The 113,362-nt window shown below is 40.5% G+C and overlaps 1 protein-coding gene and 1 long non-coding RNA gene across 4 annotated transcripts; both read left to right on the top strand.

Annotated features, from left to right (window-relative positions):
- The first annotated feature begins 14,764 nt into the window (after positions 1-14,764).
- Positions 14,765-22,238, top strand: LOC129478314 (uncharacterized). Its single transcript, XR_008656392.2, has 3 exons — positions 14,765-14,874; positions 20,375-20,707; positions 21,511-22,238. It is a non-coding gene; the product is annotated as an uncharacterized lncRNA (long non-coding RNA).
- A 2,154-nt stretch (positions 22,239-24,392) lies between these two features.
- TDRD7 (tudor domain containing 7) lies at positions 24,393-111,621 on the top strand. 3 transcript variants are annotated; one of them, XM_055271744.2, is made up of 17 exons: positions 24,393-24,568; positions 42,170-42,382; positions 44,642-44,783; positions 45,729-45,942; positions 52,968-53,041; positions 55,388-55,605; positions 74,140-74,726; positions 78,845-79,031; positions 84,565-84,676; positions 86,296-86,498; positions 87,818-87,952; positions 89,698-89,784; positions 92,754-92,888; positions 96,192-96,302; positions 98,213-98,715; positions 102,581-102,741; positions 111,159-111,621. In XM_055271744.2, the coding sequence occupies exons 2-17, from the start codon at positions 42,176-42,178 to the stop codon at positions 111,377-111,379; spliced, it is 3,297 nt and encodes a 1,098-aa protein (XP_055127719.1). In that variant the 5' UTR covers positions 24,393-24,568; positions 42,170-42,175; the 3' UTR covers positions 111,380-111,621. The 3 variants fall into 3 exon arrangements, with proteins under 3 accessions (XP_055127719.1, XP_055127720.1, XP_055127722.1); XM_055271745.2 differs by lacking the exon at positions 89,698-89,784 and having other exon boundaries at positions 24,418-24,568; XM_055271747.2 differs by lacking the exons at positions 24,393-24,568; positions 42,170-42,382 and adding an exon at positions 43,937-44,156.
- The last annotated feature ends 1,741 nt before the right edge of the window (positions 111,622-113,362 follow it).

The following is a 113,362-nucleotide window of genomic DNA, read 5'->3' as shown; positions in this document are numbered from 1 at the left end:
TCCGTGCCCCTTCTCCCATTCCTTGCCCTAAGTATTGCCTCCATCTGGTTGTTCGTCTGTATCCTTTATTAATAAATAAGTAAATGTAAGTAAAGTGTTTCCCTGAGTTCTGTGAGCTGCTCTAGCAAATTAATAAAACCCAAGGAGGAAATTATGGGAACCCTGATTTAGAGCCAGTTTCTCAAGAATACTCACTTACCGGCATCTAAAGTTTCTCAAGTACTACTCACTATTGGCATCTAAAAGTGGAGGGCAGTCTTGTGGGACTGGGCCCTCAGCCTGTCTCCAGGTAGACGATATCAGAATGGAATTGAATTAGAGGACCCCTAATGCCCACTGCAGAATTGCTTGGTGTGTGGGGAGATGACCTTCACACATCCGGTATCAAACATATTGTATTGAGTGGTGTGTGAGTAGAGGGAAAAGCCACTTTTTCCCTATATCTTACATATTGAATGTCTTTTCATTTTATTTCCTTGCCTAATTGCCCAGGCTAAAACCTCTAGTACAATGTTGAATAAAAGTGTCAAGAGCTGACATCCTTGTCTTGTTCCTGTTCATACAAGGAAAGCATCTGTTCTTTCACCATTCAGCATCATGTTAGCTGTGGATTTCTTCTGGTGTTCTTTACTATGCCAAGGAAATTCCCTTCTGTTTTTAATTTGTTGAGTTTTTATTATGAAGTGATATTGGATATTGTCAATTGCCTTTCCTGCATCAATTGTGATACTTTTTTAAATGTGATTTTTAGGCCAGGTGTAGTGGCTCATGCCTGTAATCCCAGCACTCTGAGAGGCCAAGGCAGGTGGATCACCTGAGGTCAGGAGTTCAAGACAGTCTGGCCAACGTGGTGAAACCCCGTCTCTACTAAAAATATAAAAATTAGCCAGGCATGGTGGTGTGTGCCTATAATCCCAGCCACTCAGGAGGCTGAGGCAGGAGAATTGCTTGAATCCAGGAGGCAGAGGTTGCAGTGAGCAGAGATAGCACCACTGCACTCCAGCCTGGGCGACAGAGCAAGACTCCATCTCAAAAAAAAAAAAAAAGTGATGTTTGTTTCTAATCCTGTTGATATGGTGTATTACATTCACTGTTACTGTTCAAAGTCACCAACAAATCATGGGCAGAACCAGCTTGAGATCCAGAGTGTCAACCTAAAATAATTTAAAAGGTTACGATCTGATTTAAAGAGAGTCTATTCAAGCACACAGTGTGAAGGTGGCCATCTGGGGAGCAGAGCTACAATGAAGAATGGTGATCAGTGTTTCAGTGTGTGGGGAAAAATGAGGACCATTTATACAGGCAAAACAGAGGTGCTGAATAGAACTACAGCACTGTCCATACAAAGGCTGACATACAGATATACTGACTACACTCTAAGAGAGTTGTTTAACACTCTATTGTAAAAAAGCAACAGTCCCAAGGGTCTCTGTCTGCACCTCTTTTAGTCTAGGTTTGAAAGAAGAGTAGAGAGTCTGGTTAATGTATAACATCTCAATGCAAAGGTCAGAAAGTAAAGGTCATGCACCAAAGAAGAAAAACAGTCATATTATGTGAGTCAGCTTCTAGGACTTTTCCCTTTGGCATAATAAATTTGGAAGATCCTGAAACTTAATTTTCTTTTTATAAGAGGCTCCTAGAAACTGGACTAAGACTTCAAGTTCATCCTCTTAAACTGTACACTATTGCTGCCAAGGTGCCAAGGCCCAACAGGGCCAAGACAAATGTCTGGGTCTAAATTGAGCTTTACAAGAGACCCCCTCTTGGCACCCTGGAGAATGCTGGCTCTTGCTCCAGTGAGAAACTTCTTTTTTAGGTAAGGAAAGGAAGCCCCTGGCACTAGGTTTAGAAGGCCTTCCTCCAGTCTGCAGACCCCCTCCACCAAGGGCTCTACAGTCAGGGAAGTTCTGCAGAACACACCAGAAAATCGCACCAAGTATCAGGAAGATCTCAACTTGGATGAGAACAGACAATCGGTATGTGTGAATACCAAGATGCCAGATGTTGGAATTATCTGACAGTGGTTTGAACTAGCCATAATAATAATGTTTTAATAAGCAATTATAAACACACTTGAAACAAATGAAAAATTAGAAAATCATAACACAAAAAAATAGAAGAAAGAAATCCAAGTGGAAGCTTTAACTGAAAAATATAATAAACAAAATTTAAAAATTCAATGGGTAGGCTCAACAGGTTTCAAAAGTGAAGAGAAAGAATCTATGAATGAAAAGAACAATAGAAATGACCAGTCTAAACAACAGGGAAGGGAATGAACAGAGTCAGAGAAGCAGAGGGGAAGCACTCGGGGTGAGTGCAGGGCAGTGCCTGTTTACCACCCTGATTGGAAGCATTTCAGTATTTTAGTTGGTATGGCTGTATCCCTGCATGCCTGTGGATCATCAGTTTGGAGGCATAAAACCCCAAAAGGACAGGGTTCTGGGAGCTTCCAGATAGCTGGCCACATGGAGATTCCTGGAGGGAGGCATGCCCAGAAAGGTCATGGAAGCTCCGTGCCCCTTCTTCCATTCCCTGCCCTATGTATTGCCTCCATCTGTCTGTTTATCTGCATCCTTTATTAATAAACAAGTAGGTCGGGTGCAGTGGCTCACATCTGTAATCTCAGCACTTTGGGAGGCTGAGGTGGGCGGATCACAAGGTCAAGAAATCGAGACCATCCTGGCCAACATGGTGAAACCCCTTCTCTACTAAAAATGCAAAAATTACCTGGGCACGGTGGCACGCACCTGTAGTCCCAGATACTCAGGAGGCTGAGGCAGGAGAATCACTTGAACCCGGGAGGCAGAGGTTGCACTGAGCTGAGAGCGCCACTGCACTCCAGCCTGGCGACAGAGACTCCATCTCCATAAGTAAATAAACAACTTAATGTAAGTAAAGTGTTTCCCTGAGTTCTGTGAGCTGCTCTAGCACATCAATCAAGCCCAGGAAGGAAGTTACAGGAACCCTGATTTACAGCCAGTTTCTAAAGAATGTATTAACAGGTGACAGCCTACTACTTGCTATGGGCATCTAAAGTGGAAGGCAGTCTTGTGGGACTGGGCACTCAGCCTTTCTCCAGGTAGATAGTATCAGAATGGAATTGAATTAGAGGATGCCTAATTCACTGCCTAATACACTGCAGAATTGCTTTATGTGTGGGGAAATGACCTTCACACATCCGGTATCAGACGTATTGTATTGAGTGGTGTGTGAGTAGAGGGAAAAGCCACTTTTTCTCTATATCTTACATATTGGATGCCTTTCATTTTATTTTCTTGCCTAATTGCTGGGCCCTCCCATGCCTCCCACTCACTGCCCCCCTAATGCCTCACCTTCAACTCTCCCCACAGGAAAAGTTCACAGTCCGTCCCCCCCCACCTTGCCCCATGAAATAACCACAGTACAAGACTGGACAGAGGATAAAGCCATCCAGGGGGCTGTAAGCTCTAAGGACTCGGGCCAGCTTGCCCTTAGGACAAGTCAGTAACAACACAACTGAGTGTGTAAACAGGGGACCCCCAAGACCTTGGACCTCAGGAACACAGGATCCCAGACTTCATCTTGGCCAGTATGGGAATGTGGGGTCTGTTGTTGACAAGGAATAAGTACCCTTATCCTGGCAAACCAGAGCTCATCTGTGGTTCATCAGGCTCCAGCCAGGAAGGGATGGCCAGGATGTGCTTGACAGAGAGGCTGGGAGTCTTCTAGGGAATTTCCGCCTTGAAAGGAATTATACCAGGAATTGCAGGGATGCTGGAAATCCTAGATCATAGGTAGTAGCAATGTTTATGCAATGAGACCCAGCTGCAGCCTTAAAAATTGCATTGCAAAATCTTTCCCCATGGATAAGAAACCAGCAAGAAAAGAAGTGCTGAGGTCACAGACAGAATCCCAGGAGGAGTCAAATCTAAGGTCAAGGGTCACTCATGGATCCCCCGGAAGTGAACTGAAGACACAATGTCCAGCCTGCCCTGACTCCATTTGCAAATAATCTTTCTTTGGCCTTGTCCTTTCCACATTACACATTTGGATCTTTTTACACTCCCCCCACCCCAACACATACACACATACACACTTAGTATTGATGCAATTCCAGCGTTTGAACAAGAAAACTACAAGTCCCTTATAGCTGATCAAAGGAAACCTCAGTAAGCAAATCAGAACATGTTCCCTCTTCCTCCAAAGCAGTAGAAAGGTAGCCACTGTCTTGGGTCAGGAAATGGTCTCTGGAAGCGTTATTTTTAAAGACACCCAGATTCCCAAGAGTGCTGCTATGCCGTGTGAAAGCCGCTTCAGCTGCTAACCCAGAAGTTCTGAGGGGCTGTCCCTGCTTCTTACCCAAGTTGACGATACAGAAATGAACATGGGCCCTAAGGAAGTCCTACTTTTCTCCCATCTCCCTTCTCCTGCAGTCAACACACAGGCACCCCTGCAAGATGCCTCATCTCTAGGAGGGATATGAGAGCCTGTATCTCCAATTAACACAGGAAGTGAAAGAACAAAACCACAGCTCCTAGGCTGTAACAGAAACAGGATTTTAACATAGTATTCATCTCTATTTTATCCATTTTTATAGTAAATAAATTTTGCCCCTCTTCAAAGCGGCCGGGGTTGGGGGAGAGCTCTCAGGGAGAGGGGACAGGAGTGTCTCATGTTCTCCTGGGCTTCAAGGGATCCCAGAAAAAGACTCACCTTGCTGGTCCTTCTCATCTTGGCTGGAGGCACTGGCCCAGGGCCCCCGGGGGCTCCAGCTGTGCCCTGCTGCATATGTAGGGGTCACAGTTGAGTGTGCCTCGTGTCTGTCCTGCAGCTGGTACAGGGCTCTGCTTTGGGGGCCTGGTGGCTGGATGGGAGGGCAGGATGACCTGGAGGGGACTACCCCAGGGTCTGAGACTACCCTGCCACCCGCTCTTACTCTGTGCTCCAGGAACTGTGCTGAGTGCTTGGTGTCCCGGTCACGTGAGTAATCATTTAGCATCAGCCCATTTCACAGAAGAGGAAAGCAAGTCCCTGAGAGGCAAGGTGACCTGCCCCAGTCACAGGGCTGTTCAGTGATGGAGCTGGGAGCCCAGTGCCAGCTGTCTGACACTCTGAACCCACATTTAGCCCAAAGCTGCACTGAGCCCTGGGACAGTCCGCCCAGTACACCAGGTCACTCACAGTCACCTTAGCTTGACTGTGGCCTTTTCTCCTTGGAATTAAGGCCGTTGCTGGCTGACTCAGGTGGTGGTTCTGACTGGCAGGACTGCTTATAGCTACAGAACAGGGTGGCAGGCCTGAGACTACCTGGAGCCACACCTCAGCTCTCCCTCCCAGTGCCTGCCCAGCACCTGCAGTCTGGATGGCCCAGCTGTCACCACATACTAGGGGATGACTCTGACCAGGAGCCACAGCTTCAGGCTTCCTGCCGCTGGCCGCCAGAGAGAGTCCACCCCTGCCCTCACCCAAGTCCTTCCCCAGCCTGATCTCTCATCCTCACTGAGCTGCTCCATGGTCTGGAACCAGGTTCCAAAGTCCTCAGGTGGAAATTATCTGCAGCCACCTGAGGCAGCTGCAGCTCGCTAATTACTGTGCATTCCTGGTGCCAGAGGGAAGAACAGCAGGGTGACAGGGCCTGGTGGGGAGTGCTGGAGGAGCCCTGGTGGGGGTGTGGAGTGGGGCCAAGGGCCAGTCTCTAGGTCTTTGCTTTCAAGAGGCTCCCACCTCCCCTCCAATCTCATCCAGTCCCTACCTGTTCTCAGAGTTGGGTTCAAACAGTCCCTCCTCCGGGAAGTTGTCCTTGATTCCAGCGCCTACCCCCACCCTCCAGTGGGATGGTTCCTCCTCTGCTCTGCATCAAGCCCTCCCAATGAGTTTAAGATGCAGGGGATGGGTTCAGGGAGTGTCTGGCAGGCGGGGAGTCTCCGACTTCCACGCCCCCAACCTCCCGCAGTGAATGCCACAGCTGCTTACCTAACTCCTTTCCTGGAAGTTGATCAGATTTGCCTGGAAGGCAGACAGCCAAAGCCCATCAAAAAGGTCTCTGGCCCCGACCACCTCCCGACCACATTCCTCTCACGTTGCAGTACCAACAGGGTCCACCAGGGAGCAGGGCGTGCACACAAAATGGGACTTGGACCTGGGTCAGACTAGGCTCCAGAGGAGGCGGTCACAGCAGCGGAGGCTCAGGGACCTTAGAGCCCAGCCCTCTCTGATGACAGACAGGGAAACCGAGGCCTCGAGCTGGAAAGGATTGTTCACCTACTCCCGTGCTCCCTAACGTCACTCTCCTGCCACCATGGACAGCGCCCGAGGGAGCGTCTGACTCCAGCGCAGCTACAATCTCCTGCAGCTGGGCAGCAAGGCAGCTGGGCCGCTTCACTACGCGGGGAACAGGGTCTGGCGGCTCCGTGGAGCCCCCAGACCTCAGCCCTCTCATGGGAATCCTAAGATGTATGAGATCCAGGGTTCTGCCAGCCCCTCCCCAGCCACAGACTCCCATATGCCCCCAACTGTTCTGGGGAAAGAGGAGCCTGTCCTTCTAGACCTGAAGTCCACTGACATTTTTGGTTGATCCTGAGGTCCATCATCCCTGTCAGAATATGGCAGGATGCATGTGTATCTAGAAGAGGCCAGGAGGACATCACAGTGCCAACATACTGTGGACGCAGCCTGCTTATGATGTCTAGTGCACCCATGACTCCCCAGCCAGAATTCAGACAATCCCTAGGGAGTGCCTTCTGCAGGCAGAAAAGTGCCTGCACACAGTAGGTGCTCAATGTATACTTGTGGAAAGAATGAACCACAACCAGAATTTTCCCAGATATCTGAGTTAGCGTAGGGCCCCTCCACCAGCCCCCAGGGATCCCTGTGCTGGGTACCCCAAGCACAGGGATCAGCCATGTGGAAATTCAAACCCTCTTCACAAGTGGGAAAACAGGTTTGCTTTCCATATGCTTTCCCAAACATAGGAAGGCCACGAGTGAGGCAGAGAGCTACTTCATGTTCAAAAAATAAGTAACAGCCACAGTACATCTGGCAGCCATTTCCACAGAGCCAAGCACCAGGTCAGTACCTGCCATGGCTCACCCCATTTAGTCCCTGCAAGAACCCTGTGAGATTCATCCTCTTACCACCTTTCTTCTCAGAGGAGCAAATTGAGGCTCAGAGAGGTGCAGCAAAATTCCTGAGACACACAGCTAGCTGGTGGCAGAGTCCCCACTGTGCTGTGGAAGGGACAGGCTCCCACCTATTGAATACCCAGTCCAGGAACTGTGGGGTAGAGATGAAGACCCAGTGGTTACACAGGAAGGTGGTGCTGTAAGGTATGTGTCTGCCCTGGAAGCCTGGTCCAGGGATGCCATCATATGCTCCTGAGTGCCCACCTGGAGGGGTCCAGATTGTGCAGATCTCGCCCAGGTGCAGGGTTAACTCATCTTCATACTGATGGGACAAGGAAGGACACAGAGTCAGAGGCAGCACCAAAACCACCAAGAGAATCGTGGGCTAGAGCTCAGACCAGGAAGCCCCAACTCCTTGGGGACTTGTGTGTGAAGAGGGATGTGAGTGCCCACAGCAAGACAGGTTAGCATTCCCCTATTAAGAGCTTGTATGAAGAGCATCACTCTATTGAGTCCTAAAAAACATCCCCATTGTTGAGATGAGAAAACACATGCTTAGGGATGTCAAATGGCTGCTCAAGGTCACGCAGGGCAGAACTAAGAACTGCCCAAAGCTAGGGCTGCATCACCTTCCCCCTAAGCTACCTGAAGCTTAGTCTGCTTCTGGCATGGAGGGAGAGGATCTGGGGGAACCTCATTCCCCACCCCACTGCCCCCACCAAGTTGAGAGACCAGTTTACAGTGTGGATCCACTGCTATGGTGTGCATGTTTGTCTTCTCTAAAACTCATGTTGAAGTGTAGTTGCCATTGTGACCATATTGGGTGATGGGACCTTTAAGAGGTGTTTAGGTCATGAGAGCCCTGCCATCATGGGTAGATTAATGTCAGTATCGTGGAGGTGGGTCTGCCCCCTCTTGCTGTCTCTCACCCTCTCTTTGCCCTTCTGCCATGTGATGCCTTCCGCCATGGGATGATGCAGCAAGAAGGCCCTCACCAGATGCTAGCATCTTGACTATGGACTTCCCAGCCTCCAGAACTGTGAGAAATAAATTTCTGTACATTATAAATTACCCAGTCTATGGTGTTTTGTTGCAGCAGCACAAAATGGACTACAACACCCACCCTAGGAGAATCCTTTAGACTTCAAAGCAAGGCACTTAATTTTCTTTCTTTTACAATAAAGGCAGTTTTGAGAACCTGAGCTATGAGGATTTCAGATCCAGCAAAGGGGCAAATGTCTGGAGGTTCCAGGGTGCGAGACGGGCTGTCACAGCAACAAGAACATGAGCAGACAACTGGGGGAAGAGAAAATCCAAATGTCTGGCAAACAACTGACAGGTGGCTCAAGCCTATAAGTGGGAAATTAAAAAGCAAAGGAAGCATACGGTGGCATTTGCCACATGGACACCAGATTATCAGGAATGTAAACGAATGACATCCCCCATTGTCAGGCTGGATGAAGGGAAGCAGCCACCATTAGAGACTGCCGTGGCAACGCAACTGCCACAGCCTCTTTGGAAAGTAATTTGGCTGAAGCGATTAAGATTTTTCATACGCATATCCTTCCACCAAGCAATCCTATGCCTGGAGTCTGTTTTCTGTAGGGAATAAGTATGTGGTATGAGCCAAATTATGTTTCCCAAAATTCATATGTTGAAGTGCTAACCCCCAGGACCTCATAATGTGACTGTATTTGGAGACATAGTCTTTAAAGAGGTCATTAAGGTTGAGTTCATTGAGGTGGACTCTAATCCAGTCTGACTGATGTCCTCATAAGAAGAGGAGATTAGGGCACAAAGAGGCACAGAGTAGGGAGGTGGAGGTTGCAGTGAGCTGACACCAAGCCACTGCACTCCAACCTGGGCAACAGAACAAGACTCTGTCTCAAGAAAAAAAAAAAAAAAAAACAACAGCAACAACAACAAAAATGAGGCACAGAGTAAAGAAAATATCAACACAGAGATAAAAGGCGGCCATCTGCAAGACACAGAGAGAGGCCTCAGAAGAAACCGCCCCAGCCCACACCTTGGTCTCAGAATTCCAGCCCCAGAATTGTAAGAAAACCAATTCTGTTGTTTAAGCCACACAATCTGGGTACTGTTATGGCAGCCCTAGCAAACCACTGCTCTCTAATAGGACACATATAAGGTGTTCCCTGCAGCCCTGCTGAAATGGAAGCAGAATGGAATCACATCCAGGTCCACCAGCACTGGAAGGCAGAATTGCTGTGGCAAAAAAAAAAAAAAAAAGCCTTCCTTATGGAATATTGTGAAGACAGGTGAGGCCAAGGCTCTGGGCCTAGTGGGCTAAGATGATGCGTTCTGGGATGTGACAAGCTGCAGAGACACATAAAAAAGAGCTGAACCAAACCTCCCCTCCATTTTTGTGTATAAACCACCCTATTAAGCCTGATGATTTCCAAGGCTTGGAGCAGGTCTGGAAGGACAGAGGAGCTGATTCTTACATGAGATATCTGGGACAGGTGGTTAAAAAAACAAAAACAGTAGCAACATGCAAAAATGCTCATGGCCTAGTGTGATGTGAAAACAATGAAAAAGTCTTTTCTCTGATATTCCTACAAGTATGTGAAGTGTCTTTCCACCTTACCAATTTGCAGGTGGAGGAGGAGTGGGAGCCCAGATTTCTGGGGGGTAGAACTGTGGGCCACTCTAGTGGGAAGGCCCTGCTAGAGAGACCCCAGGAGTCCTTGTATACAAAACTGGGCTCCGGACCCGGGCAGTTCATCTCATGGTACTGGCAGTGGAGACACCGCCCACCACCACCACCACCACCACCCATGCCCGCTCTCACCCCAGACCTGTGCTGGTCATTACTGGTGGAATGGTGCACCTACCCCTTGTCTAGGAAGATGGAGGAGTTGAACCCATCAACCAGCTCCTCACTGATCTTCCACATGGAGCTCTGCACAAATGATGCTCAGCAGCCAGATCATCAGACATCAGGGCCCTGCCTGGCCATCACTGCAGCAGGAAACTCACATTAGAAATTCTGCTCCCCAGATAAGGCACAGGTGGGCAACTGCATAGAGGAAATGAGTTGAAGTCTCACGAGAGAAGGATAACATCTGGGGAAATGTCCTTCATCCAGCACTCACCTTCCCATCTTGCCAGGCCCACCGGGGTTCCAACACCCAACAACCTGCTCCAGCCCAGGAAGGGCCCAATGCTCATCCCTCGCCTTCCCTCCACTGCCTCCCTCCACACACACGGTGATGGGGAGGGGTGTGGGGCTGCCCAGGTGGGATCACAGTTGTGGCCTGGCCTGGATGGGCCTGGCCTGGACTTCTCTGTGTTACCTTTGGGTACTTCCTGCCAAATGGCCAGAGGTGCCAGAAGGGAGTGCTGAACCAGAAAGCCTGCAGCAATGGAAAAGGCTCTCGTGCCGGGCTTTCCTGGGGTCAGAGCCTCAGAAAGTTGGGATACAGCAGGAGAATATCTTATTCTCTTTAGTGGCTCCCATCGAGTAGCTGGACAGGGGCTCTCTCTAGAATGTGAGTGCTGGTTATCAAAGTCCTAAGTTCTATTGGGACCTATCACCAAGGAAGTTAGGTCACTTCTCCAGGGTTCCATTACCTCGGCCCCTTCCTTCAAAGACCTCCCTCCTCAAAGGTCTCTCTGAGCCATTGATTGCTCACCCTCTTCCTCTATGTCATCTCCTTAACTGTTCACAATTTTGCCAACATCGCCCCTCTGGGAAAATCCAAATGCAGCAAGCGCCCCAGGTTTGAGGAGATACAGCTGGGTTCCAACCCTTCTTTTTCTTACCAGTTCTGTGCCCTGGAAAACTCACTGTACCTCTCAGAGCCTCTCCAGTCTCCCAACCTGCACAATGCAAATCATCCCAGCATCTGCTTCCCAGAGACATCATCAGGCATACATGAGATAATTCTCGTAACACTCATAGGTTGGTGTCACAAGTAACAACTGCGCAAACTCAAGAGAAGGAAGAATTATAAGGATGGATGGGATGCAGTACAGATTTAAACTGAAGACATGCCCGGGTTCCACCAGTGTAATATTGGAAAAGTTACTTCCACTCTGGGCCTCATTTCTCATTCTGCGCCATGAGAGGGCTAACATAAAATGAAACTCATATATGGTCATCCTGTGGCATAAAGCCTTCCAATGGTTTCCTGTTATATTTAGAATCAGACCCAGGTGTCTCATCCCAGCCTATGTGGTAGGCTGCATGCAGGCACAGCAGCTTGCAGTGAACCTCACTGCTGGGATTCATGCCCTTGTGTAACCATAAAGCGGTTAGTGACTTCCCTTCTGACTAAGAGAATATAGCAAAGTGACAGGCTGTCTCTCCTGTCCAAGTCAGTTAGGGCTGCTATAAGAAAGTGCCACAGACAGGGTGGCTCACCAATAACAGAAATGTATTTCCAGCAGTTCTGGAGGCTGGAAGTCTGAAATCGGGGTATCAGCATGGTCCAGTTTTGCTGAGGTCCCTCTTCAGGGTTGCAGACTGCCAGCTTCTTGTTGTGTCCTCAGATGGTTGAAAAAGGGTGACGGAGCTCCCTGGGTTCCCTTTGAAAAGGGCACTAATCCCATTCTGAGGGCTCCACCCTTATGACCTAATTATCTCACGAAGGCCCCACCTCCTAATATTATCACACTGGGAATTTGGCTAACAACACATGACTTTTGGGGGACATAAACATTCAATCCATTGCAACTTCCAATATTTAGTTACAAAAAAAGCGCCAATTCCCTTGTACTTGCTGTCTCCTGTGTTTCTCCCTCCCTTTCCTCGTCCTTCTCTGTCCCTCCTCCTCTCGCTGCCTCTGTCACAGTCCTCTAACTGAGGAAGCCAGCTTTCATGTCAGGAGCTACCGGACATAGAGGTTCACATGGCAAAGAACTGGGGAATATCCAGGCCAACAGACAGAAAGGAACTCAGGCTTAGTCCAAACTGGTTCTGCCAATACCCACATGAGTGAGCTTGGGGGCAGCTCCTCCCACAGCCCAGCCTCAGTTGAGACCACGGTCCCAGCTTCATGAGAGACCTTCAGGCAGAGGCACCCAGGTAAGCCATGCCCAGGTTCCTGATCACAGATTGTGAGATATTAAATATTTGTACTTTCACATTGCTAATGTTGTGAGAAGAATGGGTAACTCACCTAGTCTACCAGGCCCCAGGATCTGGCCCTGCCATCATTCCCTTCCTCTCCCATCCTCTCCTCCAGGGCTTCCCCAAGCCATACTGGCTCTTTCTTTCTCTTCTTTCTGCTTTTTTTTTTTTTTTTTTTTTTTGAGATAGAGTCTCACTCTGTTGCCCAGGCTGGAGTGCAGTGGCACAATCTCAGCTCACTGCAACCTCTGCCTCCCAAGTTTAAGCAATTCTCCTTCCTCAGCCTCCCAAGTAGCTGGGATTACAGGCATACACTACCACGTCTGGCTAATTTTTGTACTTTTAGTAGAGACGGGGTTTCACCTTGTTGGCCAGGCTGGCCTCAAACTCCTGAACTCAGGTGATCTACCTGCCTCGGCCTCCCTAAGTGCTGGGATTACAGGCATAAGCCACCACACCCAGCCTACACACTGGCTCTTTCTAACCTCCTCTGCCAAACCCACCTCTGTTTGGGAGTCTCTGCTTCAGTGGTGCCTTCTCCTTGACACATTGTTCCCAAATGTGGGCAGGGCTGGCTCCCTCTGGTCCTTCTGCTCACAGTATAAATGTAAGGCCCCTCTGAGCCCCACCCAATGACTTCCCAGCTCCACCTCTCAGCACCCTACTTCAATTTCTCTACAGCACTTGCTCTTTTCTTTCACATGCCTTTGTCCATCTCCCCCTCCAGACTGTGAGCTCCTGGAGAGCAGGGACCACTCGGCTGATCTCAGCACAGCATGCTGGGCCCACTGGGGCACCTGTACAGGGTGAGTGCTCAGGCACAGTTGCTGAATGACTAAATGGGAGGATCGCAGACTTTCCACCTCCCCACCTTCTGACTAGCTAAGACTGTGGAGATGATTAATACAAATAAAAGGTGTGAGTCAGGCCTGAGGAAGGAGGACGGCAGGCGTGACCTCTGCGTGACTCTTCCCTGGCCCCAGTTGCTGGTAAGGCACGGTGGGCACCGCGGACACAGGAGGCTGACCGCCTCCTGGTGGCCAGCCGTAGCACTGCAACCCCAGGCCGGAGCGCCTCGACTTAAGTCACGTACTCGGGCCGGGTGACCTCAAGGCAGTGGTCTTTTGGGGGTCTCCAGGGGGCAAAGGAGCAGGTCCGCAGGCTCCAAAGGGCAGTGTGAGGAACCTCCGAAGCCTCCCTTGTCCCCTTTTTGCCTCCACTTCCTTTGGCGTCAGGCATCCTTATCTCGGCCAGGGCAATGCTTCCCCCTACTTCCAAATGCAGACTCAGGATCCAACAAGGACCAGCCTCGTTCCTGGACCACAGACACGGTGTCCGGTGCTCTGGCACCCTCTGCCCTATGGCAAGCCCTCATCACCCAAGCCCCAAACCTATCTCTTCTCTGAAGGATGTCCAGGGAGTGGAGAGCATTTTCCCAGGGTCTCAGAGCACAGTGGGCATTGATGGATAAGCCATATCAACAGACACTTTCTGGGTATGTGGAACCCTTGGGGTCACTCACCCAAGCACCCCAATTCATACAGGAGGAAACGGAGGCTTTCTCTCCCATAGTCTCTGTCTGCACTAGCCAGGAGGGCTCATCCTACTTCCAGGTGCCCAGACCAGTGGCCTGAGGACCCCGGCCCTGGCCTCTCAAGGCTGTGCTGGGGCCCTTAGGGAGCCCTATGTCTGCCCTGCTCATGCCCTGGGTTCCTGGGCATGTTGTCGATGCCACTGACCCATAACAGAGCTGCCTCCAACCTCTTTCTTCTTTCCCTCTGGGAGGAGGCTGAGCACTGGCCTAGGAAGCTGGAGCCCTCCCTTACCGTCTAGACTCTGTGCATCTTCTGTGGTCTAAGCCAGGCCCTGTCTCTTTCTGGAATTAGGTTTCCCAAATGCACAATGAGGGGGTGGGTGTGAAACTGCCTCAGTGTGCTCAGTGAGGATGCAGTGTCAAGTTCCATCAACAGAGGATGGAGTGTCAGGGTGGGGTGGCTCAGGTGCATATGGTGAAGAAGCCTCCCTAACTCGGGCAGATGCCGAGGGACACCACATATAACAGCCAGGCCTAGTGCCTATGGCCAGGCATGCTCAAGGGGCCCTGTGTCTGGATCAAGAAGAGAACCATTGAGCTTTCCATCCTCAATGCGGTCTCATGGTCCAATGTGGCTGCTGGAGCTCCAGCACTGACTGGCCACTATGTTTGCATTTCAGAGAGCAGGCAAGGCAGGGCAAAGGGGGCCCTCCTGGCTGGGTCACTTCCATCTGGGCAGTCTCCCCAGAGTCCCACACCACACTGTGGTCACATCTAATTGGCTGGAACTTAGGTCACTCTTAGCTGCAAGAGAGGTTGGGAACTTTAGTCTTTTAGTTGGTGAATTGCTGTCCTGAATAAAACTGAGCATCTGTACATAAGAATAAGAGGAGAATGAAAACCATGGAAACTACCAGTGCTCTCTCTCTACAGTTAATGCCAAGATAGAGAGGAAGGGATGGGGTTGTTTTCAGATGAATTGGGCATTTGTTTACCTATCACAGCCTCTCTTTTCTCACTGTTTATTCATTCACAGAGAGAGAAAAGCTTGGTTCCAAACCAGGATATATGAATGGGACCCCTGCTTTCAACGCCCTAGCAGAATGACTGGAACCACTGTGTTGGCTTTCACCTGTTTGTACCTTGTAAGTAACTCTGAGAACATCCTTTCCTATTTCATAAATGGGGCACGGAGGGGCTGAGAGCTGTGAAGCTTTTAAGGCAAGCAGCATGTCCCTAAAAAGCTTGGTCAAAATTGAATGTCTGTAAATTTTAAAAGTACAATGCATTCACCCCAAGGGCACTTTGACCCTCATAATAAATATTACCAGTAAAATGAATCCACCCAAAATAAAACTTAGTCCATTCAGGCTGCTATAACAAAATACCATAAACTGGATGACATATCAATAACTGAAATTTATTCCTCACAGTTCTGGAAGCTGGGATGCCCTAGCTCAAAGTCCCAGTAGATTTGGTATCTGGTGAGGGCCAACTCCCTGGTTCACAGACAGCTGGCTTCTCGCTGTCTCCTCAGATGGCAGAAGGCAGAGAGGGAGCTCTCTGTGACTTGTTTTGTAAGGGCACTGATGCCATTCATGAGGGCTCTACCCTTACAACCTTATCAACTCCCAAAGTCAAACCTCCAAATACCATCATACTGGGGGACAGGTTTCAAAACAGGAATTTGAGGGGACACAAACATTCAGTCTATAGCAAAAACTGATAATGCTTAAAACTGCACTTGGTAAAATTTATCATTGGCTGAAAATTGATGGAAGAAAAGTATATTTAATATTTTGATATGCATAATTTGACCAAGGAAAATTGACTTAGTAGGAATAATAATCCCTAAAGAAAGCTTACAATAGCAGAATCTACAGTCAGTAAATTATGATGTGGATCCCCAAAATATCAAGTCATTTACATAAAAAATTGATCTTGATAAAAATAATTTCCAGCCAGGCCTGGTGGCTCACATCTATAATCCTAACACTTTAGGAGGCTGAGGTGGGAGGATTGCTTGAGGTCAGGGGTTTGAGACCAGCCTAAGCAACATAATAAGACCTTGTCTCTACAAAAAAAATAAACATTCTGTCCACTGCAGCATCCTAAATTTATAACAGTCTAGTTTGAATTAATACCAACTTAACTTCAATAGCACACAAAAATTCTGCTCCTATACAGTTCATCCCCTCCTACCTTTATGTTGCTGTTATCACAATTTATATCTTTTTTTCCCTTGGGACAGAGTCTTGCCTGTTCACCCATGCTGGAGTGCAGTGGTGTGATCATAGCTCACTGCACTCTCAAACTCCTGGGCTCAAGCAATCCTCCCACCTCAGCCTCCTGAGTAGCTGGGACTACGGGTATGTGTCACTATGCCTGGCTATTTTTTTTAATTAATTAATTTTTTTTTTAGATATGGGGTCTCTCTACATTGCACAGGCTGATCTTGAATTCTTGGCTTCAAGTGGTTGCCCAACCTTGGCCTCCCAAAGTGCTGGGATTACAGGCATGAGCCACTGTGCCTGGCCATAAATTACACGTATGCCCATTAAAAGATTTATAATTACTTTTCATGTATTTGTCTTTTGAACTGCATAGGAAATTGTTACAAACCAAAAATGCAACAATACTGCTTTTATATTAATCTACGCAGTAATCTTTACTAGAGATCTTTATTTCTTCATATGGCTTCAATTTGTTGTCCAGTGTCCTCTCATTTCAGCCCCCAAGGACTCCCATTAGCATTTCTTGTGAGAGCAGGTCTACTGGCAGTGAATGTTCTCAGATTTTATCTGTGAATGTCTTAATTTATCCTTCATTTTTGAAAGATAGTTTTGCCAGAGACAGAATTCTTCCTTGAGTTTTTTCTTTCAGCACTTTTTCATTCCACTGGCTGCTGGTCTCCATGGTTTCTGATGAGAAAGCAGCTCTTAGTCTTATTGAGGAGTCCTTGTGTGTGATTAATCATTTCTCTTTTTCTGTTTTCAAGATTCTTTCTTTGTCTCTGACTTTTGACACTTTGATTATAATATGTCCTGGGGTGAAGCTCTTTGAGTTTATCCTAGGAGTTTGTTGAGTTTATCCTTGGAGGTTTGTTGAGTTTCTTGGATCTGTAGATTCATTTCTTTCATCAAATTTGGGACATTTTCCAGTCATTATTTCTTCAAATGTTCTTTCTTTCCCCACTCGCTCTACTCTTTCTGAAACTCTCATATTGTAAACTTGATTCACTTGATGGTGTCCTACAGGGCCCTTAGCCTCTGTTCACTTTTACTTATTCTTTTGTCTTTCTGCTCCCCAGACTGGATAATTTCAATTGCCCTGTCTTCAAGCTCATAGACACTTTTTTCCACTTGCTCAAATCTGCTGTTGAATGCCTCTAGTTAATTTTTCATTTCAGTTATTATAGTTTTCACCTCCAGAATTTGTTTGGTTCTTTTTTATTTCTATTTATTAATTGATATTCTTTCTTTGTTCATATATAATTCTACTGATTCCTTTTAGTTCTTGGTTTATGGTTTTCTTTATCTCATTAAACATATTTAAGGCAGTTGACTTAATGCCATTGACTAATAATTCCAATGTCTGGTCTTTCTTAGAAAAGATTTCTGTAAACCTCTTTTTTCTGTGAATGGACCATGTTTTCCTCTTTCTTTGTATGTTTTGTAATTGTTTGTTGAGAGCTAGAGATTTTAAATACCATGTTGCACTAACTGGATATCTAATTCTTCAATAACTCAGAGATTTCTTATACTTTATGAGGACTCGGTCATCTATTTATGACTTTTTAAAACTATTTTTGCAAGATATATATTGTTGTGTGTGGTCACTGAAGTTTCTGTTCCATCACTTCTGTAATCAACCAGTGACCTGACAGAGATTTCCTTAAATGTCTGGTTCGCAAAAGACGTGGGGGTGGGAGCACAAGTATTGTCTCTTTAAATCCCCAGGAAGCTACTTCAGCTCATGGAGGTTGAAACAATGGCTGTCAGCCTCTGTGCTGGCCCCTGAACAATCAAAAGCAGAAATCAGCACTCAGAACACAAAACCTAATATTTGAAGGACAAAGTCCTTATTGCTTACCCTAGCTCTAGTAAGTCACACCAGGAATGTGGGCCGCCACTCCTAAGGATGCACACACACACACACACACACACACACAGCTTTGTAAATAAAGCTCGCATAATTACAGTGATATTTACAAGTAAGCTTATAGTTCAACCTGTAGTGTACAAAGGAAGGAAAATACCACGTTAGTGCTGACACACCATATCACTCTCAGATTAAGAACCACATTGTTAGAGGAAATCTCCTGCACTGTCTTACTCTAGCTGGCAGCTTGCTAGCTCTCCTTAGCCAACTGCTAGCCCCCAGGTGCTATACTTTTCTAATTATAAATATAAAACATCCTGTTTTAAGGAAGCTGCTGCTGAGAGTGAGGAGTCCAGTTTTAAATGAAAAAGACTGTGTGAGGCAATGAGGGAGAATTGGGAGGAAGATGAAGAAGACTATCTCTTGTACTTATGGTAGGGGAAATACAATTTGGGGCTAAGTAAACTCCAGAAAGACCCCCAAAAAGAATGATTCTAACTTCCTCAACTGGTGTGAGCACTAGGGCAAGTTAGGTAATTTTATCTAGTAAAGATAAATTTGTGTATCCCTATGTCTACTGGTGTAAACAAGAATATCCTGCTCAGCTTCTCTCTGGGTGGAGGTGGCTGTTGGGGGATTTCAAGTAGCAGTATTATCTGACCTGGCACCCCTGTTTTATGACAAATATTTTGTCATCCCTTCATTTACTTTCCTAAAGTGAAATTCACAGATAAAAATAGCATTGGAAAATTCACTGTATAGTAAAACTGTGGGGAAAATTATTTGTGTTTATATATAAGGCAGAGGTCTGTCATCTACATAGATGACTGGCATGACATCCATATGTTGGTTGAGACAAGGGAAACTTCTCTGATATGGGGGAAGTACCACAAGCATCCCAACCCCACCCACTCAATGCCAGGAGGTGCACCTGATCTTTTTGACAACCAAAAATAACCTCGTAAAAATACAAAACAAAGTGCCCCAGGCTTGGGGGCAGGGGGTCTTGGATTGGGGCAGAGCTCACTGTCTCAAGAGTGGTTGAGTATCTATGGAGAGTGGCTATTTCCCATAGATAACCACTGACGGATAGAAATTGACCAAACAGCCCCAAGAGAAGCCTCTTTCACTACTTTCTGTGTTCACTTTGCCACATAAGGGAATCCGAGGCTAGAACCAGGGCCAAAGGGCTCTGGAGTTCTATGCAACCTCCCAATTTAACAAAAGGTCAAGTCCTAAATGACTTATCCCAGGGCAAGCAACTAAGAGGTAGTGATTCTTCCTGTATAGTACACTTCTAATCAGAGCGTACACTTCTAATCAGAGCCCACACTTCTCAAATACTGTCTGCTTCTTTGATTTCAGTGTCAGCTCACCTATACTGAGCACCTCCTCTGCACCCATGTAGTTTCTTCTCACTGCCTCCCCACTTCCTCACCACTAGCAGCTATTGCAGTATAATTCTTGTGCCATCTGGTTTATTGACTATTACAGATTCAGTCATATTGTGGTTGATTGCCTTGCTTAAAATATTAGTTACCTCACCTCCATGCCCCACCCCATAGCGGGGGCCCTAAGCCGGCTAACTCTTAACAATATCCACATCCTTGGAATCATTCTTATTTTGGGGTCCTAAGACTGAGCTATATGAATGACCTACAACTCAGGAGAGGGCAAAGGTGACCTCTTAGACAGCCAAGACCCTCCTCTGTTGGTTCTATGACCTTTCTCTACACAATATCCCTTTAAGCTTTCATTATCCCGTTTTCCAGTGTGCTGTGGCTGTGTGGCCTCTAAAGCTTTAGTGATCAGTCCCTTCTGGGGATTAGGCCCTTTCAGCTGACTCACCTTGGAGGGCTTTGTGGGCAGATTAGGGGGTTTTGCTTGATCAGCACATCCTTAGCTTTACCAGGGCCTGGATTTTAGCAGGGCTCCGGCAATCTCTGCCTTTTGTTTTTTGTTTTGTTTTGTCTTTTCTCCTTACTCAGTTGAAACAAATGCAGTTGCCTAGAAATTCCTCTGCATCTGTTCATGAGGCAATTAAAGCTGATGGGAGAGGCAATGTTTATGATGTTAATGATTAACCAAAAGTAGATCTGTCCAAAGATTCCTTTTGTCGTGGATCTATTTTTCCTGACCTTATGTAAGCAAAAAGTACTCATGTGGCTGGGTTCCATCTGTATACATAATTTCAAACATGCTGTAGTTTAGCTTCAAATAGGGGTATTGTTAGAATTATTTGCAATCCAATAACTCAGCAACGAAAGATGAGTAAAATGTAAACTCTTCAAGTTGTTCACAAGGGAGATGAGATATAAAATCACTTGTTATGGTCTCTCTGCTATAAATATATTTAAGGAACAAAGCATTCTAGAAGCTCAGCTAACGGAGCAATGATTGTCAGGTGGGGGATTCGAGGAAGGCTTCCTGAGACAGGAACTACCCCAGACATTGAATAATGTTATTACCAAGTCCCTGCTGTTCATTTGATGGGTCATAAACTGATAGAAATGAGTTTTGTTTCTGGTTTTTGCTTTCTTTTAGGAGTCAATATAGAGAAGAAGGGAAGTGAGATGACAGCACCTAGAGGTCTACCAAGTTGTCACTCTAAATTTTGCAAGTGACAAAGCTGCCTATGGTGGCTGTGAAGTCTGACAGGCTCTTAGAGAAAGGATGAGGAATGTATTGTTCTTGGGCTGTATTGCAAAAACCAAAAGAACTATCAGGCAAGAAAAAAAAATGAACTACAGACATGTTCCTGGACCATGCTTGCTGTCTCACCCTCATTCTAAATGGTGCTTGCTGATGAGAGATGAAAAAGAGAAAGGACAGAGATTTGACCCAACCAATAGTATTGGTCCTGCCTGCTTTGTACAGGTATTTTGATGTTTGCAACCAATGTCACTCTCTCCGAACATACAGGCTCCTCAGGTGTGGACAAAATGCTTGAAGGGCTTTGGATGGAGGTTTCACACTGGAAATATGTCCATCTTTCTCTGCCAAGGATAAGCTGCCAACAAAGCTGTCTTCCTTCCCCATACTTGGGTCTTGATTTGCACTCCCTTCCCACGATAACCTCTCTCTTGTCTCTGGACAGGCACAATGATCTGCCAGGCTTCTGCTTAGTGGCCAGCTTTTAGTAATTTCCCCCCACATTAAGCAGAGTACCAAGGACCTCTCTACAGCCCTTGAGGATGAGAAATTATGCCTGCCTCTCTTAAGAGAGGATCTAGATGCTCCTGGCCACTGCCCCTGTTGTCCAAAGATATGCTTGGGCTTTTGCAGAGGAAGAATGCCTTCCACCTGAGTCCTGTTCATTTCAAAAACTCTGCTATTTGGCCCCAGGATATATGCTTTCCTCTAAGGAAATTTTTAGCGTGGGTTCACAGTGGAGCTTTAAGGACTCTAAATCCTCTCTGAAATCATACATCAAAATTTGCTTTCATCTATTCTGACTTCCCCACAAAAGGGTAAGAACCATTGTGCCTACAGAGTAACCAGTCTGTGCCATCTCTGATATCTCTTAATTCTCCTGAAATCCAATTATATCCAGGGTATGGGGGTGAATTCTTGAACTCCCTGGGTCTTGGACCACTTCACAAAGACAAAAAAAAAAAAAACAAAAATAAAAACGAAAACAAAACAAAACACAACATTCTAATCTGCCCTTGCTCTGTCAGATACCCAGGCACTTCTGAAAACCTCCTGATGGCTTGGACAAAAATCTACCTGCAGAACAGACACTTTACCCAAGAACACATATGAAGTGCCAATAAACACATGAGGAGATGCTCAACATCATTAGTCCTGGGGAAATGCAAATTGAAACCTCGGTGTGCTATCCCTATACATCCACTGGAATGGCTAAAATTAGAAAGACAGGCAATATCAAGTATTGGAGAAGATTTAGAGCAACTGGAAGTCTTATACATTACCAAGGAGAGAGTAAAAGTGGGAGTACAAAATGGCGCAGCCACATTAGAAAACAGTTTGACAGTTTCTTAAAACATTAAGCATACACCTATCCCACAACCAGATGTTCTATACTTAAGTCTTTATGCCAAAAAACCACATCACAACACAAAGACCTGCATGTGGTTGTTATTACAGCTTTATTTATAACAGCCCAAACTGGAAACAACACAAATATGCATGAAATGTGAATGAATAAACAAATTGTGATAGAGCCATGCAATGGCTTACTATTCAGCACTAAAAAGGAACCAACTACCACTGTGTGCAACTACATGGATGACTTTCAAAACCATCATGCTAAGTGATGAAGCCAGACACAAAAGATGACATCCTGCATGATTCCATTTATATGATATGCTAGAAAAGGCAAACCTATGATGACCAAAAATCAGATCAGTAGCTGTAGGGGGAGAGAATTAACTGTAAAGGGGCACAGGAGAAGTTTTGGAATTATGAACTAATCCCATATGTTGATTGTGGTGGTAGGTACACAATTAAAGACATTGGTCAAAACTCATCAAACTGTACATTTAAATATGTATTATATGTCAACTATCAAAAAAGCTGGTTTTAAAAAAACTAGCTGCAGAGCTTCATTTTTCTTTACATATAGGGCAGTCTAAACATGGAACATCTTTGCAAGGATAAAGGATCTCAAACTTGGGTTCAACTCACATTATTTTATGATTTATTCTACATATTAGACTCTGAAATTTTTTTTTTATTTCCTGCTACTACTAGCACTCTTTCCTTTAGGTTGCAACATGAATTTTGTAGGGACACAAACATTCAGACCATAGCAAAGTCTATTAAAACTCCACTGCAATGTCTGGAGTAGACTAGAGGGGAGAGAACAGAAAGATATCTGAAATAGACTGAAATAGAGCAGAGGAGATGCAGAGAAATTCCAGAGACAGACATTTAGGCAAACTTAGTCAGGAACCAGATCTGGGATACGAAAGAGAACAGTGTTCAAAGAAAAGCCCTGTTCAAAAACTCTGAACAATTTCCTACTGCCTTTGGGGAAACATCCAAGTGTCTGAGTGCTGGATATCAGGTTTTCCAGATTTACTTCCAATTTATCTTTGTATTGCCTACTGCATCTTTTCACTGAATCAAAAGCTCTGTAAGCACAGGCTTATCCATGAAAATTTGTTATTTAACAAATATATATATATATCCATATATATTAGTTGATTGTCCATTCACCTTCTGACGGATGTTTGTATTCTTTCCATTTGGGGCTACAGCCAACACAACTGCCGCGAGCATTCTTGTACAGGTTTTTGTGTGGACATATGCTTTCATTTCTCCTGGGTAAATACCCGGGAGCAGAACTGCTGGGTTACGTGGTAGGTTTGGTACATCCCTACAATACCACTCAGCAATAGAAAGACATGAACTATTGAACATGTAACAACATGGATGAACATAATTTGCTAAATAAAAGAAGCCAGGCAGCCCCCTAAAGGGATAGCACATACGAGTCCATATATAAAAGTTTTACATATAACTCTAGAAAAAGCAAACTAATCTATAGCAACAAAGCAGGTGAGCAGTTGAGGGGGCAAGGGACAGGGAGGGACAAGATATAAGAATGACAAAGGGTCACAGTAAAACTTTTTTGGGTGATGGATATGTTCATGATTTTGATTGCAGTGATGGTCTCACAGGGATATATATATATCAAAATTTATCAAACTGTACATTTTAAACCTTCAGTTTATTGTATGTCTTATACATGGCAGTCAAGCTGTAATAAAATACAGGTTGAATAAGCAGCAGGTTCTCAGTAAATGCATATCCAATGGTGCAGAGAAGTGTTCAATGTTGGCTGAAGGAATGCAAAGCAGGTGCCCAATAAGTGTTGGTGGAATTAATGTGCAGAAGAAATAAGTATTCACTTATTAGGTGTTCAATAACTTTAGAATGAATGAATAAATTTGACAGATATTTCTTGCTGATCGTGTGCTAGGCACTATCCTAGCCTCTGGGAATAGGTTAAGGAACCAAACAAAAATCCTTGTGCTCACAGAGCTTTAATTTTAGAAGGATAGCAGACAATAAAAGCATAAGTAAAATACACATAGTGTGCTAGATAGGTGCTAAGGAGAAATAAGGCTGAGAATGGGGATAGGGAAAGTCAAGGAAGGAGGTTGACATGTTAGAGACTGTGTCCACCGTCATTGAAAGGGAAATGCTTGAGAAAGGCCTGAAGGATATGGGCGGACAGAGTGTGTGTCTAGGGCAATAAAAAGTAACTGCTCCAGATATTGAAGAAAATAATGTGCAGGAGTTGAACTGTTTGGAAGGAGGGTGAGCTCCATAGAAGGAGCCGCCCTCGCCCCCTGCTGGGTCCCGGCTTGCTCGGCCCGCGCGTAGCTGCGTTGTCCACCAGGAGGCGCTCCCGCACCCGCCCCGCAGGCGTCTTCCGCCGCCGGCCGGTGCGTGGGCACGCGCAGAAACCGCTAGGTGGCGTCGGTTTCCCTTCCCACGCGCGGACGCCGGCGTGGGCCGGCCGGAGCGCCCGCGCGTGCGCAGAGCCGAGGCCAGGCTGCCCTCTAAGCGGGGCGGGGCGGGGCGAAGCGGGGCGGGGCCGAGCAGGGCGGGGCGGGTGTTTGAGGTGATTCCCAAGCTGCGGGGCGGCTCCGGCGGTGCGGGGAAACCGAAAGTGGGCGGCGGCCGCGGCGGGGCCCCTGGCGGAGACGGCGGAGAGAGCTGGGCCCAGAGGCGCGGGGACGGGCCGTGGGCCTCCGGAACGAGGTGAGCGCAGGTCCTGCGGGCTCCGGGCGCGACAGGTGCCGGGCGACGTCAGACGAGATTTCGGGCGTGCGCGGCGCACCTGGGTCACCGGTGGGACCGCGGCCGGGGCCGGGGGCTCCAACAGGCTCGGGGCGTTTTCCCTGCAGCCACAGGGTATTACCCCCGCCCCGACGCCTGGGAACCGGGCTGGGCGCCGGGGGAGTTGGAGTTCCAGAGCATTGTGTTTTAAATCTCTGAAGGGACCCTGCTCTGGGCCGGGCCGGGCGTTCACGCGGGAGTAGGACGGAGCCTCCTGCCGCCTCGGAAGCTCTTCGCCGTGGGGGAAATGCAGCAGCGGCGTATGGACGCGGGCGGGAGATGCGGACCAGGAAGTGGTTCCCGCTACCGGCGCGACAGGCCGCAGCCGCCGCCCCCAGCGAGGGATGTCCGCGCTCCCCTATTTGAACCCGAGTAGTTTACACCACAAACTTCTCTTGAAGGTCTCTATAATCTGGAGACGAGCCCCAGGCAGGCCGCTTAAATAATGCAGGACACACATCCCCGTTTCTCTCAAACCAGGAGCACCCAGTGGGTACAGAGCACCCAGCTGGGAGGGAAACATGGATCCCTGAGTAAGTTGTCTCTCAACTTTCAGTAGCATCCCCTCAGCAGGGTGAGACTCTCAGCCTCAGCTTGCTAGGAGGGAGCTTGGAGCCAGCACATCTTTCTGCTCCCATTCACTTGAGAGGCATAATATATTTCCATTAATAGCTAAAGGTACCATTCTCAAATAATTTCTAAGAGCAGGGAAGGGAAACAACACAAGTCCTGGCCCAGAAGAATTCTGATAACCGCCCAACCAAACCAAACCAAAAAACCACAGATCTAGTTCATTAACCCACCTACCAACACCTCTCTGCTGTCCAATCGTGCCGGTGAAAAAAATGCAGAGAAATGTTCTCTCTAGAGAGATATGCAACAGCTTAGTGGCAGAAGTTAAACTTGGACCCAAATACCTGTGTGGTCCTCGGCTGCCTTGATGTGTATGAATGTGTTGCATACTGCAAATAATGTGAACTTTGCAGACCTGGATTGAAATCTGGGCTTCTCATTTTACAAATTGTGTGATCTTGAACAAATTACATGCTTTCTCTGAGCCTGGTTTTCTGTGTGTCAAATAGATGTACTTGGCTCACTTTGCAAGGCTTTTCCAAGATAACCACTGTATATCCTTTGCCTCGTAATAATTGTCAAGCAGTATTCACTCTCTTCCTCCCAACAAACTATCCATGTTTTACATAGTTGGATTTTAGTTTTTTGAGGGCAGGGACAGAAAGATCTTTATGTTTACTGTATAATACAAATGGGCACATGGTGGATATTTTTGCATTTCCACTCAGCTGACATTCATTGAGCATCAGTTATGTGCAAAGTACTGTTCTGGGTATAGGGGATTGCCCCTGGGGCCAGCTGGATTAGAACTCACATCTCCTGTGCCCCAATCCAGGGCCCTTTGGTGGCACACAGCCTCCCTCTTTGGTAGTTACACGGTGAGACTGTGAGGCAGCAGTTGGCAGTGCCTTCAGATTTCAGTCTCTGTAGATTGAAAATGAAATGTAATCCCCTGCTAATGCCCTTTTAAGTGTACAGGTTGAACATGGCTGAATGAACTATTGTATTTTGCATCAAGAGATTTTAAACTCCTTGAAGAACCCCTCTTTTAAGTTCTCTGTGCAATATAATCTAGTTGGATACTTAATGTGAATATAAAGAAAAAATGCTTTATAATCCAACTCCGAGTGCCTAATTTGTGTTTTTCAAGTGCTGTTTTCAAGAATTGAGATTTGACATGAGTGCTTTGCATTTAGACACTTTCACAGAAGTTCCTTGGTGAAATTTTATATTTATGAGAACTGTTGTTTCTTTGTGCCAAACCTGCTTTTTCCTTCCTCCACTACCACCTCTGTACTTTTGAAAGCTCCATTCTTGTCATTATTTCCCTGTAAGCCAAATATGTTTACAGTTTTGTCTTTCAAACTAAAAGTAATTAATTTTGCAATTTTTAGTTGAAGACATGTATATATGCCAATCAGAACTTGATCAGTGCAAGCTACCCAGTGTGACTTCAAAGTAAGCTTGACATTTTAGCCTGTGCAGCTTTGTCATGAGTAAGCAAACTCGCTTTTCATTAGATATTTGGACCTTATTTCAGCCTTCAGTTAATCCAAGGAAAGTTGAGAATCATGGCTGTTGCCCACCTTTCTTATCTTCCTTGTTAAAAAAAGAGACCTGAAGTGACTTGTCACAGGTAATCAGTAGTGGAATTAGGATTAAGACACAAACTCCTTACTAAGCCACTTTATTATCTCAGGGTTTTTTCATCTAGTATGTAGACTTATGGAAATCCCTTACTTACATACATTCATAGTATGCAGTTAAAATGCACGAATAATTTGGAACTTGAAATCACAAGAATAAAAAAGATAACTCCCTGAAAAAAAACTCTTAAGGAAGTATACCATCACCTGAGGGCATTAATCCACCTGAGGGCATTAATCATCTTTTTCCTTTAAAAACCGGTTGGTGAAGGAGTAATTGAGGTGGTAACAGACTATGATTAGAAAGAAAAGAGCATTTAAAAGTGTTGTAAGATGAGAAATCATTTATTGGGTAAAGATCTTAGGAAAAAATCTTCCCTCTGAGGCTGAGTTTATTGATTTGTAAGATAAGGAGCTTGGGTTAGCCTAGACGATGCCTAAAATGTTTCAGCACAGACATTATGGGACTTTAAGGTCCCGCTGTTGCTAAAATAGTGTCTTCAAGGAGAAGGGCAGCTAGTTATTAGAAGTATATACCCTAAAGAGATATCCAGATACTTCAAAATTGAACATCTAACTAAAAGAAGCTAAGAGAGATTACTTGGTGTTTTCAGTTTACCCTAATACTTCTGATTTGTTTTAAGATTTAGTGCCACTCGACAACTTAAATTGATGACATGAAAAATGTAGTAAGGAAGATGAGCCAAATAATACAGTTGGAAATAGTTGAGCAAGAAGAAACTTAGAAAAGAGAAAGCGTAGGATGGAAGTCAGACTAGCTCAGCTAAAGGCCTTTGACACCAGTAGCCAGAGGAAGCAGACAATATGCAAATGACTGAGCCAGGGAAGATCAATCAATGGTAGAAGGTGTTTATCTGGGATACACCAAAACCAGGTTCTTCAGAATAGGACTTCCTTGGGCCGTTTTCAGGTATAGTAAAGAGAAAAGGCTATGAATTTACAAAATGCAGTTTTGAAGTAGAGTGAGAATTATTTTAGGCCACTTAAATTATTTAAATTTTGTTTCCCTAAAGATTGTCATCACTTTCCCCAACTCCCCACTCCACTTCATGTGCATTATTAGCGTCTTGGATACTTAAGATTAATTGGGTATAAGCGAAGAAAAAAAAGGAAAGCACGAAAGCATAAAAAAGATAGTCCCAGCTACTCAGGAGGCTGAGGCAGGAGAATCACTTGAACCCGGGAGGCGGAGGTTGCAGTGAGCCGAGATTGCGCCACTGCACTCCAGCCTGGTGGCAGAGCGAGACTCCGTCTCAAAAAAAAAAAAAAAAAAAAAAAAAATCTGTCTAAAAAAAAAAAGATGTCAAGTGCAACAGTTAGCAATTCTTCTGGATTTGGGTGCCATACTCTTAATCAGAATGTGACAGCTCCCTGTTTCATGCCACTTAAGGGCTAGTCATTAAACATGCCCCAAGGTTGCTGTCAGTGTTTCCTGAGTCAAAATTTACTCTTCAGAAGCCATCTCCATACATTAGGAGCAACTGTCTGAAAGGAAGTCCTAGTTTGGAAACCAGAAACTGGGTTCTTATGATTCTGGCCATAAAAATATCTGAGAGCTGGAATAATTCCCTTGGGCCTCAGTTTCCTGGTTTTAAACTGAAGAGTTTGGAGGAGATAGTCATAAGGTGCCCACTAGCATTCCATGCTTCCCCCAGTTCCCCATTCAGAGCTGGGCCCACTGTCGCATGCTGCTTTCCTAACCAGGCAGGGTCCAGGGACATGGTGGTGGCAGGGAATCTGCTCCTAGACCCTTACCAAAGCAGTATGTGACTTTTTCCCTACAAGTTAGGTAAGAAATCTTGGAGATCCCCTGGCATTCTTACCAAGTCTGCCAGTTTGTAAGTGTGTTAATGAGGCAAGTAAGAAAATCCAGGCAAATGCTGATATTTCAAATTTAATGCTGTACAAAACATTTCTTCAATATACCAATGCTTGTGTCATTGCACTCTTAGCCATTGAATGCATATATTTACAGATTGTTTCCCATTCATACCATGCTTCTAGGAAAATCTTTTTATTTAGTAACTACTGACTGGCAAGTATTGTGCTAAGCACATATAACTCTACTTTTGATGCTTTTATTCAGAGAGGCCGGGAGGAGAAAAACAGTGAGAGAAGGGAAGTAAAGATCAAGTGCAATCTGTCATGGCCAGTTTCTCCCTGACTGAGGTCTTTGCTAGCTGACTTTGGCCAGTTTTTGAAATCAAAAGTGCTATAATTTAATAATTCCCCAGACCCACTTTTATTTCACTCTGCTGCTTAGGAGTCTTGTTCAGCTCAAGTAGCCCCCATGTTGACTAGGGACGCTGTTGGGAATTTTAACCTGAGATGCTGTGGTCTGAAGCAGAAGATGGACAACTTCATTTCCCCCAACATAGTCTAACTTGTGGTCACCTGGGCTTGCATAACATTCTCAGATTCACAAAATAAAAATAACGTGAATTCTACAAAACTTACTTATCACAGTACTTTTAGAGAATAGAAATGAGGGGGGAAGAGCAAGGGAGCTGAAAGATCAAAATGGCAACTTTAAAAATTTGAGGAGCCACTTTAGAAAAACTTCCAAACTTAATTTGTTCTGGCCTAAAAGTTTGTCTTTGGGACACTAATAGCTGAAATTCCCATGATATACTTTCTTTTATGCTTCTAATGGATTATGTCTAAGATATTAAACTTTATTTTTATAGTTAGAACAAAGTATTCTTATATACCTTGAGAGTGTAATTGCCATCTTCCGAAAGTTTCAAAAAAAAGTCATCATGAGCCAAGTAACAAAACTCAGGATTTATGAAGTGATATAGATTAGAAAATAATGATGATTTTTTTAAAGCTTACATTTTTTTCGTTCACTGCCTGAAGTGGTGTTGCTAATGTGGGAATTGAAATCAGACTGGCAAGTCGTGCATTTGAATACAATCACATTTAGCCTTCCAGGTTTTACTACATTTAACTGCTTCTCACCAGCTTTGAGACCCACAGTCTTATACTCCAAGGGATTCCCCTTCCCTTCAAAAAGTTGTTTGCAAATAGAGAGTTATAGTCTTCCATGAAAGATAGCCTACTTTAAAAAGGCAGGCAGGGGGAGGGAACTTAATTTACAGATTGCAACCATGTGGTCAAGCGTTGATTCTCAGTCTCCTCAAGTATGAGGCTATTTTTTGTAGCTTTAGAAAAATTTCGTGAAACCTCATACACGAGTAGTTGTACTTGCAGTATCCATTGGTCAATTAAATATATAACTGCCAAAAGCTGTTGTGAATTTAATATCAGTTTGTGTTTATGGATCCCAATAATATCTGCACACTCTGAAAAACAGGACTATAAGTTCATGTGAGACATTTACTAATATTCAAGCCGTGCTTGCTGCTCGTCAGGATGTGTGGGCTCCTTGCAATCATGCTGCGGCCCTGACAGGGCCTAATCTGGCTCAGAGTGGACAGGCTCAGAAATAATCTACTTGATGATTCTCAACCACAGTTTGGTGTTGCGATTGGCCATCTCATTCAGTTTATAAGAATTGTTAACATTTGCAGATAATTTTTTAGTAACTTAAATTGGATTCAGAGTTATGCCTTTAATAGCTCACCTATGTTATGCTGCATTTTAGTGAGTAGGAGAGAAAAGGAGTGGTAGGTGGTTGGAGAATTTCTCATTCATTCAGCAAATACATATTGAGCTCTTGCGGGCTAGGCACTAGGGATTCAGCAGTGAACGAAACAGACGCAAATCCTTGTTTTCATGGAGCTTGCATTCAAGTTGGAGAGAAAGACAAAAACATTAAATGAAGAAGAATATTGGATGGTGATAAGTGCTAAGGAGAAAATCAGGGAAGCTGGCATCTCAGTTTTGATTTTGAATAGGGTGGCCAGAGAAGGCCTTACTGTGGAGGTGACAGTTGAGCAAATACTTTAGCTGAAGGAGGTAAGGCTGTGAGCCACATATGCCCCTGGAGTCAATATGTCCCAGGTAGAGGGAATGGCAAGTGCAAAAGCCCTGTTGTGAGGCCATCTCAGGCATGTTCAAGGAAAAGCATGGAGCCCAGGATGGGTGAGTGAAAATAAAGAAAAGAGAGAACTTAGGGCAAAGAAGTGGGGGTTGCAGATTATGTAGGGCCCTTTTTGGCTCTGTAAGGACTTGGCTTTTTGTCTGAGTTAACACAGGAAGCATTAGAGGGTTTTGAGTGACATGATATAATAGTATATATTATATGAAAAGATCACTCAGGCTGATATGTGGAGAACAGATTCTAGGAGGTGAAGCGGAAGCAGAGAGACCAGCTAAGAACCCAGCTGCTCTGCTCCAGGAAAGAGATGTTGCTGGCATGGACTAGGACAACTGCCATGGAGGTGGTGAAGAGTGAAGGAATTGTAGACATCCGCCTTCCATCTTTATGTATCACATTGCTTGGGGGAGGATTGAGAGCTAATACTGACCTCGCTCATCTTACAGATAAAGAGAATGAGGTCCAGGAGAAGGGGCTTATCCCAGGAAAATGAGTGAGCAGTGGCATTAAACTTGGGGAACACAAGTAAAAGGAGGCTCAGGCACAATCTTCTGCAATCCCCTGCCCTTCCCCCAAAACCAAATCAAAATATATCAACAGCCAGGTGTTAGCAACTTTACTATTGAAATATTTTAAAGTAGATTTTAACTGTGATAATATGTGCATTAAAAAGGGGGTGAAATGCTGGGCGTGGTGGCTCATACCTGTAATCCCAGCACTTTGGGAGGCCAAGGCGGGCAGATCGTGAGGTCAGGAGTTCAAGACCAGCCTGGCCAACATGGTGAAACCCCGTCCCTACTAAAAATACAAAAAGTAGCCAGGCATGGTGATGGGGGCCTGGAATCCCAGCTGTTCAAGAGGCTGAGGCAGGAGAATTGCTTCAACGCAGGAGGCAGAGGTTGCAGTGAGCAGAGATCACGCCACTGCCCTCCAGCCTGGGTGACAGAGCAAGACTCTATCTGGGGGAAAAATAAAGGGGGAGTGAAAGTAGGAAGTATGTGTGTGGCATAAGCTTTTCTCAGGTCAGATTGAGAAATATAACTTAGAAAAAACAGTCTGACAATGCCAAGAAATCAAGGTGAGTAAATGTGAGGTTGGATAGGGTGGGAAAAGTGAAAAATAAGGATGAGCACATCTGTGCCATGCAGATTCACACTGGTATTTTATTTAATTTTCTTCTGAGAGTCTCGGGGGAAAGGATAGAACAATCAGGATGGAGGTCACGAGACATCTGCTGTATAAAGGAGAAGACACATTTAAAGAGGGTGGGACTAGAAAAGCAAGCATTAGGCAAAGCTTCACACCTCACTCTACTCTGTGGCTGTTAAACAGATCATGGGTGGGGACGAGAGGAAGACTCTACCCGAATGCCGCTCCTTAAAAACAATAAACTGTGAAGTGCCCTTTTTGGGAGATCCGTGCTTGCAGCTGTTTCAGAGCAGAAATAAGGAAGATAGAGGGGACATTTCAGGGGCAGTGGTCTAAAATGGTTCTCCCGAGGGTGGAAGGAGGGGAAGGCTTTCGCAGAGGGCAACCTGTTGAACAAGCCACTGATTAGACTCTAAGACAGGGCTGGACCTGTCCTTTCAAACCTGCATCACAGTGTTCTGTTAGGTTTTAGTAACAGGACACCCATTAGTGAAATGCATTTATCAGACATTTTTTCCCCATAAATTTATGGTTGCTGTCCACTCCTAATGTAGCTGAGAAAAGTAGACCACAGAGGGGAGGTGGCAGTGGAGTAGATGCTCTTTCCAAAATGAAGGGAAGGAGAATACCATGGAAACTCTATTCTTAAGGCGAAGGGTAAGGCCTTCTTACTGAAACTGTGGTAGGGGAATATAAAGTGGTCTGGCCAGGGAGGAGTCAGATACATTGAACAGTCTAATTTGAATCATTTACACTGGTCACACCCAGATGGATATTTTCCCTGGATGTGTGCTAACCACCTGACATTATATCTATATGTAATGTGTATGTAACTGATAGTCAAGGCCCACTTAGGCATACGGATATACAAAGATGCAAAGCCCAGTTTCACTCAGAAGAGCTCTAGATGAACTGATGGGAGGGATTGGGTTTTGAAGGGAAGAAGAGCACATAGATGGGGAAGGTAGAGATCAGAAATGGCTAGTCAGGGTGGATTGGCACTGAGGAGTAAGCAAGTGATGCTTTAGTATGTCCTCTTGCAAATTAAAACTTGGCCAGTCTCCACTGTGGTTTTTACTACTTGTGGGAATAACTGTGTAGTAGTTCAGTGATCTTTGACTCATGAGTCATGAACCATTGTTAAAGTATTTTCTGTGTCATCAGTTTACTATTCAGGAGCCAAAATTCATACTTCAGCATTGACATTCTGGCAACCGTGAAGTATAGGTCCCAAAGCTGTCCTCTTTCCTGCTCCCTGGCACTCATTCAGAGTGTGGACTTCAGAGGTAGCAGAGGTGCGCAGACTCTGCAGTTGTTTTCTGTCTCTGCCATGAATTTCTATTTAGTTTTAGAGTATCTCCAGCTGTTCCATTGTCTTGGCATCCACACCATCCCTGTGACTAAGTGGAGTCAGCTGTGGATTTCACACCACTGTTTTTTTCTTTTTTACTCTGCTTACTCTTTCTTTCCTGTCTTGTCTCCTGTTCTTATTTCTTCAGGATTTGTTGGGTGTTTTCCCAGTACCAGTCAGTAGACAGGGTGATATATAATGGGAAAAATGTGGCCTCTGGCATCAAACAGACCTGGACTGAAATCCTAGCTTATCTACATCCTGCGATATCTTAAGTATTTAACTTATCTGAACCTTGGTTTTCATATCTATAAGTTGAGGATAATAGCCTCCCAGAATTATTATAGATATTAGATTTTTAGAAAAGCCATTTCTCAGAATTTACATAAGAGAAATAAAAACATATGCCTACCTAAATACTTGTACATGAATGATCAAGGCAACCTTATTTATAATATCTCAAAATTGGATGCAACCCAAATGTGTATCAACATTTGAATGGATAAACAAATTGTAGTATATCCATACAGTGGAATACTACTCATCAATAAAAAGGAATGAACTGAGTTAAATGCAGTAACATAGATGGAACACAAAGCACTAGGAAAAAATAATCCATAGTGACAGAAAGCAGATTGGTAGTTGCCAGGAGCTAGGGCAGTGTGTGTATGAACCAGAGAGGGCTGACCACAGAGAAGCATAGCTTAAAGGAACTTTTTTTATTTGGGGGGTGTGGGGGAGGGTGTGGTGGTTAAAAATATGCTTTACATGCAGTAAAAATCCCTCTTTATAGCCAATCACCTCCCCTTACCCCCAGCCTTTGGCAACCACTGATCTAATTTCTGTGCCTGTCGTTTTGCCTTTTCCAGAATGCTCACATAAATAGAATCATGTAGTATGTAGCCTTTTGTGTCCAGCTTTTTCCTTCAGCATAATATAAGAGTCAGGCATGTTTTATGTATCAACAGATTGTTCCTTTCTATTACTGAATAGTATTCCACTGTATGGCTCTACTAGATTGGTTTATCTACTTACCTTTTGATAGACATTTTGATTGTTTCCAGTTTGGGGGGCAATTATAAATAATGCTGTTATATACATGCACACGTTTCTGTGTGGACATGAATGTCATCATTTCTCTTGGGCAATAACGTAGGAAAGGATTGCTGGGTTATATAAGTGTATGCTTTACTTTGTAAGAAATTGTCAAACTGGCTGGGGCAGTGGCTCACGTCTGTAATCCCAGCATTTTGGAAGGCCAAGGTGGGTGGATCACCTGAGGTCAGGAGTTCAAGGCCAGCCTGACCAATATGGTGAAACCCCCGTCTCTACTAAAAAAATTAGCTGGGCGTGGTGGCGTGCACCTGTAGTCCCAGCAACTCGGGAGGCTGAGACAGGAGAATTGCTTGAACCTGGGTGGCAGAGGTTGCAGTGAGCCGAGATCGGGCCACTGCACTCCAGCCTGAGCCACAGAGCTGGACTCTGTCTCAAAAAAAAAAAAAAAAAAAAAGAAAAGAAAAGAAATTGTCAAACTATTTTTCCAGGTACTGTTTTGCATGCCCACCAGAAATGTATGAGAGTTCTAAATGCTCTGCATTCTCATCAACACTTCATATTGTCAGTTTTTTAAAAAAGCAAGCTGCTCTAATGGATGTGTAGTGATACTTCATTGTGAATTTAATTTGCATTTCCCTAATGACTAATGCTGATGAGCATCTTTTCATGTGTTTTTTTGCTATCTTCATTTTTACTTTAGTGACGTATGTGTTCAGGTGTTTTGCACATTTTAAATTGGGATCGTTGTTTTATTATTGAGTTTTGAGTATTGTTTATATATGACTACCAACTTTACCACGTGTGTTATGAAAATATCTTCTCACAATCTGTGGCTTTTCATTTTTTAACAGCTTTTGGAAGAGCAGACATTTTAAATTTTGATGAGATCCAATTTGTCAATTTCTTCTTTTTTTCTTTTTGAGACAGGTTCTCACTCTCACCATCACAGCTCACTGCAGCCTCTCAGGTAGCTGGGACTACAGGCACGTGCAACTATGCCCAGCTTTTGCCCAGCTTTTGTGTGTGTGTGTGTGTGTGTGTGTGTGTGTGTGTAGACGGAGTCTCACTATGTTGCCCAGGCTGGTCTCGAACTCCTGAGCTCAGGTGACCCATCTGCCTTGGTCTCCCAAAGTGCTGAAATTACAGACGTGAGCCACCGTGCCCAGCCAATTTTTTCTTCTATGGTTCTAAAAAGTCTTTGCCTAACCCAAGGCCACAAAGATTTACTCCTGTGTATTTTTTAGAAGTTTTACAGTATTAGCCTTTTCATTTAGGACCTAAATTATTTATTTTGAGTTAATTTCTTGTATATAGCATGAAGTTCATTATTTGCATATGAATGACCAGTTTTACTATCACTGTTCGTTGAACTTTCCTCATTGAATTTCCTTAACATCTTTGTTGAAAATCAGTTTACTAGGCCAGAGGTGGCTCACACCTGGAATCCCAGCACTTTGGGAGGCTGAGGTGGGTGGATCACTTGAGGTCAGGAGTTTGAGACCAGCCTAGCCAACATGGCAAAACCCTGTCTCTACTAAAAGTACAAAAAAATTAGCCAGGCATGGTGGCACATGCCTGTAATCCCAGCCACTCGGGAGGCTGAGGCACAAGAATCACTTGAACCCAGGAGGCAGAGGTTACAGTGAGCCAAGATTGTGCCACTGCACTCCAGCCTGGGCAACAGAGCAAGACCCTGTTAAAAAAAAATCAGTTTACCATATATGGGTTTATTTCTGGATTACATATTCTGTTCCATTGATCTATATGATTGTTCTTTTGATAATATTACACTATTTTGACTAATATAGCTTTGTAATAAATCTTGAAATCAGCCTTATTGCACTGGCTAGGACCTCCACTGTGATAATGAATGGGAGTGCTGAGCATGGGCATTCTTGCCTTGTTCCCAGTCTTAGGGAGACAGCACTCACTCTTTAGCTGTGAGTAATGATGTTAACCATGGGTTTTTTCACAGATGGTCTTTATCAGGTTAAGGACTTCTCATTTTATTCTAATATTCTGAGAGTTTTTATCATAAATAGATTTTTTATTTTGTGAGCTTTTTTTCACCTATTGATATGATTGTGTGGTTTAATTTCCTTTAATCTGTTGATGTAGTAAGTTATATTGATTGACTTAATGAATATTGAACCATACTTGTATTCCTGGAATAAACTTTAACTGGTTATTATGTCTTATCTTTTTCACTAATTGTTGGATTTTATTTGCTAATGTTTTGTTAAGAATTTTTGCATTTATGTTCATGAGGGATATGGTCTGTACTTTTCATGTAGCGTCTTTGTATAGTTTTTGTATCAGCATAATGCTTGCCTCATAAAATGAGTGAAGAAATGTTCTCTTCCCTCTGTTTTCTGGAAGAGTCTGTAAGAGTAGTATTGATTCTTCTATAAATGTTTGGTAGAATTTGCCAGTAAAGCAATCTGGGCTTCATGTTTTCTTTGTGTGAAGATTTTTAACTGTAAATTCAAATTCCCTAATAGCTATAGGGATATTTGAGGGTTATTTATTTCTTCTTGAATAAGCTTTGACATTTGTGTCTTTCAATAAATGTATCTATTTCATCTAAGCTACAAACTTATTGGCATAACTGTTTTATCATGTTCTCTTTTTAATGTCTGTAGGATCTGTATTGATGGCCCCTCTTTCAATCACATTATGGTAATTTGTGCCTTCTTTTTTTTTCTGTCTTTCTAGGAGTTTATCAATTTTATTGATGGTTTGAAAGAACTAGTTTTAGTTTCATGATTCTTTTCTCTCCTGTTTTTAAACTTCATTATTGATATGTTTCATCATTTCAGAATTGATTTCTGCTCTCACCTTTATTTCCTTTCTTCTGCTTTTGATATAAATTTCTCTCTTGTTCTCAAAGTAGGAGAATAGATGATTGATTTGCCACTTTTCTTCTAACAGAAACATATAATGCTATAAATTTTCCTCATACTTTTACTGCATCCAGCAAAATTTTACATTTGTATCTTCATTTATTTAAAAATATTTTTTCTAATTCTGGGGGTAGTCTTTGTCTTTGACCCTTGGTTATTTAGAAGTATCTTGTTAAATTTGCATGGAGATTGTCTACATATCTTTCTGTTAGTGATACCTAATTTAATTTTGTTCTGTCCACAGAATATACTTTTTATAATATGAGTTATTTTAAGTTATTTGAATATTGTTTTAAGTCCAAGAATATATTTTATTTTGGTGAACATCTCATGTGCTCTTGAAAATAATGTATATTCTGCTGTCTCTGGAGTGGAGTGTTCTGTCAATATCATTAGGTCACTTTGGTTGATAGTGTTTAGCTCTTTTATATTCTTTTTTTTTTTTTTTTTTCCAGATAGAGTCACTCTGTTGTTTAGACTAGAGTTCAGTGGCATGATTTTGGCTCACTGCAACCTCCACCACCTGGGTTCAAGCAATTCTCCTGCCTCAGCCTCCTGAGTAGCTGGGATTACAGGCATGAATCACCACATCCGACTGAGTTTTTGTATTTTTTAATAGAGGGAGGGTTTCACCACGTTGGCCAGACTGATCTCGAACTCTCGACCTCAGGTGATCTGCCCACCTCGGCCTCCCAAAGTGCTGGGATTACAGGTGTGAGCCACCACACCTGGCCAGCTCTTTTATATTCTTACTGATTTTTTTTTTTTGGTCTACTGTTTCTATCTATTGACAAGAAAGGAGTTTTGAAATGTCCAATGATAATTGTGAAATTGTGAATAAGTTTTTTCAGCTGTCAGATTTTGTGTGTTTGGAAGCTCTGATGTTTGGTGCACCTATGCTTAGGATTGTTTTATCTTTCTGATGAATTAGCTCCTTAATCATTATGTAATGTCTCTCTTTATCTCCGATAAGATTCCTTGTTCTGATATTTATATAGTCATAGTGTTTGCATGGTACATCTTTTTTCTTTTTACTTTTAACCCATGCATTCATATTTAAAGTGGGTTTCTTGAAGGTAGTATATAAGTAAGTCTTGCTTTTTTATCCACTCTGCCAACCCCTAATGTTTTATAGGGCTATTTCAGTTACTTACAGTTAATGTAATTATTGATATGATTGGCTTTAAATCTACCATTTTGCTGGATGTTTTCTATTTTCTCTGCTCTTTTTTTTCTCCTGTTTCCTGTCTAATTTTTGTTTAACTTCTGCTTGCTTAGGTATTGTCTTATTACATTTTATCTTTACTACTGGCATATTATTATACCTTTTTAAAAAATTTTAGTGGTTGCCATATGGTTTACAATATCCCTCTTTATCTTAGTCAGCTTTCAAATGACACTATACCGCCTCATGTATAGTGTAAGAACCTTCCATTGGTTCTATTCTTCATACTATTTTTGTACATTTTACTTTTACATATATTATGTACCCCACATGAGGGAATTTTTTTAGATGATGGGAATGTCTGTATCTTGATTGTGGTATGATTACATAGGTGTGTATATTTTTTAAAACTCAAGAAATGCTACATATAAAATGAGTTAATTTTATTTTAGGTAAACTATCCCTAAAGGAAGATTTTGGTATTTAGTCTTGTGCCAATAACAATGTTTTGGTCAACAATGGACTGCATAATCATTTGTCCTGTAAGATTATAATACTGTATTTTTCTATACCTTATCTATGCTCAGATATGTTTAGACATACAGTACTTACCATTGTGTTAAAATTGCCTACAGTATTCAGTATAGTAGCATGCTGTACAGGTGTGTAGCCTGGGAGCAATAGGTTATACCATATAGCCTAGGTGTGTACTAGACTATACCATCTAGGTTTGCAAGTCCACTCAATAAATGTTTGCACAATAACTAAATTGCCTAACAACGCATTTCTCAGAATGTATCCCCATTGTTAAGTGACACATGACTATACACACAAACACATACACACACACACACATCTGTGAAAAGAATAAGAATATAGACCTAGTATATGGCTTTTGTAGGTTATAGTATTAATTAAATGCTGTTGGTCCTGGTGATAATAATTTGAAAAGAGTTAATGTTTAGTAATGGAAGGTACATAGTGCATACAGTCGTACATTGCCTAACGACAGGGATATGTTCTGAGAAATGCACTGTTAGGCAATTTCATTGCTGTGCAAACATTATAGAGTGGACTCACAAACCTAGACAGTAGAACCTCCCACACAACTGAGCTATGTGGTATAGCCTGTTGCTCCCAAGCTTCAACCCTGTGCAGCATGTTACTGTACTGAATGCTATAGGCAACCATTAACACAATGGTAAGTATTTGTGTATCTAAACATAGAAAAGATACAGTAAAAATATGGTATATAAAACAAAAAATGGCATACCTATATAGGTCACTTGCCATGAATGGAGCTGGCAGGACTGGAAGTTGCTCTGGATGAGTCAGTGAGTGAATGGTGAATGAATGTGAAGGCCTAGGACATTACTGTACACTACTGTAGACTTATAAACACTGTACACTTAGGCGACACTAAATTTATTAAAAGTTTTCATTTCTTTTACTTTTTATTTATTTTTATTTTTTTGACGCAAGTCTCATTCTGTCACCCAGGCTGGAGTGCATAATGTGATCTTGGCTCATTGCAGCCTTGACCTCCTGGGCTCAATGATCCTCCCACAACAGCCTCCTGAGTAGCTGGGACTATAGACATATGCTGCCACGTCCAGCTAATTTTTCTATTTTTTTGTAGAGACGGGGTTTCACCATGTTGCCCAGGCTGGTCTCGAACTCCTGGGCTCAAGTGATTCTGCCCACCTTGGCCTCCCAAAGCGTTAGGACTGCAGGTGTGAGCCACTGCATCTGGCCTCTTTTACTTTTTAAACTTTTTAAATTAAAAACTGAGACAAAAACATACACATTAGCCTCAGCCTGTACAAGGCCAGGATTATCAAGATATTACTAGACTAGAGGAATTTTTCAGCTCCATTATAATTTTATAGAACGTGTTTTATATATGCAGTCCATTGTTGACTAAAATACTGTTAAGTGGCACATGACGATGTAGATTTTTGTTTGCTATTTAAACCTTGCTGTAACTTCAGTATTATGTTTATAATGAATAGCAAGACAAACAGGCTGATATTTTGTTTTCTTTTTAAGATGAATGAATGATGGAATTGATAGAATTGTATATCATTCTTCTTTTGTGTTTTCTAAGCCAGAGAAAGAAAATGGCTATTTGTCTAGAATTCTCTGCTGTCCAGTATGGTAGCCAGTGGCCACATTTAATTTAAGGTAAAATTTTAGTTCCTTAGTCATCCTGGCCATATTTTAAGTGCTCAGAGCCATATGCGGACATTGTGGACACTGCAATAATATGAAACATCACAGAAAGTTCTATTGAACATCACTGCTGAAGGAAAAGTAACAAATTGCCCATGGTTTGCCTTCCTCTTTCCTTTAATAAAAGGACAAGCCGTTTTTTCCAGGCTACTTATTCTCTGAATGTATCTTCTAGTATGTATCTATACATTCTCTGAATGTATCCCCTGAATTTGTCTTTTTTTTTTCTCTGCAAAACTACAGCTAGATGTAATCATTAGTCCAAAGGAAATGATTCTTTTCTCCTTTTATTCATATGGCATTATGGCTCTGCTTCTTTTTCTTCCATCTCTCTGGTCCCTTTTTCTTAGCCTTTTATAGATTCGTCTTCCTCTATCCATTTCTTGAATGATAGCCTTCTGCAGAGGTCCATCTGTAACCTTGTTTTTTACTCCCTGGATGTCAAATACCCCATATAAGTCAAAGACCAACAAATCTATGACCAGCTTAGACTTATAATCTAATTTCCTAGTGAATATATCTACATGGCTCTTCTATAGGCATTCCAACTTCTCCGTGTCCAAAATGAATCGGCCTCTTCCTCTCTTGCAAACCTGCCTTTATCCCACCTCAGTGTGGGTCATTACTCTCTACCTTACTTCTAAGCTAGAAACATTGGAGCCTGCCTCTTCATCCAAACCAATTAACCAATTTCTGCTGATTCCACCTCCTAATTACCTCTCAAACTGATTCTTTTGTTTATTCCTAAGGCCCTGTATTGTGGTCCTCCACATTTCCAAGTATTCTGACAACTTGTTAATCTTTCTCCTTCCCATTTATCTTCTCCACTGCTGAATAGTGATCTTTCTAATATACAGAGCTGATCATTTTGTTCCCCTATGTAAAATATCCCTAAGGCCCCACGTTACTTTTGGCAAAAATGCAAACATGAGCATAATATAGTAGTCTCAGGGTCTGCCCCTCCCTGGCCCTCTCAGCCCTCAGCTTGGAGTCTTTGTTCAGTCACCAGCCACCTAACTGTCTGGAATTTTTGGAACACACCATGTGCTTCTCTCTCACCTCTGTGCACTTGCACATCCTGTTCCCTTCCTTGGGCTGATACCACTCCCAGCCCCACAGCCCACCCTCTTCCTCCTTGTTGAGTGATTCCATCTTGCTCTTCGGGACTCCATTCAGGCTTCCTCGCCTGAATCTGGGAACATTCCCTGATATCTTCCCTCTTGAGGCTGGTGTTGTGCCTTCTGACTTTCCCCTGCATTCTTACAGTATTTGTGCTTTTCTCTACCATGGCAGTTGTTTCCCCATATTTGCACAGAAAGTATGCAGTAATAATTTATAAAGTAACAAGTTGCAGCTCTGAAAATCTATTTGAATTCACAGACTAATGAGCCATATTATAGTAACCTTCTACTGTGTTCTTATAGGCAAAGATGCTGGAAGGAGATCTGGTTTCAAAGATGCTGCGAGCTGTTCTGCAGTCTCATAAGAATGGAATAGCATTACACCGGCTCCAAGGAGAGTACAGATCCTTGACTGGAGACTGGATCCCCTTCAAACAGCTAGGTTTCCCTACACTAGAAGCCTATCTGAGAAGCATGCCAGCAGTGGTCAGGATAGAGACCAGTAGATCTGGAGAGGTAAGAAGGTAATTGTGCATGTCAGAAGAATCAAACCAATTCATAATTGCCTGTCTGGCACTTCCAATCTCCTACCTGTGATAGAAGTCTAAGTGAAAGTACTAGCTTAGTTGTTTGGGATTGATAGTGACAGAGAAAACAGCATTTAAAGCACGGCCTACATTCTTATGTCTTTTTCTTATTCCTCAAATTCTTTTCATTGTAAAAATAAGACTTTAACCACACAAAATTAAAAATATTTACCCAGTGTCAACATCTAAACAAAATAGTTATACTAGAGGCCTTCAGTGCATAAATATCACGCCTGCCCATTACAAACCTGTTACAAATGTTTTTGCCAAAGTCACTAATGACCTCGTGATCACCAAATCTAATAGACAGTTTTAAATTCTCATCAAGTCGATTCCTGCTGTTTGGACCTAGTCAGTCCGGAGCTGATCCTTCATCACTTTTCATAACTACCGGGGCCTCCTTGCTGTTCTCTCTTCTCTTCTGTTCTTTTCCTCTCCTTCACACCAATATGATCATATCATTATACCGTTTTAAATCCTTCTGCCTCTCTGGAAGAAAACAGTTTATAGATAGTATGGGCCGTTTAGTAGTAGCCGGTTGATCTGTCATTGCTCTGCCACTGCGACCTAGCAGCTTCACTTCTTGGTACCTACCCACTGTACAGCATAATAAATGTGGACAGACCACCACCCAAAAGAGGAACAAAAACACCCACACCCCCTCATACACTATAGTTTCCTGGGTATATTTCTACATGTGTAAATACATAGATCAGGTCTGGAGTGTTTCTCACCAAAACCTGACATAATGGTTTTTCTGTATGGGTGGATGAGGAGGCAGTGATGGAGGAGGACAAGGGAACCAGGAGCAGGAAAGTAGTCAAAGGGGAAGTTCACCTTATAGTTAATAATTTTCCTAAGGAGAAGATACAAATTAATTAAATATTATCTGAATAATAAAATATGCTTGGGCATCCCTGATTGTTCCAGACAGACTTAAGCACTCCTTTCTGTCTACTTGCACCTTGTAATACATCCGTTATCACACTTGACACAATGTTTTCTGTTTAATTTCTTGCTTCTCTCTTTTTCCTACATAAGTTTCTTAAGGATGAAGGGCTTAATAAATCTGTGTTGAATGCATGAATGAATGAATAGCTGAATGAATTAATAAATTAATGCTTTATAGAGTTACTATACTGTAATTTGCTCAACTCTTTGTTCCCCTGTTTTGGACATTTTAAATGTTTCCAGGTTTTGACTATTAAAATACCCCCATTGCATATACTTGGGTAGGTAACATTTGTTTTTTTGAATTATATTCTTGTAATATAGTCTCAGAAATAGAAATACTGGGCCAAAGAGTAGGAACATATTTTAGCTTGTGATATAAAGCTTCATTGTTTTCCTGTTTTTGATTTCAAATTAGAGTCAAAGACTTGAAAACTACACAGGTCTGTAGAGATCATCTTGTCCCAGTAGTCTCTATCTTCAAATCTTTTTTTCAATGTCATATCATACCAGTTTTTTCTTTAAAGATACAGAGCTGAGCTGCAGTGTTTTGAGAGATGTGGAAGCTCTGGAGACCCTGCTTGCCCTGCCTTGCTCTCATGCCCCTGCCAGTGGCAGCCCCTTGAGGCCTCTCCATGGAACTCTATGGCTCCCATGAACACAGTTTGAAAACACCAGCTCTAAACCACCCCTGTTTCACAGCTAAGAATACTTGGATTTGCCCAGAGTCACCCAGCAGATCCACCACAGAGGCAAGAGAAGGATTTAGTAGTCTTGTATTCAACATAGTAGTTATGAGTGCATACTTTGGACTCAGAGAGCCTCGCCATGTGACTTGGAAGGTTGCTTAACTTTCCCGAGCCTCTGCATTCCCATGTGTAAAGTGAATGAAATGTACCTCACAGATTATATGATATTATATATCAGATCATAGGTTGGTTTTTGTTCATTTGGTAATCTCATAGTATCTAGTACACTGTAGATGCTTAATACCTATTTAAAAATTAATGGAATTTTCAGTTTGGGAAAGATAATTCAGTGTACTAGACTATGCTCGATTCCTCTTGCAGAAAATATAATTTTATTCTAGCATTATCAAGGAGCGAGACACATGAATATTTGCATACCACTTGACTTGGGATATGTAGGCTCACTAAGATCCACTTTTAAGAACTGGCCCCTAGGCAACATGGAATCTGAGAAATGTTTCTCTTCTCACCCTGCCTCTAATGAATAGATTACCTGCTATGCCATGGCCTGCACAGAAACTGCAAGAATTGCTCAGCTTGTGGCTCGTCAAAGGAGTTCTAAAAGGAAAACTGGGCGTCAAGTTAATTGTCAGATGAGAGTGAAGAAAACCATGCCATTTTTTCTAGAAGGTAGGAGCTTTTTACATGCTAAAATTTTTAGGGCTGTCTACGAATACATTGTCATAGGGAATTATGGAAATATTGTTTGTATTATGATAAATACTTGTATCTGTTAACATACATATGTCAGGGGAAAAATCCTGAAGCTAGCATTTCCATTTGAAATTCTTAAGTGAACATGATGAGCATGACTTACTAACTGAAGTAATTACACAGTGGGAAATAACTCAGAACAGATTTTAATTGAGCTTGTTATGGTAATGTGTAATTTTATTTTTTTTAAGCTCATTTCAGGGAATGTCTTGTCCAGAATGTTGGATGCACCAAGAACCTATGATTTTATGTCTTATTTGACAAATTATATCTTCTGGTAGAAAACCTCTAGTTTCAGAAGTATATGAATTATGTAGTACAGAAAAATGTTACAGACAACTCAGCCTTTGTTTCCCGAACACTTAAGGAGCTTACAATCAGTTCTAAAACTACATTCCCATGAAGTGGTTCAATGATAATACAAAGCAGTGGATGACTAAATGCCACAGTGAGCATTTAGGACAAGGGAGCAATCATTTTGAATGAAAATGGCAAAGGGGAGACTTGAGCCCAGACTGCAAACAATGGGTAGAATTTGGATTTATGGGGAAGAGATAGGAGGACCAAGATATAGTTGAGTGTGCTGTATTTGCAAGAACATGAGGTGGCTGCCACTGAAGTGTTCAGTTGGTGAGAAGCAGGAGTTACTGGTCAGTCTGATGGATGAAGAACCTTATCTGCCAAATACTCACCATTGTATTCTTTTCCTATTCACCAGCCCTCCGGTGGCAACCTCCTCGTGTTCTTACAAACTGTTCTGAGAGTAGACATCCACAGAAAACATCTGGTCAGAGGAGTGTCATAATGAAAGTGGGGTTTGGGGATGCTAATTGATTTCTTTATGTATGCCTAACTTCACAGGAAAACCAAAAGCAACCCTCAGACAACCAGGATTTGCTTCAAATTTTTCTGTTGGCAAAAAACCTAATCCAACACCGTTAAGAGACAAAGGAAACTCTGCTGGAGTTAAGCCTGATGCTGAAATGTCTCCTTATATGCTACACACAACTCTTGGAAATGAAGCATTCAAAGACATTCCAGTGCAAAGGCATGTGACCATGTCCTCCAACAACAGGTATTTGGCCTTTGACTCACAAAAGTTTGGTGAATCTTGGGTAAAAAGCGTTACAAATGTATGTTCAGGTTAAGAAAGAAACACTTTCTATTTTATCTAATATAAGTTCACATATAGTAGAGACATGCATCATTACCAGTTAGGTTCACTTTTCCTAGCTTCCTGAACATCATTCTCTAAATGCATCTCTATTCTATATTTTCTCTGCATTGTTGTCAATCTCTCCTTGTAAAGTTCATTTAAAAGCTCTCACAAATTGTTTTGGGATACTATTTCGGTATAACATAACTTTTTCAGAAAACCTTTTTTTAACAATTAATTTTGTGGGTTTAAGTAAAATCTGATGGAGTTTCAGACACTCCACTGTGCTGCAAATATCATGCCCATAATTATGTAGTAGCATCAGACATCTATGCATCAAAATACCAGACTGGCAATAATAAGACAACTTACAAGTCTTTGTTTGGGTGCTGCCACTCTCTAGTCAGGTAAAATAAGTTGTTTCATCTTTTGGGTCTGTGGTTTGTTCATTTGTCCAATGAAAATGTTAAACTAGATGATCTCAAAGTTCCTTTCTGGTTCAAAACTATGGTTTTATAAGGTAGCTCAAAGGGTGGCAAACTACAATCTATGGGCCACATCAGGCCCACTGCCTGTTTGGGTAAATTAAGTTTTATTAGAACATGGCCATTTTGCTTTGTTTGCATATGCCTGTGGGTGCTTTTGCAAAATAGTGGCAGAAGTGAGTAGTTGTACAGAGACTAGATGGCCTACAAAGCCAAAAATCCAGTGGTGGACCCTTTACAGAAAAAGGTTGCTGACCCCTGATGTAGATGCATCAAGATCACATTCTTCTATCCTACTTGTGCCTTTTCAAAACAAATTTTGTTGTATTATATTCCTTTAAATCAGTGTTCAAAAATTCTGTTTTGTGAAAGATAATTTTCCCCCAGGAACTTTCCCCCAGATACTAGAATATTTATGGATAATTAATTTTTTTAAAAAGGTAGAACTGGTACTAATTTTTTATATTACAGAATTTTTAATAAAGTAACCCTAAATATTTTTATGATGGTATACATTTAATATTATTTATAATTATTATAATTATGATAAGATCTAGAAAATACACAGTTAAAACACAGATCTTGACCCAGAGCACTAGTTGAATCCAGTATATGACGGAGGTATCATTGTCTTCTCTGGTTGTGTGCCTACATTTCAGCAATACATTTTGAATGATTTTTTTTGGATATGACCCTAAAAGGACGGGCAACAAAAGCGAAAATAGACAAATGGGATTACATCAAACTAAAAAGCTTCTGCACCACCAAGGAAACAGTCAACAGAGTGAAAAGACAAGCCATGGAATGGGAGAAAATATTTGCAAACCATATACCTGATAAGGGCTTAATATTCAAAATATAGGGAACTCAACTCAATAGCAAGAAAACAACCTAATTTTAAAAACGAGCAAAGGACCTGAACAGACGTTTCTCAAAAGAAGACATACAAATGATCAACAAGTGTATGGAAAAATGCTCAACATCACGAATTATCAGGGAAGTGCAAATTAAAACCACAATGAGATACCACCTCACACCCAGTTGTATGTAGTATGGCTACTAATCAAAACACAGAAAATAGCAAGTGCTGGTAAGGATGTGGAGAAAAGAGGAACCCCAATACACTGCTGGGGGAAATGTAGGTTAGTACAGCTATTACGGAAAACGGTATGGAGATTTCTCAAAAACTTAAAAAGAACTGTCAGCAATCCCACTACTAGGTATATATTCAAAGCCTATGAAATCAGTATATCAGTTGAAGAGATATCTGCACACCCATGTTCATTGCAGCAGCATTCACAATAGCCAAGGCATGGAATCAACTGAAGTGTCCGTTAATGAATGAATGGATAAAGAATATGCGTTGTATCTACTGAATGGAATACTTACTCTTCAGCCTTTATAAAGGAGAAAATCCTGGCATTTGCAACAACATGGATGAACCTGGGAGACATTATGTTAAGTGAAATAAGCTGGGCACAGAAAGAAAAACCACATGATCTTATATGTGGAATCTAAAAAAGTCAAACTCATAGAAACAGTAAAATGTCAGTTACCAAAGCCAGGGAAGTGGGGTTAGGATGGGGGTTGTGGATGTACACAATTTCAGTTAGGAGAAATAGGTTCAATACATCTGTTGTATTTCATGGTGACTATGGTTAATGATATGTTGTGTACTTGCAAATTGCTAAGAGTAGATTTTAAGTGTTCTTACCACAAAAAATAAGCATGTGAGGTAATGCATGTGTTAAGCAGCTTGATTTAGCCATTCCACAGTGTACACATATCAAAACATCACATCATGTTGCATACCATAAATATATACAATTTTTACTTGTCAACTAAAAGCCTGCAACTATAATATGGCCCAGCAGTTGTGCTCCTGGACATTTATCTCAGAGAAATGAAAACTTATGTTTACACAAAAAACTGTCCACAAATGTTCACTGTAACTTTATTTATATTAGCCAAAAAATAGAAACAACCTAGACATCCTTTGGTAAGTGAATGGTTCAACAAACTGTAGTACATTCATTATCACAGAGTGTGTCTCCACAGTAAAAAGGAGTAATGAACTATTGATACACACAGCAACTCTGATGGATCTCAAGGGAATCATGCTGAGTGAAAGAAGCCAATCTCAAAAAGCGACATACTGTGTGATTTTATTTATATAACATTCTTGAAATTGTAAAATTATAAAGATAGATAACAGATTAGTGGTTGCCAGAGGTTAAGGATTTGGGTGATTTGAGGGATGAGTATGGCTGTAAAGGGAGAGCAAGAGGAACCCTTGTAGCCATGGGACGGTTCTGTATGTTGATTGTACTTGTGGGCATGTGAATCTGTACATGTGGTAAATTGCACAGAACTACACACACACATCCGTATGCAACTGGAAATCTGAATAAGCTCTGAATTGTACCATTGCCAATATTCTGGTTTTGGTATGTACTATGCAAGATTTTACTATTAGGGGAAACAGTGAAGGATACATGGGGCCTCTAAGTACAGTTTTTGAAATTTCCCATGAATTTATAGGTATTTCAGAATAAAAAGTTTTCAAATTGACAGCAGGCCAGGCACCATGGCTCATGCCTGTAATTCCAACACTTTAGGAGGCTGACGCAGGAGGATCTCTTGAGCCCAGGAGTACAAGAACAGCCTAAGCAACATGGTGAGACCTCATCTCTACTAAAAAAAAAAATTACCTGGACATAGTGGTGTGCACCTGTAGTCTCAGCTGCTTGAGAGATTGAGGTGGGAAGATCACTTGAGCCTGAGAGTTCCAGGGTACAGTGAGTTATAATCACACCACTGCACTCAAGCCTGGGTGACAGAGTAAGACCTTGTCTCTTAAAAAAAAAAAAAAGCCACATATTTTAATTAAAGACTGCTTGAGGTGTTGTAAAACATTTTAATCAAGTCTTTTTTTAAGCACATAGTACAATTTGAAAGATACCTTTTAAGAGAAATCTAAATACTACCCAGTGGCAGATGTTATGGGTAACATTTCTAGTTATAAAATCAAAATATCAAAATGGAGCAATAGCAAAAACATCTATATCTACTTGTGAAATATTAATGTAGTAAAAAGCAGTTAAACCTGTTATGAAGGACACTTAAACTTTTTGAGGTCACCAAACATCTTGAAAAGCTGATGAAAGCTGTAAATGATCTTCCCTGAAAAATTCACACATGTACATTTACATATGCATACATAATCTCGTGCCAGTAGATTCATGAACCCCCAAAGCTCATTCTCAAGAGTTCCGGTTAAGAACTCATGCCTGCCTGTTAACAAATTGAAAAGTTCTAGAAAAATGGCATGGCTAGTTTCCTGTAGAATAAATTAGTAGAGATAAAATGTGTGGGTAAGAGGGTATATATACTAAGGCTCCTATTAAATTGTGCTCTAAACAGATTATAATAATTTATTTTCTTCTAGAAGAATATGAGAGAGATTATTTTCTTGTATGCCTGCCAATATTGGGCATCTGTTTTTTGCTTTGCTACTTTGAAAAGTGAAAAAAATCTATTTATGTTTTAATTTTTATTTCCTTGATTTTGATTCTTAAGGAAGTTACATTTTTGTCATACATTTATTAGCCCATTATAGGTCTTATGTGAATTACATGTCTTTGTCCTTTGTGTAATTTTTCTATTGGCTCTTTTCCTTCTAACATATAAAAGTGGTTTATAAATTAAATAAGTTGGCCCTTTGTAATATCTTGACAGTATTCCCTCAGTTTGTTTAATTATTGTATTTTTTATATACAAAAACTTTAAAATGCTGCATGCTTACAGCTATCAGTCTTTTACTATGTGACTTCTGCTTTTAGGTATTATGCTTAGAAAAGCATTTCCGCCCAATATTATGTAATATGTCTTCTGTTTTCTTTTGTAATTGTTGTGGCTTCATTTTTTACATTTTAGTCTTTAATTCATCCAGAATGTATTTTATGGTATAGTGTGAGAGTTGGAATCCTTTTTTATTGTTAGCCAGATGTCCTGTATCAGTCATTACACAATCCTTTCTTTCTCTGCTGGTTTGTAATTCTATCTTTACCAGTATTAAAGCCCTATAAACATGTGATTCAGTTCCTGGGCTTTCCATTCAGAATAATTGATTACCTTCCTATTCTGCGGTACCAAGCTATTCACATTATTATAACTTCATAATAAGTGCTAATAACCTTTACTCTCTACTTCCTCCTCTACCTCCTAATTTGGTTTATTAGTTCCATTGTGTGCTTTTATTATACCTACTGCCCTTATCATAATACTTAGTAGACTTTGTTCTTAGACTTTGTCAATGCATTAATTATCTATTGCTGTGTAACAGATTACTACAAAGTTATTAGCTTACAACAAGACATATTTTCTTACCTCATAGTTTCTGTGGGTCAGGAAGGAAGACACGGTCAAGCTGGGTCCTCTGCTTCAGGATCTCTCATGAGGCTGCTGTCAAGGTGTCAGCCATGGCTGGGGTCTTCCCTGAAGGCTCAGTTAAAGATGAATCTGCTTTCAGTCCTACTCACATGGTTATTGGCACAATGCACTTCCTTCTGGGTTGTTCATTAGTCCCTAGGTGGCTATTGGCCAAAGGCCATCTTCAGTTTCTTGCCACATTGTTCTTCCCAACATGGCCATTTGCTTCATCAAAGCAACAAAGGAGAGATTATACTAGCAAAGTTGAAATTAGAATCTTTTGTAATCTAGTTATTTGTGATCCCTTCAGCCTTGAAGTCTTCTATTGATTAGAAGCAGGTTACTCAAGGGGAAGGGATTACACAAGGCTGTGAATACCTGGAGAGAAGAATCTTTGGGGTTATCTCAGTAGCTGCTTACCATGGTCCGCTTCTCAACTATACTGTATAGTCCTAGAGAATAGGGCATATTTATCTTGCTGATCATTGACAGTTACTGTCTGACACAATGTCTGGCACATAGTATGTCTTAAATATTTATGAGCTATAAATATGTCTCTAATAAACAACATATGTTTAGATTTGGAAGGTTTTTTTCTGGACCAGTCTAACTTTTTGTCTTCTAAGAAACAGTATATTTTTTTCTTAGTATTATAAAACTGCTTAGACCTCTGTCATCTTATTTTACTATGTTTGTTTTTCATGCATCCTAGCAGTTTCCTTTGAAGAGCTTTCTTTTGCTATATGCACTTTTTTCTTTCCTCTCCAGTAGACCTCTTTATGATTGAACCATAGCAGTTCCTTCCATAGTTTCTGTGTACTCTCACTCTTTGCTCATATCCCTCTACCTTCTGCTGGAGCCTTCGATGCTTGTTCAAAGCAGGGGAAGCTTCCAGTTTACATGTTTTGGGCTGGTGCATGGGAAGGAATACTATCTCCCTACCAGTTCTGCAAAAGTAGGAGTTGGATATATTTTTGGCATCTTCTGCTATTACACAGATATATTAATATAGAAATAGGATGGTCTTATAATTGCATATACCAAATAAGCTTTTATTGGTAGCCTAGAATCTAATCATTTCTTTTAGAATTAAAATATTATAAGAAAATGTGCTTCATTTCAAGGAATTGATCTAATTTTTAGACTGTTCCATACTATTCAAAAACTGGCAGCTATGTGTACCATGTCACTATCACTATAGTCCTACCCACTGCTGGGCAGGCTGTAGTCATTTATTCATCGGTCATGATTCATTGTCATTCTTACAATATTCATTTGCCTTGCATGTATCAAGCACTGCCCCAGGCACTTGGGAACACAAACAATTAACAGACTTAGCTAGTGTGGGAAACAGACATGAATATAAATGATGTGTGTGGGGTTTATTTATGTGTCTTCATATTTGGCAAAATCTTCCTACCTATATCCAGTATAATTTATATAAAATTTATTTTTAGTGAGGGTATGAGGTAGGGATCTGTTTCTTTTTCTCAAATAGTTATTTGACCAGTCCCTCACCTGTCCGTTTTGAAATGCCACTTTCCTTATGTACCAAGATGCAATGCAAATTGCATGTTTCTAAGTTCTCTACCGTTTTACTTATCTGTACAACTCATTTAAGTGTTGTAACTTCATAATGCATTTCAATATCTGGTGATGCAAGTCCTTCATTTTTTGGTTATATTCCAAAATGTTCTTTGTTTCCAACTGTTTATTTTTGCATGATCTTCTTTATTCTGTTTTACCAGTTTCTTATAAGTGATTAATTGGAATTCTGACATCCAAGTTTTGAAAGAGGCTTTCAAAGACCTAGTTTAAATTTAGCTTTTAACATACTTTTCTCTGAGTGAATATGAAACATGAAAGATGATGCCAGGTTTTATTTTTATTTTTTCTGATTTTAAATTATTTTAATGACTTGTTTTGCTGTTAAATGCCACTGAGACTTTAAATGAAAAGTATAGTGTTTAAAACTTGGTATAGACTTTGCTATTTACATTTATTTTACTTTTTTTTTTAATACCTTAGGTTTAGCCCAAAGGCGCCCCTTCAGCCACCTTTGCAGATGCATCTCTCAAGAACCTCTACTAAGGAAATGAGTGGTATGTTTTCTAAACATTTTCGAGATACATATTGGCTTCTGGAGTCAAGAAACATATCTGGTGGTGGCTTTTGACATTTGCTCTCACCTTCTCCTGTTTGGAATTTATCTTTCCTCTCCTTTTTCCTAATTTCTTTACATCATGAATCAAAGTGATCTTAAGAGAAAATGGTGCCTCCCAAAGATATCATTATCACACTGACTTGAGGCCTTCCTCACCCTAGCCCTACTCTGTGTCACCTCCATGTGTGGCCTGCAGAGACGCTTGTGTCCCTTACTCTCTCACCTCTTAGGGGGTGCATCACTGAGACTTTGGAGGCTGAGGCCTCAGATAAAGGAAACATCTGCTGTAGATTAAAAGTGCATAAATATGGGACTTAAATTTATAAAAGAGTTTCAGATACTCCACCACTTAAAAGTTAGCACCCTAAACTGTGTGCAGTTACCACTAATCATCTAAATATGAATATAAATAATTCTTTGGGTTATGGAATCCAAGTGGGCTGTTAGGAAAACAATAGGAGACATAGTGAAAGTCAAAGAATCTGAAGGTTAGAAATGCAACCACTCGTTATCTTTTCTTCTCCAACCGATGTGTAAATTCCCTGCTCATAGACCCACCCAGGGAGACAGTGTTTTCGTATCAGTGCTTATAGTGTGTGAAATGTAAATGTGATTTTACGTTATTTGCTGCTTTAAGTGTGATTCTTACTTAGTTGAAATGCTTTTTTTTTCTTATAAGAACACATCTCCAGTATTTCTTAATGGAAATTAATTGAGCAATATGATTTTTGTTTACATGAATTATTTTTACATAGGCATTTTCTGAAACATGACTACATGGCAAAGTTGAATATCCTTTTAGAAGCTTAAATTAGTATAAACTATTTCTACAGAAACAAGAGGACTTATTTCAGGAGGATTGCAGTTCACCTAGCAGAGCTGATATGCACACATGTGTGCACAACCTATCCTACATGATGGACACCTCCATTACTACTTTAATTTGTTTAACAAAAGGTGCAGGGACTTAGATGGCCCCAGAGGCCCCACAGAGCAAGTGCATTTGCAGACACAACTGTGGGTCAGCTGCTGACACATTCTCATTATGGGAGGGCCTGGCCAGTTATGAGAAACTTAATCTTTTCATCCTTCCCAGTCCTTTTATATCATTGTTTGGGAAGAACTTAAATAAATTAGCTATACCCTTAATAGGAAATATATGTGGATATCCTGGAGCCTTCTCTTCTCTGTGCCAATCTAAGACTTAGCAAGGCCAGATCTTGCCCTTTGGTGGAAGAGCAGAGTCAGCGTCCAAGTGTCCTCAAGGAATAGCTCACTCTGGGCTTCCTGGCATTCTCAGAGGCAGCATCCCCAAATCAGACTGTCTCTACCTGCAAATTAAAATAAAAATGACTGAATCCCAGCAGAGATACTATCTGATTAAAATATGCATATATTTTGCATATAGATGTTAATATTTAATATACTCAGATCTGTATCTCAGTGAAATTTCCTAGAGATTTGGAATAAATTTCATAGTTCTTAAAATTCCAGGACTGTCAGCTATAGTAAACACTCAGATTTCTTTATTGTCTGGAGATACTAACTCTCACATTCTAAGTTTTAAGTAAAAACGAAATATAAAATAGCTATAAAGCCAAAACTTTATAAATATACACTTAGGAAAGATAAATGATTGATATTGGGGAAATAAATCAAAAGTTATCTGTGGGTTCCAAACCTTTTATGTTTATAAACTGAGGCTAGGATGATGATGATTGTAGATGGATCAATTTTTTAACTTTTGTGTATTGCTAAATTATTTGTTTTCCATTAATAAAGGTGAAAATTGATCATAATACTCAAACTCAGGCAATTTTTTATCTTCTACAAAACTTGTATAAGATCAAAAAGTTATTTGATCTGTTAAGGAATTATTCCTATGTTCTGTGGAATATAGCTTTAAATTCAGTATTGCCTGTAAACTAATATATAAAATGTAATCTTCCTCAGCAGGTAGAAAACAGTTGGTTAAATAATTTAATTATTCTTTACGTAGCAAGATCATCTTGATGTTTAAACTATGAAGCATCCTTGCAAAATAGAGGGACTAGGTTCCCTCTTTGGGTATTTCTTGACCCACAAGAAACACTGCTGGTTATTTCAGGGTTAAAACTTAGAATGAGGTTGTCATGGTGCTGCTCTGCCTAATCCTGCCCCCTTCTAAGTCCTTTGGCTACCACAAGCCCACACTATAGCAAAACCTGAAGACACAAATATTAGGTAATGGGGATAATCTAAAATGTTAAGCATTTTGGTTAATTCTATTTTTTTTAATTTAAAGATAATTTAAATCAGACTGTTGAAAAACCCAATGTCACGCCTCCTGCCTCTTACACTTATAAAATGGATGAGGTTCAAAACCGCATAAAGGAAATACTAAACAAGCATCACAATGGCATTTGGATATCTAAGCTTCCACATTTTTACAAAGAGTTATATAAAGAAGACCTTAATCAAGGAATTTTACAACAGTTTGAACACTGGCCTCATATTTGCACGGTATGTTTTTCCTTATTCCTCCCTTCTAATACCTCCTCCCTGCCCAACTTTGAGATCTTGAGTTATTAGTCATATCACCTTTTATCCCCGGAAGACAAAGCACTTTACATATGTTACCTCATTAATCTTTATCTCTTAAGACTAACATATGTCAGTTCTTATTTATAGAAGTATGTCAAAGTTGAAGATTCTCCTGTGTTGTAATTGCTATTTTTATATATTTTGTTCTATGTCATTTTTAAAATGCATTTAATATGTGATAATATGTAAACCATTCTATAATGATTGAACTGTTACCAGTAAACACTGATAGCTTTGCCATTTTAATAATCTGAACTTATTGGGAAGAATTGTTTTATTAGCCTCAAATTTTATTTGCTTACTCTTGAGCATTTTTAAAGACTTTTAGCTGAGCAAATTTTAGTTATTTTGACTAATTATATAGAGAGTTCTTAATTTTTATTTTGAAATTAATAATAGTGTTTATATTATAATTTTTACAAGCCATCTTTAGAGAGAAAGTTGGAAATTAGAAAAATTTAAAAATGATTTATCAATTTCAGTTTCTATTCCTACTTCAGAGTCTGTGATTATAAGATTATGGATCAGCATAGTTTATTAAAGATCTTAGTTCAGCCAGAAATAGAGACAGCTGGATTCTTACACCAAAGTAACTAACTTTTAGATGTTTCTTAATGTTTTTGCTTACATAAAATATATTTAAAATATAACTGTTTTAAATGGTTGCATTAACAGCTACTCGATACTTCTAGGCTTGTAGAATTAAATATGCATGAGGATTATGTATGCTTTGGTAGAGGGCTTTTATTTCTTTAACATATATTTTGTCCCCCAAGCCTGTTGGGCAGTGTAGGGCATTCCCTCTTTATAAGCACCTGGCCTAAAGAAAGCATGTATTTTTTTTTTCTTTTTTTGAGACAGAATTTCACTCTTGTCACCCAGGCTGAGTGCAGTGGAGCAATCTTGGCTCACTGCAACCTTCGCCTCCAGGGTTCAGGTGGTTCTCCTGCCTCAGCCTTCCGAGTAAATGGGACTACGGGTGTGAGCCACTACGCCCAGCTAATTTTTGTGTAGTTAGTAGAGACAGGGTTTCACCATGTTGGCCAGGCTGGAGTCTTGAATTCCTGACCTCAGGTGATCTGCCCACCTCGGCCTCCCAAAGTGCTGGGATTACAGGCGTGAGCCACCATGCCTGGCCGAAAACATGTGTTTTTGTAACTACTTTTTCCTCCACTTGAGTCCATGGCCTCTTAGAGACAAGTGTCATTCAATCATTCATCCATCCCATTTGCTCATATACCATTCACTGTGCACTTGCATGTGCTAATTTTTGCCTTAGGTGTTTTAAGAACAAGGATGATGAAGACACTTGGAGTCTAGTGAGGGAAATAGGGAAAAAAATGATTAGGACAATGTGGCAAATGTTAGAATATATAGTGTAAGGTGGGAAAATAAGAAGGAATGTTAAACTCTGGAAATATGGCTCTGTTTCCCTACTAATAAACTCAAGAACACTTAATATTCGTAAGAATGTGACCTCTGATTTATGTGGAATGTAGGGTTTGTTCTCCTAATGGAAATTCCCAGGGTTGCTTTTTCAGTTCACTCCATTTGTACTCTATTCTGGGAAGAATTTTCCTCACTCGATGCAGGTTTAGTGACATTGAGGTTTCCCTTAGAAGTCTCATTAGGCTGTTCAGGTTGAAGGTTCAGGGCCTGTATCCCCTTCTTGAAATGCATATGGCTCCTTTATGGTTTAAATCCGTAGAACTTTATGAGTTCTTTTATTTCAGCTTTTATTTTAAATATAGGGGATACCTGTGCAGGTTTGTTACATGGGTATTTGCACACCGTAGAAAGTTTTCTGTAAAACTTAGAGCCTTTTTTTAATCGGCAGGATACATATATAACTCATTTTTAAGCTCTGATAAAGAAGTCTTTAGAGTAAAAACTTTAGAAATATACTTCACTGGTTCTTAATGTAATGTGTTTCTAGTTTTTTTATATTCCATGATAATTACTAATATTTGTGTAGCTTTATTATGGCTTTTTTGGGAAATTTTAATCTTTGCTACTCTATATGCCTTCACAGTTCTAGAATTTCTCTTGCTAGGATTGTAGATGAGAGAGTATATATCTCTTTGATGTTAAAAACTTTTCCTAAAATGAATAGTTTTCTACTAAACCTCTGGTGCTAAAACAACTGACTGTTTTTTTGGTTGCTTTTTATAGCACTTGAATTCATCTTTCGTTGCGTTATATATTCCGTCCAAGCAATGATGGTCAGAAGCAGAAACACGATGTAACTTTCCTATCCTATATATTGTGTTTATTACCTTTGTTCAGATGTAATCAATACGAAGTATTAGGTTATGGTAATTTGCTTAGTGAAGTGGGATGCCAGAAAACACCAATCATATTGATGTCTGTTGATACCTTTCGAAACTGTTTAACCTCTGAATATTTTTTAGCAGACTGTTGTTAAAAAGTTTTAGATAGTTAAACCATGGTTATTTTTAAACAGCTTTAAACACTTACACAATGGTTATTTTCCCCCTTCTTATAACTCCTTCTTTTCACCTTGCTGCAAAGCAGAAACACTGATACCATGCCTAGGACAGATGTTACTACAAGCAAGATTAGATAGTCTCAAGGCAGTGCAAAAAGTTTAGGATAAGACAGAACTTGGTAATGGGTGTCTCTCTATATGGCTTGTCGTGTAACTGAAGGAGAAATCTAAGTGCAATGTATTTCTCTTTTTTTTAAGAGTTTTTTCCTCCAACCATATAAAATATTCTATATTAAAAGATTGAAAAATAAAGTTATAAAAGAAATAAAAATCACCCATCATTCCACCACCCAGAGATTACTACTTACAGGAATTCCATTTGAATATCAGAATGCACAGCATCAGCTTTAGGGACCAAATAGCAGCTTTGAAATTTTATCTTCATAGAGGTTCTAATTAGTATGCTGTAAGCCACCTCCCATGGATATTGGAGAACATTTTGGTGCAAGCAGAAGGATGCTTTGAATCTGTTGTCCTTAACCTTTTGGGTCTGTCCAGTAGAAAAATGTGTACTGAGAGTCTTCAAAGCTAGGGAGAGTTATTCACAACAATGAGCCAGCTCCAAGGTATTCCTAGACAACTTGTGAGGGAAGTGGAAATTGTGCAGAAACTGTCTTGAAAAGGCAAAGATTCCAAGACAGTAAGCCTACAGATCAAGGACACTGCACTCTAAGAGTTCCCACTGGGTCCTAGGAGGACAGCAACACCTCTTGGCTGTTCTAGAGCAGTAGTCTTGTTAATAGTGCTCTTGTTTAACTGTTGTATTTGACTGGTATTTATAAAATGCTTCCATGTGCTAGCCACGGAACAGTAAACAAGTAAACAGTAAACAAGACAGACATGATCCTTGCCCTTATGGAACTTTCTATCCAATGGGGAAAATAAACATTGAACAAATAATGATAAGCCTGCGATGGTTATGAAGGAGAAGTACAGGATGCTGAGGGGAATGTCTAAACAGGAGACTCTACATAGTCTGATGAGTCAAGTAAAGCTTCCAGAGGAGGTGGCTGTTAAACTAAAACCTGACAGATGGGTTAGTGTGAGTTAGGTAAAGAGGGAGGAGAAAAGCACCTCAGACAAAAGAAACAGATTGTGCCAAAGTCCTGAGATAGAAAAGCATAGTATTTTCAGGAAGCTGAAATAAATTCAGTAAGAAGAGAGTTGCTCAGGAAGAAGCTGAAGAGGCAAGCAGAGGCCAGGTCACTTCATTAAGGAGTCATCATTTGGTGGAAACACAGCAGGTCTCAGCCTTGAGATCACCCAGGATCCATGGCCTCTGGCTGACTTTGATTTCTAGAAAAATTACAAATCTTGGTCAGGCCCATTGGCTTATGCCTGTAATCTCAGCACTTTAGGAGGTCAAGGCAGGAGAATTGCTTGAGGTGAGGAATTTGAGACCAGCCTGGACAATGTAACAAGGCTCTGTCTCTACAAAAAATAAATCTAAAAAAATTAGCTGGGCGTGGTGATGCATGCTTGTAGTTCCATCTGCTCAGGAGGCTGAGGTGGGAGGATTGCTTGATCCCAGAAATTCAAGGTTGCAGAGCTATGATGGCACCACTGCATTCCAGCCTGGGTGACAGCATGAGACCTGTCTTAAATTCCAAATCTTGGAACAATGACTGCTGAACACCAGAGATTTTGTTGAAAATTTCTACTCTCTGAAACAGATAAAGAAACCTCTCCATTCTTACATTAGCCAGAATATCTGTCTCCCATGTCTTGCCTGAAGCTGTTAGAGAGCTGAGGGGCTCATTGGTGGGCAGAACTAGATGCACTCAGCTAAGGAGAATTTCTGTCAGTAGCCCCAGGACCTACTGGTAGGCAACCATCAGGTAGCTGGGAAACATTCTAAGTTGGGCTGGAGGCACACCAAGCCTTAATTATAAAACATAACATTTTGTGAGTGACAAAATTATAGAACGTAAAATGTGAATGAGGAAAAACTGCCTAATTACGCTAATTATTCATAGCTTCTACAAGGATGTTTTACTGTTAGTCTGGTTTTATTATATATCATTTTCCTATTCATTAGAAATCACTGAGCTTTAAGTTGTTTCATATCTAATCTTGCAGACTCTTAAAAATTCTTAAAATTCTGAGTTGCATCAGTATAGCAGTTTCTCTAATATCAAAGGAGGCAAGAGTTTCTGTCACTTACATAGAGATGTTTTTATATTTTGGGATGTTCAGGAATCTAACTTAATTTTAATTATGGTAATTAGTTGTATGAGATAATAAAGCACCTTTTAGCCCATGTAAAATGAATTGCCTTTTTAAAAAGCCTGGAACTTCTGGGGTAAAAACAAACAACTTGGATTTTGAAGGAAATGGAACATAAACAGCAATCGATATCCTCAGGCTTAATGGTATTGAATATACTCTATATATTGAATATATTCTAAATAGCAATGCCAGCAGAAGCAGAAGTGAAGAGGTAAACTGAAGACTTGGAAGTATAATCATAATATTTTTTAAATGGAATCTAACTTATTTTCCATTTTTTCATCAGTGAAAAGAAATACATAATGAACACATGATTGGAACAATTTTTAAATTTAAATTAAGTGAACATCTGAGTAGAAAAAAGACAAAATTGCACTGTTGTAAAATCAGAATAGCAAGTTGAGGAATAATGAGAAGTTGCTGTTCTGGAACTTGAAACAGAAACTACCCATAAGGCCCCATAGTACACTAGAAGGAGTTTGGGCTTTGAGGTAGATTTTTACCTTATCATTTCTTAGCTGTATACCTTTCAGCATACAGACCATCCTCTCAGTGCCACAATCTGCTCTAAAATGTCACTAATTCTACCCATGTCATAGGGTGATTGTGAGAATTAGATAAAATATATAAAGCAGCTATTAATGTGGTATCAGAAACATAATAGGTGTTTAGTAAAAGGCAACTGCTGTTAATTTTTGAGAGGCACCCCAGCCTAAAGCAGGCCAAAACCCACTGCTCAACCAGGGACATGCCCAGCAAGCTCTACAAAGAAACTGAATACAAACAGAGGAAAAGCTAAAGAGAGAAAAACAAAACTTTAACTTGAAAAGAAATAAAGAGCAGTGGAGGAAATGAAGTCAAAATAAACTCCAAGCCAAAGAGAGTTCCTGACGTTTTAACAATCCATGAATGGATTCCAGTCCCCCTACCCTCCCTGCACCTGCCCCAACTCCTGCCAAAGGTAATGAGAGCAAGGAATAATGAGAGCAAGGAATGTGTCCAATGCACATTGAAAGCCACAGCCACTGGCCAAAAGCAATTCCAAAAAGCTCAGCACATGTTCAAGTAGGAGAAGACTCCATTATCTTCCTAAAGGAACATGAGCAAGAAGCCTAACCTCAGGCCATGCTAATGGAAAATGACTTGAAGTTTATCCTAATATAAATAATTGCAATGTGTGTCTAAAGACAGCATTGGTGAAAGGTCTTTCCTAGTTAAAGGGGTGGGAGTAAGCGGAAGTGTTGACCTTGAAGTACATAGAGTCTATTAAATGACTCATCTAAGATGGCAGAGAAGAGTTTCTCTGAGTAGATGGTTTGTCAACAGTCAAGGGTTACCCTCTACAAGGATCTTTTTACTTTTACCTTTGATTAAGTCTCTGTGGAATATGCTACAAAACCTTAACTTTCTCAAAGAGAATTGACTGAAGCACTGTAACCGTTTCTGAATATCTTGGGCTTATCATCACTAGCCTCAGTACATTCTGGCAGAGATGGTTGTGGTTGTAGGTGATATGGAACAGTGGATTGGATGGGTTTAGCTCCTGCATACAGGGTACACCACACCGGCTGCCCTTGCTGCTTCATATCTGTCCTGATCAGTGCATCTGCATTGTGACACAGTGATGCCATTGGGGACCATTTCCCTGTCTCTTTCTCAGTTGTCTGACTTTTCCAGCACTCGTCAGCTTTAGCATAAAAAGGTCACCTCTTAAGGAAGTCATCAGCTGGTCAACCTTTCTGTGAACTGGCTGATCGTAGGGTGCAAGCTTCTGGTCAGTGACTTCGATGTTTTAGTTGTTGCTAGGCACTCAGGGACCTTTTATTCACTATTGAAGTCAAATTTTAAAATGGGATTATTTTTTGCTTTGTTTTTCTTTGTTGTTTTTGGTTTGTTTTGAGCTCATAACCATTATTAATGCTTGCAGTGCTAGAAAGGAGGCCTCTAGGTAAATGTGATTTTGCTGTACTGTCTCAGGTTTATATTGGGTGGTGACCATATAAAACGAAATTTAGAACTTAATTTAAAGCTTCAACAAAAATGACTACTACCCTGTGGAAACAAAACTGTGCCCATATAAATGCTTTGGAAAGCTTGATTTAACTGGACAATACCAATTCTGTTATAGAACCCTAAAGAATATTCTAATTTTCAGAAGAAACAGTAAGCTTACCTCAGAGGCCCATGCTAAAGAATTAGCAGGTAAGCCTTCATAGATTCAAAGGAGTTTGGCTTCAAGAACTTTTAAGTTTACAGCACAGGTAAAACTAGAAAGAAAGAAGTAAAGACCCTTAGAGTTAAGGAGAAGCAGTTTCTAGGCATGTAGGATGAAGACTTTTATTTGTCTGAACAGACTCCTGAAGAAATTCATATTTTAAGTTTTTGGGCCTGTTTTGGAAAAATACTCAAAGTGTGTTTTTCCTCTGCTCTCACACCACAACAATCAACACAGAAGGCTTCTGTGACCAAATGTGGGCGTTTCCCCCAGAAACCAAGCAGCAGACACCAGCTGGGCGCCCTCTAATTTAATACCAACACTGTCTACCTGGAGATAGCATCAGATCCCACAGGGCGAAGGCTCAATCCCCAAAATTGCTGCTCCTCTACATATACGCTAGTTGCGCAGATCCAGGCCTCCACAACTTCTGACTGACCAGCTTCAAATTGGAGTTCCCAAAACCTCCTCTTTAGGTTTGATTAATTTGCTGGAGTGGCTCGCAGAACTCAGGCAAACAGTTCTATTTACTGATTTATTACAAAGGATGTTACAGAGGATACAGATGAAGAAATGCATAAACGGGGGAAGCAGCATGGAGTCTCTATGCCCTCCCTGGGCCTGCCACCCTCCAGGCAGCCCTCCAAACCTGTCCTCTTGGGTTTTTATGGAGGCTTCATTATGCAGGCATGTTGATTAAACCACTGACCACTGGTGATCAGCTTGACCTTCAGTGCCTCTTCCCTCCCTGGAAGTTGAATGGGGCCAAAAGTTTCAACCCTCTAATCCTGCCTTGGACTTTCTGGTAAGCAGCCCCACCCTGAAGCTCTCAGTCAGTATTAGCATACAAAAAGATAAGCTCTTTGGAGATTCCAAGGATTTTAGGAATTGTATTTAGGAAACTGGGAAGGAAGACCAAGTATATATTTCACAGCATCACAGCCTCACATCTGCCAAGCCCAGTATTTCTGCTTCAAACTTACAGAAACCCAGAGGGGTGTGAGGGAAGTGTCTCATTCAAATTGTGATTCCAAATGTGGCAGAAATCAAGCTGATTATCATGAATTTACGGGAATAGAAAGTTTAAGGCTATTAGGTACAGCATCTTCTGATGATCAGCAAAGGAAGGGGCTTGACTCCATGGTGTCCGGAGTTCATCTTTTATGTTACCCGTCTCTCCTGTTGGAGGTGGGGGTGGGAGTGTACACATGGTATGTGAAGTTACAAGTCATGCTAGTTCCCAGTCATTGGACTGATGGACTTTTTGGGTGGACATTCAGAACCAAAGAAAAAATTACAGAGCCACAAAACAAAGAAAACATGAAGGACAAGGATAGGAGTATGGTCCTGAGTCTTCTCCCACAGTAGAGGAGGCCTTGTGACTCCCTCCTCAGGTATATGCCTGAATCAAGTGGGCTAAAGGAACTAGATGCTGTAAAAGCTCCCTTTTGAGAGATCTACCTGAAGTGGTTAGCAGTTGATTATCACACTAAAGAAATAATAAAAGCCATGTTTCATGTAGATGTTGGCTTGCCTTGGTCATTTGTGAAGACCATAAGACGGCTGTTCTGTCTTGGGAGATGAGGCAGGAGATGAACATGTAAGTCTTGTCAGATGCACCAGAGCCCAGTAAAGAATGGACACCACAATGTAACTCACATTATAGCAACTCTTTATCTTTAGCAAGGTTCTTGTGGGATAGATATAGTAGTAGGTCTCTTTCCTAAACCCATTTGCCAGAAAATTAAAAAGACGTGGCACTTTTTATAGATGACAGATGGTGATCACAGTAGAATGCCCAGGAAATTTCTATTCATATGAAAATTTAGAGAGTTTGAGCTGGGTGATATTGTAAAATATATATTTGGCCTTCCCCATTCTCTGGCATACAATTCCTAAAATCCGAAGTGACTCTCCAAAGTAATGTCTTTTTTTTTTTTTTAACTAATGAGTGATGACTGGCAACCCCTAGTAGCTTTAGGATGGGGCTGGTCACCAGAAAGACCAAGACATGATTAGAGGGTTGGGACTTTCAGCCCCAACCAACCTCTGGGGAGGGTAGAGGGCCTAAAGATTAGGTTGATTACCAGTGGCCAATGACTTAATCATGCCTGCGGAATGATGCCCCCATAAAAACCCAAAGCAGGAAGAAAGCTTCCAGATAGCCGAAGATATGGAGCTTCCTGTAGGGTAGCAGAGAGGGCATGGAAGCTCCACACTTCTTCCGGCATATCTCACACTAAGCATCTCTTCACTGGTATTTTTTTGTAATATCCTTTAATTTATACATATATCTGTCACACACACACACACACACACACACACGTGTATTTTTTTAGAGACAGGTTTTGCCCTGTCCCTTAGGCTGGCATGCAGTGGCACCATCATAACTCATTGCAGCCTGGACATCCTGGGCTCAAGCCGTCCTCCCACCCCAGCCTTCCAAAGTGCTAGGATTATAGGTGCACACTATCACATCCAGCTAATTTTTAAAATTTTTTTGTTGAGATTCTCACAATGTTGCCCAGGCTGGTCTTCAACTATTAGCCTGAAGTGAGTGATCCTCCTACCCCAGGCTCCCAAAGTGCTGGGATTATAGGTGTGAGCTGCTGCACCCAGCCATATCCTTCATAGTAAACCAGTAAACATGTTTCCCTGATTTCTGTGAGCCACTATAGCGAATTAAAACTAAAGAGAGGGTCTTGGGAACCCCAGCTTGATCCAGTTGATCAGAAGTTCCAGAGCCCCAGGCTTGTAACTGGTGTCTGAAGAGGGGACAGTCTTGTGGGACTGAACCCTCAACCTGTGGGATCTGATGCTATCTCCAGGTAGATAGTGTCAGAATTGAATTGGTGGAATTCAGCTGATATCCAGTGCAGAATTGATTGTTTGATTGGAGTGGGGAGACCCCCACTCATTTGGTCACACAAGTCTGTGTTGATTGTTGTTGAATGAGAAAATAGGAAAAACATGTTTGTGTTTTCCATACTCATAACTGGAAAAGAATTATATTTGCTTTAAGTTATATTTTTTTAACTTTAAAAGGAGTTTCATGAATTGTTGCCTTTGAATTGAGGAACCCTTCAGCTGGCCTGGCATGGTGGCTAATGCTTGTAATCCCAACTACTTAGAAGGCTGAGGCAGGAGGATCGCTTGAGCCCAGGAGGTGGAGGTTGCAGTGAGTCGAGATTGCGCCACTGCACTCTAGCCTGGGCAACAGAACAAGACCCAGCCTTAACAAAAAGAGAGAGAGAAAAAGAAAAGAAACCCCAAAGATTGGAATGAAGTATGTGGACCAGGTATATTTTCCATATCACTAAATTTATCCGTGAATATTTGCCTGAAGTGTTGAAGGATATCTGAATCAACTCTAGTTAGAGTCAGGTTCGGTGCCTTGTTAGGCCTATGATTAATCTTAGTAAATGCTTATTTGAATGCATAGAAGCCAAATCATTGGAGAACAAGTGGAATGTAGGCACATAACTAACTGTTTTGAGATAAAAGAAGAAGCCATTAAAGACTGGTAAGTGCTTACAATTCAAGGAACTAGTCATTAGAGTGGGATATGGTTATCTGCTTTAAACAATAAAAATAATATAAAACTGCTGAGGGAAAAAATCTGTCTTCTAATTCAGATGATTATTTGGCTATGGTTTGTACTTTGGGTAAATTCAGGCTTATTGATCAAAAATTCACTTTATAGGCTGATTGGCAAAGTTTGACTTAAATGCTGCAGACACAGCCCTGGAAGCTTAGTACCTCCAGATGATCTTTAAGTATTATTCTGGAATAAAAGCCAGAAAAATGGGAATTCTGCTCTTGCCCTGGACCAACTCAAGTGGACATAATGTCCCTAACTTCAGTTAAGATGGCAGTTCCTATTTGGAAGAACTTGTGCTGGTCATGTCAGAGGTCATTGTTAGAGGTTTGATAGGTATGTTATTAGGTAATTGGCACTAATCACATCTAAGGCACAGATGGAATGGCAGTTTGGGGACTGGGAGAGGGGAGACTAAGCATTGAAGCATCCCAGATTCTCAGTACACTCCTTGGAAAGAAAAAGATAATAAAGCCAAAGAACCCTCTTACCTTCTTTTGGGTTAGAAGAAGCTATGTGGATAGTGGGGGGATGGGGCTTAGGAAGTTATTTTAGATAAGATGGGTTATTGTCCACTGAAAGTAGTTTCTACCACCCACTTCAGAGAAAGTGTTGAGATTGGTATGTGAAAACTGAAGAAAAGTTTTAAGGTGGGCTCTACAGGCTCATCTGGGTTTGGCTGCAGAGAACCACCACATCTAAATCTAAAATTAGTCAAGTGCTGCATAGCAACATTTTGGTCAATGATGGACTGTATGTATACACAATGGTGGTCCCATAAGATTGTAATGGAGCTGGGGGTGGGGCGGGGGGCAAGATAGCTGACTAGAAACAGCGGCTTTTGGAGGCTCTCATCAAAAAAAAACCGTAAGTGTGTGAATCCTTCATTGGCAACCAGGGTATCCAGGTTCTGTCATCAAAGTAGACTACAAGACTGGCATGACTCACAGAGAGAAGGAAGAACAGTATGGTACGATGGCCCACCTGAGAGCCACACGGGGAAGGGGAACCCTTTTCCCCCAGCCAAGGGAGGCAATGAGTGGGCGACCCATCAATGTGCTATCTTCAGGAGACCCATCTTACATGCAAAGACACACACAGGCTCAAAATAAAGGGATGGAGGAAAATTTACCAAGCAAATGGAAAGCAAAAAAATAAGCAGGGGTTGCAATCCTAGTCTCTGACAAAACAGACTTTAAACCCACAAAGATTAAAAAAAAGACAAAGAAGGGCATTACATAATAGTAAAGGGAACAATTCAACAAGAAGAGCTGACTATTCTAAATATATATGCACCCAATACAAGAGCCCGCAGATTCATGAAACAAGTTCTTAGAGACCTACAAAGAGACCGACTCCCACAGAATAATAGTGGGAGACTTTAACACCCCGCTGTCAATAGTAGACCAACAAGACAGAAAATTAACAATGATATTCAGGACTTGAACTCAGCTCTGGATCAAGTGGACCTAATAGACATTTACAGAACTCTCTACCCCAAATCAACAGAATATACATTCTTCACAGCACCACATGGCATTTATTCTGAAATTGACCACATATTTGGAAGTAAAATGCTCCTCAGCAAATGCAAAAGAACTGAAATTATAAAAAACCATCTCAGCTGGGTGCGATGGCGCACGCCTGTAATCCCAGCACTTTGGGAGGCTGAGGTGGGTGGATCACGAGGTAAGGAGATTGAGACCATCCTGACTAACATGATGAAACCCCATCTCTACTAAAAATACAAAAAATTAGCCAGGTGTGGTGGCAGGCACCTGTAGTCCCAGCTACTCAGGAGGCTGAGGCAGGAAAAATGGCATACACCAGGGAGGCAGAGCTTGCAGTGAGCCGAGATCGTGCCACTGCACTCCAGCCTGGGGGACAGAGCGAGACTCCATCACAAAAAAAGAGAGACCACAGTGCAATTAGATTAGAACTCAGGATTAAGAAACTCACTCAAAACCACACAATTTCATGGAAATTGAACAACCTGCTCCTGAATGACTCCTGGGGAAATAACGAAATTAACACAGAAGTCAAGAAGTTCTTTGAAACCAATGAGAACAAAGAGACAATGTACCAGAATCTCTGAGACATAGCTAATGCAGTGTTAAGAGGGAAATGTATAGTCTAAATGCCCACATCAGAAAGCTAGAAAGATCTCAAATCGACACCCCAACATCACAAAAGAGCTAGAGAAGCAAGAGCAAACTAATCCAAAAGCTAGCAGAAGACAAGAAATAACTAAGATCAGAGAAGAATTGAAGGAGGTGGAGACACGAAAAACCCTCCAAAAAAATCAACGAATCCAAGAGCTGTTTTTCTAAAGATTAACAAAATAGATAGACCTCTAGCTAGACTAATAAGAAGAGAGAGAAGAATCAAATAGACACAATAAAAAACAATAAAGGGGATATCACCACTGACGCCACAGAAATACAGACTACCATCAGAGAATAGTATAAACACCTCTATACAAATAAACTAGAAAATCTAGAAGAAATGAGTAAATTCCTGGATGCATACACCCTACCAAGACTAAACCAGGAAGAAGTCGAATCCCTGAATAGACCAATAACAAGCTCTGAAATTGAGGTAGTATTTAATAGCCTACCAACCAAAAAAAGCCCAGGTCTAGATGGATTCACAGCTGAATTCTACCAGAAATACAAGAGTCACTAGTACCCTTCCTTCTGAAACTATTCCAAACAATTGAAAAGGAGGGACTTTGCCCTAACTCATTTTATGAAGCCAGCATCATCCTGATACCAAAACTGAGAAGAGATGCAACAACAACAAAAAAACTTCAGGCCAATATCCCTGATGAACATCAATGCAAAAATCCTCAAGAAAATACTGGCAAACTGAATCCAGCAACATATCAAAAAATTTATCCACCACGATCAAGTCAGCTTCATCCCTGGGATGCAAGCCTGGTTCAACATATATAAATCAGTAAATGTAATCCATCACATAAACAGAACCAAAGACAAAAACCACATGATTATCTCAATAGATGCAGAAAAGGCCTTTGATAAAATTCAGTATCCCTCCATGTTAAAAACTCTGAATAAACTACGTATTGATGGAACATATCTCAAAATAAGAAGAGCTATTCATGACAAATCACAGCCAATACCATATTGAATGTGCAAAAGCTGGAAGCATTCCCTTTGAAAACTGGTACAAGATGAGGATGCCCTGTCTCACCACTCCTATTCAACATAGTATTGGAAGTTCTGGCTAGGGCAATCAGGCAAAAGAAAGAAATAGAGGGTATTCAAATAGGAAGAGAGGGAGCCAAGTTGTCTCTGTTTGCAGACGACAGGATTTTATATTTAGAAAACCCCATTATCTCAGCCCAAAAACTTCTTGAACTGATAAGCAACTTCAGCAAAGTCTTAGGATACAAAATCAACATGCAAAAATCACAAGCATTTCTTTACACCAACAATAGGCAAGCAGAGAGCCAAATCATGAATGAACTCCCATTGGCAATCGCTACAAAGAGAATGAAATACCTAGGAATACAGCTAACAAGGGACATGAAGGACCTCTTCAAAGACAACTATAAACCACTGCTCAAGGAAATAAGAGAGGACACAAACAAATGGAAAAACCTTCCATCCTCATGGATAGGAAGAATCAATATCATGAAAATGGCCATACTGCCCAAAGTGATTTATAGATTCAATGCTCTTCTCATCAAACTATCATTGACATTCTTCACAGAATTAGAAAAAACTATTTTAAATTTTATATGGAATCAAAGAAGACCCCATATAGCCAAGACAATCCTAAGCAAAAAGAGCAAAGCTGGAGGCATCACACTATCTGACTTCAGACTATACTACAAGACTACAGTAACCAAAACAACATGGTACTGGTACCAAAACAAACATATAGACCAATGGAGTAGAACAGAGACCTCAGAAATAATACCACACATCTACAACCATCTGATCTTCAAAAAAACCTGACAAAAGCAATGGGGAAAGGATCTCCTATTCAGTAAATGATGCTGGGAAAACTGGCTAGCCATATTCAGAAAACTGAAACTGGACCCCTTCCTTACACCTTATACAAAAAATAACTCAGGATGAATTAAAGACTTAAATGTAAAACCCAAAACCATAAAAACCCTAGAAGAAAACCTATGCAACACCATTCAGGACATAGGCCTGGGAAAAAACTTTATGACAAAAACACCAAAAGCAATTGCAACAAAAGCCAAAATTCACAAATGGTGTTAAACTAAAGAGCTTCTGCACAGCAAAAGAAGCTATCATCAGAGTGAACAGGCAACCTACAGAATGGGAGAAAATTTTTGCAAACTACCCATCTGACAGACGTCTAATAATTAGCTAAAATTTACAAGGAACTTAAACATATGTACAAGAAAAAAACAACCCCATCAAAAAGTGGGCAAAGGGTATGAACACACACTTCTCAAAAGAAGACATTTACACAGCCAACAAACATGAAAAAAAGCTCAACATCACTGATCATCAGAGAAATGCTAATCAAAATCAACCACAATGAGATACCATCTCACGACAGTCAGAATGGCAATTATTAAGAAGTGAGGAAACAATGTTGGTGAGGGTGTGGAGAAATAGGAACACTTTTACACTATTGGTGGGAATGTAAATTAGTTCAACCATTGTGGAAGACAGTATGGTGGCAATTCCTCAAAGATCTAGAATCAGAAATACATTTGACCCAGCAATTCCATTACTGGGTATATACCCAAAGGAATATAAATTATTCTACTATAAAGACACACACACACACACACACACATATTTTTTGAGACAGAGTCTCAAAATGTCACCTGGGCTGGCGTGCGATGGCATGATCTTGGCTCACTGGAACCTCCGCCTCCCAGGTTCAAGTGATTCTCTTGCATCAGCCTCCCAAGTAGTTGGGATTACAGGCACCTGCCACCACGCCCAGCTAATATTTTGCATTTTTAGTAGAGACAGGGTTTCACTATGTTGGCCAGGCTGGTCTCAAACTCCTGACCTCATGATCTGCCCGCCTTGGCCTCCTGAAGTGCTGGGATTACAGGTGTGAGCCACTGCACCCGGCCACACACATGTGTTTATTGCAGTGCTATTTACAATAGCAAAGACATGGAACCAACCAAAATGCCCATCAGTGATAGACTAGATAAAGAAAATGTGGTGCGTACACACTATGGAATACTATGCAGCCATAAAAAGGAATGAGATCATGTCCTTGTGGGGACATGGATGAAACTGGAAGCCATCATCCTCAGCAAACTAACACAGGAACAGAAAACCAAACGCCACATGTTCTCACTCCTAAGTGGGAGTTGAACATTGAGAACACATGGATACAGAGAGGGGAACAACACTTACCAGGGCCTATTAGAGGGTGGTGGTTAAGGGGAGGGAACTTAGAGGGCAGGTCAATAGGTGTAACAAACCACTATGGCACATGTATACCTATGTAACAAACCTGCACATTCTGCACATATATCCCATTTTTTTTAGAAGAAAAAAAGATTATAATGAACCTATATAATGGAGTAGGCTATACCATCTAGGTTTGTATAAGTACACGCTATGATGTTTGCACAACAAACTGACGACACGTTTCTGAGAATGTATTCCCATCGTTAAGTGATGCATGACTGACTACACTAATTGGGATTCTATATGACAAGTTAATCATTCACTTATAATGCTGTTTTCTTTTTCCATTGGCTCCGAAAGTGTGCGTTTCAAACCTCTGTACCTAATCTGTATTCTTTTATCTTATTGAGCATCGTAAAGCACAGCGAAGATTGGCATTTTAAGATTTCAGATTTTAAAACATGGGTCTCTAGAGAAGTAGACTAACCATCAAGAGAAAGATGAGGAATGCTCCAACTATTTGTGTCCCTACGGCTTAAAATAAGGGACATAAACTGTGCCAATCATATAACATGCCATTTAGAGGGATCACAGAGTGCCAGCAGGAGACCATGACAGATTACAGGAGGTGCCATTAGACCTCTGCTTTCAGTGATGCTTTAGGCTTTCCAGGTGTGGAAGTTTTCCTCAATCCTCAAAACTTAAGCATACATTGGCAAAAGTATGAAGAGGAAAACCTAATGTTTTATATTAATACCGTTCACTTCCTATGTGTCATGTAGAATATGTAGTCAGACGAAAAGGAATTTTATTACCAACTTGCCTGTGTCTTTTGACTTATCAAAACTCTTCTCTGGTAACAAGACAGCACCTTCTTTCTTTGTACATAAATATTTATGTTCACTCTTCCTAAGCATTGTATGGAGAGCGAAGTAAAAAGTCAGTGTTCTTTACTAATAAGCTACCTAACCAGCATACTTTAAAATTCTGTTCTTCCAGGTGGACCGTGGTTCCTGTAAACTTGTAATTATTACCCTAAGGGGTTAAATTGCAGCTAAGGAGTAGGTAAAATAGGATCTGACAAAATAGAAATATTTTGGAAGGCAGGGAATTTTAACTTCAGTCTAATGGTCTTGTACAGGGTTCAAGAAACTGCTTTTGTAAAGGTCCATGGTAAATGTTTAGGCTCTGCAGACCAACAGCTGCAACTAACAGATGCAGTCCATCACAGTTATTCAACTGTGTCACTGTAGAGCAAAAGCAGCCAGAGAGAATATGTAAATAAATGAGCATGACTGTGTTCCAATAAAACTTTATGTATATTGACTTTCATATAATTTTTGCAAGTTATGATATAATTCTTTTGATTTTTTTCTAGCATTTGAAAATATAAAAATCATTCTTTAGCCCATGAGCCATGAACTGCATTGGGCCATGCTCTAGTAGTAGAGCTGACCCCTGCTCTAGTAGTAGAAAGGCTTAAAACTCAGGGAGAAAAATGATACCATACATCAGTTTCTCTTCTCCTTCTTCTCTTGCATAAAAATATGTCATCAAGCTGTGCCTCTCAGGAATGGCATGCAAATGAAATTCAAGATTGGATGACATACATGTGCTAGGTATTTTTAATACTTGTGTGTTAGAGTGACAACACTTGCAGCTAAACTTTCTGCTGTGGTTGTTTTAAAACTGTACTTTATCTCTGGAGCATCTTTTTCTAAATAATGGAAAGCCAAGGGTTTTCTCAGGCTATTGCAAGAAGAAGAGAGATGGCACTCCTATTTTGTCTAAGTATTTTCTTTTTTGTTTGTTTTTTTTTTTTTTTTTTTTTTTTTTTGAGACGGAGTCTTGCTCTGTCGCCCAGGCTGGAGTGCAGTGGCGCAATCACGGCTCACTGCAAGCTCCGCCTCCCGGGTTCACGCCATTCTCCTGCCTCAGCCTCTCCGAGTAGCTGGGACTACAGGCGCCCGCCACCACGCCCGGCTAATTTTTTGTATTTTTTTTTTAGTAGAGACGGGGTTTCACAGTGGTCTCGATCTCCTGACCTCGTGATCCGCCCGCCTCGGCCTCCCAAAGTGCTGGGATTACAAGCGTGAGCCACCGCGCCCAGCCAAGTATTTTCTAGTTTTCTTCCCAGTGGTTTATTCCTGACAGTTTTAATACCTTTTCACAACTTATTTTTAGTCAGTTCTGTAAGCTATTGTTTTGGATTTGGCAGAGATGACTAAATGAGAGTACGCGTTACAGGGCAGAGCGCTCGTGATTTTCTAGGGCAGCTGGAGTCTCGATGCTGCACAAGTGAATTTAATACTATTTTATTTTCCTGTTTATTTCTGAAATGTGGCTCGTGTTATTTGCAGGTGAAGATAATGCATTAAAGTCCTAGCAATTGAAAAGAGTAAATTGTACACTTGTTAATTTGAAAACAGCGTGACTAAAATTTAAAATGCATTAATGTGTTTGTGGGTTGTTTATAGTCACTGAAATATCTGTCATTTGCTTTATTTAAAAATTTCAGGTGGAGAAACCTTGCAGTGGTAGCCAAGATTTACTTCTTTATCCAGCTAAGAGAAAGCAGCTTTTGAGAAGTAAACTGGACACTGAGAAAGTACCTCCATCGCCACTACCTGGTCCCAAACAAACATCACCATTGAAAGGGTGTCCAACAGTTATGGCAGGAGACTTTAAAGAAAAAGTGGCAGACCTGCTGGTGAAATACACAAGTGGCCTTTGGGCCAGTGCACTTCCGAAAGCATTTGAGGAAATGTACACAGTGAAATTCCCTGAGGATGCCTTAAAAAATCTTGCCTCACTTTCTGATGTATGCACCATAGACTACATTTCTGGAAATCCCCAGAAGGCCATTCTCTATGCTAAACTTCCATTGCCCACTGACAAAATCCAAAAGGATGCAGGGCAAGCACACGGTGATCATGATATCAGGGCTATGGTTGAACGAGAGTATTTGCAGATAGAAGAAAACATTGCTGAAAGCACTAATACCTTTACGGAGGACATAACAGTTCCTCCTTTAATGATTCCAACTGAAGCATCGCCATCTGTATTGGTGGTTGAACTGAGCAACACAAATGAAGTGGTTATCAGGCAAGTTTCATTTTCTAATTCTTTAGGATTCTGATGTACTGTTGTCACTTGTCTATTCTTCACATGGATGTTGAGGGTTAAAGGAAGAATAATATGGCCGGGCGCAGTGGCTCATGCCTGTAATCCCAGCACTTTGGGAGGCCGAGGTGGGCGGATCACGAGGTTAGGAGATCGAGACCATCCTGGCTAACACGGTAAAACCCCATCTCTACTGAAAATATAAAAAATTAGCAGGGCGTGGTGGCGGGTGCCTGTAGTCCCAGCTACTTGGGAGGCTGAGGCAAGGGAATGGTGTCAACTTGGGAGGTGGAGCTTGCAGTGAGCCAAGATCGCGCCACTACACTCCAGCCGGGGCGAAAGAGCAAGACTCCGTCTCAAAAAAAAAAAAAAAAAAAAGATATTCTTAGTTCTATAGAGTTATAGTGAGGCTTAATAGTGTATTAATATTTGTTAATTGTTCAAAATATACAGCTATCCTAAGATTACTAATAGCTTTAAAAATTGGAATGATAATATGAACTTGAAAAAAAGATTTATGTCAAAAGCGTGATGGTAACCATATTATGTCAAAAGCAATACCTAGTTCGCAGAAAAGGCAAGTGCCCCACACACTACATAATATGATTTATAATCTGGGACTATGTAGTATTTCCTAAAAGTAAAAATAGCTGAGAGCTGCTTTCCTTGCATAATACATCAGATTAGACCTTGGACCCAAAGGTGCTCTGTTTATTTGAGTCTTTCAGTATCATTGCCTGAGAGGAGGCGTCATTGCCTAAGGCATCATTGCTGAAGTAGCTAACAATAACTAGAATAACAACAGTCCAGCTCCAGGCACCTGTCTTGGACTTTTGGAGAAAATGCAGAATACATGGAAAATATAGAAAGACTATAATTTGCAGTCTCCATTTGGGAAAAAGAATGGGAACCTATGTAGCTGAACTCCTGGAGGTACCAGTCCAGGGTGTGGCCATGGCTGGGCAGATCAGAAAAATGCTGAAGCACACAGAATCTGGGCACCTTCAACCAAATGGTCTTTTGGTTTGGACTGTCACTCCTCCAGAGACCCATAACTGGGATGGAAAAGCCCAAAGAAGAACCACAAAAAATAATTAGAATCCTTCAATGAAAGAAAAGCTCAAAAATTTAAAGCTCTTCCATTTGAACAAATGAAATCTGAGTAGATAATAGAATGAACCTCGTATCTTCAGATGCTCAAACTAGAAGAACCTCCAGGAACTTTAGAGAGGATAAAGCTTTTATTCTAAGATGTGGTGTGGCCTGAAGATATAAATAGGTTGCTGAAGGCTAGAGGTCCCAATATGTTTCACTATTGTATTGAAGTAAAGGAAAGATATTGAAGCCCACATTACCACCTTTTACCATTTGACTATACTATAAAGAAGCTTCCATGGCAGGATCCTTTGGTATCTGTAACCAGTAATTGTTGGTGCCATAGTCAGAGACCAAGCACCGGGCCGGACCAATCACATGGTTTCTGTTGTTCACACCAAGGTTTGTCAGGAGTCTGGATCAGTTCTAGGACTTTAGTAGAAGGATTCCAGGATGATTATGTCAGGGTCGTCAGATTATTTAAATACCTTATCCCAGTAGGAATTTAAATCCTGGAGTCAGCATTTTATGTGTTCAGCAGAGTGGCTGGCAACCAGCAAGCAAGATGGGTAGTGTCTGCCATTAGGCTGACCTTAGGTTATTGGCTTCTGCCCTCCCCACAAGACTTTGCAAACCTCTACCAGACTGAACCCTGTTCTGTATCCGCATCTTCACCCAGGCAGGCAGTAGGCACTGGAAGCTGGATCTCTGGCTCATTAGGGCCTGGAGGGTACTGTGGCAGAACCCTCATCTCAAATATGGGAATCCCTTGTCTCAGAAATTAACTTTGTAAAACTTTGTATTTAGGGCATCCCTAAATTGGCCTATCCATCATTCTTTGCCCCCCTTGCTCAGGTAATTTGAGGATAATATATGACCTCATTCTCGTCATTACCCGCTGTCGTACCAGCTGTAATGTCAGTCCTGCACTGTGCCTCATCCAACACCCTCCATCTTCCCCCTATCTGTGCAGCCCTCCTTCTCTCCTGGCTGCTTAAGAGAAGAGAAGCTGCCTGCAGATCCCAAGCCATTTCTCGTCACCTTCCTCCCTTCTGGCAGGAGCCTGTGTTTGGCAGACCACCACATCAGGGCTGCAGCCCAGGCCTCTGTCAGTTGAGCACCCAGGGCTACATAGCAGCACTAGGGGGAGGCCCAGTGAGACTCTAGGTCCCAGCAAATGGGCACTCGGGTGCAGTTGCAGACCTTCTGGAGGACTTCAGAGCCAAGAATGCAGCTGCATTCAAGGCAGTGCCTTAGTATTTGCAAAGCTCAATACATTTAAATGATAGTAGCTGGCTCAGTGACACGTACACATACTCCCAACTACTCAGCAGGTGGAAGTGGGAGGATTGCTTGAGCCCAGGGGTCCAACCTAGGTAACATAGCAGTGAAACCCTGTCTCAAAAAAAAAAAAAAATTAAATTTAAACTATAAGAGTATGGCAAAGCTTCTGCAGCTATTTCTGCAGCCAATAACATGCACATAATATTTCATTTTAAAATAGCCATTGCACATGGTTTCCATTTTGTGTAGGACTTTCTGAGGCTTTTTTTTTCTCCTTGTAATGAATAGCTTGACTATGGCATCTTCTGCCCTGCTGATAATTACCAAGAATACATAGAAATAGTCCTAAAGGAACCATTTCTTAGAGCTGTACAAGCCCACTTGGAGCCTGGGTAAAACCTGGAACAATACAAAGAACAAGGTTCTTGTGGCATCTCCCCCATCTCCTGGGCCAAGTGATGCTGGTGCTGTTAGAGTATAGCCTTCCAGCTAAAAAGGCCTCGATCCTATGGCTGGGACAGCTTCTGTTACGTAACCCAAACTTGATATGCCAGGTTTTACACCCTAGAAGGAGACCCTGGAAGAAATCATCTCTGAGGACTAAAGCGCAAGAAAACAGTAGCCTGTTTTGATAACATGAACTGGCACAAGGTGACCACAGTTGTCAACAGTAGAAAAGTGTAGAAAGGAATAAGGACATAATCCTGAAAAAAAAAAATGTTTCTCAACAAGCATACAGTTTTAGAAACATTTGACTAGAATATGGTACCTCTTTTAAGGGTATCAGAAGTCAATATTTTGTTGTAATTTGTTCAAATTCTTTAATAAGTTTGGAGGGGGGTGTCACATTGTTGTATTTAGTGTACTTACAGCTTTGTTTTTTCTCTAGTAAAATTTCATTGCTTTTCAAAGCTTGACCCAGCCCTAGTTAGGGCAAAACTATGTTCTAGATTCTCTTCTTAGTAATCTGTAAAGATTTCCAGCAGCCTTAGTCAAGATCCAGCATCGACCCTCACTTCTCTGGCCTCCAGGCCTCTCTTGGTATCTCCATTTTCCACGTCTCCTCCTCTCTCCCCTTCCTGACTCTTTTCTCAGCCTTGTCCTTCCTGAGGACACTATCGCTGCTTCTTGTTATGCCCTCTCGTTGTCTGGATTGCTCCACGTTTCCTTTGTTGTGGGATATGTTGGACCAAACGTTTGCTGTGTTGTTTGGTGTGTGTTTTGTGCAATCTCCATTATCCCTTATCTGAGAGGGAGTCTCACTCTGTCGTCCAGGCTGGAGTGCAGTGGTGTGATCTTGGCTCACTGCAACCTGCAACTTCCACCTCCCGGGTTCAAGCGATTCTCCTGCCTCAGCCTCCCAAGTAGCTGGGACTACAGGCATCCACCCCCACACCCAGCTAATTTTTGTATTTTTAGTAGAGATGAGATTTCACCATATTGGCCAGGCTGGTCTCAAACTCCTGACCTTGTGATCCGCCTGCCTCGGCCTCCCAAAGTGCTGGAATTACAGGTGTGAGCCACCGTGCCCAGCCCCCTTATCTTCTTTTTCAAGAGATAAGTATTTCACTGAATACACCTTGTCCTCCCTGTTGATACAAGCAAGTCCGAGGCTGGAACCAAAGATGGCAGCAAAGAAAAAAGAAGGACAAAAACGAATTCCTATTGCTTTTCTTCTTCTAGGTTACTTCATTTGCATTCTCTTCTTTTGACTGATTCAGGTATGTGGGCAAAGACTATTCTGCTGCTCAGGAATTAATGGAAGATGAGATGAAGGAATATTACAGTAAGAATCCTAAGGTCACACCAGTCCAGGCCGTGAATGTTGGGCAGTTGCTGGCCGTAAATGCTGAGGAGGACGCCTGGTTACGGGCACAGGTCATCTCAACAGAAGAGAACAAAATAAAGGCAAGCACTGTTTACTTTGTCATAGCATTATGGATACAAATACATTATTATTTTCCAAATGTAAATATTTTTTACATTTTTCAAATTTAAATGTCGTATCCTATAACTAAAGGTAGTTTTCAATGGAAGTTGAAAAGATAATATCTGTAAAAGGTTATCCCTGTCAGCCTTTAAATTCGTGGTAGTTATATTATCTCAAGAGTTTTCGTTAAAAAAATAAATTCCCCATGGGAGTATTCATAACACATTATCCAATCAGGGAAAGACACTTCCTATTCCCAGGGGATGTATAATGAATACTGACCAGAACTCTGTGGGATTCTTATCAAGGTCAGTACTTCGGAGTGAGGGAAGCCATACAGACCAAAGGAGACAATTATTCTTCCCCCTCTTCTGTAGCCAAGACACAGGTCCTTCTCCACAGCTGCTCCCAGCGTAGCCCTCTCCACCCTCTTGAAAAGGCCAGTGGGCCTGTTTGCCACTCGCTTCCATCAGCAGACTCTTCTGGGCTTGGCTACATTCGTGGATATCAGCCTCTGCCCTTTGCCTTTTCATATCGTCAATGCAGAGACCAAGAAGCACAGTTTCCCTGAGGGCAGTAGTGTCTCAGGGCCTTGGAACACCCAAATAACATGCAGAGAAATTAGGTATTAGCTCCGTGTGCTGTGTGGTCAGTTGTACTAGTGTATTTTTAATGTGTTACTTCTTTCTATCTTGGTGGAAGCTGTGTGTCTATTTGGAATTTATCCTTTGAATAATGGGCCTGCTACTTGATAGAGAATTTGGAGGGAGAGAAAGTCTTTTCTTTCTCGATTGTTAAGATGTCTCCCTTCCCTAAAGGGCAATGCGCTTTAAGACTTGGGTTCATTTCTGTCCTTCATGATGGGAAGGACACTGTGCAGAAGGGTGACCCTAGTTCCCCACTTCTATAGTCCCTTGTATTTATACAGAGCGCTCTTGGACTGTGAGGGGAATGTATCTAAGATCTTTTGGTTTTCTCTAGATTTTGCAAGCAGGGAAATATGTTTCTATTTCTGCAGCCTCTGTTCCATAATACAAAACCTTATTCCATGTGCCACTATCAGCCGCCAGCTGGTAATCCTATATGTGTCATTGAGTGCAGATGACCAGTCCCTGAATGCAGGCTTAAGTCCATCAGTTACTGGCCACTGAACCCCCACTACAAGTGGGAGTTAGGAGGTCAGAAAGGGATACTGCTGTTTCTTAGCAGGTTGCTCAATAGGAGAGGCCCTGACCCTCTCCAGAAGTAAGCTCACCCAACCACCCAGCCACCCTTTCCCGTTTGCAGAGGCATTTAGGAAATTCCCTAGCTGAATCTACAGAGGCACAAATTTTAAGTAATTTGACTGACTTTAAAAATCTGAAAGTTGGAAAATAGTTTGCCAGTTTCTTATGAACACTTGCCATATGACCTCTAAGGCCCACAGGGTTTCTTGTACATACATGTGTGTTGCAGCATTATTATTAATAGCCCCAAACTGGACACAGCCCAAATGTTCACCAACAGGTGAATCATAAAAACAAATTATAGTTTATTCATGTAGTGGAATACTGTTAACAATACAAAGGAATTAACTACTGATATAAATAGTTTCATGGACAAACCTCACAGATTTTGTGCTGAGCAAAAGAAGCCAGGCACAAGAGAGTAATGTTGTATGATTTCATGTAAATGATGTCTAAGAGCAGGTAAAATTCATCTGCAGTGATAGAAATCAGATCAGTGGTTGCCTGGGACAGGAGGTGGAGGGGGGCTAATTGCACAGGGCAAGAGGAGACTTTTTGGAGTGGTGTAAATGGTCTATATGTTGATTATGGTGATGATTATATGGATGTATACATTGATCAAAGCCCATCAAACTGTATTGTAAACAGGTATCTTTTATTCAGTGTAAATTATACTTGGATAAAGTTTGAAACCTGGAAGAAGCTAAGGACCACGATGATCACTGGACCAAAGGAGAACACAGGGCTTGGGCACTAGTCCTGAGTCTGCCTGTATTTGGGTGTGTGCCTTTGGTCAAGTCCCTCCATTCCTCTGGGTCTCTAGTTGATAGGAGATAACTATCCCTAAATGTTCCTAGATAAACTTCTATTTCCTGGCCATTTCACTCCCCGGCCCTTAGGAAGTTCAACAAAAGCTAAGCTATTTTAAGGCACAGAGATTTCTTATGAAGAGAAGAATCATACGTAAATCTTAGTGACACATTAACAGTGTAACAATATTTACAATAAATAATGCAGATATTCCAAAAGGATATCTCCCAGTCTGAAGTCTATAGGGCAGTCACTTTCTTTCCTCCCTCCCTCCTTCTACTTTGGGAATTCAAGCTCTTGTGTCAGATAGAACTGAGTCTCAGCTCTGCCATTTCTAGCTGTGTGGCCTTAGGAAAGTTATTTAACTTCCCTGATTGCGTATCTGTAAATTCAGACACTCTCATCATGTTGTATCTGCCTGATACACTTTTTCACTTTTTCCTGGAGCCAAGAACAAAACATACAAGTCCTTGTTCTCATGAAGCTTACATTCTAGTGAGAAAAGAGAGATGACAAGCATACAATAAACACACAAAACAATTTTAGTACAATGAAGGAAATAACCAATAAAGGAAATAACTATGATAGAAAATAACTCTGAAGCAAGAGATAGGCAGAGTGATGTGATCTCATTTAGATGCTTCAGAAATCATTCTGGGACTGTTGTGGGGGAATGGAGTGTATTATAATAGGGCACAGAAGGAAAGTAATACTGGTTAGGTGGCTGTTGTAATAGCCAGCTACCTTGTAACCTGGATTAGTGAAGATGGAGGTAGTGGAAGAGATTCAGGATATATTTGGAGGTAGAACTGACAGGACACTGACCTGTTAGAAGTGGATGGTAAGCAAAAGAGAAGATTGAAGATAAGCTACTGGATTTGGGGCTTGAGCAGTTGACTAGATATTGGTGCTATTTGTTGAAATTGGGAAGTCAGAGAGGAAAACCATTGTGGAGAACAATTGAGAATTTCATAGGACCTGCTAGGTTTGAGAATAGCTATCAAATGTCACATGGATGAATTTGGAGCTCAGGGAGCAGTTAGGACTGGAGATGTGTCAGGTTGGGAGGCATCAGCATATGGGTGCTATTGAAATCACAGGACAAGATGAGATCCCCTAGAGAGAGAATACACGTAGAGAGGAGGAGGGGCCTGGGACCAGGTCCTGAAACCCTTCAGTATTTACATGGAGGCATTAGGGGAGCAGAGAAGCCTGTAAAGATGGCCCAAGAAGAAAAACCAAGAGAGTGGTGTCACAGAAGCCAGAAAAAGAAAGCGTCTCATGAAGAAGGGAGTGACCAGCCTCGTCATTGCTGCTGAGAATTATGGGCTGGATGTGAAGAATAAAAAAGGTAGCTCGGTATCTTGTGCAGTAGCAAGCTCTTGGGACAGTGGTGACTGCAGCAATCCAGGCCTGAACTTGTTCCCCACATCACCACGAAGCTGACAGAGACGGTTTCTCCCTTTATTTGGAGAAACCCCAGCTACTTAGCACCAGTCTTGCTTCGCTTGAATTGAACTTTGTCTGGTGGTAAGTACTGATTCCTTCCTTGCTTTCCCTGTCAGATCCTTGGTGAGTAGGAGAAACAGGAGATGCAGTCACCCGCTGAGGGCTGGTGCCAGTTTGGCCTGACCCAGGCCCACATCCCAGGGGAGTCTGCTGGGTGATAGGTAGTGCTGGGAGACCTTTGGCCACTTGATGGTGCCAGAGAACCAAGAATGGACTGGGGCCTTATGCCAGGATTATGTGACTACTGGCCCTGATCCTAGGACATTAGAGAGAGAGACTACTGAACCCTCACAGAGCAAAGGACACAGAGCAGAGTGTGGTGAGAGTCACACTGGACAATGCATGGACAAGTGTTTTATACACTGCAGTTGCCATACAAACATGTATGATTAAAAACAAGAAAAGAAGTTACAAACAGTTCAGAAACACTTTCTTTTGAGGCTTTGGAGCAGTTATTCTTTAATCTGTTCTTGTGCTAAGAATACATTCTGAATTTCCCAGGAGTCATGATTTCACATGCTATGTCCTATTGTCAGACCACGTTACCTCCATTTTGGGCCTGGGAAGAACAGAATCTAAGTTGTAGGTGGTGATAGCTGTTAAAAGAACTGAGAGCTGCCTGACTCCTGAGGCCTATGAGAAGTAAAAGCAGGTGCTAATTTAGGATTGGAGAAATAGATTTGTGCACTTAAATGGCCAGCTGCCTGACATGCAGCCCTACTAGCAATCTAGGCCTAAGTCTGTGTTGAGTCAGATGTGGATTCTAAGAGATGATCTTTCTGATACAAGGTAGACAGGCCCCACAGGCCCACTTATCACATGGCCAAGGAAAGGAGTTAGTGGTGTCTTCTGCCTTTTTCCCTTAGATTCTCTGCTGGGGAGGGTTTTTGTTTCGTGTGTTTAGTACCATAATCTAGGTACTAAGAAGCTGGCCTGTGGACTTTATTTTCAGGGAGGCAGTGAAAGGAACCTACCTCATGTTACTTGGTATTAAGGCCAAGACTTTGCCCTGGTTTTTGTTATTGTTGTGTTTGCTTTGTGTCTTTTAATAACCATCATCTCCTTTAATTAGAGATGCATATTAGGTTTTCAACATTTTCCCTTAGATTCTTAGTTATTCTAAACCATAGCTTAATGTTTCTAGATTTTTATTTTTCTCAAAAAAAGGCTTTGTGGTTATATAAACCTTTTAAACTGAAGATTCTATAAATATTCTTAAAAATAATATCCAGGCTCTTAACAATCTGTGCTAATGGTGAGGAAAAGTTGTGCAGGTTTCTGCAAACACAGACCTCTGTTCAGCAGACTTAGGGCCTTTTGCTGAGCTGAAAGAAGGCCTAACCCAGCTTCACACCCTTGAAAAAAATAGGTACACCTGTTTTTCAGTTTAGAATTCCATGTTGTTCAGCAGTGATACCATTGTTGTCATTGATGAAGCATCTTGGTCCCTGGAAGCACAGTAGCTGAGAATAGCCATCACAAATGCTGCTTTGGGGATTTAGAATCTGATAAATACCGCAAGGATGATGCCTGCCATAGAAACAAATACTGCTGTCCAGGGAATGAGTGGAAATGTGTAACTCAAAAAAGAATAAGCTGATGCAGGCATTATGATATTAATGAAAGTACCAAAGGGGAGGAGAGCAGAGTTGGCAGAACCAGGTAGATAGGCTGCTGAGAGACTGGCAACAGCAAGGTGGCAGGGCTGAGCAGTCCTGTTCTTCCCATTGAAGGGGTAGGGTGAGGTAGAAGACTGGGGCCTGGAACCAGGACCCCTGGTTTCCTTGGTCTCAGCTCCAGCCTTTCTCTTCTGTGGTAAGTCAGGGACACCTCCCCAGCTTTTTCCAGGTGCCACTGTGCCACTCAACTTGCTGATTATGGAATAAGATTGAGCCAATTAAGTGTATCAAATGAATTTTTTAAAGAGAGGATAAAGAACTAAACATTCTGTTTTTTTAATCGTTAGGTATGCTATGTTGACTATGGTTTTAGTGAAAATGTTGAAAAAAGCAAAGCATACAAATTAAACCCGAAGTTTTGTTCACTCTCATTTCAAGCTACAAAATGTAAGCTTGCAGGTAAGAGGAACTTTTTAAAAAACTCTTGCATTTCAATAGGTTATTACCACTGTACATTTGGATGGTTGAATCCTAAAATGAACTAAGTATCTCGTGTTATAATGTGTTACTTCTTGAAAGGTTTAAATTCATGTCTAATGTGTTCTTTATAAGATACCATTATAAAAATGTTATGTTTTTATATTTTATGTTATATATAAAAACGTATTATAATTTCTTATAAAAATGTCAATTAGCCATCTTAAAGTCTTGTTCTGACTGCCCTAGTAATTGATAGAGGCCCTGTTTCATGACATTTGATCAGTTTCAATATGTTGTTCAGCATGTTATGAGTTGACTCTCAGCCCCTTTCCCACTGAGATGGACTGTGGTGATGCTATGAGGGTGTGACTGACACACCCTCACGCACCCAAGCATGAGTTTGATCACAGGTCACATGCAGTTTCTGGCATAGTAGATGTATCATTGTTCTTTTCCTTCCTCCTAAAGGAAACAGAGGAATCCACCTATGTGAGAGTGCCATGTAGGGATAAACTTAAAGGACAGATGACACATTGGTCATGTTCGTGATAAGGAAAGGCATTGAAATATGCACCATGCTGGGGGGACTTGAGCCAAATGCAGAAAATGATCATAATTATTTCATGAAAATTAGTACTCTGAAGAAATGCCTTCTTCCCAGTGGGATGAATTCTTATGTCACAGGAGCTGGGTTTGACTCTTACCTGTGAGATAAACCTGAAGAAATTTTAAAAACTTGTTAACAACTTTTAGAAGTTGGTGTTGGAAAGAATGTATCAAGAGCATAGGACAGGATTTAGGGTGTTGAAATTAAATGTTTGAGAAAAGTTCAAAGTTATATGTCTGGAGAACAGAACAAGAAGAAAAAACTCAGGAGGAGTCTGAATTTTAGCTTGTGGATTTAAAGTAGAAAAATATGGAAATAGGCATTATAGTACCATTGGGGGAAATATGAGCTAGTTTTAATGCATTTAATACATTAACTTAGGATTGTCATATATATTATGTGGAACTATAATTTTCTAAGAATTTAAGGAGTAGTTGGACTACAACAAAATTCATCTAATACCTGTGTTATGTTAAACACTACTTAATCTCTCTTTGATAAATCAGAAGGTTCTTTGGTATCCTAAGGGTCAATAAAAAAGAAACAATAGTGGTTGTCTCAATTTCCAATAAATGTGTGTTCATTTCATAAGAAAAATAATTGTATATATGTAGGAAGTGCATTGCAAACATATGACTAGAAGACATAATTGATGGCTTCTCATATGTGTTAGTTTTTTGGTTTTAAATATGTGTTCATGTATAAAGTGAAGACTATTTTTCCCAAGGTAGAAATTCTGATTGATTATCCATTTTTCTGCTTGTTTTAAGATTGCCTGCCTTAGTGTATCATTCAAAAGGGCATTTACATTATATTTTTTTAAAACCTAAGAGGTAAGATAAAGATTATAAAACAAAGCTTTCATATAAAATTTAATAATTTTGCAGTAGGCTTATAATTTTAATAATGGTCAAAACAGACACAATCCATCTATTCATCTTGAAATGATTTTTCTAATTAAGTAGAAATTAAAAGATTCAATATTTTTCAGGCTTGGAAGTCCTAAGTGATGACCCTGATCTAGTGAAGGTGGTTGAATCTTTAACTTGTGGAAAGATCTTTGCAGTGGAAATACTTGACAAAGCTGACATTCCACTTGTTGTTCTGTATGATACCTCAGGAGAAGATGATATCAATATCAATGCCACCTGCTTGAAGGCTATATGTGACAAGTCACTAGAGGTTCACCTGCAGGTACCACTGTGATCACTGTTGTTGCTTGTTACACATTTTGTATGAGAGAAAAATCACCAGAATATTATACATTTTAGGCTAACAGTTGATAGAGACAGATTACATTTACATTGAGGGGAAAAAAGGAGGGAGTGGGGCTAGAAGGGAAAAAAGTACCAAAATGTTCAGAGTAATTGTTTCTTAGGAACTGGAATTTTTATTTTCCATTTCCTGCAATGAGCATCTATTGATTTTATGAGATTATTTTGTAAAGATAATAAGGAAAAATAATACAAAAGAAGGGAAAATTGGGTCCACGAAGATGTTGATTATTAGCTTTAACTTTTTTTTAATGTAAAGAACATAAATGCCCCAAAAGAAGGAAGCCTTTAAATAAATTATAGAATATCTACCCAGGAGAATAAGATGAGATGTTAAAAATGGTCATTTTAAAGATTTCATAGAAACAGTGGGAAAACTTCTGTTTTAATAAGTAGAACCACTGTGAATGTCTTTATTATGGTTTGACTAAAAATGGGTAAAATTGAATATTTATTTTGGTTATGGTTTTTTAAAATTACTCAAATTCATGTGGCCACTGGACACAGATTAGAAAGTAGGCTGATAGGCCGGGCGCGGTGGCTCACGCTTGTAATCCCAGCACTTTGGGAGGCCGAGGCGGGCGGATCACGAGGTCAGGAGATCGAGACCACGGTGAAACCCCGTCTCTACCAAAAATACAAAAAATTAGCCGGGCGTGGTGGCGGGCGCCTGTAGTCCCAGCTACTCGGAGAGGCTGAGGCAGGAGAATGGCGTGAACCCGGGAGGCGGAGCTTGCAGTGAGCCGAGATTGCGCCACTGCACTCCAGCCTGGGCGACAGAGCGAGACTCCGTCTCAAAAAAAAAAAAAAAAAAAAAAAAAAAAAAAAAAAAAAAAAAAAAGAAAGTAGGCTGATGATGGATTTGATTTTGTGAGAGTTTATTTTCACTTCTGTTAATGTTGCAAAACATGGTTTATGTAATTCTTTTTCTAAATAAATGGGGAGAAAATAAACCAACATTAAAGACAGTCTTGGCCTTTCAGACAATGGAGTATGGGAATGTATGCACAATGTCTATTTTGTGCTTGGCATAAATGATATTAGACATTTCTTTTAAAAAGAATCCAAATTAGTTTTGTACATTTAAGCTATATATTGCATTTCATCTTACGTATACTCTAACTTAAAGATTTTAAAATGCAAAGACTGGTTATGGGATGTTTAGGTAGATACCCTTTAGGTAGGTAAGAGCTGCATTCTGCTCTCAAGCATTCACGAGGTATCCTTTGTCTGTTATAGGTTGACGCCATGTACACAAATGTCAAAGTAACTAATATTTGCTCTGATGGGACACTCTACTGCCAGGTGCCTTGTAAGGGTCTGAACAAGCTCAGTGACCTTCTACATAAGATAGAGGACTACTTCCATTGCAAGGTATAGCAGAACCTCTTCTACCTCTAAAATTAGCCCTAAAATTACAAACAAGAGTAATTTACTAAATTGCATAAGTATGAACAATTTTTTTTGTATGAACAATTTTTTAGTATTCTGAAATGGAATCCCTAGAATAGTAGGTAAAGAGCTCCAGACTTCAGAGCTTTAAAAGAAAAACACAACACTGGTTTCTGCAATGTAAAACGAAGATAGCAGTAGTGTGTACCCTATAGGATTGTCCTGAGGACACTGTGCCTGGCATGTAGTCAGTGCTCAGCAATCGGTAGATGTGTTATTTATAACATGCAGTTGGTGATGCCACAGTGCAGCTGCCTGTGACTGTCTGCTAGAGCCAGCTGACTCTTCTGCCTCAGGCAAGGAGAAACCTTGGAATTTAGGAGGATAATAAAACTTTCCTCCTTAATTCTGCCTTCATCTTCCTTCTCAGCCATCACTCCTTGAGCTCTTTGTGGACCCTGAGAACCTGCCACCTGATAAATGTGGTTCTGCAGTTCAAATTGTATTAATAAGCTTATCCTTTAATTCTACTATTTTTTTCTGAATCAAGCTCTGTAGAGGTTTTATTGTGCTTTAAGTTTCTAAAATGGTTTCCTTACCTCCATTAGGACATTATGGTCATATTTCAGAATATGCTGTGGTTTCCAAATCACTAAACCCTACTGCCACTTCTGCCCTTACCCCCTCGTCCCTGGAAGTGAACTCTTCCCTCTCACCCACAAAGCACATCAGGCACCTCAGGGCATTCATTTTCAGGTTTATATTTTAGCTATTTGGGTACTTATTTGCCTTTCTAGAGCGTATGCTTCTTGAGGGCATAGCCTGTGCCTTACCAATTTTCTGCATCCCTTACAGTATCTAATCTAGTGTCTTATGTAGAATAGGTATGCCAAAATATGCGCTGAATCAGGTTAAATCCGCATTCAAAGTACAGTCTGGAATTGAGACATTCCCATAGCTTTATCTTGTTCTGTGTTACAGAGGTTTAATTTTAAGTCTATCTTTGAAAAATCTGAAACCCCCAGCTTGGCTGACTCCAGTGACTCATTTGTATGGATGTTGTCCTTATAACCTTTGGTGGTGAAAAGGACTCGATATTTCCTACTGCGCTCGTAACCTAAGTGAGACATTGCCTTTGGGGAGAGTAGAAACACACACCCTGAACAGAAAGAGACCATGGACAGGTACCCCCAACTTCAAAAGAGGAAGATGAGGAGACTTCATCTTTACAGCTGTGATTTGTTGGTATTTAACTGGCACTGACATACATATTTGTGTTGATAACATTTCTTTGTTTTGGAATTAAAATGTTATCTTTGCATCTAAATGTGAAGAGATGAAAAGAATAGGCCTACAGACAGCTCTCACAACCTCCTCACTTTTCATCCATGCTGCTCTCCTTTTTATCAGATTCAACGCCTCTCTTCATGTGTAACTGATGGAGCTGGTGCCTAAGTGAATCATAATGATCTTATGCTAATGTTTTTAGACATGTTAACAATGCTGATATATGAGCCATGTGCATGTAGGGAGAGTAAACTACTGTCAACAAATGTATGAGTAACAAGACAAGTTTTATAACCCTGTGTGTTTGCTGCATCCATTGCTGGAAGTCTGACTACATGTCGGTTAAGTCTGCCAGTGCCACAGCGATCTGTTTTTGTAATGGTGTAGCAATATGCTCTTTGCTAAGAGTAATAAGAGTATCATGCATTTCTGTTTTGTAGCACATGACCTCCGAGTGCTTTGTTTCATTACCCTTCTGTGGGAAAATCTGCCTCTTCCATTGCAAAGGAAAATGGTTACGAGTAGAGGTAAAAATCAGTCACTTGGCTTTTTAATCTTAACTTACTGCGAAATATTTCAAATATACACATAGGTTTTTTAAAAAATTGAATAAATACTCACAGACTCATCACCAGTTTATGAAATAAAACATGACCAGTATGGTTGAAGTTTCCTGGTTGAAGTTATGGTCGAAGAAAGTTTACATCCCCTTTCTTCTGCCTCCACCCCAGTTTCATTTGTTTTTTCTCATTCTTACTTGTTTATATTCTTACTGTATTTGTACTTGTAGATACACACTTTTACTATATATTTTTAATATTTAAATAGTGGAAATATATTAGTGAATATGTGTATATAATATAAAGGTAAATGAATAAGTGTAACTAAATGAATAAATATTTTCAAACTTTATATAAGTAGTAAGAGGTATTGGTCATGCTTTTTCATTCATTATGTTTGTGAGATTCATTCATGTTGATGTGTGCAGCTGTAGTTCATCTATTTTTACTGCTGTATGATTCAGCACTATTAATATGCCAATGTTATCACTCCATCTTCCTGATGATGGATATTTAGATTGTTCCTAATTTTTTGAAACTTCCTGTCTGTGTCTTCCAGGGTACATACATAGGAATGGAGTTTGTAGGTATTGGGAATGCATATCTTCAATTTTACTATATCTTGCTTAATTGCTTTCCAAAGTTGCCCTTCCATTGAGAGTATATCCCTTTAAGAACTGTGGCTTCATAGGGCAGTATCAGATCCTCCCTGCCTCCTGCGTGGATCTAAGGCCATGTCTCCTGCCCAGGACAATTTTGGCTTTAATGTTCACATACTCTTCTATTTCTAGTCACTAACAATTGTCTTATTTTCTTGGAAGCTCAGTTATGAACTTGAAAGGAGTTTTGTTATGGTTTATCTTGCGTTTCTATATGTTTTTAAAAAGGCAGGTTTTGGATTTTTGTGGTTGCTTTCCCTCCCTCTCTTCATCTAGTTTGAGGTGGCACACACCTGTAATCCCAGCACTTTGGGAGGCCAAGGCGGGAGGATCATTTGATGTCAAGAGTTTGAGACCAGCCTGGTCACAATAGTAAGATACCATCTCTACAAAACCAAAAAGAAAAAAAAAAAAAAAAAACTAAAAAAAAAAAATTAAGAAAAAAACATTGGCTTGTTTTTTTTTCTTTTTTTTCTTTGATACAGAGGTTCTTAACCTAGATTCAAGGATCTCAACTTTCAGGGGGGGTCCCTCAACCCTTCTGGAATTGTATGCAAATTGTGTGTGTGCTTGTATTATATATTTTGGGGGAAAAGTATGCATAATTTTGTAAGATTCTCAAATCAACCCCCAAAAGGTAAGAATCGTTGCTTTATTGAATTTTTTAAATGCTGCACAGCAACATTTTGATAACTTAATTGAACTGATTTTTTTCATTATTTAAATGAAACTTGGTCATGTCTACTTTAATGAGAGTAGCAGTTTTGAAGTAATTATTGCTATTAATGTGAATGTATGTCAGAAGGCTGAAATCTCGGGTCATATGACCAAGGGGTATGTGCCTAGGTATAAACTTCAAAAACATGACTCGTTGAAAAGATCATGGCATTCTTCAGATCTTAAAGTTCTGTGTGATTTAATTTAAAATATATAAATGTATGCATACTAACTTTTTAAACTTTTTATTTTGAAATAATTTTCCTTTTTTACAAGTTGCAAAAATAGCACAAAGAGGTCTCATTGGCCTTTTACCTTCTCAAATGTTAACATCTATATAACCATTGCATAATTATCAAAGCCAGGAAATTGACATTAATACAAAACCGTTAGTTAATCCACAGAACATACATTTCCCAAATTGTCCCACAAAGTACTTTTTCTGCTCCAGCATCCAATCTGGATCCCACATTGTCTTTAGTTGTCATGTCTTCTTAGTATACTCCAGCCTGGCAGTTACTCAGCCTTTCTTTGCTATTCTTGACTTTTTGAAGAATAGCATTATGTTGTAAAGTATCTCACAATTTGAGTATCTTCATGTTTAAATTTAGGTTATGCATTTTTGGCAAAAAGAAGCCTTCTTGGTGTATGTCCAAATACTTTAGATAAATATCTAGTATTATTTTTGTTATTATCAAATTGTATATTGTCTACCTTCAAGGTAGATAAAAGGTTTGAGTACTCATTCTCTTAGTGATGTATGGAAAGTCAGGGAAGGAAAAATAATTAGTGAAAAGCAGATCCTATGTTTAATCATGTATTTATTCTTGATAGTTATACAAATAATTGCAAAGGTAATTATTGTTTTGACCCCAAAACAATAGTTTTTCCCTTATATTTTAATATTTTGGAGAACAGACTGTATCTTATAATCAGCAATATATAATAATGTATCAAATCATTTTATAATAAGTCACATCCTAGAATTGGAGAAATAATAAATATTACTATACTTATTTTACTGTTTATGATCAGTTTGCTGATTATTACTGATTAACTAGATGTTGAAAGCAATTCTACTCTAAAACAATATTTAGTAGGCTTGGCACGGTGGCTCACACCTGTAATCCCAGCACTTTGGGAGGCCAACGTGGGTGGATCTTTTGAGGTCAAGAATTTGAGACCAGCCTGGCCAACATGGTGAAACCCCATCTCTACTAAAAAATACAAGAAAATTAGCTGGTTGTGGTGGTGGGCACCTGTAATCCCAGCTACTTGGGAGGCTGAGGCAGGAGAATCGCTTGAACCTGGGAGGTGGAGGTTGCAGCAAGCCGAGATTGCACCACTGCACTCCAGCCTGGGTGACAGAACAAGACTCCGTCTCAAAATAATAATAATAATATTTAGTAAATAAATACATTTTAAATTAAGGGAAAATTTTAACATTGATAGTCTGTTGCTTTTAATATGCAATTCAGGATTGTACAAAATGTAATTGCACAGAAGCATTTTGGTCTTTTGAATATGCTAATAAATGAGCCAACACTTATCTCATTTCAGATTACAAATGTTCACAGCAGCCGGGCTCTTGATGTTCAGTTCCTGGACTCTGGCACTGTGACATCTGTAAAAGTGTCAGAGCTCAGGGAAATTCCACCTCGGTTTCTACAAGGAATGATTGCAATACCACCTCAGGTACTGTGTTACCAGCCTGGGAGATTTGCTGGAACAGATTTTGATGTGTTCATAATCTTATTGTAAGATGCCTTCTCAGTTTTGATCTCATTAATTTTTAAGAAAATTGGAAATTGTCCAAATGTGGTTGTCTACTGGTTTTCAGAAGTAAAACATGACTGACTTAGACAAGAAGGCCAGTCATATTTACAGACTGTTGTTTGAGAAATATTTGTTTTCAAGAGCATCCAGTCATTAAGCTGTGTTGTCCAGTTACAGGTTCCATTTTGATAATTAGATGCCAGTACTGACTTATATACAGTTCCAGAATATTGTGTATAAATGTTTATTTTTAGAGTTTTTAATTAGGTAACCATTTTCTTTGGAAATCTGTTTAGACATAATCATTTTCTCGGTGACTTCCCCACCATACATTTTAATTAAAAGATTAACTTCAGCCTATCCTTTCTTTATTCGTGAATGTTCAGATGATAAGGATTTTGAATATTTTGAATTGTTTAGAACTACTCACTACCTTTAGGAGAAATAGAGGACTTTGTGCAGAAATTAATATATTTTAAAAAATAAAACAATGCAGTATTCTACAACTTCAAGATGCCCATTTACTAACATTTTCAAGAAGACATCTTCTGCCATCAAACTCAGTGAATAAAACATTGTCCATAATTAGCATGGCTTTTTTTTTAATTACCTGTAAAAATTTTTTTTTAATTTTATTATTATTATACTTTAAGTTTTAGGGTACATGTGCACAATGTGTAGGTTTGTTACATATGTATACATGTGCCATGTTGGTGTGCTGCACTCATTAACTCGTCATTTAACATCAGGTATATCTCCTAATGCTATCCCTCCCCCCTCCCCCCTCCCCCCACCCCACAACAGTCCCCAGAGTGTGATGTTCCCTTTCCTGTGTCCATGTGTTCTCATTGTTCAATTCCCACCTGTGAGTGAGAACATGCAGTGTTTGGTTTTTTGTCCTATCCACTTTCATCCATGTCCCTACAAAGGACATGAACTCATCATTTTTTATGACTGCATAGTATCCCATGGTGTATATGTGCCACATTTTCTTAATCCAGTCTATTGTTGTTGGACATTTGGGTTGGTTCCAAGTCTTTGCTATTGTGAATAGTGCCACAATAAACATACGTGTGCATGTGTCTTTATAGCAGCATGATTTATAATCCTTTGGGTATATACCCAGTAATGGGATGGCTGGGTCAAATGGTATTTCTAGTTCTAGATCCCTGAGGAATCACCACACTGACTTCCACAGTGGTTGAACTAGTTTACAGTCCACCAACAGTATAAAAGTGTTCCTATTTCTCCACATCCTCTCCAGCACCTGTTGTTTCCTGACTTTTTAATGATGGCCATTCTAACTGGTGTGAAATGGTATCTCATTGTGGTTTTGATTTGCATTTCTCTGATGGCCAGCGATGATGAGCATTTTTTCACGTGTTTTTTGGCTGCATAAATGTCTTCTTTTGAGAAGTGTCTGTTCATATTCTTTGCCCACTTTTTGATGGGGTTGTTTGTTTTTTTCTTGTAAATTTGTTTGAGTTCATTGTAGATTCTGGATATTAGCCCTTTGTCAGATGAGTAGGTTGCGAAAATTTTCTCCCATTTTGTAGGTTGCCTGTTCACTCTGATGGTAGTTTCTTTTGCTGTGCAGAAGCTCTTTAGTTTAATTAGATCCCATTTGTCAATTTTGGCTTTTGTTGTAGCATGGCTTTTGACATATCTCTCCCTGCCATCACCATTGCTTTTTCTAGCCATGACTATTACAGAGAAGCTTTTTTCAAAATCATTTTTACTGTCCATTGTTCAGCCATGATTCTGGAAATTGATGGGCCTTTAAGTGCTACTCTGACTTAATAATACCTCTTGTTGGGACAGCCATGCAGGGCCAGCCTTACCTAGAAAAGATCCCCTGGGCTGAAGGGCAGTTGGGAATCTGTCCCACCACTGTGATTGTCTCAAAGTCCACAACAGTACCACCTGTATGCTACGGCATTAACAATCACTAAAATTTTTTTTTCATAATCTTATCTAGGTTTATTATTTGACAAATGTGAAGACTGTTGGTTGGGAGAACTTTAAAAGCCAGCTAGCCCAAGCCTCTGGCTCACAACATCTCTCCAAGAGTCTAAATCAGAGTACCAAACCGATGGACTGTCAGCCAAAGCCAACCCTTAAATACTGAGTTTTGGCTCTTGGCTCTTACAGTATTTTAAAAATGTGAATTGGTTGCCAGGATTTTAAAATTAGAAAATTTCACACAAAAATTCCTACTTCTGGCTTCTCTCTTGACAAATTGGAAAATCTGACTCTACTGAGCACTCTTCTTGTGGGGCAGGGCTCCTTAGGAGCTTGGGGCCTTCTCCTCTGCTGGCCCCATCGGGTCTGCCCTACTCCCTCGCTGCCTGCCCAGCCCCTGCAGATATTCAAGTGTGCTGTCTGCTCTAAGTGACCTCCTCTCCAACAAGAAAGGTACCACATCCAGCCAGCAGAGCAAGAGGCTTAGAGCTCCTGAGGGAGGAAGGCAGGAAGACAGGAAGGGGCTCAGAGAGAAAAAGGAATCCTGGAACTAGGTTTCATCCCCTTCACAAAATTGCTTCCATTGATTCGAGGGTTTGCTTGAAGCTGAAGGAAATCCCTGAGTTCACTTTTTAGCCTCTGTTGTAGCCATTCTACAGATGGTTGTATAGTGGTGGTAGGAGCTAAAAAGCACTGGGGAAAATGAAGCTTTTAGGGACCTGTGGATTTCAGTTTTTCTCACCCTCCTTAATTCTCATTACAACCTCCTTCAAAAGGCAAACAAATGTGCCTGGTACCCACGAGGTACTCAGGAAATGCTGAATGAAGCAACAGGAGTCAGATTTCCTCCAAATGACAATTTTTTTTTTTTTTTTAAGTTGAGCTAGAGGGTAGACCTTGATAAAAGTCCCAACCCTGTCTTTGCAACTTTGGTATCTTACCCAGTCTTTCTGAGTCCATTTCCCCATCTGTGAAATGGGGCTGCAACACCTATCATGCAGAAGTATTGTACGGTGGGAAGTGTATGGAATGCTGGGGGTAAGCCCTGGCTCTTAAAGGAGTAAAGACAATAGTAGTTATATAAATAGAGTTGGGAACATAGCAGATGCTCAAACCAGGAACTGTGATTGTCATTATTAGCTGTTGTTGCTTGCTGTCTATCTTGGTAACATTTGATTTGTAGGAAAATAATATTAACATTACTCATAACTAGGTATTTTAACATGGTGTGTTCACTTTTCCATCATATTTTCTTTTCAGGCCATTAAGTGCTGTTTAGCAGATCTTCCACAATCTATTGGCATGTGGACACCAGATGCAGTGCTTTGGTTAAGAGATTCTGTTTTGAATTGCTCGGACTGTAGCATTAAGGTTAGTTATCTTGTTGGGCCTGATACATTTAGAAAGGGAGCTGGCAGCTGTCAGGGCTCATTTAGTTTTTGTGAAGGAATTTTATCTCACTGTAAAATGGATGCTTCCACATCCAACACATTTTTTATATTCAGGAAATTGGCTACATGTGTAGCTGTAAGATATTTTATGGTTTAATTCTTATTTAAGAAGTTATCCTATATCTCCAGTATTATTTTTAAATCCTTCTTATAATTTTTCCCATTATTAATGTAGAAGAGATGGTTCTCCACTTCTATTTTGCTTCATGATAAGGGATTAAGTCCCCAACAGAGGGACCACAGATCGCTTGATAAATGTTTCTAAAGATCATTTAAATAAGTCTTCTATTTCTTTTTTATTCACAATGTAGAATAGATTATAAACAAATCATTTGTTTATAATTGTGGTTCTTAGCCTCTTTTTCCTAAAGTTTATTTAATCTGCTGTACTTATTTCACTAGCTATTGTTTCTTTTTCTGTACTTTTGCATCTTTAAATCAAAAACATTGCTCATATATCTAATAATACAAATTTAAGAAGATAATTTTTCTCTGTTAACTGATGGAAATTGTATGACTGTTTTATATAAACATTTAAAATGAAATGTCCTTGAAAAATATCTTCATGAAGACCTCTAAATTATTCTAGCTAGCAGTGATTTTTCTGTCCTTGTATTCCTCTGCGGTTTGTAGTGTACAATTACATGCTTAATTATATACTATTCCATATTCTTCAATTGTCACATGATAATACTGTTTTCTCAGCTACTCTTTAAGCTCCTAAAGCCAGAATATTGGATGGTTACTTAATAAAAATACTTTTTGTTAATTTTTAAAACTGTACTTCTGTATTATAAATATCAAAATGAATTCACAGTCAGTACTTAATTAGTACTTCAGAGGATGAATGTAATAGAGGCATCTTGTTGGAAAAAAAAATTTTAAGTAAATTACTGTAGATGGGTTGCCTTGCTGTTATCTCCCTCTCTTCAGGCCTGTGTTCCTGCCTTTCATTTCTAGCCCTATTTGGCAAAAGATAAATATGGCTGGAACTATCTTATCTTTATCATTCCTAAGATAAACCAGAGTTGCTGATGAGAATAGCCAACAGTCAGTCACCTAACTCCTTGGGACACACAGCAGTACAGTCCCAATTATTAATGTATGATATTTCCATACAAACACCCCTCTGGCTGAAAGAGCAAAGATGGTTAGGTAGTCAGAAGGTCTCCTGCACAAAAAGTGTAAACTAATTTTGACCCGTTCTGTGGAGCTTGCTTCCTCTTTTTCTCCCCAGGTCCCTCTCCTCCCATGTAATTGGAGATGGGGAAAGGGGTGAGGACATATACTAGGACCAGACAAGGAATTTGAAAGAGGGGTGCTTACAGACATGGTGGATGTCAGAACATTTTCCTTCCCTTCCCAGTCTTGAGGACACACCAGCCTTAAGCAGAACGCTCATAAATCATTTTGCCATCATTGTGATTGTTTTTTATTATTGATGCTGGGTGATGAGTATATCAGGGTTCATCATACTTGTCATTTCTACTTTGTTTTGAAATGTCATTAATGTAAACTATTTTAATCCTGATATATAGAATCCTTTCTCTCAATGATGATGACCTATATAGCAAGTTATAAAGTTTTCTCAGACTTTTTAAAGATTAGTAAATTTTTTATTTCCATAAGCCTGCACTGTTTCCTAGACTATTTTGACTTCAGAGCCCATTCATTGCCAAGCTGTGATAATTTATCTTTCCTTAAATAAAATGGATTTTAGCAAGGGTTTTGGCAAAATACTGTGTTTTAATAATTAAGGTTACTATAACTGCCTCTCAAAATTTAATGTGAACTTGTATTTCTTATATTGTTTTTTTGTGTTTTCCAAAGGTTGCAAAAGTAGATGAAACCAGAGGGATTGCACATGTTTATTTATTTACCCCTAAGAACTTCCCTGATCCTCATTGCAGTATTAATCACCAGATTACAAATGCAGACTTGTGGAAGCATCAGAAGGATGTGTTTTTGAGTGCCATATCCAGTGGAGCTGGCTCTCCCAACAGCAAAAATGGCAACATGCCCGTGTCGGGCAACACTGGAGAGAATTTCAGAAAGAACCTCACAGATGTCATCAAAAAGTCCATGGTGGACCATACGAGCTCCTTCTCCACAGAGGAACTGCCACCTCCTGTCCACTTATCAAAGCCAGGGGAACACATGGATGTGTATGTGCCTGTGGCCTGTCACCCAGGCTACTTCGTCATCCAGCCTTGGCAGGAGATACATAAGTTGGAAGTTCTGATGGAAGAGATGATTCTATATTACAGCGTGTCTGAAGAGCGCCACATAGCAGTGGAGAAAGACCAAGTGTATGCTGCAAAAGTGGAAAATAAGTAGGTCCTTGGACAAAGCATTTTATTCTACTCCTAAGAAAAATGTGTAAAATGATGCCAGAGTCTTAATCTTGGCAGGGGGACTTTGAACTGTACTAATGGGAATTTTGAATGTGAAACAAACCCAGTAATTTTTGCGATTTTCTAGTATTTAAAATGATGTCATTTATCAAAAAATCTGTTGGCCATATTTCTGTTAAAACCCAATTATATAACTAAAATGAATGTTTAAATGTTTTTTCTATTCTTCTATTAGAAAAATATTTTTATTCAGAAAATAACCAGATTTTTTTCATTTAATGATTTTTTATTTTAAAAGTAAAAATATTATGGAAAATTTTTAAAATATAAAAAAAGCACAAGAAATTAAAATCAACCACCCACACATAATACTTGTTAAACTACTTATGTATTTCCTCTAATTTTATATGTGCATATTTATATAGTTGGTATATTATTAGTATATATAATTTTGTACCTGCTTTTTTCACCTAACATTATGTCATGAACATTTTTCCATGTGATAAAATTTCTTCAGGAACCTTTATAATGGCTATTTTAATCATGATATACAGAATTCCTTTCTCCCAATGAAATCATAATTTACTAACCATTCTATTTTGTTATGTAAGGTTTTCTCTCCTGTATTTTTCACTATTATAAATAATAGTGAATGTAAATCTTTGCATTTGTGATTATTTATTTACGGGATAGATTCCTAGAAGAAAAGTCATTTGTTGGAAGATGGCAAGACTCTTGCTTTATGTTGTCAGCTGCATCCTGGCATCTGTGCCATCTTTCATAAGGAGCAACAATGCTTATTTCACTACTCTTTTGCCTTGGGGCTGTGAGAACATACTTTCTCTTACATTTCTTTAGCACTTCAGTGTTTTTTCTAATATTTTCACATTTGGGTCCACACCCTCCTCCCCAAAGCCCTGCAGGATGTGCTGGTTTCATCCAAGTGAAGCCCAGACACCCCACTGTCCACTCTCCACTCACGCCATGAAGCCCTGGGAAATGGCACAATGCCCATCCTGTTCCTTTGCCAGTTTGCTTAGGAGAAATGAACAAGCTTATTTGTTGATGCTGAACACAAAGAACAGTCACCCCTCCCCAACACACACACACACACACACACACACACCCCAAAACTCAGTTTAAAAGGTCAAACTGCTTATTTTTTATATGAAATGTTTTAATTCTTTAAGATAGCAAACATAGGCATGTATAAAGTTTTGTCATTTTCATGGGAGAAAAAAACTAACTTTTAACTCTCAAATGTGAAGCGTATAAAAGCTCTCATTTTGAAAAACATACAACTTGTATGTCATAAGCTTTTCTTCTCTAAAAAACCATTTCTACTGTCATGTTATTTAAAACCACAAGCATAAATAGGTTTAATTCAGTTTGTGTAGGTTTGCCTCAATCAGAGCTCTTTGTAAGATAATTCAATCACAGTTAAAAACCAAACTAATGTTCATCATTTTCTGGGGGGGGGCAGATTAATGATGATTAAAGGTGAGGAGATCCTCCTTGGAGGAAAGGGGTTGGGTAGGAAGGAGAACACATCAACTGGAGACCTATAGTATGAGCCCTCACACTCCCCACTCTGCCCTCCGTGGCTTTGAACCGTTCTGCCCCAGGACTCTTGGACTTTATTTGCCCCAGATAATCAAGGGATGTTTTGTATATAAAAACAGATAATCTGATTTTTTTTAAAACTTCATGAACTGAATCAGTATAAAATGTTTAGAGCTTCTGTCTTTCTTAAGACTCAGGACTATTTACTAAACTTTGTTCCCAACTATGGTAAGTTAAGACTTAGAAATTTTAGATACATATTTTTATTACAGCGGTTTCCAAATCTATCTCAGTATAAGAACAACTTGGAAAACCTATTAAAAATGCAGATTCTTCTTCCTTACCCCAGGCATTCTGAATCAGAATCTCTGCAGGTGGAGCTCCAGAATCTGTTGTTAACAAATTCCAGGTGATGCCAGTACTGAACTTTAGTAATCTAGTCAAAACTGAAGTCTTCACTTAAGCTGTTAGTTTTCAAAGTTGAAACCTAAATAGAAATACAACACATCAGTTTTCTGGGACTCTCTCTTCACTGCTCTATACCACTTATTTATAGACTAAAAACACAGACCACTGCCAATTTGCCCTGCACAATTTTAAGATGATGCTATTGGTGGAAACCAAGTGTTTTTACCTCCTTTTTGCTTACACAAATTAGCAACCTATACCGAAAGTGTTTCCACATGTGAAAATTTCTCTTCAATTTGATCTGAAGTTCTTATTTATAGTAGCTTGTCTTCATTTTAATAATAATGATGATAACTACCATTTGCCAAGTGCCTATTATTAGCCAAGTAATGTCCCAGGCACTTTCCATGTATTATTTCTGTAAGTGAATTTACATTAAATATTAAACATGAGATGATCGAGGCTCAGAGCTTAAAGAGCCCAGGCGACACAACTAGAAAATGGCCCAGATGGGACTCTAATTCAGGTCTATTTGGCCCCCAAAACTCATGTACATACCATGTATCCTTTCTGTGTCCCAATTGTCTCTGGGACTCATGGAGTATTGCTTGCTGCACTTTGAGCCTGTCTGAAAGTTTCTGGAGTTCCCTCAGAAGCCCCCAGTTACAGTGTTGAAAGCTGACCTTTTTGTTTCGGGGTTTCTCTGTAGTTCATCCTATAGCAGCTGCGTGGGTTTCCTATACTAGGTGTTTATAGGCTGCAGAAACAGTCCATTCCAGCCAGCCCCAGTCCAGCAGTGTGTTGTGGTACAGGGCTTGCTGTTCTGGTGGGCTTCTGGCTTCCGGCTGGCAAACCTGTTCCAGAGAATGACTGACCATGCCACCTGAACTAGAGGCCAATTTACACCATTTAGCAGCAGAGACCACCTCCATAGACACTTTCTTTTAGCTGTTATGAACAGTCTTCATTTCCTTCATGTAGTAATACTTTTTAATCATGTATTTGAGACTATAGGACTTTAAAATTATTTTTCATATATTAACCTTGAAGTCTGGGTTTTTCTCATTTTAATGATGTTGATGTAGCTTCAGCAGGGATAAGTAGATTCCTGTGGATTTCCTTCTGGTGCCTTGAGCTCCAGATCTGAAGCCCTACTCCACTTCCCTCATACTCCTCTACCTTTTCCAGGTTCTTTATTTTAGGTGGTGGGTTGAATCTTGTGTTTTGTTCTTTTTTTAATGTCCTTCTCATAATTAAAATTGCAAACTTTTTTTGTCCAAAACTTATTTGATCTGTCCCCAGCCTGCCTTCTAGTCTGACTTCTCTTCCATTCTTCCACACATTCCACTCTCTAACTATACTGGAAGGTTTGCTCTGCTCCAAAACACTATGCCCTCTCCAGTCCTCTGTGCTTTTCTTCTCAAGCATTTCTTCATCCCCAGCTCGTCCTGCTTGCCTCTCTCTTTCCATCGTCCAAGCATGTACCATATCCAAACATGTGGCCATCTTCTGTCCACCCTCCTTCAGTGAAGGGATCCCCTGGCTTTGTCCTGGTCATCCTCCATGGCGTTAGTTTCTTCTACTTAGTGATGGTTGACAGTCTATATGTCTTTCCTTCACTAACTCCATGAGGCCTATAAAAGTCTCTTGAATGAGCAAATTCTATCAAATAAGACAGTGGCAAAGCAGAGAATAGTAAGCTTTGGAAAAAGGAGCAGGAAATGCTTTTAAAACTTTTTAGACAATATAGTTTTAAATTTTGATAAACATAATTTGCATTAATTTTTCTTTTTATCATAAAATATTTCTGGCCCTTAAAGCAGGTACTGAGTTTATGTGTTTTCTCTTCCTTTTTAATCTAATGTACATCTAGGTGGCACAGGGTGCTTTTAAAAGGAATCCTGACCAATGGACTGGTATCTGTGTATGAGCTGGATTATGGCAAACACGAATTAGTCAACATAAGAAAAGTACAGCCCCTAGTGGACATGTTCCGAAAGCTGCCCTTCCAAGCAGTCACAGCTCAACTTGCAGGTAATTTCTGTGGAATCTGAGCTCATGCTACAACAATGCAATATTGTCATTTTGTCCTGGGTACTTAGCAAGTACTGAATCATTGGCCTCTTGAGTTTAGGTATGTTGGGTTTTTTTTTGTGCTAATAATATTGCAACCATAATGGAAATAATTTTAATGATCTCTTACAGTCGTGCTCTATCATTATATCTGCTGTTTCTCTTTTCTCTACTCCTTCTGTCTCTGGTTTCAAGCATGAGTATATTTCTAAAGCTGTAATCTTAGTACAGGTATAATATTGCATTCTGCTTTTCTTCATCTAGTATTGTTTTCTAATGACTTTCTGGGTGGTTTTATGGTTTTCCTACTTGTTTTTAATGGATGCAAAAATTCTATTTAATCAATACTTCCCTATTGATGAACATTTTTATTGTAATATCAAGAAAAACCCTGCGTCTTTACACTAGCTAAAACGAACCAAAAAACAATGGAAACAACCTATTATAATAACCAGTAGGAGGATCATACTTTATTATTATCGCATAAATTATAATACATCTACATAATAGAGTATTATGCAATCTTAAAACATTCCTGGGTCATGGAATATATGACCATTTTCATGACCAAGTGAGTTTCCAGTTTGCAGCACAACTAACAGCGTACAAGGGAGCAGTTTCACCACATTCACATCAGCCTCTTGATTATCATTAAAATGTGAGGAACCAATTTAATATGCATACAATGACACCTCTTTGTAATGTGGTCTAATGAGACCTCCCTTTTATCTTTTGTGAAAGCAGTACAACTGTTGGTGGCTCCTCTGTGAGCACCCTGCCATTATGTAGCATGAACAGCTGGATGAAGCTCAACCCAGAGGCCTTGTAGCATTAGCAGAGGGTTTTGAGGCCCAAAGAGTTGAAGGGTGCTTCCCTGATCCCTTTGCTGCTGCTCACAGTCCTCAGCACCTTGCCCCATATGTGGAACACAGTGACAGAAGTGATGTGATGTCAGCAATGAAAGAAATTGTGTATATAGGTTCTTCTTTTACTTATTGACCAGCTTTTATTGAAAGGCTATGTATTGCCTTATTTTGAAATATTTGCCAGCTTCTCTGTGTCTTCCTACTAGAATTCAAAGGCAAATCCCATGGTAATTGGATATAAAGCAAAAATAACACTTTCATATAGCATGGCCACCAGTTAGTCTGCTTTGGATTCAAACCTTCTTCAGATTTAATGGTTTTTTTTTTTTTTTTCATTTTCACTTTCTAATGCTCAGGTTTTCCTAACAACACATTTTGTTAAATGTGACAGTTATACTCCCCAGAGAAGGCTTCTCTGTGAAGAATGAGTGCATGGTACCATCATCCCCATCACCAGCATTGTGGCTAAGAGTTATTGGTACTTATGGTGTGCTAGGTGCTCTACCAGTCACTTTAGAGCTTTCTTCCTGTTTAATAGATGCATTCAGTGCTACAAATTTCCCTCTAAGTACAGCTTTGGCTGCATCCCACAAGTTTTGATGTGCTGTATTTTCATTTAGCTCAAAATACTTTTTAATTTCTCTTGAAATGTATCCTTTGACCCATGTGTTATTTAGAATTGTGCTTAGTCTCTTAAGTATTTGGGGATTTTCCAGCTATCTTTCTGTTACTGATTTCTAATTTAATTCCATTGTGGTCTGAGAGAAAACATTGTATTATTTTTAAATTGTTAATGTGTGTTTTATTTCCCAAAATGTGGTTTGTCTTGATGAATGTTCCATGTGAGCTTGAGAAGAATGTATAATCTCCTGTTTTGAGATGAAGTAGTCTATAGATGTTAATTACATCCAGTTGACTTATGATGCTGTTGAGTTCAACTATGTCCTTACTTACTTTTTATGCCTTCTGGATCTGTCCATTTCTGATAAACGGGTTTTAAAATCTCTACCTATGAGAGTGGATTCTTTCATTTCTCCTTGCAGATTTATCCGTTTTTGCCTCATGTATTTTGATGATCTGTTATTAGGTGCATGTACATTAAGGATTAGTATGTCATCTTGGAGAATTGACCCCTCTACCATTATATAATGCCCCTCTTTATCCGTGATAACTTTCCTTGCACTGAAGTCTGCTCTGCCTGAAATGAATATACCTACTCCTGCTTTCTTTCAATTAGCGTTAACGTGGTATATCTTTCTCCATCCCTTTACTTTTACTCTATATGTGTCTTTATATTTAAAGTGGTCTTCTTGTGGATAATATGTAGTTGGGTCTTATTTTTTTTTATTTACTCTGACAATCTCTGTCTTTTTATTGGTGTATTTAGACTATTGACATTTAAAGTGATTATTAATATAGTTGGATTAATATCTACCATATTTGTTACTGTTTTCTATTTGTTTTCCTTGTTCTTTGCTCTAATTTTTGTCATCTACACTTTTTCTGCTTTTTGTGATTTTAATTGAGCATTTTAAGTAATGCCACTTTCTCTCTTTTCTTAGGATATCAATTATACCTCTGTTTTTTTCCTTTTCTTAGTGAGTGCCCTAGAGTTTGCTATGTACAGTTAGAACTAATCCAAGTCCACTTTCATGTGACATTACACTGTTTCATAGACAGTTCAAGTACTGTATAATAACAAAATAATGTTAATTCCTTCCTCCAGCCTCCTGTATCGTTGCAGTCATTTACTTCACTTACATATAAGCACATACATGCACACGTGCATGCGCACACACACACACACACGCACGCATACAGAATCAAATACATTGTTGCTATTATTTTGAACAAACCCTATCTAATAGATGAATTAAGAAAAATAAATATAAAAGTTTTACTTTACCTTCACTTATTCATTCGCTGATTTTCTTTATGTCGATCTTAATTTCTGACCTATATTATTTTCCTTCTCTGAAGAACTTCTTTAATATTTCTTCCAAGGCAGGTCTGCTGGCAACAAATTCCCCCAATTTTTGTTTGTCTGAGAGTCTATATTTCTCTTTTACTTTTGAAGGATAGTTTCATAAGGTACAGAACTCTAGCTGGTGGGTTTTTTCCTTTCAACCCTCTAGTCTCTTCTTGCTGCATGATTTCTGAGAAGTCAGATGCTTCTCTGAGGAGTCAGAACAAAGATTTTTATCTTTGTTCTTCTGTGGATAAGGTGGTTTTTTTCTTCTGGCCTCTTTCAAGACTTTTGTTTATCTTTGATTTTCTAAAGTTTGAATGTGATATGCCTAGATATATTTTGGTGGTGGGTGGGGGACATTTATCTTGCTTGGTGTTTTTGAGGAGCTTCCTGGATCAATGATTTAGTGTGTGACATTAATTTGGAGAAATTCTCACTCATTATTGTTTCAAATGTTTCTGTTCCTTTCTCTCCTTCTGGAATTCTCATTTTGCATTTGTTACACCTTTGATAGATCTTGGATTTTTGTTCTGTTTTTTTTTTTTTTTTTCAGTCTTTTTTCTCTTTGCTTTTCAGTTTTGAAAGTTTCTGTTGTCATATCCTTGAACTCAGAGATCTTCCCTCAGCCAAGTCCAATCTACTAAGAAGCCCAAGACATTCTTATTTTCTTTTATAGTGTTTCTGACCTCTGACCTCTAGCATTTCTTTTCTTTTCTTCTCTTTTTTTTTTTGAGACAGAGTCTTGCTGTGTCACCCACACTGGAATGCAGTGGCACGATCTCGGCTCACTGCAAACTCTGCCTCCCAGGTTCAAGCAATTCTTCTGCCTCAGCCTCCTGAGTAGCTGGCACTATAGGCGTGCACCACTACACCTGGCTAATTTTTGTATTTTTAGTAGAGACAGGCTTTTTCACCATGTTGGCCAGACTGGTCTCGAACTCCTGACCTCGTGATTCACCCACTTTGGTGATCCTCCCGCCTTGGCCTCCAAAGTGCTGGGATTACAGGTGTGAGCCACTACACCCAGCCCACATTTCTTTTTTATTGTTTCTTAGAATTTCTATCTTTCTGCTTCCATTATCCATCTGTTCTTAAATTTTGTCTGTTTTTTCCATTAACACTGGTACCATATTAATCATAGTTGTTTTAAATTCCTGGTCTGATTATTTCCAGCATTCCTGCCATATCTGACTCTGATTCTGATGCTTGCTCAGTCTCTTCAAACTGTGTTTTTTTCCTTCCATATCACTTGTAGTTCTTTGTTGAAAGGTGGACATGATACATTGGGTAAAAGGAAATCTGGGTAAATAAGGCTTTAATGTAGCAGCAGCAATGTGTGTCTGGGGTGTGAGGGATGTTCTGTAGTCCTATGATTAGGTCTGTCTTTTGTTGAGCCTGTGCCCCTGGACTGGGAACTTCACCAGTGCTCCTTGGGGTTTTTCCCCTCAGCTTAGGTGGAGCAGGATGGCTAGACGGGAGTGGAGTTGGGTATTTCCCTTCCCCCAGGAAGGTTAAGCTCTATAAAACCCTGGCAGGTCAGGCTCTAGTAAAATAGTTTCTTCTGAGGACAGGGCTTGTTAAGAAAAACAGAAAGCTCTAGTGTATTTCAAAATGTTCCTTTTCTCCTCCCCCAGCTGGAAGCATGAGGAGATTTTCCCCTGATATTCACTGTGAGTACCAGGTAGTGCTTCTGGAGGTAAAACTCTCAAAAGTGTGGGAGGCAGGGCCCTATAACTGGGTTCCCCTGGAGTTTTTAACTCTCAGACTTATTTACATGTGCCCCCAGCAATTTGTCAGTTACAGTTTAGGTTTCCCTCCTCCGGCTTCCAGGCCTCTGCTCATTGGTTTCTGCTCTAGTATGCTTTGACTCTCAGTATCTTCCTGTCTGTCTTTCTGGTTTTGGGACAGTGAATTGCCCTGTGACCTTCCTTCTCTGATGGACCTAGGAATAGTTGTTTGTTCAGCTTTTTGTTTCTTATTAGGAGGCAGTAGCAACTTCTAAGCTCTTTACATGCCAGGTGGGTAGGCAGAAGTTCTACCAACTGCTTTACTTCATTGAACTCTCCCCGTGCTAGGAGGTTTAGGTACTGTTACTGTAACTATTATACACATCAGGGAACAGCAGCTTAATGAAGTTAAATATCTTGTCCAAGATCCCACAGCCTTAAACTCAGCACTCTGCCTCTTCAGTGTGTGCCTTTCTACACTGTATACTTCCTTCTCCATGAAAAGTGTGGTTTTTGAAGTCAAAAGGCCGAGATTCAAGTCATTTAACTTCTAAACCTACCCAATGATTATTTATAAAATTACCAATGAATTTTATAAATTTAGTAAATTTAGTAAATAATAAAATAAATAAATAAATAATAAATAAATAAATAAATAATAAACAATAAATTTAGTAAAAGGATAGGGATCCTGCCTATGTGACTGAACTAATATGTGGATCAGATGAAAAAGTGAATATGAAATTGCCTTGTGAACTAAAACACATAGTCCAAATACATGAAAGTTTCTTTGTATACTTACATCTGAAACAGCATTGCTGTTGGGTCCCATCCATGTCCTCAGTTCCTTTTCTAGGCTCACCTCTGCTAAGCCTTCTTTCTTCCTACTGACTTGCTCCTAAGTCACAAAATCTTCCTGGGCATCACATTATCCATTTTGAAGGCAGGACCTCCATTTTATAATTAATTGAAAACCTATGTACTGGAACTATTAAACTGTATGTGGTGGAGAGTATGTCTCTCTTGGGCCAACATAGGCATCCACTAGAGAAAAGCAAGGTAGACTAGAAGTTTCATGGAAGTCACTGGTTGTGACATGGCCATTGGAGTCATCACTTTGGTATACTTGGTTTACACCTAGCCAAGCCCTTTGACATATTTAGGAATATCTCTAGATGCAAAGGAGCTCTGTGGAATCTTAAGTGGAACCCATGGGAATGCCCTGAGTGTTTAAATTGGAATGCTTTAAGGATTCTCCAAGGACCTTGGGATTACCCCTTACCCACTCACAAATGGGATCACTGGATGCCCACCCTCTCAAGGTTCCCAGTGTATCGGGGGAAATTTCAGCCAGATATCGGGCGAAATTCACCCCCGATATTTCACGTAGGTTCTTTTCTATTTTCCCTAAGTGTCGGCTGGTCTGAGAAATAAAGGGACAGAGTACAAAAGAGAGAAATTTTAAAGTTGGGTGTCCAGGGGAGACATCACATGTCCACACGTTCCATGATGTCCCCTGAGCCGTAAAACCAGCAAGTTTGTATTAGTGATTTTCAAAAGGGGAGGGAGTGTATGAATAGGGTGTGGGTCACAGAGATTACATGCTTCACAGGGTAATAAGATATCACAAGGCAAATGGAGGCAGGGCAAGATCACAGGACCACAGGACCAGGGCGAAATTAAAATTGCTAATGAAGTTTCAGGCACGCATTGTCATTGATAACATCAGGAGACAGGGTTTGAGAGCAGACAACCCGTTTGACCAAAATTTATTAGGTGGGAATTTCCTCGTCCTAATAAGCCTGGGAGCGCTACAGGAGACTGGGGATTATTTCATCCCTACAGCTTCAACCATAAAAGATGGCCGCCCCCCAAAGCAGCCATTTTAGAGGCCTACCCTCAGGGACGCATTCTCTTTCTCAGGGATGTTCCTTGCTGAGAAAAAGAATTCAGTGATATTTCTCCCATTTGCTTTTGAAAGAAGAGAAATATGGCTCTGTTCCGCCTGGCTCACCAGCAGTCACAGTTTAAGGTTATCTCTCTTGTTCCCTGAACATTGCTGTTATCCTGTTATTTTTTCAAGGTGCCCAGATTTAATATTGTTTAAACACACATGCTCTACAAACAATTTGTGCAGTTAACACAATCCTCACAGGGTCCTGAGGTGACATACATCTTCCTCAGCTTACAAAGATGACAGGATTAAGAGATTAAAGTAAAGACAGGCATAGGAAATCACAAGGGTATTGATTGAGGACGTGATAAGTGTCCATGAAATCTTCACAATTTATGTTCAGAGATTGCAGTAAAAACAGGTGTAAGAAATTATAAAAGTATTAATTTGGGGAGCTATAAATGTCCATGAAATTTTCACAATCCACGTTCTTCTGCCATGGCTTCAGCCGGTCCCTCCATTCAGGGTTCCTGACTTCCCACAACACCAGTGAGCTGTTGCTTTATTACATCTGGCCTTGACATGGGCATTCTTTGCATCAGTGCATCATGGCCATGCACAAAATTTTCTGAATCCTAGAAGAAAGGGAGCCATACTGTGGAATCATCTTTTACCTTACCAATGGGTTACCTTTTTTCTTCTTAAAAAACGTGGCTCAAAGATTGTCAGGGCTGCTACAGATAAAATGAAATTTCTAGGCTTCTCTTGTGGGAAATTCATAATCAGAGGATTTAGCCCATTTGCTATATAGGTAGCAAGTCTTCCAAAATTATGTCTGAAACTTCCATACCTTAATTACTTTGGGGCATAATTTACAGTTTATGTAATCCAGTATGTGTGGACTTAATTTTAATTGTATTTCTTGAAATATATATATATATATATTTTTTTTTTTTTTTTTTTTTTGAGACAGGGTCTCACTTTGTCACCCAGGCTGGATGGAGTGCAGTGATGCAGTCAAGGCTCACTGCAGCCCTGACCTCCCAGGCTCAAGCGATCCTCCTCCCTTAGCGTCCTGGATAGCTGGGACTACAGGCACAGACCATTACACCTGGCTAATTTTTGTATTTTTTGTAGAGACAGGGCTGGGCTATGTTGCCCAGGCTGGTCTCGAACTCGTGAGCTCAAGATATCTGCCCGCCTTGGCCTCCCAAAGTGCTGGGATTACAGGTGTGAGCCACTGTGCCCGGCCAATATATACTTTCTTGTCCCAATTTTGTTTTAAAATCTAATTTAGAATTCTCTAACTTGATTTCTCATGATCTGATCCAATCAGGTTCTTTTATCATAGATGAGGCCCGAGAGATCAGCTGATTTGCCCAAGACCACGCCACCCGATAGAGGAAAAGCTGGGAATAGTAACTGAGACTGTTGACTTTCAATTCAGTGCTTTTCCCACGATGCTATGTATAATTTTAAATAACTATACTGTAAATGAATCATACAATAATTCTTTTTTCTTTTTTTATGATATTTGGTCCATCAGGAAAAAAATTTTTAATGAAAGAAATGTCATTTAATATGATATTGATATTTTATTCTGTTATTAGTTTAAATATGCATATACTTTATGTATGGGGGTTGTACAGTAGTCATTATTACCTCATTTTATAATACAATGTAAAGTCTCAAATGAAACTTGTTTTTTAGTTAAAGGTTTCCAGAGTGACTCCATTCAGAGTAGAAAAACTATCAGCCGGAGTGTTTTAAGATTGTTCAGTAACTGTTTTTCAGTTCAGGCAAATCTAACCTGGGATGCTTAAGTTACTTTGGAATTGACTAAATAATTTTCCATCATAATGGATCAAAGAAAAGCTCCTTTGGCTCCTCACTGCTCCCTCTTCTTCCTCTCTTCCTCCTAGGAGTGAAGAGCAACCAGTGGTCTGAGGAGGCTTCGATGGTGTTTCGAAATCATGTGGAGAAGAAACCTCTGGTGGCTCTGGTGCAGACAGTCATTGAAAATGCTAACCCTTGGGACCGGAAAGTAGTGGTCTATTTAGTGGACACATCGTTGCCAGACACCGATATCTGGATTCATGATTTTATGTCAGAGTATCTGATAGAGCTTTCAAAAGTTAATTAATGACTGCCTCTGAAACCTTGACAACTAATTCAGATTTTTTAGCAATAACAGAATGTAGTAGGCTTAAAAAAAAAATCTTATCTCTGCTACATGGCTCTGACTGCTGTGGGGGATTGAAAAGAATATACTTATGTTTGATGAAAGATATTTAACAAGTTTTGTTTTAACAGTTGACTTTTCAAAGAAAATTGTACTTGAATTATTACTATAATATTAGAATAAAAATGTTTATCAGTATAAAAGCTGACTACCTTGTAATTTCTAGGCTTCATGATCTTAAGATGAAAGCTTCCGTTTCATGTTGTCTTCCTTGCAGAGCTGGGTTCTTCTCCAGTGAAGCTGAGACTATTATGACTTAACTCTACCCTGATGTAGTGGTGTATCTCAAAGCAAGTGATCACCAAAGCATGTGAGGACTTATCCTGAGTCTTAACACATCAGCATTTCTAGAGGAGCAGACCAGGCAAACCAAAGTGACCCTCAACCCAAATCTTGAGTGGCTTCTCTTCTCATTGCCCACAGAATCCAGCTAGGACCCAGGCTTTCTACAATCCTCCTACCCAACCTCCTTATCTACCACTCCCTGCCACACTGTACCTTTATTTGGTCACCGAACCCCTGCTTATTCCATTCTGTCAACCTGCATCTCATTCTCCTCCCATTATTTTTGCTTGTCAGTGTCCTGCCTGACCTCCTGGGCCAACCATGAAGCTTTCTCTGGTGCCCCTTTCTACTCCATCGTACTTTGATCACGCCTCTCTTGGTGCCCATATGTCACTGTGCTTTATAGTATATGACTAGTCTGTGCACCGATCACCCCAGCTAGATCACGGTCTCCCTGAAAGAGGGATGGGTCTTAGTCATCTCTGGTGATATACTGGTAAATGTTTGACAACTGGTTCTGTTGAGTGGGGAGCTGAGCCTTGATTTGTAGTGTCTGAAAATTCTCATATTGTAAATAGTCCCACCATTGTTGATTTTCAGCTAATAATATGACATGACTGAATGTGGAGTTGGGAAGAGACTCACCTAAGCAGCTCTTGAGACCCCATATGACAGGCTGTCCAGCACACCACCGTCTGAGCATCCACAGCCGTCAGAATGGCATCTTACACACATCAGGCACTCCTTTTGTACTTGCTAATTGATGGGCAGATAGATTGGCAGACAGGTTATAGGCTTTAGCAGTGGTCCAAAGATGAGGTGGGGAGGCCCTGGACTAAGAGTGGAGCAATGGTGTTGAAGAAAAAGTGTTGATGACCTTGTAAAGTTTTTAATTATAATTATTAGACAGCTTAGATACAGATTGGGAAGAGTGAAGCCAAGTCTTAAGGTATGAGAGCCTAGGACCTTACTCAGATGGAGTGGGGGAGTGGGAAGCTTAAAAATTTGATTTTGAACACACTGAATTTGAGCTAATAGACTTCCATGTGAAGATATGCAGAATCTTGGAAATGTGGAATAAACTTCAGGGGCAAAAACCAGGCTGGAAATAAAAATTCTCAAAGTCATTTGTTGTTTTTATTTGAGAAAAATCTAGAAACAAATGAGAACAGAAAGAGGAAGGTAGAGACCAAATATTTGAAGTTTTTCATTTTAAACATGTCAAAGTTATCTCTAGCTTTTTAAAACTCAATATTTACAACAAATGATTCAAAATTCAGGAATACTGAATGCCAGTGACTAATCATTTATGATGAAATAAAAATATCCCAACACAGAAATGTTTAACTGAAATAAACTGGTATGTTTTTAATAATTGTTTCATTCTCTAATAAAAAATGCAAAAATCCTCAAATTGTCTACAAGTTAGGAAAAGGTAGTTTCTATTTCACTGACTTTAGAAATGTTTCCATTACTTTTTAAAATAAAGCAATACATCGTTTCTTGATGTAACCACAAAATTAGTGCTAAGTCAGTGTGACACAAACAAATGAAATGTGAACCCTTCCTCATACCATATTCAAAAGTCAATTCCAGGTG

The sequence above is a fragment of the Symphalangus syndactylus genome, chromosome 3 (genome assembly GCF_028878055.3).
Source record: "Symphalangus syndactylus isolate Jambi chromosome 3, NHGRI_mSymSyn1-v2.1_pri, whole genome shotgun sequence".
NCBI classification, from domain to species: domain Eukaryota; kingdom Metazoa; phylum Chordata; class Mammalia; order Primates; family Hylobatidae; genus Symphalangus; species Symphalangus syndactylus.
This window is presented reverse-complemented; position numbering and strand designations above follow the sequence as displayed.

Coding starts and splice junctions, on each gene's coding strand:
- TDRD7 (XM_055271744.2), top strand. CDS start 42,176: ATGCTGGAAGGAGATCTGGTTTCAAAGATGCTGCGAGCTGTTCTGCAG. Junction 92,889..96,191: donor TGATTGCAATACCACCTCAG/GTACTGTGTTAC, acceptor TTTTCTTTTCAG/GCCATTAAGTGCTGTTTAGC. Junction 96,303..98,212: donor GCTCGGACTGTAGCATTAAG/GTTAGTTATCTT, acceptor TGTTTTCCAAAG/GTTGCAAAAGTAGATGAAAC.